The sequence below is a fragment of the Quercus lobata genome, chromosome 5 (assembly GCF_001633185.2).
Source record: "Quercus lobata isolate SW786 chromosome 5, ValleyOak3.0 Primary Assembly, whole genome shotgun sequence".
NCBI classification, from domain to species: Eukaryota; Viridiplantae; Streptophyta; class Magnoliopsida; order Fagales; family Fagaceae; genus Quercus; species Quercus lobata.
Genome location: NC_044908.1, coordinates 69,355,043 through 69,499,221, shown reverse-complemented (window position 1 = coordinate 69,499,221; position 144,179 = coordinate 69,355,043). Strand labels below are relative to the sequence as shown.

General features: G+C 38.9%; 4 protein-coding genes, 2 long non-coding RNA genes and 4 pseudogenes across 9 annotated transcripts; 4 read left to right on the top strand and 6 right to left on the bottom strand.

Annotated features, from left to right (window-relative positions):
- Nucleotides 1-1,835: 1,835 nt before the first annotated feature.
- On the bottom strand, nucleotides 1,836-2,741 carry LOC115991027. Its single transcript, XM_031114783.1, has one exon. The coding sequence runs from the start codon at nucleotides 2,739-2,741 to the stop codon at nucleotides 1,836-1,838; it is 906 nt and encodes a 301-aa protein (XP_030970643.1).
- A 6,064-nt stretch (nucleotides 2,742-8,805) lies between these two features.
- Nucleotides 8,806-26,190, bottom strand: LOC115991026 (annotated as a pseudogene).
- Nucleotides 26,191-37,427: 11,237 nt separating this feature from the next.
- Nucleotides 37,428-38,647, bottom strand: LOC115991706 (annotated as a pseudogene).
- A 12,067-nt stretch (nucleotides 38,648-50,714) lies between these two features.
- Nucleotides 50,715-63,794, bottom strand: LOC115990357 (annotated as a pseudogene).
- Nucleotides 63,795-80,462: 16,668 nt separating this feature from the next.
- LOC115989744 lies at nucleotides 80,463-85,481 on the top strand (annotated as a pseudogene).
- A 5,062-nt stretch (nucleotides 85,482-90,543) lies between these two features.
- LOC115989745 lies at nucleotides 90,544-94,810 on the top strand. Its single transcript, XR_004092083.1, has 3 exons — nucleotides 90,544-91,904; nucleotides 92,138-92,260; nucleotides 94,794-94,810. It is a non-coding gene; the product is annotated as an uncharacterized LOC115989745 (long non-coding RNA).
- Nucleotides 94,811-99,192: 4,382 nt separating this feature from the next.
- LOC115989490 lies at nucleotides 99,193-106,175 on the top strand. Of its 2 annotated transcripts, none has more exons than XM_031113181.1 (2): nucleotides 99,193-100,047; nucleotides 106,010-106,175. In XM_031113181.1, the coding sequence occupies exons 1-2, from the start codon at nucleotides 99,734-99,736 to the stop codon at nucleotides 106,014-106,016; spliced, it is 321 nt and encodes a 106-aa protein (XP_030969041.1). In that variant the 5' UTR covers nucleotides 99,193-99,733; the 3' UTR covers nucleotides 106,017-106,175. The 2 variants fall into 2 exon arrangements, 1 of the variants encoding a protein (XP_030969041.1); XR_004091962.1 differs by lacking the exon at nucleotides 99,193-100,047 and adding an exon at nucleotides 105,781-105,923.
- A 6,784-nt stretch (nucleotides 106,176-112,959) lies between these two features.
- LOC115992026 (F-box protein CPR1-like) lies at nucleotides 112,960-117,102 on the bottom strand. 3 transcript variants are annotated; one of them, XR_004092399.1, is made up of 4 exons: nucleotides 115,756-117,102; nucleotides 115,357-115,435; nucleotides 114,604-114,742; nucleotides 112,960-114,054 (listed from the first exon to the last, which is right to left on the bottom strand). XR_004092399.1 is itself a non-coding variant. In XM_031116064.1 (3 exons), exons 1-2 carry the CDS (start codon nucleotides 117,033-117,035, stop codon nucleotides 115,396-115,398), a joined length of 1,320 nt encoding a protein of 439 aa, XP_030971924.1. In that variant the 5' UTR covers nucleotides 117,036-117,102; the 3' UTR covers nucleotides 112,960-114,054; nucleotides 115,357-115,395. The 3 variants fall into 3 exon arrangements, 1 of the variants encoding a protein (XP_030971924.1); XR_004092398.1 differs by having other exon boundaries at nucleotides 114,708-114,742; XM_031116064.1 differs by lacking the exon at nucleotides 114,604-114,742.
- A 2,955-nt stretch (nucleotides 117,103-120,057) lies between these two features.
- LOC115989052 lies at nucleotides 120,058-121,603 on the bottom strand. The gene is made up of 3 exons (XR_004091764.1): nucleotides 121,408-121,603; nucleotides 120,770-120,821; nucleotides 120,058-120,274 (listed from the first exon to the last, which is right to left on the bottom strand). It is a non-coding gene; the product is annotated as an uncharacterized LOC115989052 (long non-coding RNA).
- Nucleotides 121,604-127,191: 5,588 nt separating this feature from the next.
- LOC115991025 lies at nucleotides 127,192-128,827 on the top strand. The gene is made up of 2 exons (XM_031114782.1): nucleotides 127,192-128,700; nucleotides 128,807-128,827. Exons 1-2 carry the CDS (start codon nucleotides 127,192-127,194, stop codon nucleotides 128,825-128,827), a joined length of 1,530 nt encoding a protein of 509 aa, XP_030970642.1.
- The last annotated feature ends 15,352 nt before the right edge of the window (nucleotides 128,828-144,179 follow it).

The following is a 144,179-nucleotide window of genomic DNA, read 5'->3' as shown; positions in this document are numbered from 1 at the left end:
TTAGTCCAATTCCCATACCAAAAGCTCAACTTGCTTTCCCTTCCAACCATCCACATGCTACCTGCATTAAACACTTCCCTACCCTTCTTCATTGCTGCCCAAACGCGGGAACAAGGCAGCCTATCAGCATTAGGAGAGGCAATTCTTCTGCTGTTACAGTATTTAGTTCTTAAAACCTTGGCCCAAGGAGCATCTCTTTCAATATTAAACCTCCAATTAAGTTTACCAAGAAGGGCTACATTTCTTCCCTTAGCAGTTTGCAGCCCGATACCACCTTCATCTTTAGGCCTAGTCACCTTTTGCCAACCAACCCAATGTATCTTCCTAGCAGTCTCCGAAGAACCCCAAAGAAAATTGCGATTGACCCGATCTAATCCTTCAAGAATATTAACTGGGAGATGAGTGCATTGCATCACATACGAGGGGATAGCAGAGGTGGAAGCTTGGATGAGAACAGCTCGGCCAGCCATTGATAACAAATTAGTCTTCCAACCGGCAAGTTTTTGCTTGACCCTATCTAAGATGAAATTATAGTCATGAGAAGAGGATCTCTCATGCTTAATGGGAAATCCTAAATACTTTCCAAGGTTAGGGGTTGAAGCAAAACCAAGTATATCACAAAGGGACTCTCTAGTATCTCTATTCACATTAGGAGAAAAGAAGACTCTAGACTTGGCTTCACTTATAGTTTGGCCGGATATACTACAGAAATCATCAAGAACGTCCCTAATAACTGAGCAATTAATGTGATCTGCTCTAGCGAAGAGGACAAGGTCATCCGCAAAGAAAAGATGAGAGAAAGTCGGTCCACTTTGAGAAGCTTTAACTGGCTGCCAAAGCTGCATATGACACTTCTCTTCAATGAGCTGGCCAAGGTAATTCATACAAAGAATGAACAAATAAGGGGATAGCGGATCTCCTTGCCTAATCCCTCTTGAAGGATAAATCGGCTCTAAGGCCTCCCCATTCACCAAAATGGACGTGGAGGTCGACGAAACGCAGCTCATAATGATAGCAATGAGATCAGCCGGAATATTTGCTCTAACAAGCATCTCTTTAATGAAACTCCATTCAAGCTTGTCATAAGCTTTCTCCAAATCAATCTTTAAAGCCATATACCCAACTTCCCCCTTCTTCTTTGAGATAGAATGGATAACTTCTTGGACTATAATTGTATTATCTAATCCTTTCCTTCCAGGAACAAAGGCTGCCTGAACCGGGGATATAAGCTTATCCAAGAGCGGTCTCAATCTAGCAACTAAAACCTTAGTGACAATCTTATAGACAGTGTTACATAGACTAATGGGTCTATAATTTCCTAAGGTCTCCGGACCTTGTATTTTAGGAATGAGAGCAATGTGAGTTTTATTCAAGTAGCTAGGCACTTTTCTCTCCACAAAAATCTTCTGCACTTCATTAATGACCGATCTACCTACCACCAACCAAAATCTTTGGAAAAACCCCGCATGCAACCCATCCGACCTCGGCGCTTTGAAAGCCTTAAGCGACCACAAGGCAGCCTTAATCTCCTCCTCCGTCACTTCCCCACTAATACTTTCCTGCTCCTCTTCCGAAAGCTTGGCTTGCCAAGGCAATATAGATGGGTTTAGCCGGGAGGCATTGACCAAAGAAGTTGTATATATACTGCTAAAACCCTCCCTAATAAACTCCTTGACCTCATTTTCTTCATGCAGCCATTCCCCCATATTATCTTTGATAGCTAAAATTTTATTTCATTTCCTTCTCACCAAAGTGGAGACATGGTAAAAAGCAGTATTGCGGTCACCTTGGATCAGCCAATTAACTCGGGATTTTAAAGCCCACAACTCCTCTTCCTACCTTAAGATAGTATCTAACTCTCCAAGAAGCTCCTTCTCAAGCTCAAGAAGAAAGGTAGATGGTCTAACTCCAACAACCTTTTGAATGCCGTTAAGTCTAGCCTTGATTTTCTTTTTCTTCGCAAAGATATTCCCAAACTGCACCTTATTCCAAACCAACGCTTCCTTCGAGAAAGTTTCTATAGCCCCCTCAAGAATGTTATGTTGTCTCCACGCATGGGATACAATCCTAGGAAAGGTAGGATCAGTCAACCAGCATGTTTGAAACTTAAAAGGCCTCTTCCTACCCATGTGATTAGTAGGCAACATATCCAGCATAACAGGACAGTGATCGGAGTGACATCTTGTGAGGTGAACAACCCTAGCTTCAGGATACAAAGTACACCAGCTGGCATTGACAAAGAATCTATCAATTCTTTCTTGGATGAGTGCTTGAACTTCTCTTTTATTAGTCCAAGTGAACCGAGGGCCAGAAAACCCAATGTCAATCATCCCACAGTTATCAAGGCATTCCTTAAAAAGAAGAGACCTATTCACACTCACCGCTCTCCCCCCAAATTTATCCTCATTTAAGAGAGGTTCATTAAAATCTCCCGCTAAAACCCAAGGCATATTATGCAGCTCAGCTACTTTATTTAGATTTTCCCAAAGAATATGTCTCTCAGCAGTCCTAGGACTAGCATAAATAGCAGTAAATAACCAGCTTAAGTTGGAATTTAATACCTTAACAACAGCATGAATTTCCTGCTCTGTGCTGGATAAAATGGAGACCTCCACCCTATCTGAGTTCCATAACATCCAGAGCCCACCAGCATAACCGATAGTGTCAGTATGAAAGGCCTCATCAAAAGGGAGTCTACTCGAAATCTCTTTAGCCCTATCACCTCCAATTTTGGTTTCCATCAACACTAAGATCGCCGGATCATGATATTGAACCAGCTCTCAGACATGACTTTGAAAAGAGGGCTTTAGAGCACCTTTGCAATTCCAAATAATTGTATTCATTAGGAATTGATAATACTTGGTAAAACAATCAACAACAAGAGCTAGGGACATCACCTTCCCCCTCAAATTCCATCCTATCATCTTCATCATTTCCCACACCATGTGACGCTTCTCCTCCGGTGAAGGTGTACTGGTTAGGACCTACCACCACGAAATCCTCGCCTTCTTCCATGCTAGGATTGTCAGTGCGAAACCTCTCTTCCAAGTCCAAATCTTCTCGTTGGACCAGCCCCTCACCCAATTCGGTTTTGCACGGATTAAAACTACCGCTACCTCCGGTAACTCCACAGCCACCACTTCCATGTTGATTGCCCATTGCTGACCCGGACATACTTGATAGCTGACTTTCATTTGGAGATTTCGGCCTTGCCATTCTCTCCCTTTCTTGCTTTGAAACTCCATCACAACTTGGTATAGAAAGAACCTTCAACTTGTTTGCTTTCTCAAGCTTTTGAGGAGTGAACTGAAATGACTCCTCCCTTACGGCAATTGAGGAAGAAACTTGTGAAGCCCTTGTACGCGCAATGGCCTTCTTACCCTTAACAGAGCCATTATGATTTATCTTGGTAGGCCTTACCTCAAGTTCAGCCCGTGGTTGCCCATCAGTCCCATTAAAAACTTCTGGGCTTTTAGTTAATGGCTTGTGGGCCTGCTGGAAGCTACTCGGCCTTAGACTCTTAAATGAACTAGCAACTTGGGCTTGGCTTAACTGCTTTGGAGGAGACAACTTCCTTTTGGCTTCTTTATTTGGCTTAACCCCATTACTTGGATTACCTGCTGTGAACTTGAAATTTGCCTCACTTTCAACCTTTCTTTGCTCTTGTCGTAGCCTACCATTGTCCATCCCAACCAGAGGCCCACCACTTCTCTGATTTTTCTGCACATGTCTCCTACGTTCCACTACAATCCACGGACCGTACGTCCTTTCCTGCCCCTCCTCAGGCTCACTCCCATGCACGTCCTTGGTTTGCCCCGCTCCCATGTACAATCCCTCAGAGACATGCTTAATGCGTGAGCCATCCCTGACCTCCCTATCACTCTCCGATGCCACCTCCCTCATGTCTTTTGGCGGCGGAGCTTGACGGATCATGTATGGACAGTTCTCCCTCTTGTGCCCCATTCTTCCGCAGGAAAAACAAAGTTTTTGGACGCCCTCATAACATACCGGTTGTTCAAACTTTCCAATCAACACGGCTGTCACCAAAGGCTTATCCACATCCACCTGAACACAAAGTCTTGCAAATCTACCTCTCGCTTCATTCGCAGTATGCGTATCAACTCTAAGCACGTTACCAATGGATTTTCCAATCATCAACAGAGCTTCTGAATTGTAATATTCAATAGGTAATGCATTTAATCTAATCCAAACAGCCACCGAAGTGACATTAGCCGTCTCAGGTCGGAAATTCGGTTCCCATGGTCTAATGGAGAGAAAATGCTCTCCAATAAACCAAGGACCCCTCCTGAGAGTTGCTTCGTAATCTTCCTTCAAGTAAAAACGGGTAAGGAAGAAGCCCTGTTCTAGGTCCACACAATCCAATCTACCAGCCGGTTTCCACAAAGAGAGCAGCCTGTTTTGTAAAAAACTTAACCCAACAGCTCTTCCATAAACCTTCACGATAAGAGCTTTGGTCCATGGGTTGCGGATTCTCTGTTTAAAATCTTTAGAGAACTTAACAGCTACTAGACCTTCACGAAGGTTTTCAACCTCCTCATCGGATCCGTCTTCATCCGCCATGCTATCGTCAAAACAAAAAGCCTGAGAGTATGCGCCTGGAATATCCCCAATGAGTTTATCCCTGAAGGAGCTTGAATCAGGCCCTGTTCCTTGCTCATGAGTAGGACACTTCACTTTCTTATTGCTCCGTACCAGCTCTTCTTTCTCTTCTGTGGAGAGCGTAGGAGAGTCCATGCCAAAAAATGTCTAACACAGGTATGTAAGACTCCCAAATGAAGTGTTTGTACTAGCTAACCCCTAGTACGTACGTAGGACTAGCTAACCCCTATTGTGAAGGTTGACTAATCACTAAACTCCAAAATTGTTGAAGCTAAATCAACATGTTAAGTCCAATTGGGAAATATGCACCTATAGAGAATTCTTATCATCTTGCCTAATAAGCAGCTGCAGACAGAAGCACAATTATGCTTAAACCTAGACGTGAAGTGAAGAAGGTTTTTACTTGTTGCAAATTAAAGCTCAGTGCTTGGATGGCCGCTTGTAGTTCCACTTCTAGTGTATGCACGGGGGCCCGTCTTTTTTACTTGGTGCAGCAATAACTTGTCCCTGTGCGGCTGAGCATCTCGGATTATCGCTTCGCCCCCAGATCGGCCCATATAGTTAAAAAGGGCTTCATCGAAGTTCAATTTGTAACATTCATGACCACACTTCTGAGCTTCGTTGCATGTCTACCAGGCATGAATCATCGTTTTTTTCTAGAAGGCCACATCTTGCGGTCTTGCCTACCATGCAGTGTGGCAACTTAGGTTTTTTTTTATTTTTTTGAAAGATCAATTAGAAACTTAAATTAAATAAAATTTAATAAAAAGAGAACTTGAATATATCAAATTATTTATTAAAAAAACAAAAAACAAAAAAAAAAATTCATGCAAATATATGACATTTGAATATTTACTTCTACAAATTTTCATATTTTAACATCATTATGAGTTATCATTATCTATTGTAAAAGTGAATAGGTGTAACAATTTTATTTTGTAAAGTTTGTACAACATTTTTTTTTTTAATTTTTATGCAATTTTCATTATTTATTTGTTTATAAAAATATTTTAAATTGAATGACAAAACTCAACTCATGTGCATTGTATTAATTATTGATCCAAAGAGCCACACCCATTCATATATATATATATATATATATATATATATATATATATAATGCATTGTATCTACTTAACCAATCAAATGTTTGAAGAATCACTAACTTTATAACAAATACCAATAGTGTGATAGAGAAAAGAGATTCGTGAGAGAGAGATTTGTGATTTATGTTGTGGGTTGGTTTTGGGAGGGATTGATTTGTGTTGTTGTTTCGTTTTGAGTTGAACTAATTTACGTCAGACTGTACAAGATTTAAGTCAAGGTGTACAAGTGGGTTTTAGTTAGCTCAACTGTTAAAGTCTCTGATGGTTATATAAGAGATCTGAGGTTCAATCCCCACCAATATCAAAAACTGATTGGTGTCTTGGTCTAATGATAAAGAGTTATTATCAGGAGCGGACGTCATAAGTTGAAACTCTCTCTCAAAAAAAAAAAAAAAAAGTCAAGGTGTACAAAAATATTTTTATAGGTAAATTAAACTAATAAAATAATATTTTATACATATAATTTTTTATACATATATTTTATAAAATAATAAAATATATGTATAAAATTATATTTTATAAATATTATACATATATTTTAAAGGTAAATGAACTCCCTAAAGCATAAGTAATGCCGCTCTGCGACCAAGGCGAAGACACATATTTCATTCCTCAATTATTATACATATCATTTTGTGTGTATATCTTCCCAATTATTTATATATATATATATATATATATATATATATATTTGAAGCCAAAGCTAAGAAAATCCAATTAGATTTCAATTGGAATTTTAATTTTGTGCCACATCTCATTTAAAATTTTTAATTTTTGTGCCAAATAAGTTGTTAGTGCAAAACCTGAAGAATTTATATAAAAAACTATACAAATGCTACACAAAACCTGAAGTGATTATATCAAAAACTTTATAAATGATGTAATGGAGATACTAGATTTTCACAAAAGCTAAACTATTTGAATTCTTCCTCTTTAATGGAAACCATGAAATATTTGTTGAAGAAAGTTTAGAGTAAAAAATTAAAGCAATTAACTTTGTTATTACTCAAAGGTTTTAAGGAAGTTTGTTGTCTTCACTGCACCATCCTTCTCTACCTTAGGTCCATTCTATCTCTCTCTAAGTAAATAGTACTTTGTGTTCAATTTTTGTCTCTAGATTTGTTTGTTTATTTCTTTCATTATTTTATCGTTCTTACTAAGGTTTGAATATATATATCTCTCTCTCTGCAAATTTCCCATTTAGTTTTGATTGTCTTATTTGGAATACTAATGGATTTGTGTCAATTTGGGAATTTTGCAACTTCAACAATTTTTATTAATTTTCATTCTTTTTTATCATTGTTGTTTAATGTTCCTATGAGTAAGCACGGGTTACAAGCTAATAAACAAATAAAAGGATGTTGTTCTCTCTCTCTCTCTCTCTCATTTGTCGTGTTAACTTTGATTTTAATTTTACTTTTATTCAAGGATTTAACTTTTATTATTTTAAATACATGATGCAATTTTAAAGTTCATTATAAATTAGATTTCAATTATGAGCTAATTTTGTGTCATGTGTTCACTTAAGTTTTTTAATCTTTGTGCTAAGTTAATTAATGAGTGCCAAATACTAGGAGTCTAATAGTAATAAACTAAAAAAAATCATATATCTATTCAACAAAAATCACCACACATTTTATCTTATCAATTATTAGAATAAAAATAATCATAATTAATAATTAAACTTAGGTAGAAATTTTAATATGAATCTAATTATTATTTTTTAATAATTTGATTAATTATACATATTTTATGATAAAAATGTATTTATTTTTAAATGCATTAATGCATATGCATGGGTTATAATCTAGTTTGTATAATCCAAGACAAAATACTAAAAGTTAACCTTTTTTATTTTCAAATAATTTAAAGTTAAATTTTTTGTAATAAAGTTAAGACAAAAAGTAAGGTGGGACCTATAAATCATAAGTAATTTAATAAAAAAACTAACTTTACCAAACAAACACTTATATATATATATATATATATATGTATGTATGTATGTATATATAAAAAATTTCATCTCTATTTCATCAAAATTCTCAATTAAAAAAAGAATCCAAAAAAAATTATTGTAATATCCAAGGCACAAAGAAAATCCAATTGAATCTAAATTATATTTCAATTAGATTCTAATTTTAATCCATGTATCCCAATTTTTTCCCTCAATTTTGGTGCCAAAGGTGGAACCACAATAATTACACTATTCTAGGCAAGTAATATCAACTCATTATCACTCTATTAGTCTCAATAAACTCAAATTATTATTATTTTTTTAATTGAAATATTGTCATTTTTGTTAAATGGACAAAAGAATACTTCAACTTTTTTTTTTCACCGTCTTTGGTTAAGACAAAATAATTCACTAAATAGTCATTTAAAGAATATTTTTCCCCAAATTATTATTGTATTAAAATTATTGGATAATTTTTTTAATTCTTTTAATAAGAAAATTAGAGTGAACAAAAATCTAGAACTCTGATTCAAAATTGTCTTGATTCATCCCCTCGTGATGAGGAATTACCAAAGCATTTGACTTTTCACCCATTCCAATATAAAAGATTAGTCAATCAAATAATAGATAATAAATGGGTCGGTTTGAAAATAAATGAATTGCTAGTTGTAGATTATTATTCTCGTCAGACTTAAATCTGATTAAAATAAAACAACAAGGGTTCAGACACCTTTTCCCTCTTTTGCCCAAGCAAAAAGACCAACAAAAGTAAGGAATTTGATATGGGGATCTTTCTCCCATTCAAGGATGATGGTTGGGTGCCTTAGATCCAATCAAATTGCAGTCATTTTTTGACAATCTCTCAAAGTTTTTCAATGGTGATAAAAGGGTCTTACATACCTTAATCTTGATTAAGCAGATAAACTAAAAGCAAAACCCTTGTTTTATGTTGAGTATAATAGGTTTTGAATGAACTCAAAAAATTAATGAGAATAAATGAATTCTTATTCTACATCTCGTAGCTATATATCCTCAACTAATTATGGTCATTGAGTAAATTAAATCATATATATATATATATATATATATATATGGACAATGGCCTAATGAACTAAAAACAATGAATTTGTTAGAAAGTGAGCTTGAGACTGAACATTCAATGAGTTAGAAAGATATTGGTCACAATAGATTAGTTATTAGTGGAATGAACAAACAGTTTGAACAAAAAATGCTCTCCTTGGTCAAATAGCAGTTTCACTTCCATGAAGCATCCAATCAAGATCTTCAAGCTCTAAACTTTGGAAAAAGAACTTCTGGAGCTTAGAGTTGGAAAGAATATCACCAAAACCTTGTGCAAATTGTGATACCCGGTCTGAGATAGACGTGACAAAGTGATGCGATGCTCAATAAGAAGCCTAACATATTCCTCCCTGTTCTGGCTATTCACAACCTTGCTTTTCCCACCAAGGCAAAGCTCCACAACTTTCCTGGATCCTAACTCCTCAACTTCTCTAAAAAATGTTAGTCCTAAAGCATCTGAATCAATAAAATCAGAATCCACATCCAGAATCTGTTTGCAGCTATTATACAAGCATGGATCTGCATCCCTTATATCTTCCAACGAAATGTACTTCCCAGCCAATTGCAAGAAAAAGACACGATCAAAGACAATGCCTACTTGAACTTTATGCATCAAAGCTAATGCAATCACCCGACCAGAGAAGCTGAAATACTCAAGGTGCATGGGATCCACCCTTGATGCTGCATACAGAAGGAAATGGCTGAACAAATCATAACTGTCTCTGGAAAAAGAGTTCTTTGCCTCAATATACTATTTACTTAAACAAAATGATAAATATTTTTATAATTATAGGTATAGAAGTTTTTAACAGAAATAGAAGCATAACTCAGAATTCTGAATCAGGGAAATTCTACAGATGACACAATTCCCAAAAAAAATGAGTTATACCAATATAGGTTCAATGGCAGTTTGATAGTGACCGAACTGAGTTTACAATCTAATATCGAACAGCTTGTTCCAGAAACTATTGTTTTGTAACTTGTTGAAAGGGGGGCAAATACAGCCTCATCAAAGGTAAACAATTCATTACGTAAAATCATACCATTTGCCCATGGGACTCAATCTTGAGTATGATAACTGTGCATTCTAAATACAGATTAGATTATTTGTATTTCTTAACCTACCGTTCGCAGGTCTGATTCTATTATGATTATCTTCTAGTTTTCTTATTGAACTTTTGAGGCATAGTTTTTTTGTATCAATAACATATCATCTAGCCAGGTTTACATTGACACATACAAGAACCAGAATATACAAAAGCCACAACAGACTGAGAACCACTCTGTCAGTCCTCACCATCACTCTTCCAATCCTTCACAAACATCAACAAAACATACAACCAGCTCTAAAGACAAGAACTGACTTCTGCAAGACTCTTATCTCTCTATGCTTGTAGGTCTGGTTCTGTTATGATTATCTTCTAGTTTTCTTATTGGAATTTTGATGCATGGTGTTTTTTTTATGGGTAATTAAATTTTTATCAAAAGAAAATACGAAAGGTACATACTGCTCCCCTGGTACACAGGTTGTGTATTAAGGGAAGTATAAAATTATGCAAATGAACACAGATCTATGAAATCCAACAGGGAAGAAAATATGCAGACCACTCATAGCAGTCATCCAGTCAAACAAGGAAAGCAAAAGGAACCGTTTCAGCCCAATAATGGTATGCTCCTCCCCCTCAAAAGTTTGAAGATTCCATTCTCTCAAATAGTCCATATAATACACAACAAAATTGCCTCCCAAATAAATGCTGCCCAATGTTGACCAACCCCTCTCCTCCAACAAGCCAGCAACTCCACCACATGCTTAGGCATCACCCAAGAGACACTAAACAAGCTAAAATCGAAATTCCACGAGCTCTATGCATAAGAACAGTGAAGAAGCAAGTGATTCACCGATTCCCAACTATTCTTACTCATACAATAGCAGTTAGCAATGCAAATATTCCTCTTCTCCAAATTATCCAATTTCAGAATCTTACCTTTGGCTGCTGCCCAAGAGAAGGGGGAAAAAAATTTGTGAGGAACTTTCACCTTCCAAATACTTCTCCGTGTAAAGGACTGAATACCTCCATCGCTAAGGACTCTATAATATGATTTAACTTCAAAAGATCCCTTCCTAGTAGGCCTCCATGCCATTCTATCTCCCCCCTCCGCTCAATATATCTGGAATACAAAAGAGCATGGAAATATTGTAGGTTCTCCAATTCCCAGTCATGAACCAATCTAGTGAAAAGAATGTCCCAATGGATATCCTCATTTTGCCAATGGATTTGATCTGCTACAAATGCATCCTTTTCCACGCAATACAATCCTTTTGATTCATGATTTATGTGTAGCAATAATACATCATCTAGCAGTTTACATTTACTCATACCAGAGCCATAATATACAACTCCATACTGAGAACCAGTCTGTCAATCCTAACCGCCATTCTTTCATTACTTCATAAACATCAAAAAATCATAGCACCAGCTCTAAAGACAAGAAAATCTTCTGCAAGACTCACCTTTCTATGATCTCCACTCTCCACAAGATTCTAATTATCCACAGAAACTTAAGCAAATGAAAAATTAAACAATTAGACTCACACAAACATGTTGAAAATCTTCATTATCAGTCATTATTCAAACTTCTACATAAATTAAACATATACGTCAAACACATGTTGATTGAAATCCAAGTTCCAACACTCCTAAAATATTTGGAGAAATTACACTTTACCACCCTAAACTATACACTAGATTACACTTTGCACCCTAAACTATTCGAATGCACACTTTGCACCCTAAACTATGACCTTTGTTACATTTTGCACCTCAATGTTTGTTCCCATAAGACACAACTGAGAAAAATGAAGATTACAATTTAAGTATGATAATGAACATATATGGTTGTAAGGGATGATGCAACATATTACTGTTCTCTTACAGATACAACTTTGACATTTGATAATGTAAAAAAACCCAAACTGAAATCACGTGGGCTCAAACCCCCACCTCGGGCTGCGAAGGGGTAACCCAAACACACCACAAAGGATGGATAAAATTCCCCGCATGGGTTTTCCCCATCCTGAATATAAACAGGGTGAGGACACGCTTTTTTTGCTTCCCTTGAGTGTGTGCATGTATTATTAATATATATAATTTAAAATTTTCATAAATATTCTATTTTCATCCCAAACACTTGGAGGCTGTTTGGTTCACCATTTTAAAATGTGCTTTCAAAAAGGGTAAAAACCAGTTTGAAATAGGTTTCCAAAAACGTGTCTTTGTATAGGTTGTAAATGTGAGAAACAAAAGAGTTAAAAGCTGTTTGGCAAAAGTATATCTCTTTTAAGTTTTTGTTAAAAACACAACCCTTAACCTTGAAAACTTCTAAAAACAAGTTTCAGTTTAAGGTTTGCAGAGTAAATCTAAGGAACCATTTTTAAGTTTGGTTTTTCGAAAACAATTCACCAAACAAGGTTTTTTTATGGGCCCCCACCACCTCATTTTGTTTTTAAGTGATGAAAACAGTTTGTAAAATGACCAACCAAACCAACCCTTGTTCTATCTATCTTATTACTTTTTTTTTTTTTTTGATAAGTAATAAGATATATCGATAAAAAAGGAACACCCTAGTGCACCGGAAGTGAACAAGGGAAAGGAAATCAAATACAAAAATTGCAAGAGTCTAGGAAAACAATAAAAGAAGGGAAAGATTTATTTTGCAAAGCAAACAACCAATCCCTTAAAGTTCTAAAAAAGAGAAGCTTGAGGTTTGGAATAGATCTCTCAGAATCTTCAAAACATCTACTATTCCTCTCCCTCCAAAGGCACCACAATAAGCAATGAGGAATGATAGACCAAATAAAACCATTACAATGACGACCAAAGCTGCCTTGCCAACATCGTAGCAGCCCCAAAACAGTGTGTGGCATAACCCAAGATACTCCAAAAAGACCTAAAACCATAGACCATAGATCCGTAGCAAAAGGACAATGAAGGAATAGATGGTCAACCGATTCACCATTTCTCCTACACATGTAGCACCAATCCAAAATCCACACCTTCCTTTAACGTAAATTATCAATCGTCAAGCATTTCCCTAAGGCAATAGTCCAAAAAAAGAAAGCTACTCTAGAGGGAATCTTCTACTTCCAAATACTTTTCCAAGTAAACCCATAGAAAGCGGAGCCAGCTAAAATTCTATAATAATCACTAACCAAGAAACCCTTAACTTTGCTAGCAATCCAACACATTTTATCCTCACCTAGCCCCCTTATAGGAGAACCATAAATGGTTTCCATGAAGTCAAACATAGCCTCTAGATCCCGAGCATGCACACCCCTAACGAATCTCACATCCCAAAAGAGGACACCATTGGCGGACATCATACGCTCAGCCACACTGGCATTCTTATTCTTGCAAAATCTGAACAAGTCCGGATATCTAACAGCAAGAGATGTCTCTCCACACCACTGGTCCTGCCAAAACTTCACTCTAGACCCATCACCAATATCATACAGAATATGGCGAGAGAAGGAAGGCCATCCCTGATTGATATTTTTCCATAAACCAACATCATAAGGGCCAATCACAGCTCTGGTACACCAAACCCCCCAAACACATCCATATTTTATCTCTATCACTTGCCTCCAAAGGGCATCTTCCTCAATCCCAAATCTCCAAAGCCACTTCCCAAGCAAAGCTTCATTGAAAAGTCTTATCTTCCTTATCCCTAAGCCACCCGAAGAAATAGGAGAACAAACAGTAGCCCATTTAACCAAATGAATTTTAGGATCATCTCCAAAACTGCCCCATAAGAAATTCCGCTAGAGCCTTTCAATTCGGTTAATCACACTAGCAGAAATAGGAAATAAAGATAGAAAATAAGTGGGTAAATTAGAAAGGGTGCTTTTGATTAGGGTGACTCTACCTCCTTTGGATAAGTATAAGCGCTTCCAACCCGCCAATCTCTTCTCTATTTTCTCCAAAATTGGATTCCATATAGTCTTATCCTTGAATTTAGCACCCAAAGGAAGACCAAGATATTTCACTGGGAGAGAGCCCTGCTTGCAGCCAAGAACAACCAAGAAAAGGTCAATATGATTGACTACCCCAACTGGAACCAATTCTGACTTGCCCAGGTTAATCTTTAGGCCTGACACCGCCTCAAACCAGATAAGAATCATACGAAGAATCAAAATCTAATCTAAATCAACCTCACAAAAGATTAGTGTGTCATCCGCAAAAAGGAGATGAGACACTGCCTTGGATCTTCCCTCTAAGTTACCCACACTAAAACCCGACATGCGACCTTCATGAACTGCTTTATCCAACATTCTTCCAAGAGCTTCCATCACCAAGACAAACAACAATGGAGACAACGGATCACCTTGCCTCAAGCCTCTAGAGCTACCAAAGAATCCACAAAGAGAGCCATTAATCAAGATGGAGAAATGAACAGTAGATAGACAAAAAAGGATCCATTGTCTCCATTTGGCAGAGAATCCACTTCTTTCTAACATCTGCAGCAGAAAATTCCAGTTTACATGGTCAAAAGCCTTCTCAACATCCAACTTACAAATCAGCCCCGGCATCCCAGACTTCAATCTACTATCAAGACATTCATTAGCAATAAGAATAGGGTCAAGGATCTTTTTGTCCCTCACAAAAGCATTCTGAGAAGCTGAGATTAAATCCCCCATCACTGAGCGGAGACGATTAGCCAAGACTTTAGCAAAAATTTTATAAACCCCTCCAACCAAACTAATGGGCCGAAAATCTCTAATATCATTAGCCGCATGTTTTTTAGGAATGAGAGTAATAAAAGTTGCAATTAAACTTTTCTCAAACTGACCATTGGCAAAAAAATGATGAAAAACAGCCATGAGATCAGGCTTAACAATCCCCCAGCAAGCTTGGAAAAAAGCCATAGGGAAGCCATCTGGACCAGGGGATTTATCACCATGAAAACTTTGAATGACATCAAAAATTTCTGCCTCTTCAAAAGGCCTCTCTAACCAATCCGCAATCTCACCAGATATCATTGGAAAAACCAACGAATCCGGAAATGGCCGCTCAACCTACTACTCAGAGTACAGATTCATGAAGGAATGAGTAATGTAGTCTGCAATTATACCCTGATCCGAAGACAAGGTACCATTAACCATTAGGCTTTCAATACCATTATTTTTTCTGTTAGAATTAGCCATTCTATGAAAGAATTTGGTATTGGCATCCCCTTCCTTCAAATGCAACACCCTAGACTTTTGTCTCCAACTAGTCTCTTCCATAAGAGTCAACTTTTCAATATCTGTACGAAGATTAGTTTGTGCTAACTTCTCCTCAACAAATAAACTATGAGTCTCCTCTTTAGCATCCAAACCATTCAGTTTGCTCCAAAGGTCCTGTTTCTTAAAAGTGACATTGCCAAACTCAGTCTCATTCCACTTTTTTAAATACAACTTCAAGGCAGCCAACTTCTTAGCAAAAATAAAACTTGGGGTTCCTTGGAACAAATAGGATGCCCACCACATCTTCACTTTGTCGACAAAATTATCCACCCTCAACCACATATTTTCAAAACGGAAAGGGATTTTACCTCTTCGCTGACTCCCACCCTCCAACAATATAGGAAAGTGGTTAGAAAGAACTCTAGACATCCTTTTTTGGGTGAACTGAGTGAAGTGATCTGCCAAAGTAGGGAAGAAAAGGAATCGATCTAGTTGAGAAGCGGAGGAAGAATTGGACTAGGTATAAAGGCCCCCTTCCATATGAATATCCATCAACCCATGCAATGAAACAAAGTCAGAAAATCCAAACATAGCCCTGGAGAAGCTAGCAACCCCCAAATGCTCTGAAGGGAAACGGATAATATTAAAGTCCCCTCCCAGACACCAAGGCAAATCCCACCAAGTGATCAACCCGGTTAGTTCCTCCCACATCAACTTACGCCTATTGTTCAAATTTGGCCCATAAACGCCTGAAAAAGCCCACTCAAATTGGTCGCCAACATTTTTAAACTTGCAAGAAATCGAAAAATGCCCCACCGCATCCTCCACCTTTTCCACAACTCGGCTATCCCACATCAATAAAATTCCTCCAGAAGCACCATCTGAGCCCAAGTACAACCAATCTACATATGGACAACTCCATATACATCGAACAATACTTCTCGTAATCCACTCTAGTTTGGTCTCTTGCAAACACACAATATCAACCTTCCAGGATCGCAACAAGTTGCGAATCTGAAGCCTCTTGCCAACTTCATTCAGACCTCTGACATTCCATGAAATAAGCTTCAAATTCATTGAGCAATGGAAAGAACCCGATTCCTATTAATACCACATCGCCTAGCAGATGAAGAGCCATAATTAATGGAACTAAACAACCCTTTCAACTCTCTTAAACCTTTCACCCCCGAACCTTTTAAACCACATGATTTCTTATTCACCTCAGCCCTCCGATATAATTTAGCTTCAACAGCCGATAAAAATTATGTTGCTTGATCTTCTAAACCCTTAAGGGACGTGCCAAGGAAGCTATCAAAATTATTGAATCTCTTTTGAAACCAATCGGAATAAGGTTCCTGACTCTGTGAAGTATCCATACTCACAACACTTTCCTCATCTACAAGAGATTGTTCTGCCATGGCTGAAGGTAGAGAAAAAGCAATTGGATCAACAACTAGGGGCTGATCAGCTTCCTCCGAGTAGGTATCCAAAACCCCATCCTCCACCAATACTTCATCCTCTTTGAAAAGAGCCGATGACACATTCGTAACGTCAGAAGACTCCAACGTAACTAAGGCCAGCTGTTGTTGCTTTTCCAAAACCTCTGTAGCTTCACACCGAGGCAAAGCGATCTGAAGCGGAACCGCAACCCTCCTCCCATCGCATAATTCAAGAACCCACTACTTCGAGTCCCCCAATTTCTTGACTATATTACCGGAATGCTCCTGGAGAGTCAGTTGGAGGTCACGCAGTAAGCTCTCATCGCTATCTGAGGTGCATGCCGACCCATTCAAGGCCTCTTCGGGCTCGTCGGAGCTGAGAAGCTCAAAGTCGACTATATTGGAGACTTGGAATGAGTCAATCGACGCCGATAACTCAAAGCAGGCTTCAACGATCTTGTCGGAGTTGAGGGGTTGAGCAGCGGCGACATCTGAGACGTCGGAGACCATCGACGACATCAAAGGCATAAGCGATAGGAGCGAAGAAGTCTGGTTAGGTCTCTCGCATGGACTCGACATCCCTGGAATTTAGGTCGCTCGCATCGGAAAAGATCTGGTGGTCATTTCTTTTCTTTTGGGTTGCCAGACCATAGAGGGCTTGGGCTTAAGTTTGTGGGGCTGGGGTGGGTTAAGTAGGGAAGCTTCAGCAAGAACATTGGGCCTAAACATATCTTGCGTGGGCCCAACACCAGAACAACCCACTTCCTTAATGTTGGAGCAATTAATATCCCACTTGCCATTCAGCCCACGCACCAAACATAGAGAAACTTCTAGGGACAAAGGAGAATCAGCACCATTAAGAGCGTCGTCCTTTATTTCAAGCATGACTTCAGCCTCAGGAACCGCGCTTACTTGCCCAGTACCCCTTTCACGCAAATCCTAGTTCTAAGTCTTCTGATTGCTCAAGCTAGACTTGATAGATTGATATGATTTGATTGAATTTTGAATTTTGAATTTTGGGCATTGCAAGCTTTCCTGATCTGCTTCCACCATTGGTTTTCCGATGACCATCCACCGTTGCCGACAGAAAGGATTTTTGATTTCTAAACGTTTGCACTGTTGGGAACAGGGCAGATTGAGATGGCGGTTTAACACCAAGAGTGTCGGGAGCAATAGCCTTACGAAGATGAAAGCCAAAACCTCTCCACCCACATCCCAGCTTTCCTTCCGACACAATGATTAGGCCCTTCTGACGACCATAAAGAAGTTCAGAGATCATAAGAAAGCTTCCATGTGCATTGAATCCCAGTTGCAAAATAAAAACCTTACTATCATCCTTAAAGGTTCTAGCAAAATTTTCTGGACGAGTATTTGACATGAGATCCTCAGCATAAGATAGCAGACGTAAAGCACTCTCTTTTCCCATGAAAACTGACCGGAGAGAATCCTTGTATCTTTCAAATATACGTAAAGAGTAGAAAGTAGCTCCCTCCTCTACTGAAAATTCAAACATTTTGGATTCGACAAGAAAGAAAATGGAACCACCCATGATAACCAAGGACACGAACAAACCAGAGAATTATGTGACTAATCCGAGGTAGCCAGGCCTCAGTTACACCATCATCTAGCTAAGATGTAAACAAACAATCCTTCCAAAAGAACATCACAACAGATTGGCATTAAAATCAGATAAACCCAAAAATCCAGAATATTTTATGAGATTGTGACAGGAAGAGTTAGTATCCCCTCTTTTCTCTTTCATCTCTACATTATCAAAGTAAAAAACATCTCATTATGGTTAGTAAATAGCTCTAAACAGCCTTGCCCTGTTGCCATCCCCGCCCCCCCCCCCCCCCTTCCCCAAACACAAAAATTCTTGAATCTATATCAATATCAACAATTACACAAACAGCAATGTAACAGAAGGTTATACACAAATGTCTGAGTCTATACTAATATCAACAATTTCACAAACAGCAACGAAACAAAAGATTTTGGTTGATCATTCATCATCCATCATAACAACACTCAAATTCTTGAGTCTATTCCCATATCAACAATTACATAAACAACAATGCAACAAAAGGTTTGGGAATATCATTCATCATATGGTTATACCCCCCACCCAACACAAACTCATGGGTCTATACCCATATCAACAACTACACAAACAGCAATGCAACAAAAGACAATTCACAAATTCCTGAGTCTGTACATAAATCAACAATTACACTTAACAGCAACGCAACAAAAGGTTTTTGGTTGATCATTTATCATACGTCGTAACAACACAAATTTTTCGCATCTAAACGATTTGGAATCCTATTTTGGAGAAGATGGAAAAGAAACTATCAAGGTGGAAGCGTCTCTATCTATCTAAGGGGGTAGGCTCACTTTACCAAAAAGTACTCTCTCTAGTCTTCCTACGTACTTTTTATCTCTATTCACTATTCCAAAAGCTGTGGCTACTAGAATGGAAAGTATTTAGAGGAATTTTCTTTGGGGGTCTTCTGAGGGGAGTTTGAAATATCCTTTGGTGGCTTGGGATAAGGTGTGTTTGCCTGTTAAATTGGATAGTTTGGGGATAAGAAGTGTGGCGTTGTTCAATCAAGCTCTATTAGGGAAATGGTTGTGGCGTTATGGGCATGAAGTTACCCATCTTTGGTAGAGAGTTATATCCACAAAATATGGTGAGGGTTAAGGCGGGTGGTGTACGAAAGTGTGCAGGAGGACTCATGGATGTGGCCTTTGGAGAAGCATTCATGAAGGGTGGGAGAGTTTTTCTAAGCATCTGTCTTTTGCAGTGGGTAATGGCACCAGTATCCGCTTCTGGCATGATAGGTGGATTGGGGATAATACCCTAAAAGATCTCTATCTCGAGCTCTATGCGTGTTCAGATGCCAAGGACGCTTGCATCTCTGAGGTTTTATGGCTTCCAAAAGGTGGTAGTGTGGGATTTAAGGTTTTTTAGAGATTTTGAAGATTGGGAGCTTGCCGCCTCTTATTCTCTACTTCAGTTTATCCAACCTCATATTCCTCAGGGTGATAGGAGTGATACTCTTTGTTGGCGGTTAAAAGGTGATGGTATGTTTGACACTCGATCTTACTACCATGCTATTCGAGGTGACTCAAATTCTTTGTTTCCTTGGAAGGGTGTTTGGAAACCAAAGATTCCTAGGCGAGTGGCATTTTTTTTGTGGACTGCTGCTCATGATCGGATCCTCACTTTGGATAATCTAATGCTTAGGGGTCACCCGTTGGCTACTTGGTGTTGTATGTGTTGTTGTGATTGGGAGTCGGTAAACCACCTTCTTCTTCATTGTCTTGTTACTCATTCCCTATGGACCTTTATGCTTCACTTTTGGAATTCATTGGGTTATGCTAGGATCAGTGGCGGGTTTGTTATCTTGTTGGCATTAGTGGCTTGGGAATCATAATTCGGACATTTGGAATTTGGTTCCAGGGTGCCTAATGTGGAGTGTGGTTGGAACAAAATCGTCGTTCCTTTGAGGATAATGAGAAGACGTTGGATGAGTTAAAGGGTTTATGCCAATGAAGTCTTTTGGAGTGGTCCCGTTGTTAGGGTTTTACTGATTGTTCTTCTCTCTCTGAGTTTATGTCTTCCCTTAGCTTAGTTTCCTGATTGCTTCTTTTGTTGTGCTGTTTGTTCTTTTTTCCAGTTGTTCATCATCAGGAACAACTTGTACTCTTCATAATTCTTTCATTAATAATAGTTTTCTATTTACCTATCAAAAAAAAAAAAATGCAACAAAAGCTTTTGGTTGATCATCCATAATATGCAGTAATATCCACCCCCAACCACCCCCCCACCCCACCCAAAAAAAAAAAAAAAAAAAAAAAAAACACAAACTCTTGAGTCTATACCCATATCATTAATTGCACAAACAACAATGTAACAAAATGTTTTGGTAAATCATTCCACATATGTGGTTATATCCCCTCCAAACACAAATTCATGGGTCTATACCCATATCAACAACAACACAAACAGAAATGTAACAGCACAAATTCCTGAGTCTGTGCCCAAATCAACAATTACACTAATAGCAATACAACAAAAGGTTTTTGGTTGATTGTTTATCATACGTCGTAACAACACACAAATTCTCGCATCTATACATGCTATCAACAACTATACAAACAAGAATGCAACAAAAGCTTTTGTCGATCATCCATAATACACCCCTTCCCCCCCCCCCCCCCCCCAAAAAAAAAAAAAAAAAAGAAGCATAGAAATCAACGAAATTAAATACAAATCTATAAAAGAATCTATTAGAAGCCAACTGAAGCTTACTTGGTTTAGGATAGAATCTTCTACGATCATTTGGGCATGCCACAAAAAGAGCATTTTCTGGGTTAAATATAGCTTGGCATACCAAAAAAAACCATTCCTGCAATACACCCGGACCTGTAGCTTCCTCATTTCTGAACTCCATAAAGAGACCAGCATGTAGAGATTCGAACTCTGCCCGCTGTATATACTCAAATGATTCTACCAACAATTGAGACCTGTCAATGAGCATCTCATGCAGTTCCTCGTAGTCTTCTTTAGCCTCCGGAAACATCATCATAGCCAAATGCCTTCTAGACTCAAAATCGGTTACATCCTTCCGCTCAAGAAGCCATTGATGATCGTCCGCACGCTTTGCATATTTAATAATTAGAGCACAAAGTGCTGTTTTTGAAAGCCTCAAAACCGTCCAAAACTATTCTTCAGCACCCTGATAAATTTTTGAAATGCCATGCAGTTCCTTCAAAATGGCAAGATACTGAGACCATCCCGAATATACAACTTCGCCTTCCCCCTTCTGTTTAACAATCAAGTTCCCATCCATTCTTCGTAGGCACTCATCCATTCTATTCAACAAATCAATAAATATAAGATAAAGAAACTCAAGCTCCTGTGCCAACACTGGATGCTTATATCCTTCCCCCTCAACAAACGTCGGTATGAGACCCTCAAAACTCACAAGAACCATAATCATAGTCCTCAAGGGGAGGACGAACGCTGTGAAATCACAAACATCACTCGACAGTGGCCCTACAATACCAGGGGTTTCCATACTCAATCCTAAATCCCTACACAATGGCTCCACCACCCCTAACACTTTTCATCGAAGGTCTAATCGACTCTAACATCATGCCAAATGTACTCCAGAAAGATAAATACAAAGGATCCTCATCTCCAGCTCTCCTAAGCAACTTACAAAACTCTAATACTATTGGTGCACAATAATTATGATGACATTTTGGTAACGAATTTCGACTAATATTCAAGAAATGCCTAATGGCACTATCAGCACAGTCCCTGTTACCTTCCTCCATGGACATGTAGAGCATGACCAACGCAGCCGGAGCCGAAGACAACATAAATATCTGCAAATGCCCCGCCGCCAGCTGCTCCTCCTCTTTCGGAGTGGTTGATAAGTACTCACTCATCCTCGACTTGATGTGATCGGCGGCGGCAGGGTCAGCCTCACCGCGGCAGAGCCGACGGATGATGGAAACCATTTCGTCGATGACTTGCCAAGCGTGAGGATGCTCGGTGCTATGCATATGCCCGACGAGCTGCAATCCGACTTTGTTTTCGATGGAGCACTCAGCGAGCAAGCGTTCCCACTGGAGCTGTTTGCCTCCGTATATGAGACTTTGTTGGTGGACCAGGATTTAGGTGACCAATTGGATTCGCTCGTGGAGCGATTTCATGGTATCGTGAGGGTAAGCTTGGATTACCCTAGTCTTACCCTCGGAAATCATTCGGATGAAGAATTGCAAACAAGGCGACGCGGAATGAGTCGACTTGGCCAAGTCAGTGGCCGATTAAGCATCGAAAACCCTAGAACTGAATTCCACAGTGGTCGCAGCTGTAGTCGCGGTTGCGGTTGCGGTTGCGGTTGCGGTGGTGGCGGTGGGGTGAGGATGAGAGTCGAAAGAGGAATTGACGGCGTTAGGTTCATCTTTCCTCATTCTAACGGAGACTAACTCTGCAAAAACATTGTTTTCTTCGTTGTCGTATGTGGGACCACTATAATTGTCCAATTTGAGCTTCGACGACAATCGCGGCTAATCAACGGTGGTGACGGCAGCTGGCTGTTCTTCTCCCTCTTCAAACAAAGGAACAAATTCTGAGGCAATTGTGGTGGTGGTCGTGGTGGAGCCGCTGGGGGGAATGGACAAACTAGCAGTGCGAGGGGCAACTATGCAGTAAGTTAGGCAAGGCTTGAAAGAATAATGGAAAGTAGCATCTCAAGTTTTAGAAACTCGATATTCATATTAAAACTCGAGTCCCAAAGACTCGCTTTGCGAGTGTTTTTGGACTGAAAATGCCACATAGATCTTGAGTTTTAGAAACTTGAGTTCCTATAGTGACGTTTTTAAGTCTTATAGTAACGTTTTAAAGCCCTATAGTGGCGTTTTCCTACAAAAAAAAAAATTATATGATCACCTCACACTTCAGGGAGCCCTATAGTGGCATTTTTAATCCCTATAGTGGCATTTTTAATCCCTATAGTGACGTTTGTACCAGGTTTAGGGAGCCCTATAGTGGTGTTTTTAAGCCCTATAGCGACGTTTTCCTACAATTTATGGAACTCAACTTTTTAAAACTCGATTTCGACGTGGATTTTTTCCGCATCTATTTACAAATCAAGACTTAAAAACTCGAGTTTTTTCTTGGAACTCGAGTTTTAGACACTCAAGATGCTACTTTTCAACATTGTTTTGAAACATGACAACTAACTAAATTTTTTGATATTTATTGTTATTTGGAAAGGGAGTTCGGAGCCGTTGCGGTCTAAGACAAGGAGTTAGCTAAGACAAGAGAAAATAGTAAAGTTTTTTTATGTGAAGGTTTTTTGGGTTTGGGAAGGGAAAAAAGGAGGTAGTTTGATCGGAATTGTCGTCTCGGCTTGTTTTACAGCCATCATCAACAACAACAACATAGACTGTCATATTACGCTACTCTTTTTATATATATATATATATATATAGATACTTATATAATTTTTTTTCGTTTTTTGACCAGGGTTTTTTTTTTTTTTTTCCTTGTAATAAAAGCTTGATAAGAAAAACATTTGATTTTTTTTCTTTTTTCTTTTTGAAGGTACAAATTATCTATTTTAATCCAATTTAATTTCTCAATGTTAGAAAAAAATGTTATGTTTATTATATTTTCACGACATTTCATTTCATGTCAGAAAAAAACATTTATAATTTAATACAAAAATTTTTATTATAAATTTATTAACATGTCGTATTAAAATTGATTTTTATTGTAATTTTATAATAAAATTTGTAAAATCATCTCTTTTAAAATGATTATGTAATAGAATACAAACCATTTGTTTCTAAAAGAAAAAAGCATAAATATTTTATTTCAAAATAAATTAATAACATTTTGATTTAATTAACAAATTCCCAAAAATCTCAATATAGTCGGCTACTATTTTAAGATTAGCCGAATTATTTTTAATATATATATATATATATATATATTTTTTTTTTTTTAATTAACTTTTGCTGCTTCTAAATATAAAGGAATCTATCAATAATTACCCAATTTCCAAGACCACCACATAATAAAAACCTTTTATAATTTATATTGACTTTAAGAATTCTAGAGTTACTCTCAAAATAATATAATATGCTGATGAGATGGTACCCACTGTAGGGTTGCATAAACCATTCTTATATTTAGGAATGAATTTACATGGATGATAGTGATGCCCTTGCCTTTACTTTTCTTTTCTTTAAAAAGTTATTTATGTTAGAGGTTGCTTAAAACTAAAGTCCTCTTAATTTTGTATTAAAAAAAAAGTCCTCCTTTTTTTATTAATAAGAAAAAAAGTCTTTTAATTACGCATAGATTTTACCTTTAAACAAAATTACAAATGTACAACTATCAACTAAACTATGCCAAGAAATAACAATAGACTCATCAAAAAAAAGAAATAACAGTAGAAAAATGAACTTTATAAAGAAGATATAACTTTTTGAGAACATTCCAAGGCGTGGAAGTCTTCATCTGTCACCTCTAGTCGACACTACATTGGCCATTTAGCTTTCACATTAAGGATCAATTCAAAGGCTCTCAACTTAATCCCAACTTTTTTTTCCTTAACCCACTAGTGTTTCTCTTCTTCTTTTTCGGTTACCTTGAGAGAAAAGTCCCTTAAGAGAAAAGCAGAGAAATACAACTAAGAGGGTCTATATGATCATCTCTATCTATAGCATTAACTATACTAAGCAAGAAGTTGGAGATAAAAGCTGGCCTTAGTCCAATTCACAATAACAGTCCATTGGGCTACGAAGTGGGTGGAAACAGTGCCCTCTCTTAATACAAAAGAAAAGGAAACATGCTCAAAAGAATTAACTAAATTGAAAATGTCCTCCATCTCTGTTTGTTTCTTTTCTTTAGTTTGGGAATGTATATGATGCATAAGATATATGCATTTTCACTCTCATAATATGCACTATAACCAAATAATACAAAATTTTCGGTAAATTGAAATAATTGTACCACATAAAACTTACTTTTTACCATCTATCAGCTCAGCATCCTCATCTCAACAACAAAAATAAATATGTTTCGACAACTAACAATCAACAAATTATGTGGATGTACAATAATATGTTACATTATTTGAGATGAGGAACAGTTCTTTTTTATTTTTGGGTCATGTGTTAGAAAACGTGTTTTTATATGCTTCGAAATTATGGCAAATACAACTATAGTCTAGCAATAAAATGCCTATTTGGTACTGGTACTCGAACTACCAAATGCGTCATGACGTCTTATAGTTTTTTTTCTAATAAACAAATGGTATTGATTTTTGATAGAAACATTGCCGGAAAAAGCTTACTTTTTGATAAAGAAACAGAGCAATTAGATAAGATTTTATTTTCTTGTATGCTGAGCTGACTTAGTCCCAAAATTCTGCGTTTGCAATTATAGGTTATAATTAGCACATCATGCCAATCTTCTATCATTTTTTCGAGCCTTCAAGGTGTATGTTCTTGAACATTACATAAAAAGACCACATTTTATTCAATCAAATAAGAAATTTCAACCCTGTTTCCTTAGGATAATTTTCAGGAAAATTAAAAATTGTTCTTGTAAGGGCCAAAAAGTTTGTTAAGACAAGCCCACTTAGAGTAATGGGTCGTATCCTTCAAACTTGGCCCAAATCAATAAAATTTGTAAGAGATGGAAAAGGACAACAACAGTGAGCTCTGCCCGAGGACAGTTGTGGGGAAGAATTAGATTTGCATTCAAAAGTAAATGAGCATCAAGCTTTACACAAAGGCTCCCGAGGAGGCAGACTTCGTATAGAAAGTGATACAGTTCCGCTTTCTTCTCTGATGCACTCCTCTCTATTTCCTTTTCTCTCTCCTCTTTTTCTTTTCCATCCCCTTTTCAATGCTCTTTCCTTTTATTATATAGCCTCCTTCCCTTGCATCTTCACCATCCATTTCTACCTAACCCCCTTCCTTTTCCGGCACTTGTTACCTTTCATATCTAAAGAAGATGGTGGTAGGAATCTGCTTAGCTGTGGCTTGCACTGTTCAAGTCACTTCCTCATTAATGCGGCTGATAAAGCTATTGTCTTCCAATTAATGCGGATGCAACAGGCTACACCAGGCCTAAAGCTCCCTAGTACCATGATTCATTTCTTCCCCTCCTCAAGCGGCTTCTTCCCTCGGGCCTGTGACTTACAGTACCTTCACGTCATTACTGCGACCTTTCATCTTCATCCTCGGTCCTCGGGCCCATAACACAACCCTTCAGCTTCATGCTCAATCCTCGGGCCAGTAACGCGACCCTTCAGCTTCATCCTCGATCCTTGGGTACCCAAAATAGCCCTCTAAAACTTTCACTATTTGTTTAGGGACAAAAGTAAAGTTTTAGTTTTAGTATTCTAGATAAGATACACACGTGCCACATGCGTTCCCACGTGTTAATGTCCTTTCATCTGTCTTTCGCACGCTCCTGGCGCTTCTGAATCCACAATCTTGCATTTATGGTGTCAGGCGGCTGCTTGTCTCCCCATGTTCTACGATTTGATCAAGATCGTACGGTTTTCGTTTTCCTACACGGATGGGCGGGAATTTTTCCGCTCTCTTTTTCGCTCCTATAAAAGGAGAACTTAGAGCATGCTGAGGCTCATTTTGGACACTTTGGCGATCTGAGTTGAAGAACAAAACTCCCGAGGAGCACTCTTTGCGTTCATCAGTAGGTGTGTTGATTTTCCTTGTTTTTTCTTTCTCATAAGTTTCACACTTCATCCCTCAAAAGACCATGGGGAGGTATGCTAAGTTAGTGGACATTGCCGAGGCTAGGGAATGTTTTAGGGCGCAATACAAGATCCCCAACAATGTTGAAATCCGTCATTGTGAGGAGGGTGAGTGGTTGGTCTTAAATAGACCTGCCGAGTCCGTAGTTATTCCCATGATTGCCTTTATTAAAGGTAGGATGGAACTTCCTATGGGAAGGGTAGCCCAAGACTATCTCATAAACTATAGGTTAACCCCGACCCAGTGTTCGCCCAACATCTTTAGGATCCTTAGGTGTGTAGATGCCCTAAACCGTAGGATAAGGATCAACCTTACCTGGCACAACGTAAATTGGGTATAACAATGCCAAAAAGGGGAGAAAACCAAATATTATATGAAGTGTAGGATTCCCGCAGTAAGGTTGATCTCCTGCCTGCCTAACTTGAGCAAGGGCATGGACGAGGATTTCCTCATTGTCTCGAGAGGCTGGCACGATAGAATACATTGCCCTACCAAGGAAGGGGAACCAGGTAGGGCTCCCGAGGACCGAGGTCACACTTAGGAATTTACACAACTTTTCTAGTGTTAACGTTTTCTTTCCTTTATATATATTTTTTACTAATGGTCAATTTGGCTTCATTTGGCAGACGAATACCACACAGCTCCAGCCAAGCACTTGGTGAATTTTATAGACCTAAATAGGATCCTTAGGTCACAAATATTCCTGCATAGAGATAGGTAACTCAAGGCAGCTCACGTCATCCTCGAGTACAAACCATCCACAAAGCGCTTCCAGAGTCTAAAGACGTAATTAAGGCCAAGGATTCTCAGTTGGCTTTAATTGATGTAACTATCCCTAGATTCCTGCTGATTAAGCCTCCTTCAGAAGGGACTCAGGAGGCTTAGTTGCCCGCCCTTCTAGCCGCCAAGTTTATCTACTCCCAAAAGGCGATTCTCCCCTCGGATGAAGAAGACAAAGAGTTTACATCCGAGTCTGTTCAAGAAGTAACAAATAGGTATTTTGAAGTTTTTCACTGCTTGGACATTCCTAGTACATCTCAAGTTCAACCTTCTACAGCCGTGGGTTTTGAAAAGAAAACCCCAGACTTGCTGGCCTTACTTACAGCCCATGCTGGGGGCTCCTCCCCAGCTGTGGTAGTGACCCGACCACCTACCCCAGCTGCTAAGCACACATCCCCCGCTGACGCTGGGGACAAAAAGAGAAAGAGGGCCCAAGGTGGCAAGGGTACCAAGGGTACAGATGAGGGTGAGATTTCACACTCTTCTCACCAACCCCCTGCTAAGGAATCTCGAATGGGAAAGGGGCAATCCAAAAAGCTTACATTAACCGGGACTTCCAAGGAAGTTGGAGGAGACCAATCAAGGAAAGCTTCCATCTGGAGGCCTAACTTCGCCTTAAGCTCAGGCACTCTGGTTCTAGATGATGCCAACTTAAGGGACACCACCAAGGGCAACTCAGGCCTTGTAGCTGAGTGTCTAGAGAAAGCCCTGTGTCTACCCAAAGACATGGAGGAGCTGAGATCCTTCCGGAAGCGTAAAGTCTTCCTAGCACTTAAGCAAGACTTTGCCAAGGTATGTAAACATTCTTTCTTGACCTTATGGCGTTACTCCGTGCACAAGGTACAAACACTTATGTATTTGTCATCTGTGTAGTCCGTCTAGGTCGCCTTTATGGTCGAGGAGTGGGTGGACCACGCTTTGGATACAACAAGGGATGCTAAGGCCAAGTAGGAGGCCGCTGAGAGGGCCCACTTGGATGCTAAGAAAAAGTTAAAGGAAACCATTGCTTAGTTGGCCAAGGTGGAGAAGGCTCGCAGGAATGTTGAGTCTGCCCTCACGGGCTATGAAAAGCAGGCCGCTGAGGCCCTGGAAGCCTAAAAAAGGGCGGAGAATAAGATGGCTTTGACTGTTGTAGAGCTGAAGTAGGCTAATAAACAGCTGGAGACAAAGAAGAAGGAAAAAGTTGATGCCGAGCAAGTGGCCTATGATGCTGGGATGACTAAGGCAATAGAAAGCCTAACTATCTAGCTTAAGGACGTCGCTCGTGCCTTCTGCTTAGAGGTGTAGGGCCAAGCTCAATCTGTGGCGGGGGTTGACGCTAAGTCGGAGCTTCAGGCTCTCGACAAGGTGTATTACCGACCCACCCTACGCTTGGCCCCCACCCCTTCCCTGCCTCTAGCAGACACCAGCTTCGCCCCCCAACCTTCCTCTGCTCAGCCGAGTGATGATCCCTCTTCTGCCTTAGCCAAAGGTAAAGAAAATAAAAAGGGGTTTCCACCTCTAGTGGACGCTCCGATCATGGAGGCCAAGGAGGATGTGCCCGAGGGGGTTCCTTTGAAGAAAAAGAAAAAAGAAAAGGAGCATAAGAAGAAGGGATCCCAGGAGCAGGAGACAGCGACTTAGTTTAGTTTTTAGGATAGGAAATCCTCAGGTAAATTTTGTAATGGGCTACGTAGTTAGTGCCCCCTCTTGCCTTTCTTGTGTACTACACTCTTCTGCCTTTGAATGAAAAAGTTTAACGCTAAACGTTTCTATCTATTTGTTTATCTATACATTTCTTTACTATTTACTTTGCACAAGCTCTTTTGCATAACATGTTGGTTTCCTTTAGGGAATTCAATAAAATTGGCAATCAATACTTGTTTAAAATTGGATTCAGACTCAGGCAAACTTGCTGGCCTTATTCTAGAGGCCCGAGGAAATGCCTTTGAGGTTTATTGCCCAGTCCATTGAAAGAAAGTTGCCCATGTCAAATTACCCTAGGCTTGTGGCCTGAGGAGCCAAACAAGGCCTAAGCTCTGTTGAACACTTAGGAAAAATTTTGTAATAATAATTTACCCTAGGCTTATGGCCCAAGGAGCCGAACAAGGCCTAGGTTCTGTTTAACACTTAGGAAAAATTTTGTAATGTTAATTTACCCTAGGCTTGTAGCCTGAGGAGTCGAACAAGGCATAGGTTCTGTTTAACAATTAGGAAAAATTTTGTGATGTTAATTTACCCTAAGCTTGTGGCCCGAGGAGCCAAATAAGGCCTAGATTCTGTTTAACACTTGCAAAAAATTTGTGATGTTAATTTACCTTAGACTTGTGGCTCAAGGAGCCAGACAAGGCCTAAGTTCTGTTTAACAATTAGGAAAAATTTTGTGATGTTAATTTACCCTAGACTTGTGGCCCGAGGAGCCTAACAAGGCCTAAGTTTTGTTTAACACTTAGGAAAAATTTTGTGATGTTAATTTACCCTAGGCTTGTGGCTCAAAGAGCCAAACAAGGTCTAGGTTCTGTTTAACACTTCGGAAAAATTTTGTGATGTTAACTTACTCTAGGCTTGTGGCTCGAGGAGCCAGACAAGGCCTAGGTTATGTTTAACACTTAGGAAAAAATTTGTAATGTTAATTTACCCTAGGCTTATGGCCCGAGGAGCCAGACAAGGCCTAGATTCTATTTAACAACAACACATTCACAACAAGATATAACCCGACAAGACATGAATAGCAACAGATATTATTAGTAATAATAACACCGTAGATTGTTTACATTCCACGGACGAGGGATTACATTTTCATCCAAATCTTCTAAATGGTAGGACCTAATGCCAGCAATGGAAGTGATTCTATATGGCCCTTCCCAGTTGGGACCCAACTTGCCCCAAGCAGGGTTCTTAGCCATCCCCACCACCTTTCTCTAGACCAAGTCTCCCGAGGCCAGGGGTCTAGTTTTGACTCCCTTGTTATATGGTTGCTTAAGCTTCTGTTGGTAGTAAGCCAACTTTACCATCACTACTTCTCGTCTTTCCTCGGCTAGATCCAAGCTGTGTAGAAGTGAATTATGCTTCTCTTCTACGTTGAATTGATCCGTTCTTAAAGTGGGGAATTTGGATTCAAGTGGGATTACTGCTTTTAACCCATAGGTCATTGAAAATGGGGTCTCTCCCGTCAATCTTCGGGGTGTAGTGCAATAGGTCCATAACATGTGGGGCGGCTTATCCACCCATCTTCCCTTAGCATCATCTAGCTTTTTCTTCAACTAGACCACTATAAATTTATTGGTGGGCTCAGCCTGCCCATTACCCTGAGGATAGGCGGGTGTAGAATACCCATTCCTAATCCCCAACTCCTCGCAGTATCTCCAGAAGGCTTTACTGTCAAATTGGAGATCATTATCTAAGATCAGTGTGTGTGGCACCCCAAACCTGGTGACAATATTCTTCTAGACGAATTTTTTGGCATCCACGTCCTTGATGTTGGAGAGGGGCTCGACTTCCACCCATTTGGTAAAGTAGTCCGTGTTGATGAAGAGCCATATTCGATTCCCTATGGCTCGAGGAAAGGGTCCTGCTATATACAGGCCCTACTGAGCGGACGACCAGGGGCTAGAAAAAGGATTCAAGATTCCTCTTGGTTGATGGATATTCAGGGCATACCTCTGACATTGGTCACACCTCTTTACATAATCCTGAGAGGTATGTCGCATGCTGGGCCACCAGTACCCCTGGGTGAGGGCTTTGTGTGCTAGAGACCTTCCTCTGGTATGGCTCCCACAAATGCCCTTATGCAACTCTTCTAATAGGGGTTCCACAGCTTCTGGGTGTACGCACAGTAGATATGGCCCTGAGTAAGAGCGTTTGTATAACTTCTGCTCCTCAGACAGCCAATAGCAAGAGGCAACTCTGCGTACCTTCTCTGCTTCAAGCTTGTCTTCAGGCAAGGATCCCCTCTTCAAAAAGGTTACTATAGGATCCATCTAGCTCAGCCCCATATGGAGGTTGCACACCCCGTCAAAGGTGCCCTAGTGAGACTTGAGTTATCCATATTTTCAAGGACAACAACCCAAGGGAGACTTGACTTTAGCGAAGTGGCCAACATTGCAAGAGAATCCGCGTGAGAGTTTTGCCTCCTCGGGATTTGCTCTAAAACAAAACCCATGAAATGAGCTTAGGCACTCTGCACTTTAGCAAGGTACCTCTGCATCCTTTCATCTCGAGCTTCAAAGCACCATTGACTTGGCCCATGATCAACCTAGAATCCGAGTATAACTTCACTGTTTCTCCTCATTGTTGGTGGTAGAGAATCCTAGTCGTAACGACTTCTCCATTATCAATTTCTTAGGGGTGATTAACACAACCCCTACTCTCGCTCCCTTTCGGTTGGAAGCTCCATCCGTATAGACTTTCCATGGGGGGGCAACAATGGCCAACAAAACCAACATACCTATGACTGCACTTTCAGCAAATTCTACTATAAAGTCTGCTAAAACTTGTCTTTTTACGGTAGTCCAGGGCATGTACTTGACATTGTAGGCTCCCAACTTGGTCCCTTACTTAGCAATCCTGTCAGTGTAATCGAATTTCCTCAGTAGGGCTGGCAAGTGGAGCTGAGTAAGCACCACCAAGGTATGAGCTTGGAAATAATGAGAAAGTTTCCTAGTGGCGTGCACGATGGCCAATACTGCTTTTTCCAAGGGAAGATAGCGCATCTCAACCTCTTGCAAGGATTTGCTGACATAATAGACGGGTCTCTGGACTCTGTCCTGGTTCTTGACTAGGACGAAGCTGATAGTGTGCTTGGTGACTACTAGGTATGCATACAATACTTCTTTCTTATCAAGTCGGGAAAGTATCGGTGGATTGGATAAGTACCGTTCGAGGTTCTCAAAAGCCATAACACACTCCTCGATCCACTGAAAATCCTTCCACTTACGCAGCAGTTGGAAGAAAGGACGACACCTGTCCACGGACCGAGAGATGAACCTGTTCAAGGCTGCTGCCATCCCAGTCAACCTCTGCACCTCCTTAGGGTTCCGAGGAGGGTGCAAGCCATTAATAGCCATAATCTGTTTCGGATTGATTTTGATTCCACGGTGGGTTATCATGTACCCTAGGAACTTGCCCAACCTGACCCCAAAAGAACACTTAGCTGCGTTTAGGCATAGTTTATGTTTTCTCAATGTTGAGAAAGTTTCTCCCAAATCGGCTAGATGTTCTTCTACCTTCTTGCTCTTAACTACCATATCATCAATGTATGCTTCCATGTTTCGTCCAATCTGTCCTTCAAACATCCGTGTTACCATTCTCTGATAAGTGGATCCTGCATTTTTTAGGCTGAAGGGCATTACTCGATAATGATAGTTTCCATTGGGGGTGCGAAAGGCTGTCCTCTCCTAGTCGGGCAATGACAAAGGTATCTAGGGGTAACCTTAAAAGGCGTCCTGAAAACTCATCTGAGGATGCCCTACCGTTGCATCAACCAGTTAGTCAATTCTAGGGATTGGGAAGGGGTCTTTTGGACAGGTTTTGTTCAAGTCCATAAAATCCACACACACTCGCCACTTCCCATTTTTCTTTTTAACCACTACCGTATTGGCCAGCCACACGGGATAGAAAATTTCCTTGATGGCTCCAGCCTGCTTCAACTCATTCACCTCTGTCCTGATTGCCTCAGCGTGATCTTTGGATGATTGTCAAGGAGGCTACTTTCACGGCACTACCTCAGGATTCATGTTCAAGTGGTGACAAGCTAACTCGGGGTCAATCCCTGGAACATCATACGCATCCCATGCAAACACATCAACATTCTCCTTTAGGATCTCCACCAACTCAGCCTTTTCCTCCGATGACAATTGTGAGCCTATTTGAAAATACTACTCCCATTCCAGCCCTATCATTACCTTTTCCAACTCCTCAGATGGTTCTCCCGATATCTCAATCTGCTACCCATCTGCAGCCCCCTTTGATTGCTATTGGATTGCATCTTTATTCACCGCGGCAGGACCTGATGACTGCTGCGTAACTGCTGACACCAGGCACTACCTAGCCATGGCCTGATCACCTACTAGCTCTCCCACTCTCCCGGGTACTTGAACTTTGTTCGGGGGCCTTTTTCGGATTCCCTGTCACGTGTGGTCCATTGGAGGGATGACCTTATTAAGCCCAGGTTCTTTTTGGGGAGTTGCATCCGAAACTCAACATTGGGTCACGTGGTCCAACGGCTACTGGCATATTTTTTAAGCCTATAAAATCATTAAAGCCAAAGTCTAAGAATCACAATAATGGTTGAATAAATATGTAATATGCATTTGATATGATAGCTTTGATTAGTAATTGTAATAATAGTTGAAATATAGTATTTATTTAGAAGTAAAGTAATCATGTACTTAATGATGTAAATTTAAAGATATGGAAGCAAAGTCACTTATCTCTAATGGTTTGCAACCCAGCTATGTAGCATCAGTGAGCTGATGGGATTCCAACATAATGCCAGCTGTAGAGGCTAGTTAAATTTGCCCCTCTTATCATGCATTTAAATGAGTTTAAGCCTTGGTTAATAGTTGTAATAGTAGTTGGAATAAAGTAATATGTATTTAAATGTGAAATAAGCATATACTCAATAATGTAAATTTAAAGATAAGGAAGCAAGGTCACTTATCACTGATGGTTTGCAACCCAACTGTGTAGTATCAGTGAGCTGATGGGATTCCAGCAGAATGCCAGTGGTAGAGACTAGTTTATCATGGATTTAAGTGAGTTTAAGTCTTGGTTAATAGTTGGAATAGTAGTTGGAATAAAGTAATATGTATTTAAATGCGAAATAATCATATACTCAATGATATAAATTTCAAGATAAGGAAGCACAGTCACTTATTTTTGTATGGTTTGTAGCCCAGCTGTACAGCTTCTGTGAGTTGATAATATCCCAGCAGAGTGACTCCAGTGGTAAAGAGGCAGTTTGCCATGATAACTTTGTGATTGAAGGGGAAAAATGGGTGCAACTAAAGGAAAAGAGAGTATGCTCAGCAGTGTGTAGGGGCTGGTTAAGCTTGCCCCTCTTATCATGCACTTAAATGAGTTCCCCTTTAACAATGCTCTTTTAATTGTTGTGAAGTTATGAATAGAGTTGCCTTCCATGAGAAGGGCTTTTGTATGGAGTATATGTGCCTTCTAAGAGAAGGGCTTTATGTAAGAAGTAGTTGTGCCTTGTAAGAGAAAGGCTTTGATATAAGATCTTGGTGCCTTCTAGGAGAAGGGCTTTAGTAATAGAAGTTCATGCCTTCCATGAGAAGGGCTTTTAGTATGAGTGTTTGGAATCTCTTGAGAAGTGTGGAGATGGTAAAGATATAGATGTTTTATGGGATGTAGTATTTGTAATATGTCTGATATATGGAAGTATGAGAGATATGGTGGTTAAAGATAGTAAAAATATGAGATTATAACTATTGGAGAAGTTGTAGAGATTGCTTTCCAAGAGGAAAGATTTTGTAAGAAAAGAGTATAGAGATGTGTTCATAGGCAGCAAAACACTAGAATTTCAAAGCGAAAGAGTATAAGAATGGAGCTTAGAAGAGTTATGGTGTGTTATATGTAATGGTGTTGTAAGTATGTATGAGATTGTGTAAGAGAGGTGAAGAAAGAGATGTTTAGAGAAATGGGCAGCAAGATATATGTATTTTTAGAATATGGAGAGTGAGATGATGAGTATAAGAGAGTAATAGTATTGTAGTGTATTTAGCAAAACTGCTGGGATGTATGAGAGCTTATGAAGGTATTTATGAGCTAAGGGCTGAAGAATTTAGTTCCTAATTTGAAAACTAAAAACTCAGAAGCTCAGTACTTCATTAAGAGCTTCAGAAGATAATTCAAGGGAGAAAGAATAAGGAAGCTTATGAGAGAGTTGTTCCCCATTGGTGTCCCCCTTGAGGTGTTGATGAAGGGTTCCATTTAGCTGAGTTTAAAGGGGTATTTTAGCAAATAATATCAGCCAAATCTGTCCCAAATAGCAATAAATCTTTAGAAAATCCATCTTAAAATTTGGCCAAAAATGGTATGTTTAGCTTTAAGATATTCTTGCTATTTCAAGTAAGAGTTGTTGGGGAAAATGTAATAGAAAAGGAATATATTTTAGCAAGAGAAAGGTAGTTTCAATAGTTGGTTTTGGTTTTAGCCAAATGTGAAAAAAATCAATGATGTTGAGGCTGATGGGTTAGCTGTCACAGCTATTCTGAAAAGGCTGTCTCAGCTATCAGGAAAAGCTGTGATGGCTATCATGAAAAAGTTGTCCCAGCTGTCAAGAAAAGCTGTGACAGCTATCATGAAAAAGTTGTCCCAGCTGTTAGGAAAAGCTGTTTGCTTTAGGCAGAAGCCAATGAGGTCAGATGGGTGATTTTAGACTGCTGAAGAGGACATTAAGCATTTATTGGATGAATTTGGCTGAAAAATGGTAAGATCTCTTTGAAGGGTATCTTTCTATTTTGGGTATAATAGCTGGTTGCTGGGATTTCAGCATTAAATGGTTGATGATATCACTTCCAGCCAGCTGTCAAGTACTGAATGCACTGCTGGGGTTCAGCTGGAAATATTTCCTTTTCGAGTGTTTGTGTTTTTAGTCCAAGGTTCCATTACAACACATTTCTAGAAAGTAATAGAAGGATTGGTTGAAGGCTAAGGAAGCTTTAGAGATTTGGTCAAGGTCTCATTGGGTTGTGACATAATCTTGATGAGCAAGAAGAGTATTTAATGCTCTGCTCTAGCAGCTAGCAGAGACATATATGGTTTGATTGTGGCAGACAGCAGCTAGGTATAAAAGATATCATGAATATTTTGTATGTAATTGGAGATAAAAGATAGCCAATCAGATTAGGCCATGTGTTTGAGTTGGATTATAGCTGAAAGAAGTAATGAGATTTATGTAGAATAATATAATGAAGTTTCTAAATTTGTATAGCAACGGATGGGGATTGAATGAACAATTATCTTCCCAGCAGTTAGATGGCTGGGGATATTGAGCATTTGTCACATGATGAATATTAAGTTTTAGGAAAAGAGCAATGGGGAATTTCATCATTTTAAGTACTACGTGATAAGAGATGCTTACCATATGTTACCCGCTATACACGGACTCGTCAGAGTTTAGGGAGTTGGAGAAGACACGCCAAGTAACATGTTTCTTTTACCAACTTTAAACCGCTGGAACTTTACTGAACATACCTCTTGGTCCTCCAAACCACGACTTCCAAAGTTTCCCCAAAGAAACTTATGAGCTTGGGTCATAAGCCGAAGATGAGATGACGTACCTCAGGTTTTGTTGTTATTTTGTGTAAATATGGGCTCTTATTGAAGAAGCCGCTTGTCATGAGTGTAAGAGAGGTAATATAGGCTGTGAGCTTTGATTCATTGCTTAAGCCCAATCCATATGTTGATGTTGATAATGTCATGGGGTTATAATCCCAATTGATGAAGAGGAAACGTGGACCATGAATCCGCCTCTTGAAGTAAGGATCTTGCGGGCCATGAGAGCCCAATCCATGTAGTTGAATGAGATATGAGCTTATTTTGGGCTTTAAATAGATTTACCTAAAAAACCAATAATATGTTGATGTGGCATGGGGTGCCAATGAAGTAATGCCACGTGGGCCGAAAAAACAGTCCTCAACAACCTTTAGATATAAGGTTGAGGGTACTGCTCCCATGACGTGAAGCTAGGGTTTGCTGAGGATTGTAGTGTACAGGGAGAATGCTTCCACCACTATAAAATTAACCTGGACCTCCACGTCACCGACCTGTATGAGAAGCTTGATCATTCTTCGGGGAACCACCATTTTGTCGTCGAAGTCCATCAGCGGAGAATCACACGCATCCAGGTCCTCGAGCCTCAAGTTTAGTCCCCAATATAAATCTAGGTACATTATCTCAGCTCTACTTCCCTATACCCTCCTGACATCATAGCCCCTAATCCTTACAGTAACCACCAAGGCGTCATCATGTGGTTGAAGGGTTCCCTGTTTGTCCTCCTTGGTAAAGCTCAAGTTAGGGGGGACCATCACCCTTACTCTTTTGTGATTCTGATCTCTGGCCTCCAGGTCAGAGCCTCCCACCACGGACATGACTTTGGAACTTGGCATAACGTCACCCCCTGGCCTAGCTAAGATCACATTAATAGTGCCTGATGCTGGTCGAGGAATGTTGTTTCCATGCATTGCATTCCCCGAGTGTCCGGCCTGTTCTTCAGGCTGATGCAGGAAGTAATTGAGTTTCCCTGCTCTTGCCAACTGGTTGAGGTGATCACGCAGAGTCCTGCAGTCCTCCGTGGTGTACCCTTTGTCCTGATGGTAGTGGCAATAGAGGCTTAGGTTTCTCTTGGACGAATCCCCACCCATCCTGTTAGGCCGCTTAAAGAATGGCTCATTTTTTATCTTCTCCAGTATCTGGTACACTAGCTCCTTGAATAGTGAATTGACCATTTGAACCCCCGTGGATGCTGTATGACTAGGAAAGTCTCTTGGGGGCTGGTCATTATGGTACCCTCCTCCCCGAGTGTCCCTCTTCTCGGGGAACACTTTAACTTTCCCTTTTCCCTACATCCAGTCCTCTTCTAACCTGTTGTACTTATCAATGCGATCCATGAGCTGGCGCATGTTCAAGCAGACTTCATTGTTAGTGACTTCCTCAAGTCATGCTCGGTCGGAAGGCCTACCTTAAAGGTCCTCACTACCATATCCTCAAAATCTTCATCCACCTCATTGTACATTTCCTAATACCGGTCTGAGTAGGTCTTGAGGGTTTCCCCCTCCCTCATGGCCATAGACAGCAAAGAATCCACTAGCTTGGGGACTCTACTACAGGTTATGAATCTAGTACCGAATTCCCTTGTCAGCTCTTCAAAGGATCCAACTGACGCTTCCTCTAATGCATCAAACGAACGCATGGTGACAAGCCCGAGGCTGAAGGGGAACACCTTGCATATGAGGGCCTCGTTGTTGGCATGGATAGCCATTTTCTGATTAAAGTGGCTGACATGCTCCACGGGATTAGTCCTTCCTTTATAAATGGTGAACGTTGACCAGGAAAAACGGTGAGGGAGCTTAGCCTTCTTAATCCTCCTAACAAAAGGGGACTTAGAAATCTGCTGTAGGGCTTTACTCATAACATCATTTCCCTTGGTGTGATGAGAAGTCCCCTTTTCACGTTTGTTGTTGCTTTTCTCCAACTTGTCCTAGCATGAGGAGGTTAAGTAGGTCTCGCTAGGTGGAGTTCTAGACCTATACCGATATGAGCAATCACAGCTCTCCCTTAAGCCCTCACTTGATAGGGAAGATGGGCTCATCCTATCACGCCTTCTACGCCTCAACTTTCTACATAAATGATCAACCTCCCGCTGCAACGCTGGTGTCTCCTGTTCATGTAAAACATGACTTTTGGACTTGGGACGATTTCGCTCAATACGTTCATTGTGATGAGAATTCACCACAACATTTGGGGTATGTTACCTGTCTCTCCTACGCTCCAAGTTAACGAAAGGGTTCTCCTTCTAGGAGCCAACTGACTCCTCCCTATCCTGGCTAACGTTAGCCATAAGTGCTTAGGACAGATCCTCCACAGCCTGTTGTTCCCACAGACGGCGCCAATTGTAAGGACCAAAAAGTTTGTTGAGGCAAGCCCACTTAGAGTAATGAGTCGTATCCTTCAAACTTGGCCCAAATCAATAAAATTTGTAAGAGATGAGAAAGGACAACAATAGTGAGCTCTGCCCGAGGATAGTTGTGGGGAAGAATTAGATTTGCATTCAAAAGTAAATGAGCATCAAGCTTTACACAAAGGCTCCCGAAGAGGCAGGCTTCATATAGAAAGTGATACAGTTCCGCTTTCTTCTTTGTTGCACTCCTCTCTATTTCCTTTTCTCTCTCCTCTTTTTCTTTTCCCTCTCCTTTTCAATGCTCTTTCCTTTCATTATATAGCCTCCTTCCCTTGCATCTTCACCATCCATTTCTACCTAACCCCTCTCCTTTTCCGACACTTGTTTCCTTTCACATCTGAAGAAGATGGTGGTAGGAATCTGCTTAGCTGTGGCTTGCACTGTTCAGGTCATTTCCTCATTAATGCGGCTGATAAAGCTATTGTCTTCCAATTAATGCGGATGCAATAGGCTACACCAGGCCTAAAGCTCCCTACTGCTCACTATCTTCCACTCTCTTTAGATCCTTACTTCCCCTCAGAATGTCTCAGAATACCATGATTCATTTCTTCCCCTCCTTGAACGGCTTCTTCCCTTGGGCTCGTGACTTACAGCACCTTCACGTCATTACTGTGACCCTTCATCTTCATCCTCAGTCCTCAGGCCCATAACACAACCCTTAAGCTTCATCCTCGATCCTTGGTCCAGTAACATAACCCTTCATATGATCAAAAGTGAAGGTCTTCCACTTGTCGTAATACTCCCAAATTCTATACCAACTGGTGGATGTCCTGCACGATGCGCGTGTTCGCTATTAGTTATTTTATAATACTCATATATGTTATAATGTTTGGAAAATTAATTTCGATTATGTATTATATGTCACTAAAATAATGATTGAAAAAAAAATTGTAACACAATATATCCATAAGTAACCATAATAAATTAGACTCTAAAAATGCTACTATATGTGCCCTTTTTTGTTTGATTAAGTGTACATGTATATTTAGTTCTAACATTTGATGTTTCCAATATAATTTTTTTATTATTTCCTTTTCTTTCTTTTTTTAGAAGTATTTATTTTTTTTAAAGAAAACACATAAACTTTTGAAGGCTAAACATCTAAGATTTAAGGTTTATAATTTCTAATTCGCAAAACTAAATATACATGCCAAGAGATTAAAAATAAAACAATAATTGAACAGAGAAATCTAAACTTACACTATTTCATATCTCATGTTTAATTTTACTTACATCTAAATACTTTAATCACTTACAAGGATTAAATACTTTCCAAAAATATAAAGAAAGACAAAAAACACATACTTTTTAGAAACCCCATATGTTGTTAAAGTATTGTATCAAGCTTTGATAGTGTTGTTAAGAAGTTTAGATCATATGCACCTAAAACCAAAGCCAATTTCATACTCTTATTGACACTAATCTCACTCTTTGTCTCTCTATCTCTCCAGTCTTACTTTTCTTTGGCCTTTTGATATTTTGTGATATTGGAATATATAAAAGAACATGAAAACTAACATTGAATAGAGAAAACCTTTCTTTTTTTAAATTAATGAAATTAAAAGTGGAAGAGTTCAAAAAGTTGGAAAAGGGAGTAGAACCAAATCTTTTAATTTTCTGCATTTATGGCTTAAACTAATCATTGATAAGAAGATGGGAGGTGAAAGGCTAAATGAAAAGTACTCATACAAAGCGCCACATGGCAGGACCTCATGCACTCCACATGAGGTCTCTGCTCTTATATATATATATATATATATATATATATATATATTGATGATATGTTTGTGTGTTTTTGTTCAGTATTTTGCACTGCATCTCGGCCAACATTGAGAAATGTAGACACAAAAGTATGTCTTCTTGTATGGAGAAGTTGTTGAATGAATACTTGTAGAACACTATCTTCACCACTTATGTGAAAATATTCAGCTATTATACTCTTGGGGCTCTTTGTGTGATTCCCTATGGTGATCAAATTCAAGAGGAAACAATTACTGAATTGATTAAAGATAAAGGAAAAAAAAAAAAAACAGGGCTGTTTCTAGATAACCCCAACCTCCAATTAGATAATTTGGCTAAAACTATCTGTTGTATCATTTATTAAAGTTACCAACTGATTGGACAATCCACCATTAATACAACTACAAGTATAGAAACACCCTCCTATCTACCTACTCTCTACATGTGCTATTTACAATCCACCGCAGAGAAAGAGTGCGAAATGGAGGATTTGGATCTCCCTCTTTATATTTCTAACAGAAACATCTAGGGTTCAATTTTCTCTCCTAATTATAGTACTACGAAAGACAAATTAATGTAGGGACGAACCCAGGGGGGCCTAAGGGGGCCCGGGCCCCTTGGCCCAAAGAAAAAAAAAATTTAGGTTTCCCCCAAAGGAAAAAAAAATTTATCAATTATATATTTTTATTTCTAGAGTTGCGCTTCCCTCTTTCAAAAACTTAGACCCCCTCCCTTTTAATTAGCCTAGCTCAACTAGCAACTACTCAATTCAAAAACTTAACAAAAACAAAACTTTAAAATAAAAGATAAAAATCCTATTCAGCCCAGTATTAGAGTACTAGTATTAAGTGTTCTAAATGCTAAGTGGTTGTTTGGTAATGTTGTTCTAGTAACGTTGTTTGTATTTTTTAGAAATTCGTGTGGGTGAAAAAGTGTGTGAAAATACATGTAATGTTGTTTAAACACTGAAAACTGTTGCTCAAAACACCCTACTAAACAGTCCCTAAATATTTATTATTTAAAACACCAAATATCGAAAACACTATGGTACGAGACATTTTAAATGCTATATTAAAATAGAAAAAGTAATTTTTGGTTTGTGAAAATAATTTTTTTTGCAATAGCTAATGCTTTTAAGAAACAATATTATTATTTTTTTTTTTTTGTTTTGTCGTTGTTAATAGATGATTGCATCTTAATGTATTAAGAAACAATGATTTTGTGCATTTATCTTGGTTGATAGTTTGTTAATACTATATGAATACCTATTTAGTTTTTTTTTTCTTATACTTAGGTCCCCCTAGTTTGAAATCCTAAGTACGCCTTGTTTTTTTTTTTTTTTTTGGTAAAGGGGATAAAAATAAAGAAAACTACACCAGCAAAGGGCCAGTAGGATAGCGCCTACTTAAAAATAACCCAAACAAGTCATGGTTGAAAACAGAGAGGAACACCACAGGGGGATACTCAAAAATGCAGAAAACTTCATCTTGTTTCACACCCTTTCTTACGAGAGAGTCAGCGCATCTATTAGCTTCATGGTAACAATGGCTGAACTAAATCTGCGGAATCTGAATTGCCAGTTGCATATAGTCATCCAGGAGGGGAGAAATAATGGGATTTGTCTGAGTGGGATTTTTAAGAACATCTATTATGGCTTTTGCATCCAACTCTACTCCAACGGCTTGGAATTTTTTGTTCACACAGATGGTAAGGCCATCCCTTAAAGCCCATAACTCCACGTCAAAGCTCGAATTAACACCAATCCTTCTTGAAAAGCCTATCACCCAATTACCGGATTCATCTCTGATCACACCTCCTCCACCAGCTAAACTCGAGTTGCCTAAGGAGGACCCATCCGTGTTTAGTTTTCTCTAATCACTTCTTGGCCTCTCCCATCTAATATTCTTCATTGCAAAACTGTTGGCTTTCTTCCAATCTGCGGCACACCAGAAGAAGTCACTGGCTTAACTAATTATATGGTCAGCCAAATTTGGGTTGGGATTACCATCTTGGAAAATTGCTTTGTTCCTTCGCTTCCATATCATCCAAATGGCAAAAAGGAAGACTATGTACTAGGGAGGTTTACGGGGGTAGAAACATTGATCATTCCTTGCATTCATAGATAGCCAAGTATAAAGATCACGTGTGAAAAAAATTCCTATTTGCCTCAGAAATGCAAAGTTGCTTCCAAAGATCCTTGCTACCTCCGCAATCTCGAAGTAAGTGAATAGTAGTTTCCGGTTCATCGTGATGTCGAGGACAAGAAGGGTCAGAATTGATTCCTCTTGATGCTAAACAATCTTTAACACCAATACTATTATGAAAACATTTCAAAACAAAGAATTGAATTCTTTGGAGGATTTTTATTTTCCAAATCCAATGCCCCCTGAACTCGTGGTTGACATTCCCCGAAGTTGCCAACTTATAAGTGCTTTTCAAATCAAAATTCCCATGGGTATTTGCTGCCCACGACATTCTATCCTCACTCCAAGCAGCAATGGCGTAGGGAGTAGCCTGATATTCAGAGGAAGATCAAAGGAAAGTTCCGACCAATTCCACCCATTTGCCGCTGTCACTTCCTTCACTTTCAGATTACCTTCCTCCCTGTTCAAAGGACCCTACACTAAATCTCTGATAGGACCTTGTGGAGACCAATTATCCGTCCAGAACCTAAGATTGCTATCATTCCCAATGACCCATTTTGTTCCGGCATTAAAAACCTCCTGCCCTTTCCTCATACCTTTCCATGCTTGGGAACAAGGAAGTTTGTCGCTGTTGACCGAGTTTGTTCTCAGACGATTGCAGTATTTGTTCCTAAGAACTCTAGCCCATAAGGTTTCTTTTTTTGAATGGAACCTGCAGTTAAGTTTTGCCAACAAAGAGGTATTCCTTCCCCTTGTAGATTGTAATCCCAGACCACCCTCCTTCCTAGGCCTTGTCACCTTCTACCAACCCACCCAATGCATCTTTTTAGAGGCCTCTGTTGAGCCCCACAAAAAATTCTTACTAATCCTGTCTATGCCTTCTAACACTTTACTTGGAAGGTAAGCACACTACATGGAATAATTGGGAATAGTAGACAAGGAAGATTGGATAAGAACTATTCTGCCCACAGTAGAAAAAGGTTTGCCTTCCACCCCAAAAGCTTTTGCTTCATTCTATCCAATATAAAGTTAAAATCTTGGTTCGATTGCCCCTAATGAATAATAGGAATACCCAAATATTTTCCAATGGAAGAAGTTGCTCTAAACCCAAGGAGACCGCATATCTCCTCCCTCCTCTCCAAATCAACATTTAACGAAAAAAAAACCCTTGACTTGGACCCACTGATAGTCTGCTTAGATTTTTCACAAAAGGTATCAAGCACCTCACGAATGGCAATGCAATTAGCTTGATTGGCTTTAGCAAACAGCACCAAGTCATCTGCAAAGAAAAGATGAGAGAAACTTGACCCACTCCTGGACGCTTTAACTGGATTCCACAATTTTGCAATACATTTCCCCTCAATAAGTTGACCCAGAAATTCCATACACAAAATGAATATGTAAGGAGACAGAGGATCTCCTTGTTTGATACCTCTTGAAGGGTCAATAGGCTCCAACATACCCCCATTAAATAAAATAGAGGTTGAGACTATGGAAATACAGCTCATGATGATCTCCACCAGGTCCATGGGGAACTTGAAATCAAGAAGCCTCTCCCTAATGACTCCCCACTCTAGCTTATCATAAGCTTTTTCGAGGTCTATCTTTATAGCCATGAATCCCTCTTTACCTTTTGCTTTGCTAATGGAGTGGACAATCTCCTGGACTATAATCGCATTATCAATACCCTTTCTTCCTGGAACAAAAGCAGTTTGAAGAGGGGAGACAAGCTTATCCAAGAAAGATCTAATCCGAGCCACTAACACCTTTGTGATGACTTTATAAACAGTATTACATAGACTAATGGGACAGTAATTGCCCAAAGTTTCAGGGCCTTGGATCTTAGGAATAAGTGCAATAAGGGTTCTATTGAGATTATCTAGGATTTTTTTTCTAGAGAAAATCCCTTTAATTTCCTCAACCAGAGATTTTCCAACCACCAACCAAAGGCGCTGATAAAAACCTGCCTAAAGCCCATTAGGACTAGGCGCTTTAAAAGGCTTCATCGACCAAAGCGCATATTTTATTCCCTCCTCCGTGACCTCAATACAAAGGGATTCACAATCGTCTTCCGAGAGAGAGGCCTGCCCTTGAGTCAAAAGCAGGGGATTCCTTTCTGACAATGCTAGAGAAGAGCAGAAAAGGCCCTCAAAACCCCCTCTAATATGCTCCATCACATCTCTCTCATCATATAGCCACTCCCCTACATTGTTCTTGATGGCCGAAATTTAGTTCCTGCTTTTACTTTATTGTCTTTTAATTCCATTCTAACCGTTATCCAACTCATTAGAACCTAGTTTTCGGACCCACCCTCTATAAATTCATTATACTGGGCTCGTTGGACCAATATCCATTTACACTTCGGGCTTGGGCTCCAAACTGTGTCCTTACAATTATTATTATTATTATTGTAGAGTTAAAGGCCCAAATTATATATTGGGCCTTGGCCGAGAGCGTGAGTAGTCCGATGAGGAACGAATGATAATGAACGGTTCAGGCTCAGGATTTAGTGAGCAAGATACAGATAAGAAGGTTGTTTGAGAAGGAATATCTCCTCAGATACGATAAGTACAACTCAAATATGTATTCCAATGATCAAACTGACCTTCCATGAAACTCCAATGATTGGGACGTGCATCATGAACATACGAGGAGGGGAACCCAAAAATATTTAGGGGAAAGCTGCTACGACCGCATTAAATGCACTGCAGCTAGTTTTCTGACCGCACTTATGTGGAGAAAATCTCTGAACAGTGCTGTCTTGGTTACCATAACTCACAAAAAGCCAAAGAGGGTGTCTGATGGGACAGGTACTCAGATAAGGGCTCAAATGACCGACAAGTGTTGGATCAAGATTGACCAAAGGGAGCTATATAATGTAAGAGACCCTCCATGAGGAGGGGGAAAAATAGAGAGAAAGAACACTGTAGTAATAAAAATTGCACTTGTACTCTATTTAGTTGATTTATATGAACACTAGCCTCCTCAGACAAGAAGTTCATTCATATCAGTACTTCTTATTTGTGCATGACTGTCATCCAATTCCAAATTAGTCGTTATCCAATTCATTAGAGCCTAGTTCTTTAACCCACTCTCTACAAATTCATTGTTTTGGGCTTTTTAGGCCTAAGTCCATTCATCCTGGACTAAGCCCCAAAACTGTTCCTTACAATTATTATTATTATTATTATTATTATAACTCTATATTCTATTATTGGTGTCTTGGCTTGATGATAGATGACAATTATCATGGAGTGGATGTTATAAGAAATTCTATTGTATCTGTATAATTAAAAAAAAAAAAAAATGTATTCTATCATTCAAAATAAAATATGAAGTGCCAAAATTCTAATAAAGCATTCAAAAATTAAATGAACTTTGAATTCAATTTTATATATATATATATATATATAATGGCGTGTAAAATTTTGAAGTCTCAAAAACTTATGTAGTAATAAAATCTTATGAGGTTAACCAAAACTAAAACATCTTCAGTTTATTATAAATACTATAATATAGACATATCCATCAATTTTGGGTGTAAAATACATTACACGATCATTAAAAACCACAACAAAAGCTTCTTCTTCTGTTTTTTCCTCAAAGATAGCACAGGATCAAATCTGCCACTACTACTATAGTACCACAATAAACAACCTTCCAATAGTCCAAATTAGATGCACAATAAAATATATAGTCTAGATTACATTCATAATCAGCTACCACTGCATGCAAAGAATGGTTAGTAAAAACCAAAAACAGAAAAAATAAAAATAAAAATAAAAAGGAAACAATGTTTAGCAACATGCTATCATTTATAAGTAGCATTCTTGAGTGTAATTACTAATTGCCATTAGATAGAGGATAGACAGACATAACAGAAAATTGAGCTTAAGATAATAGAATCAAGAATGATAAACTACTTTTCTTTAGGTCCATTTGGCCGGAGGGATGAAAAAGTGTGAAGATAGAAGAGATTTTAAGTTTTCTCTCATGGAGTTTGGTTAAGAGGAAGGAAAAGCGGAGGGATGAAAAACTCTTTTGTTTGATTGAGAAGAAAAATGAGAAGATAGAAAATAAAATTGATAAAAATTTATTATTATGTCCCTATTAGATAAAACAAAAGGTAAACACATTATATTTTTATTAAAAATTTGTGTACGAATGAATACTTCATTAAAAATAAGCACAAGAAGTTCAAGAACCAAAAATTTGACATGAAAAGAAACAAATGAGAAAAAAAATTAAATTAAAAAAATGAAAGAGAACTTCAAAAAAACCTAAAAAGACAAAAAATTCAAAGAGGAAAAAACCAAAAAAGTTCAAAAAATTGAGTGTTTGCTAGGTGAAAAAAGCAAATAAGAAACCGACAAAAAATTGTTCAAAATGATTGGGTAATTTTGTCCAAAATGCCCAAGACTTTTTGCTCTTCATTTTCATTCTCATTTTCTCCCAATTTGGGGAGATTAAGTTTTGGTAGGCTCGAAGGGAAAACAGCTAGGCCCCACCAATTTTCTCCCCCTTCCCCCTCTCAACCATACACCCTTCCCACCCATTTTCTCTCTCTTTTTTCCATTCTCCCCAAAATCACTCCAACCATGCATACTCTTAATCTTTATTTGAAAACTCTACCCTTAATTGCTATAGGTGAGCTATGGCTAAATTTCCATGAAGGAGCGCATGCCGATCTTTCACTTGAGGGTTGAGACCTCTCTTTTGCAAGGTTGTCTAGACTCCTCAAGCATTGGTTGAGACCTCTCTTTTGCAAGGTTGTCTAGACTCCTCAAGCATTGGTTGAGACCTCTCTTTAGTCCAGCTGGTCCCATTGTCTTTTTCTTTTCTTTTTTTAATTCCTGAATAATAATAATAATAATAAACACTCTAGCTTTGATGCTGGTTGACACCTAATAATTGGGATGTGGATGCTCCTACATTAGTTAGACATTACTTCATGCATCACCAGATGATCCTGACTTGGACATGTCATGTTTTAGTACCTTTCTCAAATAGACAGACAATTTACCAGGAAATCAAAGATGAGATACTAGTGGAAAACAACTAACATTAGTGAATGCATAATATATTGCTCAACTCATACTGAATCACGCAGAGGTTTCAAAAAAAAAAAAAAAAGTAATCACGCAGAGTGGGGAATAATCTTTTCGACTCCCAGTACTCATGTCGAACCAGTTCTCTACCATCTGAAGTTTAGGCTTTCCAAAAAGAAAACGAATATAATTAGATTGCACGAGACAGAGTTTTTAGTGTCATACTTGCTCAAAAGGAAGAAATATATAGCCTTTGTTCAGCCTAAAATCAAAAGTAAAAGTAAAAAATTAAAAATTAAAAAAAAAAATTAAGAAAAGGAGAGTGACACATAGGGAAATGAGTTAGCTTCGTAAACAATTTTGAAAAACTTTTAAATTGTTAAACAGGCCTTTTGGGAGAATTATGAACAAAAACAGAGAAGCAATGGACTTGAAAGCAATTGCACCATATCACAACGTGAAAGTATTCTAAACAAAACGGATATTGATCTTATTCACATAATCTTATAAAAACTTAATGATTATCAGAGAAAAAGGAGATTTGACTTGCTTGTCATTGCATAATCTGTGTGCTTAAATGTCCCGATAGGCCAGTATCTAATACTATGAAATAAGTCCATGGAAGCAGAAAGTTTTGCATTTTTCTGCCTCCTGCTTTATCTATATATATATATATATATATATATAAAATCGAAACCTCTGCTGGCATCACAATTTTCCACGTCAGCACAATATTTAAAAAGTAAAAAATAAAAACAAAAACATTATAACTCCTCAAAACCCTAGCAACCTTACCCCTCTCTCAAGTTAAAAAATATAAAGCTACAGTTTCTACAAATTAACTCTCACTCTCCAGACGTAGGAAGCCCTAAACGCACGGTATAGATTTTAGCTTATAAAGTTCAGTTTTTGTAAGGTTAGTTTTGTTTATATATATAAATTAATACATAGTACTTTGTTCACTATTGAATACTCATATAATCAATTTCCAAGTCAGTGTTCAAGAATTATACCAAAATTCTAACTGCGCAATCATAAAATATTATTATTAGTATGAATTTTATGGAGTTGCGATGTTCAGGAATTAAACCAAAATTCTTTTAAATTATCTATAATATTTTGTCCTCCGAAAATTCTCTCTTTAATTTTAGTATATTGTGTTTCTTAAGCTATAGAGAGATTTTCTTTGATTTCGGCAAACTCTCTCTCTCTCTCTAGACGTAGGAAGTCCTAAACGCACGATATAGCATTCAAGATCTACAACGCACGGTATAGATTTTAGCTTATATAGTTCAGCTTTTGTAAGGTTAGTTTTGTTCATATATTAATTAATACATAGTACTTTGTTCACTATTGAATACTCATATAATCAATTTCCAAGTCAATGTTCAAGAATTGAACCAAAATTCTAACGGTGCAATCATAAAATATTATTAGTAGTATGAATTTTATGGAGTTGTGGTGTTCAGGAATTAAACCAAAATTCTTTTAAATTATCTATAATATTTTTTCCTTTGAAAATTTTCTCTCTTTAATTTTAGTATATTGTGTTTCTTAAGCTATACAGAGATCTTTGATTTTGTGAAATAATTTATACTCTCTCCTTCTTTGATTTGATTTACTTACTATCTTTGGCACTTGCCATTGGCAATTACTCAGGGCCACTCTTATGGACTAAATCAACTTATTCTCCAGTCACCATCATTGATAAATGAGAAATCAAATCAAGGTTATAGTTTTTCTATTTGGTTGCTAGGGTTTTTGTTCATGAACTTGCTATTTTCCATTTAAAAATTGCACCTGTAGATCAATATTTATATTTCTTAACTTGGCATTTTGCACCTATGGCTAAAATTTATGTAGATCTTTGGAAGTTCAAAAATCTTTTCTCCATTCACTATGGTTTTTCATTGAGTAATTTCTTTCTCTCTTACTCCCCTTGACGAGTTTTGTATTTGACTAGAAGAAAACTTTTTTGCTTTGAAGGTCATGTAGTACCTGTCTCATTTTATTTGTCCTCACCACAAGGAAGACATCTAGGTAAGGCAAATAATCTATTTTAAAGTTTGAATGGAAATTACCAAGTACAAGAGGTAAATCTTTAAGGGATGAGCTTAATTGTTACTTATTTTCAATAATAAATCATTTTATTGCAATACCGGTAATTGTTTGAAAAATCCAATATGTTCATATCTCTATAGAATAGAGAATAGTAGAAGCCAATTTTACTACAACTACTTAAATTGAGTTGACTTAATTCCGTACAATTACAAAGTATAGCATAAAAGATAATGGAATTAATTGTTGTAATTTTTATTCTTTCCATGTTTTGAATTTCCTCTATATTATTATTACAACTGAGAAAAGATTGAGAAAGTAACATTACTACTCTAATTTGAAGTTTAATGCGTCCTTCTCAAGTCATGGTCTTTATATATATTTGCAATTTATATTTCTAACCATTGATGAGAAATTAAGGCTCAGTTGCACAATACGTGTAAATTCTTCAGAAGGCTATTTTAAATAGTAAGTCAATATGTCTTTTACATTTGGGTATTAGTTAGAATTGTTTTCAAATGATTGTACCAATAAAAGTAAATGTGTATAAATTTTGTTTAACTATCCCATGCATCGCACGGATTAACGATTAGTTTATATTATACCTATACAAACAGACAACAAAAAGAGCAATGACATTGCAAACTTCATCCAACGATGCAAAAAGAAGGGTGAACAATAAGAAAACTATAGCACCTTCTTTCATAGTCTAATGACAATCATCCTATAATCTGTACAACCTGAGGACAAATATTTCTATGTGTAGTCGAAAAACCCTTTCAACCCAGATCTTCAGATGCAACTATTTCACCGAGTACCAAAGCTACAACCTACATGTTCTTGGGTGATGACATGAAGGCGATCTTGCATGACAGCCATAGATGGATAGGGTGGGAAACACAACCGATAAAAGCAAGTTTGAGATGAAGGCAAGCGATCATGAGACTCCGTGGACCTGTATATGTAAAGCTGGGAAGCCAATCCACGGAAACCTTCCACTGGTAAATATTTCACTGAGGTCCAGAAAAAGAGAAGAACCTTTCTCTGCTCTGCTGACATTCCCCCAACAATCTGCAAATTTTTTAAGCAAAGATAATTTAATTACCACAACAAATTGGCAACAACTATCAATCCCTATTCATATAATTTTATTATTAGTTAATAATAGAGAGATCTCCAGCTACTTCAAATTCAACATTGCTTGACTGTTTTGGCTCAAAGTCTGCTAAACACAGGTTGTTGACCTTTTAAGGCTTTCAATATCTACTTATCTAATAAATTGAGAGAGAATTGTTTGGAAATGCTACTGCCTTGTCAACAGGCAGGTCAAGGTCTTAAGAATTTGCTAATGGAGCAGCGCGATTTACGCTGTCATTAATTATACCTTGCCATGGAGACAGTCTCACACTGTAAACAATATACAAGATCAAACAATTGTCTACGCAAATTCAAGGTAAGCTTATTGATATTCTATCATCTAGGATTAGGCTACACATATCATGTGTTGTTACCATTTCTGGCCCAAATAACAATTCCTTCCTCCATAAGAATGGGTGAGATCAAAGTTCAAGACCTACAAGATGGGTTTCAACTTGGCATTAACCAATAAATAAATAAAATCTTGCGGTGTTGCTTGAATTTTATCTATGGCAATCTCATTGTGGTTCTACATATTTCAAGTCTAGGATAGTTACAGGTGTGCTAGGCACCCAAAATATTCCAATAATTCTAAAGCATTTCTGCCAAGGAGCTCTTGCTCAAATAGCATCTCCTTCCCATGTAAGAGTTCGGTGGTGGGTGAGGCTGTTGGTATGAGACCCATCAGAAGCATGTGTAACTCAAAGAATAAAAAAATAAATTAAATAAATTAATTCTAAAGAATTTCTGTTCATTCAGCCCGATCATTGGGTCAAACCCTGATTGAAAAGATTCGATGTGTTATCAGGTAGTATTCACCAATATGACAATGTCTTTTATTAATCTTCTAAATTCATCAAAAATCAAGGAAAAAGAAAGCAATCCCTTGTCCTTTACCCAAATGTTATAAAAGTAGTAAGTTTCATAATTGCTCTCAAAACTCACAGCAGAACCCTGAGAGCCTAATGGCATACCTATTTTTTGGGGATAAAAACATACAAAGGCCTTATAGTACTTCTTTGTCAATTCCAAGCATAACATGGGTAAATATCTCTCTCATGCCTTTATACTAGTCACCTCAATAAGATCCAATCCGAAAACTCGAGCTTCAATTAAGAGAACATCAGTCTACTAATACAGGGTGGGCTGCCTTGTGATAGTAGCCCCAACTTGTTGAAATGGGCAGGAATGGAACAAAAGAACTATGACTGAAACCAAAATAGCTTCCAGCAAGCAATGACCAACATTTTCAAAGAACTTCCTGGGACACTAAAGTTTAGGCATTCCAATTGGAGGTTCAGGTTCATCAAGGTCAAACCCCTGTTAAGAGGAAGGCAACTAAGCAACTATTTGTGCCCCAACCTTGAACTGGCTACTAGAAATCCTACTAATGACAGTCTAATCCCTGCAACTACCCACTCATCACATGAGCAAAAAACTTCCTAAATAAAGTAGTAATTCACTATAATTCTCTTTAATGATGAAAAGTTGCTAGCTATTCCATACTAAAATCAGTTTTAGCGACAATAGCAGATGCAACTTTTGAGTTTTATGACTATCTAATTCCAATTATAAAACTCCAAAATATTATCATTCTTCTAAGTAATAGAAAACGATCATGTTTGAACAAATACAATGCTTATATGATTAACTTCTACATTCCATTGTGTTGCACTATCGAATCAGATGTAAGCATGTATGTACACACGAGAAAACTCTTGCACCCTACTTCTGTTATGAGAAAAGCAGCTCACCTTGTCAGAAGTGAACTCCAACATCTACTTCCCCTCTATATCCTTCCTTTTTTCGCTAACGTAGGCGTCCAGGACTTCTGTTTTTCCTAGAGTGCATCAGTTTGGTATCAGAGCAGGTCTGTCATTCTCGATCATTTGAATTTTCTACTACCATGGAAACACTAAGTGGAAGAGTTCACCAGAGAAGACTTTCAAACCAACAAAGAGATGATTTGTTATTATGGATTGCTTAATAGCTTGAAAACCTCACTGATTGAGTTACTCATTTAGAAGTTGGAAAGACAACAGATTCTACAATATTGATTAATCAAGCTATGGCAGGTTACAAAGAACCTAGTAGGCAAAATCCAGAGAGCAGCAAAACAGGTGTGTCAAGGAGATTCAGGTATCAAAAACAAGAAGTCAATCCTAGACACTCCATTCACAACGACAATGGGGAGATGATTGAACAAGGAGTTTACAGTATGGCCAATGATAACATTACTATGTGAGAATTGATATTCCCGATTTTTCTGGAAAGCTTGCTCCTCATTCTTTCTTTGATTGATTAGTTGCAATGGAAGATTATTGTGATTAGTATGGTATGAGATCGAAAAGTATGGTCAAGGCCTAAGCACACGGAGTATAATACGGGGCACTCTTAACAGAAAGGAAAAAAAGAAGAAGAAAGAAATCAGACGTCAACCAAATTACAAACTATCCAAAAAAGACAATAGATACGAATCAAAGGCAGAGGACTGCAAAGAAGCCTATTCACATCTGAATAAATTGCCCACTATATGCGAGTGCAACACGAGCTGGATTACCAAGCATTCTGTCTTTATAAATGTGGTAACTCCTCTGTCTCCAAGCAGTCCACATCAAGATTGAACAGCCCTCCAGATTTTCAACTGGTCCTTTTTCACACATAGAGCAGCCCAGCTTAGTAGTAGATCTGATATTCTCCTAGGCATCATCCAACTCACACTGAAAAGACACAATAGGAAATCCAAAGCTCTCTAGCAACGCTACAATATAGGGATAGATGGTTAATGGTTTTCTCATCAGACTAGCACATGCTACACCAATCTAGCATAACAATGCTCTTTTCTGCAGATTAACCATAGTTAAGAGTTTGCTCTTCATTGTAAGCCACATAAACAATCTGACACGAGGAGGAGATTCAACTCGCCACATAGTTCGCCAAGGGAAATGTGGATCCCCTCCTTTTGTCAAAGCTTTATAATAATTATTAACTTTGAAGCCCAGAGCTCTAGAAATAGTCCAGGTCCTCCAATCCTCTCGAGACAAACATATCTTAAAAGATTACAAATCTGTCAAGAAAGAATCCATGGATTCGAACTACCAATTATGCACAGCTCAATTAAAAGATGGGTTCCAATACAACCATTTGACACATCCAAATAGTCAGCCACCTTCGCCTCCTTGTCTAAGCAATTAGAAAAAGTTCTGGGTAATGATCCTTGAAGATCTCACTGTCTTATTCCCGGTCCCCACTGCATATTTTTGCAAATTTTGCACACTTGGAGCATCCCTTGCTTATGTGTTTCCATAGATTCACACCATATGTAAGCCCCACACTATCTGTACACCAACCATCCTGGCATATCCCGTACTTAGTTTCTATCACCCACACCAGAAAGAGTTTGTCTCCACCCCAAAGTGTCATAACCATTTCCCTAACAACACTTGATTAAATAGCATCAAACATCTAATCCCAAACCTCCCTCTTGATTGGGTAATACACCGAATCCCAATTAACTAAATGGAACTTAAACTCATCCGCCAAACCACCCTAGAGAAAGCCCCTTTGAATTTTCTACATTCTATTCGCAACACCAAAAGGGAGGGGAAATAAGGACCTAAAACAAGTAGGGAGACTTAGACAGCATACTTTTAATTGGGGCGAGCCTTCCCCCTTTTGACAAAGACAAATGTGGTGGCGCAACATTGAAAAACACATGCTCATACTTGGTCAGCCTTCAATTATTCATTGGGGGAAAAATGAAGCTTATACAAAAAGAGATACCTTCAGCTTGATTATAAAGATTCTTTAAATGATCGGTTGATTCAATTGAAACAAGGATCTATTATGGTTGAAGATTACACCAAGAAGTTCAGAAACCTCCCAATTCACTGTCAAATTGATAAAAATGATCTTCAACTTTTATCAGGATACAAAGCTAGCCTTTTCCCTGAAGTAAAAAGGGAAATGACTATAGTTTGATTCTTTCGCATTGATGAAGTCTATCAAACGGCATTTAAAATTGAGGACCACGTCAAGCAACCATTGGCCAGGCTTTTTGGATCTCAAGATGGAGAATCTGCCTCTAAGAAGCTGACTGATAGTTATCGTTCCCGTAGGCAGTATCCCAAGAAGCAGGACAAGTGCAACCAAGAATTTACCAAATAAAAACATGATTAGAAGTTCAGGTAAGAGAGGCTGGGGAAGGCAACATTTTGCTCCTGTGTCCAGCCAAGAATCTAAATCTTTGAGACGAAAAAAAGCGAGTGCAAACTAGCAAAGAGAAGCAGAAGAAGAACTGCATGTAGAACAAGAAGCAATGCAGTAACCAGAATTCTGCGGCGCACTTTAGTAGGCATCAAAGTACATTGAACAAGACAATTTTCCTGTAACTAGCATCGTTTCCAAAGGACAAATTCTATTGGCCATGATTTGGAGGGAAGTTGAGAGATTCTTAATCATTGTCATATTTGTCAAGTTTCCAAAGGACAAAAACAAAATACATGGGTGTATACCTATGAAGCACCAACGCGGCTACAAAGCCGCTGCTGCCCATGCATTGGTGTGGCGTCGCTTTTTTTTTTTTTTTTTTTCTTTCCTGATACGTGCCAATTCGCGCTGACTCAGGCTGAGGTGCGAATCAGGACGATTCACGCCGATTCGGGTCATATCGGCTGAAACCGCCAAAATAGGCCAATTCAATCCGTACCGGCGCTGATATGGCCGATTCAGACTGAAACGCACCGTTTCAACCCAAGCTTTAAATGGAAAACTCTAAACTCTCGACCCTTTTGTTTTTCGATCTTTGCTCTCCTCTCCCTCTCGGCTCTGTGCTCTCCACCTCCCTGTGCTCTCCACCTCCCCTCTGTACTCTCCATCTCCCCTCTCTCTCACAGAACCATACTTAGAGCCTAAGACAATTTCAAAGTCTCACTCACACACTCACTGACAGCCTCTCTGCTCTCCGTCTCCACCATCTCCATCACTCGGTTTCAAGTTTCAACTCTCAAGCTCACCGACCCAACTCTCAACTCAGGTATCAAAGCTTTCATTCTCAGTTTCTCAACCTCCATTATACTCTCACATGTTCTATTACTCATTGTGATTTGATTTTTTAAAATTTTTTTATATAAGCTGCCTGTAATGTTGTGAGTTGTGACTTGGGTTTAAATTTATGAACAACATGTTTTAGTTATTATCTACTATTACTCTTAAATTTGGTATATGTTTATATAATGTGAAAAGGTATGCTTAGCAATATATAAAAAATATAAATAAAAATATTTTTAATAATTTTTTAGTCGCCACACCCGCACCCTACTTTTTCAAAAATTGTTAAGTCCTGCACCTGTACCCGCACCCGCACCCGCACCCGCACCCGCACCCGAATCCAGAAACGCACCTGTGCTTCATAGGTGTATACTCCACTTATAGTACCTCAAAAGCCTTGGGATAATATGAATATGGATTTTGTCCTAAGGCTTTTTGAGGTACATGCGAAAAGTAGGATCTTACAATCCTTGATTCAATCCAAAAGGCTCATTCACTGATCCTGTAGGATCCCAATATATCTATATTACTATTTAAGGGGCTTCCCCCGTTTGGGATCCTCATTTTTTTGGTTCAAAAATGCCTCTACACCCCTATGTTTAAGTACAAACAAAACTAAAGGACAATCCAGTAAAAATACAACTCTTACTCTTACTAAAACATTGCCTAAAAAATAGGGTCACTCTCCTGTTGATTTTCAAATTGCTTTATCCACTATAAATTAGATTCTCAAAATAAAAATTATATATATAAAATAAAAACATAGGATTTTTTTTCCTACAAAAAATATATTTATTTATTTATTTGATAAGTAATAGGATCCCAATATTTTAACAACTTTGAATTTCATCTTGCCTACATGGACAAACACTGCCATGTTTAATTTCCAACTTAGCATGAAATTGCATTTTTGAGATGCGATTTCACTGGATACGCCTTCTGCAGATGTCACATCTTGAAGATGCAAGTTTAAAAGGTGTTGTATTCTTACACTATGTTTCAAGTAATAGGCATTTTACACTTCTAAATTAAAAATACAATTTCTCACCAAATGACTCCAGTTAACATGAAAGGTGTAAAAATATGATTTGTGGAAAAAAAATGTGAGAATTATGGAACTTTTTGAACTCACATCTTCAAAATGGGAATTCAAGTAAACTCAGTGTGTGCCTTAGAAGGAAATCATTTGTAAACATGGGAAAAAACCTAAGGAGAGGAAAACACATAAATTTAATAAATTTAAATCCTGCAAGCACGTACCTTCCAGAACCAGAATATCTGAGGATCAGTTTCTTTGTAGCCATTGTACTCAGTATGTGCCTTCCAATCATCAACACAAATAGCAGTTTCACTTCCATGAAGCATCCAATCAAGATCTTCCAGCTCTAAACTTTGGAAAAGAACTTCTGGAGCTTAGAGTTGGAAAGAATTTCACCAAAGCCTTGTGCACATTGTGATACCTGGTCTGAGATAGATGTGACAAAGCGATGCTCAATAAGAAGCCTAACATATTCCTCCCTGTTCTGGCTATTCACAACCTTGCTTTTCCCACCAGGGCAAAGCTCCACAACTTTCCTGGATCCAAACTCCTCAACTTCTCTAACAAATGTTAGTCCTAAAGCATCTGAATCAATAAAATCAGAATCCATATCCAGAATCTGTTTGCAGCTATTATACAAGCATGGATCTGCATCCCTTATATCTTCCAACGAAATGTACTTCCCAGCCAATTGCAAGAAAAAGACACAATCAAAGACAGTGCCTACTTGAACTTTATGCATCAAAGCTAATGCAATCACCCGACCAGAGAAGCTGAAATACTCAAGGTGCATGGGATCCACCCTTGATGCTGCATACAGAAGGAAATGGATGAACAAATCATAATTGTCTCTGGAAAAAGAGTTCTTTGCCTCAATATAATATTTACTTAAACAAAATGATAAATATTTTTATAATTATAAGTGTAGAACTCTTTTAACAGAAATAGAAGCATAACTCAGAACTCTGAATCAGGGAAATTCTGCATGATCACACAATTCCCAAAAAAATGAGTAATACCAATATAAGTTCAATGGCAGTTTGATAGTGACCGAACCAAGTTTACAATCTAATATCGAACAGCTTGTTCTAGAAACTATTGTTTTGTAACTTGTTGAAAGGGAGGCAATACAGCCTCATCACAGGTAAACAATTCATTACGTAAAATAATACCATTTGCCCATGGGACTCAATCTTGAATATGATAACTGTGCATTCTACATACAGATTAGATTATTTGTATTTCTTAACCAACCGTTCGCAGGTCTGATTCTGTTATGATTATCTTCTAGTTTTCTTATTGAACTTTTGAGACGTAGTTTTTTTGTATCAATAACATATCATCTAGCCAGGTTTACATTGACACATACAAGAACCAGAATATACAAAAACCACAACAGACTGAGAACCACTCTGTCAGTCCTCACCATCATTCTTCCAATCCTTCACAAACATCAACAAAACATACAACCAGCTCTAAAGACAAGAACTGACTTCTGCAAGACTCTTATCTCTCTATGCTTGCAGGTCTGGTTCTGTTATGATTATCTTCTAGTTTTCTTATTGGAATTTTGATGCATGGTGTTTTTTTTATGGGTAATTAAATTTTTATCAAAAGAAAATAAGAAAGGTACATACTGCTCCCCTGGTACACAGGTTGTGTATAAAGGGAAGTCAAAAATTATGCAAATGAACACAGATCTAGGAAGTCCAAAGGGAAAAAATATGCAGACCACTCATAGCAGTCATCCAGTCAAACAAGGAAAGCAAAAGGAACCGTTTCAGCCCAATAATGGTATGCTCCTCCCCCTCAAAAGTTTGAAGATTCCATTCTCCTAAATAGTCCACATAATACACAATAGAATTGCCTCCCAAATAACTGCTGCCCAATGTTGACCAACCTCTCTCCTCCAACAAGCCAGCAACTCCACCACATGCTTAGGCATCACCCAAGAGACACTAAACAAGCTAAAATCAAAATTCCACGAGCTCTATGCATAAGAACAGTGAAGAAGCAAGTGATTCACCAATTCCCAACTATTCTTACTCATGCAATAGCAGTTAACAATGCAAATATTCCTCTTCCCCAAATTATCCAATTTCAGAATCTTACCTTTGGCTGCTGCCCAAGTGAAGGGGAAAAAAAAACTTTGTGAGGAACTTTCACCTTCCAAATACTTCTCCGTGTAAAGGACTGAATACCTCCATCGATAAGGACTCTATAATATGATTTAACTTCAAAAGATCCCTTCCTAGTAGGCCTCCATGCCATTCTATCTCCCCCCTCCGCTCAATATATCTGGAATACAAAAGAGCATGGAAATATTGTAGGTTCTCTAATTCCCAGTCATTAACCAATCTAGTGAAAAGAATGTCCCAATGGATATCCCCATTTAACAAACGCATCCTTTTTCCATGCAATACAATACTTTTGATTCATGATTTTTGTGTAGCAATAATACATCATCTAGCAGTTTACATTTACTCATACCAGAGCCATAATATACAACTCTACACTGAGAACCAGTCTGTCAATCCTAACCAACATTCTTTCATTACTTCATAAACATCAAAAAATCATAGCACCAGCTCTAAAGACAAGAAAATCTTCTGCAAGACTCACCTTTCTATGATCTCCACTCTCCACAAGATTCTAATTATCCACAGAAACTTAAGCAAATGAAAAATCAAACAATTAGACTCACACAAACATGTTGAAAATCTTCTGGCCTCATTACCAGTCATTATTCCAACTTCTACATAAATTAAACATATACGTCAAACACATGTTGATTGAAATCCAAGTTCCAACACTCCTAAAAATGTATAACACTTGCAAATTTATTTTTGTTCCCATAAGACACAACTGAGAAAAATGAAGATTACAATTTAAGTATAATAATGATCATATAAGGTTGTATGGGATGATGCAACATATTACTGTTTTCTTACAGATACAACTTTGACATTTGATAATGTAAAAAAACCAGATTGAAATCACGTGGGCTCAAACCTCCACCCTGGGCTGCGAAGGTGCAACCCAAACACACCACAAAGGATGGATAAAATTCCCCACATGGGTTTTCCCCACCCTGAAGATAAACAGGGTGAGGACATGCTTTTTTTTGCTTCTCTTGAGTGTGTGTGTATTATTAATATATATAATTTAAAATTTTCATAAATATTCTATTTTCATCCCCCAAAACACTTGGAGGCTGTTTGGTTCACCATTTTAATATGTGTTTTCAAAAAGGGTAAAAACCAATTTTGAAATAGGTTTCCAAAAACGTGTCTTTGTATAGGTTGTAAATGTGAGAAACAAAAGAGTTAAAAACTGTTTGGCAAAAGTATATCTCTTTCAAGTTTTTGTTAAAAACACAACCCCCAACCTTGAAAACTTCTAAAAAAAAGTTTCAGTTTAGGGTTTGCAGAGTAAATCTAAGGAACCATTTTTAAGTTTGGTTTTTTGAAAACAATTCACCAAACAAGGTTTTTTTATGGGCCCCCATCACCTCATTTTGTTTTTAAGTGATGAAAACAGTTTGTAAAATGACCAACCAAACCAGCCCTTGTTCTATCTATCTTATTACTCTCACTACTATCCCCTGTTTTCTCTTTCATCTCTACATTATCAATGTCAGAAACATCTCATTATGGTTAGTAAATAGCTCCAAAAAGCCTTGCCCTGTTGCCATCCCTGCAACCCTTCCCCCCCCCCCCCCCCCCAACAACACAGAAATTCTTGAAACACAAACAGCAATGTAACAGAAGGTTATACACAAATTTCTGAGTCTATACTAATATCAACAATTTCACAAACAGCAATGCAACAAAAGATTTTGGTCACTCATTCATCATCCGTCATAACAGCACTCAAATTCTTGAGTCTATTCCCATATCAACAATTACATAAACAGCAATGCAACAAAAGTTTTGGGCATATCATTCATCATATGTGGTAACAACACCCCCACCCCACCCCCCCCCCTTGAAAACCACCCCACCCCCTCCCCTCCACACAAAAAAAAAAGAAAAAAAAAATCATTCATCACGTGTGGTTATACCCCCCAACACAAATTCATGGGTCTATACCCATATCAACAACTACACAAACAGCAATGCAACAAAAGACAATTCACAAATTCCTGAGTCTGTACAAAAATCAACAACTACGCAGTAATATTCCCCCCCACCAAAAAAAAAAAAAACCAAAACTAACCAAAACAAACACAAAAATTCTTGAGTCTATACCCATATCATTAATTGCACAAACAACAATGTAACAAAAGGTTTTGGTAAATCATTCCACATATGTTGTTATATCCCCTCCAAACACAAACTCATGGGTCTATACCCATATCAACAACTACACAAACAGAAATGTAACAGCACAAATTCCTGAGTCTGTGCCCAAATCAACAATTACACTAACAGCAATACAACAAAAGGTTTTTGGTTGATCGTTTACATACGTCGTAACAACACACAAATTCTCGCATCTATACACTCTATCAACAACTATACAAACAAGAATGCAACAAAAGCTTTTGTCGATCATCCATAATACCCCCCCCAAAAAAAAACCACCCAAACAAAAAAATGAGAAGCATGGAAATCAACCAAATTAAATACAGATCAATAAAAGAATGTATTAGAAGCCAACTGAAGCTTACTTGGATTAGGATAGAATCTTCTACGATCATTTGGGCATGCCACAAAAAGAGCGTTTTCTGGGTTAAATATAGCTTGGCATACCAAAAAAAACCATTCCCGCAATACACCCGGACCTGTAGCTTCCTCATTTTTGAACTCCATAAAGAGACCAGCATGTAGAGATTCGGATTCTGCCCGTTGTATATACTCAAATGATTCTGCCAACAATTGCGACCTGTTAATGAGCATCTCATGCAGTTCCTCGTAGTCTTCTTTAGCCTCCGGAAACATCATCATAGCCAAATGCCTTCTAGACTCAAAATCGGTTACATCCTTCCGCTCAAGAAGCCACTGATGATCGTCCGCACGCTTTGCATATTTAATAATTAGAGCACAAAGTGCCGTTTTTGAAAGCCTCAAAACCGTCCAAAACTGTTCTTCAGCACCCTGATAAATTTTTGAAATGCCATGCAGTTCCTTCAAAATGGCAAGATACTGAGACCATCCCGAATATACAACTTCGCCTTCCCCAATCAAGTTCCCATCCATTCCTCGTAGGCACTCATCCATTCTATTCAACAAATCAATAAATATATGATAAAGAAACTCAAGCTCCTGTGCCAACACTGGATGCTTATATCCTTCTCCCTCAACAAACGTCACCGATTTGGGACCCTCAAAACTCACAAGAACCATAATCATAGTCCTCAAGGGGAGGACAAACGCTGTGAAATCACGAACATCACTCGACAGTGGCCCTGCAGTACCAGGGGTTTCCATACTCAATCCTAAATCCCTACACAACCTACTCGCCATCTCGCTAATAAACGGGAAAATCTCTTCCATCACAATGGCTCCACCACCCCTAACTCTTTTCATCGAAGGTCTAATCGACTCTAACATCATGCCAAATGTACTCCGGCAAGATAAATACAAAGGGTCCTCATCTCCAGCTCTCCTAAGCAACTTACAAAACTCTAATACTATTGGTGCACAATAATTATGATGACTTTTTGGCAACGAATTTTGACTAATATCCAAGAAATGCCTAATGGCACTATCAGCACAATCACCGTTACCTCCCTCCATGGACATGTAGAGCATGACCAACGCGGCCGGAGCCGAAGACGACATAAATATCTGCAAATGCCCCGCCGCCAGCTTCTCCTCCTTTTTTGGAGTGGTCGACAAGTACTCACTCATCCTCGACTTGATGTGATCGGCGGACGATGGAAACCATTTCGTCGATGACTTGCCAAGCGTGACTATGCTCGGTGCTACGCATACGCCCGACGAGCTGCAATCCGGCGTCGTTTTCGATGGAGCACTCGGCGAGCGAGCGTTCCCACTGGAGCTGTTTGCCACCGTATATGAGCCTTTGCTCGTGGACCGGGATTCCGGTGACCAATTGGATTCGCTCGTGGAGCGATTTCACGGTATCGTGAGGGTAAGCTTGGATTACCCTAGTCTTACCCTCGGAGATTATTCGGATGAAGAATTGCAAACGAGGCGACTCGGAATGAGTCGACTCGGCTGAGTCGGTGGCCGATTGAGCATCGGAAACCCTAGAACTGAATTCCACAGTGGTCGCAGCTGTAGTCGCGGTTGCAGTGGTGGCGGTGGGGTGAGGATGAGAGTCGAAAGAGGAATTGACGGCGTTAGGTTCGTCTTTCCTCATTCTAACGGAGAGAGGGAGAGAGAGAGAGAGAGAGAGAGAGAGAGTCAAAGGCAAGGGGCCAAAATGGACAACTAAGCATAAATTTTCAACTATATAATCAGGGGTAATGTTTGCAAACTATATAAGATACTCAATTTAAGATCTATAAATTTAGCATTTATTATCTCAAAATCTAATTTTATAACATATAAGAGCATTCACAGCGGTAAGGCAAAATTTTAGCTATTTAGCTACACAAAAAGTCACTTTATCTATTTTACATACACACATATTGTAGCAGTGGATCTATTTTAGTTTTCATCACAATAAAATAATATACGCATCACAATAAAATAATATAACCATTACAATAAAATAATATATCCTATTCCAAAAAAGAACAATCACAGCACCAACCACAACCACAACCACAACCACTCTACCAGCAACCACAGCCACAGCCACAACCACCACCACCACCACCACCACCACCACCACCAGCCCACAGCAAGAAGAAAAAAAGAAAAAAAAAACCACAGCACCACAAAACACGGCACAACCACCGCCAACACAGCACCACAAAACAAACCCACTCTACGATCAGCCACACCCACAACCACCACCACAGCCCATAACAAAGAAAAAAAAAATCAACCAAGCCCACACTCGCCCGACCCACCAGGCAACACCCACACCACGGCAATCAAATTAACGCAACGAAAAAAAAAAAAAAAAAAAAAAACCCAAAGCTTGGATCGACAGAAAACCAAAGCAATGGGCGGAGGAAGGCAGTGGCGGCTTTAATGATGAAACCCAGAGCTTGGATTGACGAATGAAACCCTCGAAATCCAGAGCTTGGGTCTGATCGGCGAGATGGGTTTGTTGGCGGAATGGGTGGGGAGATCGGCAAGATGGGTCGGCACTGGTGATGGGTCGAAGCTGGGCTGGCGGCTGGGCTGTGAGAACCGGCTGGCGGTGGAGGAAGAAGAGAGAAGATGAGGAAAGTGGAGGAAGAAAGAAGAAAGAAGTGAAGTCGGAGAGAGAAAATGGGAAATGTTTATTTAATGAGAGAAGAGAGAGAGAGAGTGTAATAAAAAATTCTTTTTTTTTTTTACCTGTAAGCTATAATGCGCATCTAAAAATAGATGTGCACTGTAGCTGAGGAGCTAAATCTTTTAGATTTAGCTCCACTGCTACATGATGATTTTTTGTGGTTGAGAGCTAAAAAAATAGCATTATATCTATATAGCACCACTACTGTGAGTGCTCTAACACACTACTTTACAACATCCCTTCCATCAAAACTTCTTTTTTTTTTAACACTTCATTTAAATATTCTTTCTTTATCATTTTTTATTCTTTTTTTATTTTTCCTCTCTCTTTCTCTGACTCTCTCTCCTCTGTGTCTCTCTTTCACAACCCAGCGTCGTCGGCCACCATATCCACCCACCTATTTCACAACCACCACATCCACCCACCATCGCCGCAACCACAAACAACAGCAGAGGAAAAAAAAAAAAAAGCCTCCACATCCAAAGCCACAAAATCAAAGAATCATCCAAATCAAAGAATCACAAAATCACAACAAAGACCCAAAACAACCCCGATTAACCCACACCCATCTCTGAACCACCCCAATCAACCTACACCCAGCACCCAAAGCCACCCCGATCAACCCACGAACCTAGCCACCGAAATCAAGAACCCACCAAAATCAATCAAAACCACTAAAATTAAAACTCACCAATATCAAATCGAAAAACGCACTCACTGAACCATCGCAGAGACCCACCACAAACCACCGTAGAGATCCATGATCCACGAAAAACCACTGCAGCCCAACCACACCCAGTATCGCATCCCAGGCACACCCAAGACCCATAAACTCGAGATTCAGAAAGAAAGGGAAACAGAGAGGTGGAGAGAAAATGAAAGAAAAAGTAAGAAGGAGTGGAAGGAGAGCACGAGATTGGTGGCGGCATGTGACGGAGAGCACTAGAAAGAGAGAGGGATGGAGAGCATGAGAGAGAGTGAAAAGGAAGAAAGAAAAAAAAATGGGAGCGCACGGAAGAGAGAGAGAGAGAGAAATTAATAAAAAATTGATAGCATTGTGCTACGGTGCGGTTTCAAAAATGAGAGCGCATTGTAGCAGTATTGTAAATTCTTTAGCATTTACAATCTTTGATGGGGCAAATTTTTGGGTTAGAGCATCTCCAATAGAGTATGTATAGTCAAAATATAGAGAATGAAACCAGAAAAGGGAGGAAAAGAGTGCTCCAGCAATCTCTCTAAAACTCAATTTTTTTTTTCTCATGAACAGTAGCTCATCAAGTCTGATGGGCTACTGTAGATTAGCAACTGATTTTTTTTTTCATTAAAAAATTCGAGCACTTAATATTTTATCACTTCTTTCTCTTTCTTCTTTGATTTGCTTTTGGATCTTACACTCTCTCTCTTTGTTTCTTCTTACAAAACAATTCTTGCTCTCATAAAACTGATTTAATTTAAACAACAAATCTAAAATCAAAACAACAACAATAACAGATCAAGAACAAAAAAAAATAAAAAAATAAAAAATAGAACAACAATAAAAGATCAAGAAAAAAAAAATAGAGATGTATGTATATGGTGGAGCAACAGCGGTGAGGAGGAGGAGCAACGGTGGCGGTGTGGTGGAGCAATGGCAATTTCTCCTTTCTCTCCATGCGTGTTTGTGTGTGTTTGAAGATAATGACACCAAAAGGCAAGCAAGATTATGTGAGACGTATCACAAAGAAAGCTAGATTATGGTAGAAAAAGAGTAGAAAATGAGAGAGCTAGAGAAAGAAATAGAGAGGGAGGTTCTGGAATCAACTGGAAAGTAGAGAAAAAAAAAAAAAAAGGAAACATATGGATGAAAGAATGGAAATTGTGGTTGCACGATTTTCTTGGCCCAAATTCTAATGATCAGGCTTTGACCCAAGACGCAACCCACAATGAATGTTCGTAGAGAATGGGTGAAAGAACTTGGCTTCAGTGAGCCTGTACGGTCGAATGCATGGATAAGGTGGTTGCAGAAGATAAAAGACACGGGGACGATTTCTCAAGTCTTCTATTCCTTTTCTCTTTAGGTCTTCATACAGTTTTTTTTCCGTCCCCTTCTTTGGGGGACTGTATTACATTATATAGCTCTCCTTCTTTCATCTAAACCTTACACCTGTTGATCATCTAAGCACCCACTTGAGCGCCTGTCCCATCAGCCGCCCTCACCACTCCCTTTGTGAGTTGCAGAGGCCAAGGCGGTACTGTTCAGGGGTCTTTTCCTCATTAATGCGGCCAAGAGGTTGGTTGGGGCGCAATTAATGTGGTGGTAGCTTTTCGAGGGATATTTTGGATTTTATTCATTTTATATGTCTGGAGGGTGAACTGAATTGGTTGGGGATGGCTCTTGGTCTGGGCTTCGTGGTATCCGAGGAGGAGTTTCTCCTCGGATAGGCTTCTTGGGCGTTGCTGGGATTGAGTAACGCTTCATGTGTGGCCTCTCCTCGGAAAGGAAGCTCCTCGGAGGGGCCTGGATTTGGAGTGGCCCATTATTTTTGGGCCGGGCCCCACAATAGCCCCTCAAAACTCCGGTTTTTATCTCCTTCCGAGGAGAAAAGCGGGGTTTTGATGTTAATGAGTGGATAGGGATAAGGAGGACCTGGGGCGCGTGTGCAGATCGTGACCTTTGACGTGCCACAATTTTCGAGGCGTGGCCATTAATTTCTGGAGGCGTTATGTTCCCTTCATCCAACGGTGCGGCGCGGATCGAACGACCATCGTTCATTCGCGTATTTTTAGGCAGGAGTGATTTCCTCTCTCTCCTCCTGACTATATAAGGCGTCAGGGGGGGGTTCAGTTCCTTCTTTTATCTGCTTTTCATAAACCTCAAAGGACTCCAGAGATCTACAGCGAAACCCAGAGACATACAAGCACTTGCGCCCTTTACGCCGCCGTGACCATTTTCTGCGAAACGTCTCGTTTACGAGTGATTTCCAGGCATCCCATCAAGCGTTTTGTGAAGGTACCAGTACATTTCGCTCATCTCGTCGTTTCAATTCTCTCCTCGGACCCTTCTTTTCTGCTCAATCTTTACTTTCGTTTCCCAGTCCAGTTCAGATGGGTAGGTTCGAGAAACTAGTAAATACTCCGGCCGCTATGGAGGTCTTTAGGGCTAAATACCGCATCCCCCCGGGGGTTGGGCTGCGGTACTGTCCTCTTGAAGGAATAGTGACAGATAAACGTCTGGGAGAAGTTGTCATCCCCATGATTGCTTTCATAGAGGGAGGGATGACACTTCCCATGCGTAGGATTACCAGGGAATACTTGTTCAACCATAGGTTGGCCCGCAACAGTGTGCCCCAAATATGTTCAAGATATTAGGCTGTGTAGATGTCCTAGATGAGCGGATGAACCTAGGCCTTACTTGGCACGATGTGGCCTATCTGTACGAGTGTCACCGCCTCGGGGATGAGGGGTATTATCTTAAATCCCGGAACGAGGACGTTAGGTTGATCTCTTGTCTCCCGGTATCCAATAAGACCGTGAAGAATGACTTCCTCATTGCTTCTGGGGAGTGGTTCGACGGTATTCATTGTCCAACTCGGGCAGGAAACCCAGGTGCGGCGTCCTTTGGGATCGGTCCTTGTTGGGAGAGGAATTAGTGTTGAGGGTTTATTTTTACTGCTTTCCTTATAACTGGTAGATTTCTTGAACTAACCCCACTCTTCTTGGTTGTTTGCAGATAAATCTCACGTAGCTCCTCGGCTTAGCCTTGTGAACGTGCCAGCGTTGAACTACCTTCTTAGGTCGGAGATTTACGTTTTCGAGGACGGACAATTGCGTGCGGCTCATCTAGTTTTGGGCTATCAACCTTTAAGCAGCTCTTTCCAGGCGATCGGTCACGCTATAAGGGCCGGCAGTCCGAGGCTGGCCAGGATTGACGTGTCCAAGGACGGGTTCCTAGCCGACCACGATTTACCGCCAGTTGTGTTGCCCGGTGTTAGAAATCCCTACTTGGCAGAGCAGTTACCTCCGCCAGACGAGCCTGGCGTTGCCGTTCAAGTTGAAGAAGAAGCTGAGTCGTCTCGTCTTTCTCTTGAGGAAGAGATAGACGAGTTCCATTTTGAGGAGGAAGTCCAGCAATCCCCCTTAGCGGAATTTTCCGATCCCGAAGGAGAGCGGGATCGACATTCGGCAGTTGGCGCTCCTTCCCTTGTTATCTGCTCGGACGATACTTCGGACGAAGAGACGGAGCCCATGGCAGGAAAGGGAAAATCTCTGAAGGAGCTGTTGGGTTCCAGAGGGAAAGGCCAATCATCGAAGGGACCACCTCCACCACAAGCCAAGGCCCTTCCTCCCGTGGTCCCTCAAGGAACTTTGGAAACTGGTCTCAAGGTCAATCCGGACCTGAAGAAGAAGAGACCGGTTGACACCCCTGAGGAGGGTGAGGTGGCTGCTCAGCCCACCAAGCAGCAGAAGACTGCTCGGGCTCCAAGGAGCAGAAGGGGCAATTCCTCGGAGAGTAGGGACGAGGAGAGCCTTGCGGATGTACGGGTTACTCCGCGTGTATGGAGCCCCAAATTGGAGTTAGAGGGGGTCGCAATCCCTTACAATGCCTCGATCAGAGAGTACAACCGCGGCCGAGCTGGGTACGTGGCTGAGGCCTTAGAGCAGCCCCTGCTCCTTCCTCGGGACATGGAGGCTTACAGGCGTTTCTCTCAGTCCGAGATCTTCCTATCCCTTAAAAGGGATCTCGCAATGGTAAGTGATCCTTCTACTGTTTCATTAACTCTTTTGATCTCGTTAGATATTTTTTAAAGCATTTTGGTTTTGTCTGCAGATTACTCAGCAGGTATTTGTGGCTGAGGAATTCTGCCGAAGTGAACGTAATCGGACTGAGGCCGAGATCCAGGCTCGGACAGAGGTGGAGAAGACCTTGGGGTCCCTTAGGCACGATCACCTTATACTCACGAACGAGTTCAAGGAGTCGGAGCACCGGCGCAAGAGTGCAGAATCTGGTCTGAAGAGCGCCGAGACCCAGGCGGAGGACCAGCGCAAGGAGCTATACTCGACGCAGCTCAACCTTGTCACCGAGAAGCAGGCAGTGCAGGATCTCAAAACTGCCTTGCAAAAGGTCGAGGATGAACTGAGAAGGGTCAAAGAGGAGGCTCAGCTAATCCGAGAGGCTACAGAGGCTGAGAAGAATGCTGCTCGCCAGCTTGGGGCTGAGGAGACGGAGGCCAGGCTATCAGAGGAGGTCCCCGAGGTGTGCAGGGATTACTGCAGTATCTCCTGGGCTCATGCTCTCGATGCTGCAGGAGTTCCTGCGGATTCGGCACTAAGACTGCCCGAGAACATCTTCTACCCTCAAGAGATCCGAGCGAATCCTGATGGTGCCCAAGTGACTTCAGAGCAGGATTTGGCGGCGCCTGATACCGCCCTTGTGCCTGAGATAACGAAGAGTCCCGCCGTAGACTCAGTCGTTGAGGCTCCTCCTCCTCAGCCCGAGCAGAAGGAAGATCCCCCTGTTGAGGCTTAGTCTTTTAGGCTTTTGTTTTTTGTACTCTTTCTTTCTTTTTCTTTTTTTTATGAGAGCCGTCCTGTTTTTCCATTTTTTGTAAGGACCTCTCTTTCCAGTGTACTCGAAATATTAATCTGGAATGTTAGTTTGGCTCTCTATGGATGTATGCCAGTAGCGTTTTACTTTAAATACTTGCAATGATGCAGATATGGCTCTCGATGGATGTGTGCAGCGCATAGAAATGATTTCCTTTAAGCGATAATCTCCCGATCTGACACAAGTAATAGTTTCCCTTAAGTCTGTGGTCCGAAGTGCCATGCAGGACTTAGGTTCTGTTTAGAACTTATGCGATTCTGCTTTTTTGTACTTGGTTTCCCCATAGGCTTGAGTCCGAGGACCATGCAAGACCTTGGTTCTGTCCAAGACTTACGCGATTTTTCTTTTCGTACTCGGTTTCCCCATAGGCTTGAGTCCGAGGACCATGCAAGACCTTGGTTCTGTCCAAGACTTACGCGATTTTTCTTTTCCGTACTCGGTTTCCCCATAGGCTTGAGTCCGAGGACCATGCAAGACCTTGGTTCTGTCCAAGACTTACGCGATTTTTCTTTTCGTACTTGGTTTCCCCATAGGCTTGAGTCCGAGGACCATGCAAGACCTTGGTTCTGTCCAAGACTTACGCGATTTTTCTTTTCGTACTTGGTTTCCCCATAGGCTTGAGTCCGAGGACCATGCAAGACCTTGGTTCTGTCCAAGACTTACGCGATTTTTCTTTTCCGTACTCGTTTTCCCCATAGGCTTGAGTCCGAGGACCATGCAAGACCTTGGTTCTATCCAAGACTTAGCGATTTTTCTTTTCGTACTTGGTTTCCCATAGGCTTGAGTCCGAGGACCATGCAAGACCTTGGTTCTGTCCAAGACTTACGCGATTTTTCTTTTCGTACTTGGTTTCCCCATAGGCTTGAGTCCGAGGACCATGCAAGACCTTGGTTTTGTCCAAGACTTACGCGATTTTTCTTTTCGTACTTGGTTTCCCCATAGGCTTGAGTCCGAGGACCATGCAAGACCTTGGTTCTGTCCAAGACTTTACGCGATTTTTCTTTTTGTACTTGGTTTCCCCATAGGCTTGAGTCCGAGGACCATGCAAGACCTTGGTTCTGTCCAAGACTTACGCGATTTTTCTTTTTGTACTTGGTTTCCCCATAGGCTTGAGTCCGAGGACCATGCAAGACCTTGGTTCTGTCCAAGACTTACGAGGGTTTTTTTTTTTTTTTTTTTTTTTTTTTTTTTTTTTTTTTTTTTTTTTTTTTTTTTTTTTTTTTTTTTTTTTTTTTTATACTTGGTTTCCCCATAGGCTTGAGTCCGAGGACCATGCAAGACCTTGGTTCTGTCCAAGACTTACGAGGTCTTTTTAAGTGTTAATTTCCCCTAAGTCTGTGGTCCAAGGAGCCATACAGGATTTAGGTTCTGTTTAAGATTCATAAGAATTGTCATGCAGATCAGCAAGAAGTGGATAGCCAATGAACAAAATGTGGGCGAAGCCATTTTCATTAATAATAATATCTTCTGAGGTTATTTACATTCCATGGTCGAGGCACAGCTTTTTCGTCCAAATCTTCTAGATAGTAGGCGCCTATTCCAGCTACGGATGTTATACGGTACGGTCCTTCCCAATTGGGCCCCAACTTGCCCCAAGAGGGGTTTTTTGCGCTGCCAAGGACCTTCCTCATCACGAGATCGCCGGGACCGAGGGGTCGTAGCTTGACATTGGCATCGTATCCCTGTCTCAGCTTTTGGTGATAATAGGCCATATGAATCGTTGCTTTTTCCCTTCTTTCCTCGGCTAAGTCTAGATTTCTTGCCAACAACTCATCGTTACCGTCCGGAGTAAACGAAGCAGATCTCAGCGTAGGAAAGTTGTTCTCAATTGGGAGTACAGCCTCTGCCCCATAAGTCAATGAAAAGGGGGTCTCACCGGTTGACCGCCGTGGCGTTGTCCGATAGGTCCATAGAACGTGCGGGAGCTCTTCTATCCATCTTCCCTTTGCCTCATCTAGCCTTTTCTTTAGTCCGTTCACTATGACCTTGTTCACGGCCTCCACCTGCCCATTTCCCTGGGGATATGCAGGGGTGGAATATCGGTTAATGATTCCAAGCTCGTGACAGTACTTTCTAAAGCTTTTACTGTCGAATTGAAGACCATTGTTGGAAATGAGTGTACGCGGGATTCCGAAGCGGGTGATAATGTTCTTCCAGATGAATTTCTGGGCATCCACATCCCTAATGTTGGCCAAAGGCTCAGCCTCCACCCATTTAGTGAAGTAATCGGTCCCGACTATGACGTATCGCTTGTTCCCCGCGGCTTTAGGAAAAGGTCCGACAATATCGAGACCCCACTGCGCGAACGGCCACGGGCTAGAGAGGGGGTTGAGAACCCCTCCGGGTTGGTGAATATTCGGAGCAAATCTCTGGCACTGATCGCACTTCTTGGCGTACTCCTGGGCCTCCCTTTGCATGTTCGGCCACCAGTATCCTTGGGTGAGTGCCCTATGCGCCAGCGACCTTCCTCCGGTGTGACTTCCACAAGTTCCTTCATGCAACTCCTCAAGCAGAGACTCGGACTCTTCTGGATGTACACAGAGTAGGTACGGTCCAGAATAGGAGCGCCGATATAATTGGTGGTCCTCGGATAGCCAGAACTGAGGAGCATTCCTCCGTATCTTATCGGCTTCCAGCTTTTCTTCCGGCAAGACGTCACTCTGAAGGAAGTTCTTTATGGGATCCATCCAGCAGTGACTCTTTCTGATCTGATGGACTCTGGCCGGATTTCCGCTGATAGGGCTTGCCCGGGCTAAGTCTTCAACCAGGATCATTCGCGGCAGATTGTGTGCTGAGGACGTGGCGAGTGTGGCCAGCGAGTCTGCATGGGTGTTTACACTCCTGGAGATGTGCGTCAGATTGAAAGATTCAAAATTCGTCTGTAGCCGCTTGACTTGTCCCAGATACTCTTGCATCCTGGTATCTCGAGCTTCCAGCTCACCCATCACTTGTCCGACCACTAGTCTGGAGTCCGAGAATGCTTCTATTACTGTGCCGCCCAATCTGTGAACCATCGTCATCCCTTGAAGTAAGGCTTCGTATTCGGCTTCATTGTTCGTGGCCGAGAACCCGAGCCTCAAAGATTTTTCAATAGCAGCACCGTCCGGGGATATTATAACTATCCCAACTCCTGACCCTCTTTGGTTAGCCGCCCCATCCACGTAGACCTTCCATGGCCTGGTCTCGACTGCTGAAATCACGCCAACCGACTTCTCATCCAATGCTTTCTTCTCAGTCATTGTTTCTAAAGAGGGCTCAGCAAACTCTGCCACCAAGTCCGCGAGGACCTGTCCCTTGACGGAGGATCTGGGCATATATTTGATGTCAAAGGCTCCCAGGAGCGCACTCCACATGGCGATCCTGCCTGTATAGTCAGCGCTGCGAAGAACTGCTCGAAGGGGAAGCTGAGTTAAAACGATGACCGTATGCGCCTGAAAGTAATGAGGGAGCTTACGGGTCGCATGCACTATCGCCAGAATTGCCTTTTCCAAAGGAAGGTACCGTACCTCGGCTTCGTGCAATGATTTGCTCACATAGTAAACCGGCCGCTGCACCCCATTGTCGTCCCGTATCAGCACCAAGCTCACAGCATGGGGAGCTACGGCAATATATGCAAACAGCACCTCATCTGCCTCAGGGCTGGACATGATGGGTGGTCGAGACAGGTAGTCCTTAAGCTGCTGGAAAGCCTGAGCGCAATCCTCCGACCATTCAAACCCTTTCCATTTGTTTATCAAGAGGTAAAAAGGCCGACATCGATCCGCCGATCTTGATATGAACCGGTTTAGTGCTGCAATCATGCCAGTGAGCTTCTGCACTTCTTTCGGATTCCGAGGAACCTGTAGGCTGTTAATGGCTTTGATCTGGTCGGGACTTACTTCTATTCCCCTGTGAGTGACCATGTACCCTAAGAATTTCCCAGACCCGACCCCAAATGAGCATTTGGAAGCATTCAGCCGCAACCGGTGCTTTCTTAAGATAGCGAAGATCGCTCCGAGGTCACTCACGTGCTCGGAAACCCTTTTGCTTTTCACAACCATGTCGTCTATATAAATCTCAATGATCTTGCCCAGCTGTGGCTCGAACATCCGAGTCATCATCCTTTGATATGTTGAGCCTGCGTTCTTCAGCCCAAACGGCATCACCTTATAATGATAGTTTCCGATGGGCGTCATGAAAGCCGTTTTTTCTTGGTCGTCAGGCGCAAGGGGTATCTGATGATAGCCTTGAAAGGCGTCCAGGAAGCTCATTCGAGGGTGGCCCACGGTTGCATCCACCAATCGGTCAATTCGGGGTAGGGGGAATGGGTCTTTCGGGCATGCCTTGTTCAGGTCCGTGAAATCCACACAGACCCTCCACTTCCCTGTCTTCTTTCTTACCACCACTGTGTTCGCCAACCATTCGGGGTAAAAGACCTCTTTGATAGCCCCTGCCCTTTTTAATTTCGCCACCTCGTCCTTTACGGCACTGGCGTGTTCCTTCGAAGGACGTCGAGGCGGCTGTTTCTTTGGAGTTGAAGAGGGGTTGACGTTCAGGTGGTGACAAATAAAGCTGGGATCAACTCCCGGGGCGTCGTAGGCGTCCCACGCGAACACGTCGACATTCTCTCTGAGAAATCCGACCAACTCCTCTTTTTCCTGGGAAGGTAATTCAGAGCCGACCTGAAAGAACTTCTCAGGGTCGTCATTGACAGCAATCCTATCCAGACCTTCACACCTTATCTCCTCGACCAGCCCCTCGCCTTGGCTCGCCGAGGGAGTTGGTTGCTATAAGCTCTCCGGGACCGAGGACTTGATTGGGGGCTGATGTAAAACGGCGGCCACCATACACTTCCTAGCCACGGCTTGATCTCCTCGGAGCTCTTCCACTTGTCCTCGAGAGGGGTATTTCACTTTTTGGTGAAGTGTGGAGGTCACGGCCTCCAGGGCATGGATCCATGGCCTTGCCATTATCGCAGTGTAAGGCGAATAAGCGTCAACCACAATAAAATTTACCTCCACTATCTCCGCTCCAGTCTGTACGGGCAGTCGGATCTGCCCTTTTGGCGTGACCATCCTTCCCTCAAAACTGAGAAGAGGGGAGTCATAAGCGGCCAAATCTTCTGGCTTCAGGTTCAGCCCCTTGTATAGGTCGGGGTACATTATCTCTACCGCGCTTCCCGAATCCACCATCACCCTCTTCACGTCGAAGCCCCCGATCCTCAGCGTGACCACCAAGGCATCGTCGTGGGGTTGAATAGTTCCTCTCTTATCTTCGTCCGAGAAACCCAGTACCAGAGAGCTTCCCTTTCTTGACCTTTTGGGCTCTCCTTGCCTACCCTCAGGGGGGAACCGATCAACAACTAACACCCTGGGAGTGGGTGGCCCCGTCCTTCCTGGTGCAGCAAGGATGACATGTATCGTCCCGGTGGGGGGTCCCAAGGACACGTCCTTTCGGGGCTCTTGTGTTGTTTGGCTGGGATGGCCACTTGACGGGTGCAGTAGGTGGCGTACCTTTCCTTCTCGGACCAACTGATCTAGGTGATTCCATAGATTCCTGCAGTCCTCAGTAGTATGCCCATGATCCTGATGATAGTGGCAGTACAGGTTCCGGTTACGCCTGGAAGAGTCTCCGGCCATCTTTCCTGGCCACCTGAAGTAGGGCTCATTCCGTACTTTCTCCAACACTTGTTGTACTGGCTCCCTGAATATGGCGTTCACTACCTGCGGGTTGCTCTGGCCCGCCTGTCGCGAAAAATCTCTCCTCGGCTGACCAGGATGGTGCCGTTCCGACCTGGAGTCGTTTGCTTTGGGGGGGATAACTTTATCCTTACCCCTCCCTTGCAGTTGATCTTCCTCCACTCTTTTATACTTGTTAATCCTATCCCTCAGCTGATCGATGTTGGCAACCGGTTTACCAGTGAGGGATTTCCTCAAGCCATGGTCGGTGGGGAGCCCGCTCTTGAACGTGCTGATAGCGACCGCATCATGGTTGTCATCCAGGTCGTTGTACACCTCCCAGTATCTGTCCGAGTATGCTTTCAGAGTCTCTCCCTCGTGCATGGACAAGGACAGTAGCGAACCGAGGGGCCTGGGGACTCTGGTGCTGGTGATGAAGCGGGTGCAGAAATCCCGAGTGAGCTGCTTGTATGAGCTTACGGAATTTGCCTTTAGGCCATTGAACCACCTCATCGCCATTGATCCCAGGCTGGATGGGAAGATTTTACACATCAGGGCCTCATCTTTCGAGTAGATCGCCATCTTTTGGTTAAACTGGCTCACATGCTCTACCGGGTCCGTTCGACCGCTATAGATGGTGAATGTCGGCTGGTTGAACCGTCGAGGCAGCTTAGCCCCTTCAATTCTATACGTGAAGGGGGATCTCGAGACCTGGTCCAACGCCTTCTTCATGGCATCGTTTCCCGAGCCCCTGCTGGATGTGCTCTCATACTTCCGCACGTGGCGCGGTTCCTTTACGTAGGAAAAGGTTTCACTTGGGGGGGTCCTTGACCTCCGTCGGTAACTCACATCCTCCGCATTAGAGGACCCGTCTGAGTCTGAAGGAGATCGTTTTCGCTGGGTTCGTCGCAACTTTCTCTTCAGATCATCTATCTCTCTCTGCATGTCCTGGTGACTCTTTCGCCTCTGGGAAGCGTGGCTTCCTATCTGAGTGTGACTCTGGCTTGTCCGGATAGTTTGCACACTTCCCTCACGATCTCCCCTGTGGCCTGGGTTGACGGGGTTATTCTGCCTCGGGGACTCGACGGGTTGTGTCCGCTGGGAGTCGGCCTGGTGAGGATTCCCCTGGTGCGGATTTAGTTCTGCCATGCTTGACCGTTGCGCCTGCTGATGCCCTAGTTCTTCCCACAGACGGCGCCAATTGTGGTTGCACGATTTTCTTGGCCCAAATTCTAATGATCAGGCTTTGACCCAAGACGCAACCCACAATGAATGTTCGTAGAGAATGGGTGAAAGAACTTGGCTTCAGTGAGCCTGTACGGTCGAATGCATGGATAAGGTGGTTGCAGAAGATAAAAGACACGGGGACGATTTCTCAAGTCTCCTATTCCTTTTCTCTTTAGGTCTTCATACAGTTTTTTTTCCGTCCCCTTCTTTGGGGGACTGTATTACATTATATAGCTCTCCTTCTTTCATCTAAACCTTACACCTGTTGATCATCTAAGCACCCACTTGAGCGCCTGTCCCATCAGCCGCCCTCACCACTCCCTTTGTGAGTTGCAGAGGCCAAGGCGGTACTGTTCAGGGGTCTTTTCCTCATTAATGCGGCCAAGAGGTTGGTTGGGGCGCAATTAATGTGGTGGTAGCTTTTCGAGGGATATTTTGGATTTTATTCATTTTATATGTCTGGAGGGTGAACTGAATTGGTTGGGGATGGCTCTTGGTCTGGGCTTCGTGGTATCCGAGGAGGAGTTTCTCCTCGGATAGGCTTCTTGGGCGTTGTTGGGATTGAGTAACGCTTCATGTGTGGCCTCTCCTAGGAAAGGAAGCTCCTCGGAGGGGCCTGGATTTGGAGTGGCCCATTATTTTTGGGCCGGGCCCCACAGAAATACTACCATAATATTTTTACAATATTTTCACAATAAATCTTAAGTAACATATTGTTATTAGCTAATATTGGTGAGTAAAAATATAATTTTAGTCGTGGGTTCAAATTAGAATTAGTAACAACTTTTCATATAAGATTTTGTTATAATTCTTGTAAAAGTATTGTGAAAAATGTTGCAAATATAACACTTTTCATTAAAAAATATAATTGTTGAGAATAAATATAGAAAGAATAAATGATGATAAAAAAAAGAATAAAAAATAAATGAAGAAATAATATTTAAATAAGATAGAAGATGAAATAGAGAATTTGTTGAAAAGTGTATTTGAAAAAGTTGGTAGTTAAAAAGTAAGAATCACTGTTCATTCTCCAAACAGTACTAAAATTTGGAGAATCTACTGGAAATGCTCTTATAAATGCTAAAAAAAAGAAGAAGCATCTTTTAGGATTTGCAATCCTTTATAAGAGCATCAGCATTGGAAAATTCCAATTCTACTCTATTTTACCATTCCAAAAAATCACTTTATCATTATACCATCCCATTTTATAATACCTTCAGCATCCCAAAACTCTATTTTTATTAAAATATTATTTTTTAATCTTTCTTTATTATTTCTTTCCAATTTCCAACCGTCACTTTTTTTTAGACTTGATTTTCCTAGGCTTTCCAATAGTCATTTTTTTTCCTCTCTTTCTCCCTCAACCTCTAACACCGGTTCAACACAAAGAGCCACACACACATAGCCATGATACACCGCGATCAACCTATCCAAACCCATCACCACACACACACAAAAACACGAACCATCAAACCATCAACAAAGCCACACACACAAACACAAACCATCAACAAAGCCACACACACAAACCATAAAACCAGTTGGAGCAAATTATGGCCACTACACCCACCACCCAAGCCACCGATCAGAAACCCACCGGAGCAAACCTATTAAAAAAAAAATCATCATCGGAGCCACCATTAGAGCTACCGATGATCAACCCAACCGATCCACCCTCCGATCAACAGATCCACTGTTTCAAACCCACCATCAACCGATCCTAGCCCACCGATCCAAACCCAGCTCGCCGATCCACGATGAGAGATGAGAGAGAGGTTGTGTGAAGTTTCGCCGATCCACGACTAACAACCCACTTCAGCCACAACCCAACCACGACCCAAACACTGGACCCAACCACGACCAACAACCCAAACACCAAACCCAACCACGACCCACAACCCCTTTAAGCATCGGTCACAGCCAAAAAAAAAAAAAAAACCACAACCACCACAGTGACCCACGCTAAAAACCACAACCACCACTGACCCATGTCGTCACCTACGCCCAAAAAAAAAGAAGAGCAACTACAAAGAAGGAAGAATGGTGTTTGGGTCTAAAGAGAGGAGAGAGCTGATGGAGAAATAGAGAAGGAAGAGAGAGAAGAGAACTAAAATAATGAGATAGAGGAGAGAGAAATTTCAGGGGAAATGTGAATAAAATATATATATATATATATATTTAATAATAATGCTATAGTACAATTCTAACTTTAGAATTGTACTGTAGCACTATTGCAAAAAAATTTGGAATAGTTGGATTTACAATTTTCTGATGCAAACGGTTTTGAGGCATAAAATGCCAAAAAGTCCTTAGATATGTCATTAGCATTCTCCAATGCTAATGCTCTAAGAATGCTCTAACAGCTCAATGTAGCTGATTGTTATAATAAGATAATACCATTTTAATAACCCTCACACGTGCCTCAGTTTCTTCTTTCTCTCTCTCTTTCTCATCTTCTCCCTTTCTCCATGGCGTAGCGGCGGGGCTCCATAGCGAAATGGGTTCGATCCAATTGGGTATAGAAAATTGACGAATCGGCAGGACCTAAAGGAGATAGTAGAGAAGAGAAAGGGTTTCGAGATTTCTTCAATCCAGATTCAGATAGTCCATTGAAGGACCATAGCCTAGTCCATTCCATCGACAACGTGGTGATATTGAGTATATTGTAAAGTGAGTTGTTAAAATAAATAAAGTAGATTTTTGAATTGTTAAATATAAAAAAATTTAATATCTTTGCTGAAAATGCTTAGAGCACTCGCATTAAAGATGCTAAAATGGCTACTTATTTTAGCAACCAAAACACAAAAAAAAGCAAGCTACATTATTGTTGAAAATTAAAAATATTGTAGTAAAATAATTTTTAAATGTATGAATAATGATATGAAATTCGGTTTTAAAATTATTTTTGTTAAAAAAAAAGTAATTTATGAGTCCAATAAATAGTACACAAAATCCACTATTTTATATGCAATAATCTCTATCCAAGCTCCACTTCCATTTAAAAAATTTAGCAACTGTCCTCTTCGAGCTTTAACACTACTGTAGCTCGGTTTCAAAAAAAAAAAAAAACACTACTGTAGCTCCAAAGTTATAAATATATATATAATATCTTATTTTCTCTTTTCTTTATTTTATTATGATTGTTTACTGTGTTAAAAATATTATTTTATTACGTTGTTTATATTATTTTAAATTTTATTTTTGGGGCAACTTTGCTATTGTAGGTTGCATTTTGGCTAAAAGAACTCTTTTTGCACGTTTCACACTTTTGGTGTGAATGCTCTAAAAGCTGATGGAAGAAATTAAATCTGGAAAAACAATGAACAATCCCTAATCCCTAACTTCACCACCACTGTCTCCTCAATGAAGTCGCATCTTCCTCTAGAGATAATTAACGAGATACTCTCTCGACTACCAGTGAAGTCTCTCTTACGCTTCCTCTGCGTTTCGAAGCAATGGTACGCTCGAATCAAGAATCAAGATTTCATCAAGTTGCATCGCCAGCGCTCCATTGAGAACAACAGAGATCGCACCCTCATCCTAGGGAAAATGCCTAGGGGTAAGCCTCGTTATTTCTTCTCCGTCCATTCCCCACTGAGAATCACTTCGACAACGCCTTCACACTTTATCCGCCACTGTACCGTCCAGGTAAGTACCGTAAAGGTATGCTAGTTAGCATTTTAGACTATTGCCATGGCTTGGTTTGCATTCGTAACATGTTGGGAGAAACTGTGATTTGGAATCCATTGATCCGAAAGTACAGGATATTGCCAACGGAACCGATGCTGAAACCTTCATATTCTTATAAGTCTTCGAGTTATAAGTCTTCGAGTCATGCATTTGGGTACGACCTGTGTAACGATGACTATAAGGTGTTGAGGGTTACGACTTTTCATAATGGAGGTCAGCCTTTAAATGAGTTTGAAGTGAAGGTGTATAGTCTTAGGTCGCATTCTTGGAGAAAGATCGAAGATCAATGGCCAAAAAAGGAATGCACAATATCTTCTACCTCGGCGTCCTTGAATGGAGCGTTGCATTGGTTAATAGCTGAGGGCCCTGTGTATGATATCTATCCACTGGGTCCAGAGTGCCTTCTTGCTTTTGATCTTGCCACCGAGAAATTTCGGGTCTTTAAAACACCGGTTCAACAAGAATCTGAGTTGGTGACTTATTTGGAAGTGTTGAAAGGACAACTTTGTTTTATTGTAAGTCCTGATTTTGAGACTGAAACAGGGCATGACTATAATGATGTTTGGTTGATGAAAGAATATGGGGAAGAGAGTTCTTGGACTCGGATTTATAAAATCGTGCAACGTTCAGTGCCTTGGACTTTCAAATATTGCAAACCTTTAATGTTTTCCGAGAATGACAAGAAAGTTTTATTGGAGATGCGCCAGTATAACCGTAATCTGAGTTGGTGACTTATTTGGAAGTGTTGAAAGGACAACTTTGCTTTATTGTAAGTCCTGATTTTGAGATTGAAACAGGGCATGACTATAATGATGTTTGGTTGATGAAAGAATATGGGGAAGAGAGTTCTTGGACTCGGATTTATAAAATCGTGCAACGTTCAGTGCCTTGGACTTTCAAATATTGCAAACCTTTAATGTTTTCCGAGAATGACAAGAAAGTTTTATTGGAGATGCGCCAGTATAACCGTAAGCGCCAGTATAACCGTACCAAACTTGTTTGGTATGATATAGAGAAGAAAAAGGGGGAGAGGGTTAAGATTCAGAAAATTCCCGATTCATTTGAGACAGCAATTTGTGTTGGGAGTCTTCTTCTGCTTGATGGTGATGATGTGATTGATCCCGCAGAGCAGAATAACAAGAGAAAGAGGTAAAATGATAAGAGTTAAATGAAATTCTTTTTGTTAACTTAATTGTTGGTGTTAGTATTGGAGTCATTCTGTAATAAAAATAAAATAAAATAAAATAAAAGTATTGGTGTCATCATAACAATCTTGAAGACCAGTATAGGGTATTGTTAAAGTGAAGGTTTAGTTGTGTTGTGAATAATGCGGATGCATTATTTAGTTTTTTACAGGGACTCATTTTCTAACACGCTGGTCTTTGTTTTTGCCAGGAATGAAAGCCCAACATAGGTTCCTAATCCTAACCTGTAAGGGAAAGCAGTAGATGAATTAAAAAATGAAAAGCAAGAACAATAAAAGGTGATTGTAGAATATACTGAATCTTTTGAAAGTAATAAATATTGTTCAATTTGTCAATTTGTTGTGTTAATCAGACAAACTTGATCATTTCTACCCATATATAACCGAAGTTGGATTGTTTGTGTCTTCTAGAAGATTTAGCTGTTTTCACATTTTGACATGTTTTGAAACTTTTACACATATTAGTGTGTTGCGGTTGTGTCTCAAGTCCTGAGTAGTTCTTATTATGCCTAGATGCTTAGTGGAAATACTGTGGTGTATATTAATTGTTGTGGTTGTTATTAAGCATCCTTAGGGGCTCATGACTGCATTGATACTAGGAGTCTAAGGATTATGATTGCGTGATACTAGGAGTTTTCAAATTTCGGTGCTAATATTTAGCTTGATAAATTGTGTAAGTACTAATTGTATTTAGGAAACAACTTTTCGGCCATCGTTTTATAAATGAGTTTGTAACTTATGCCTTGAGATTTCTGAATGGTTTGCTTTCTTCAAATCCTTGTGTATTTGTTTCCTATATTAGGGGATGTGAATGATTTTTACTAGATTCGAGGTTCTCTTAACTTAATGAACGTCCATGCGTGGTGGTTTTCAAATAATAAATGTCTACCCATATCAGAAGGGTTCTCTCAAGTGTTCACACGTGATTATATGTATAATGCTGCACAGTGAAATGTAGAAGCTAATCTATATGAGTAAATATGATTATATCTCTAATGCTGCACAATGAAAGGTTGAAGCTAATCTATATGAGTAAATATGGCCTAATGTATTTCTAGTTGAGGTCTCAATGTGTAAGGGGAATTATGGCTTATTGATATTGACTAATTGTTCAATGTGATAATTTTCTAGTACTTACAAAAATTATCATATTTTGAAATTTTTAATTGGAGTTAGAATAACTTTTTTTTTGATAAATAATTGGAGTTAGAATAACTCAAAGTTGCATTATTGTCTTAGCAAATCTAACTTTACAGAAACTATGCAATTTTAGTGTAGACTAATTAGCAGCTTTTCATCATCGAAAAGAGGTCTGGTTAATTCCTTATGCATTATGTAGGGAGTTATTTGTTCATATAATTGAGGGTTAGTTCTAGGGATAAGAATGACCTTCATGTAGATCTACCTCAACTTAGAAAAAGTATGTCATCGGATCTGTGTTGTGATAATGTGGTGGTATATATATATATATATATATATATATTATTTTAGTTATTGACATTTCTAGTGGAGATGTGGCCTTGTGAGCTGCTTAAGAAGTACCAGAAGATAGGAAAAACTTTTAAATACAACATTCTTGGATAGATTAGATGTTTTTTTAGATCATGTCATTGACCAGGAGGGGCTATTTTTATGGTCATTGTGGGAGAAGTTGCAAGATCAATGAGGTTTAGAGTTTCTTTCCAAAAAGTTGACATATTTGAGTAACATATAGATCAATAATTCAAAGGAAAAGTTATGAGATGGATACAAGAAGTTTCTTTCCTGGCTATTTATAATTTTATTTTCCTTGTGAGGTTGGATTAATTATTTTACAATGAAGTCTGCAAAAAAAAAAAAAATCCCTCCCTTAAATCATATTCATAGATACTTCTATTGCATTTGGTTGATTGTGTTAGATTGGCCCCTTAAGGTTAAGTATGTAATGGAATCGATCATTGCATTATGGGTTGCTATGAGATGGTAGATCATGTTGGATTCCTTGTTCTTTGCCTGACATTTAAGGTTCTAGTTGTGCCCGAATGGGATGACTTTGAAGCTTCAATTCATTCTATGTTGTTGGAAGAATTTTCGAAGAATAACTTATGATCTTTTTATTTTTTTTCATTTTGATCGTTTGGGAAGCTTGAGCACTTCTTAAGAATTGCAAATATCTGTTCAAGGTGGTGCCTTAGGCCAACGCCAATCACCTTCGGGCAAGTGACATCTCTTATAAGGACGGAAGTGGTGGGTGATTTCATTGATTTTTCTGGTCTCTAAATAATCAAATCTAGCAATATTTATTAATTTTAAGAGTAATATAATGACAATAATATATAGTGACATGTGGTCATGCAAAATAACCAGAAGTTTATTTAGTAAATTGGTAGTGAAAACAAAAAAGTTCTGGAAATTTTATGTCAATCCATTTTAAATATATCTTATTGAGGGAATTTATTGAAGAGAATGTAACATGGTGTTTTTGGTACTTTAAACTCAATGCATCAAGTTTCTTTAGTGAATTCTTGTATATTTTTATCATTGGGGGTTATTGGCTTGTATATATGCTTTTTTCTTTTATGACCTTCTGATTATATATTTTGTTTTTGCACATGAGTACTCTTGCAAATAATGATAGGAATATTGGATATGTTTCCAAGTTTCATAAATGTTTCAGGAGGAGTTATTAATGTCTTTGGTTCTATTTTTCCTTTTATTTGTTAAAAATTGAAATACCTTCTTGTTGCAGCATGGTTCTTATGTTTCGATGGGTGGATATTGATTATTTTCATTTTCTTTTTTATTGGTGTTTCTTTTTCTTGCTAATGACCCCTCATATTTTTACAGCATGCTGGATACGACTTTTGGTTTTATAAAGAACTTGCTAGAGTGTTTTGGTGGAGGATTGAGAAAGGCTATCAATTGTTTGCCCATAGCATGGCATGTATCTTCTAGTCTCTTCAGCCTTAGTTTCTTTGTGGAGTTTGTAGTTCCCTGTCATCGAATTTGACTTTTAATCATGTAGTGTAGTTATAGCCTACAACAGTAAGGTGAGGTATATTGGTTGGTATTGGAATCCTAGTTGGTTAAGTTCAATTTTCATGCTTTTGCAACTCTTATAACTTCTTCAGAATGGTTCAAAACTGATTTCAATGCTGCTTGATATAAATGGAGGATGACTATGCCTTGTACCTGCTGAAGTCATTTGGATGGAACTTAGAAGTAGGTCTTTGTGTAGAGGCTCAAGTTTTTGATGTGAAAATTTCCCCGTTCACAACCTTGACATCCCAATACAGTGTGAGTAGGTTGTCACTAATGTTCTAATAAAGGTTTTTCATAATGTAAGGAAACTTCTTATAAATAAACATGTTTAACTGCTATTTTTCCTTTTTATTTTATTTTTACAAATTTTTGCCTTGTTGGATGACCAGTTTTGGTTAATTTATCTATTCATCTTGTTCTAGCACAACAGAAGACCAATTGATGCAATTAACATTTTTAAAATATACTATACTTATTTTGGTCAGACAAAACGTTGATTGTTGAACTCTAATTCATATATTTAAGTCTCCAAACTCTCTTTGCAATGGGAGTTTGTAATCACCATATGTTCAATTATGATTCTCAACTATTGCCAGGGCATTGTAGTCCAATGATTATGCTGGGGGGGTTTATGGGTTGGCGTATTGTTCAACCTTGCTTGTTTCAACAACACATTGGTTTCACATGTTCTGGATGTCTGGAAATTGTGATTTTAACTTCCTTTTGAAATGGAAATCGCTGCAGCTAGTTTTTCTGAAACTCGACATAGGACTATGGTGTTTACTTTGGTAAAGGAGGGTCTATTCATAGAGGCTGATGTTGCTAGTGTTAAAGTCACTCCCACTCGAATTAGTTTTCATGAATGTGCCCACTCTAGAATTATCGTGGATGATTTTAGTCGTTATTGTTGGATTTTCCCTCTCACCTTCGCTTCTTAAGTTCATGAAGTGTTCCTTAGTTTTAAAAGACTTTTTTTGATCGTAACATTAAATCATTACAAGGTATGATGATAAGAATTTTCTCTCCACTTGCCAAGCCACCATACTGTATTGAAAGCAAAGTTATTTTGAATACTGTATTGGAGACCCAGTTGGATTTGGTTTGAGAAACAAAATATTTTGGTATTGGTTAACATTGGTGTAACGTTTTGAAGTTATATATACATATATCCACACACACATAAACATAATTACATATTAGTAAGTTATTAACTCTCAAATTAATTACATTGTATCACCTCGTTAATAGAAATAATAGATACCTTGAATCAATTTAAAAGAATCATTTTCCTATGGTGTAGGGAAAAAACAATTGGTACGAAAAAAAATCAGTATGTTTCAAGGGGCTAAATGTACTAGATTATTGAATAATATAACTGGAAGTGTGCATGTTTAATTTCAATGCAAACAATGCTTAAAACTGAATAATATTACATTCTAGTAAAGATACAATTTTGGTTACATTGCCACCCAGAGACACAATACAAGTTGTAGCCTCCCCATTGTCAAATTTCCAAGTTAGTGATACAATGAGTGGGAGAGAGCAAAATCTCTACAAGTCTCTTTCTCTTCTTGAGGGTTAAATGAATCAACTGGATCTTTCTATCTAGCATTGTCATCCCTATTAATGTTTGAGGATACCACTTTCTCTTCTTGGGATTCAACTGGTTCTTTTTGGCTTGCATTTTCATTGTCACTTCTATTACTTTGAACAACATTCTCACTTTTATTCTTGGCTTCATCAGCATCGGTATCTGATTTATGGGTGTGTGTTTCTATTCAAGGATGGAAGAGTTAGAAGAATTATTTGGTTCTTTTTGGCATGCGTCTGTGTTTTCATTTGTGTTGCTCTGTTCAGTATTGTAGCCCACGTCAGCATTCTTATCTGAGTTTGTGGATGCATTTTTTTCTTGGTGGAATGAAGAATTAGAAAAATCAACTTGTTCCTTGCTTATGATTATTGTCAGCATTGTCATTTGTGCTCGAGTATAAAACATTTTTGCATCTATATTGATAGTGTGGGGGTGACAAACCAGAGAGCCCATATCAATGTATGTGTTAGGCCAAGGGCCCAGCACAACGAAGAACTCCTCCTCGGCCAGGCAAGGCCGAGGAAAAGGGGATGGTCTGTCATTGAGAGTGATACCCCGAACCATTTCATGGAAGAGGATAAGTATTAGGAAAGAAAAGGACAAAGGAAGGCCTGAAAATATCTAAGAAAAAGCTGTTATTATTGCATTAAGTGCTTTGCAACTAAACTGAACCCTGCTTTTCAGCCTTTACAACCACTCTCAACGACTTTGGGGAGGGGTTGATAGGACAAGTATCATCACTATCAACCTAAATCTACACGTGGACGGTGAAAATGGGAGGAAGATAGTATAAAATAGGGGGGAAGGACTGGTAAAAGGGAGAGGACAAAGAATATAGATGAAGAAGGAGTCTCCTCAGATTTTATCCGAGGACGTCTATTCCTAGTAAATCTGTGTCATCTTTCTTTCTTTATCATCCAGACCTGTTGGTTGATCGTCTGATTCGCTAAGGTCCAAGTTTCCAACCCATTTCTCTACAAATTCATTGTATTGGGCTCATTAAACCAAGACTCCATATAATTTGGGCTTGGGCTCCAAAATTGTGACTCTACAGATAGTATGCACAAATTTGTTTTCTATTCTAGCAGATTCCTTGGACTTAACAGTCTACCTATTTTGCACATTGGAATCAACTTTAGTATTAGTGTCTATGGTGCATTCTTAATTGATAATTAAGGTGTTAGTAATTCAATAATTACAATGAGGAAGAGAAATTCACACTATGAACATTTTTGTTAAAAACACCAAAAAGTATTAATTAAACTACAAGGCTCTTTACTTGTCCAATATTCATATATATATATATATATATATATATGGTTCTTACACTTCACAATATATAAGGTATATTACTCAACTATGGTGAAGATCTCCCATATTTGTTGCATTTGATGATATATCATATACATGAATTTCACGCTGTAAAAGTATTTGTATTAATTCATATAAAAAATCATGTTTATTTTAACATTAGAACTTACTTTTTCTATTTTATATACTCACTTTTAAAAACACTTCATATCAAATTATCTATTTTCATTATATTTTATTAAAATATCATTTTTCTTTATTTTTAAAATTGTTTCTTTTTCTTATACATAACAATCATCATTCACTCTTTTTCTACGTTTTAAAAATTCGTAAAGAAAGAATAAAAAATTAAATACAAAATGAATAGTATTAGTGTAAATCTACACAACTATACACTAACTACCATGAGTTATATTTAGACAAAATTGTATAAATTTTACACATTTTTTATTAATCACCCACTATGTGAGTAATCTAATTCTTCAAAAGTGATGCACAACATCAATCACATAGAATACAAAACTAGCATAGGAGAAAAAAGAAAGAATATTATATTTGTAAGCCCCTTTTTGGTGTTAAAAAAAAAAAAAAAACCGATGGAACCACTCGACCCAGCATCATTCGAACTGAAATTAATGCAATCCAAGTTGCTAGCAATCAACAGCAGGTCTCCAGTATCAGAAATTGAAGGGTGTGGATTGAGTGGCGGTTTTGGGTTTTGAAACCCGACAAAAAACTCATCAAAAACTCTCTTCCCCTAACCTTCGTCCTCTCTCTCTCTCTCTTAGCCTTAGATCCATTGAGATCTAGACCAGATCCTTTGAGATCTGGTGAGATCTTGTTAAGATTCATCTAAATCTCATCAATATTAGGCGACAAGCTCACCATTGCTGCTTCATCGATTTCACCTGAAACCGACCATTGACCACTTGAGTCAAAACCAACTCGACCAATGGTTAGTGGCGGTCAACAACGGGTTTATTTTTGCTCCACCTAATCAAGTTGGGTCTGTTTTGGGTTGAGCTCAAATCCAACTCAACCAGACCCGTGCGTAACCCTAATTGCAGTGATCAGTTATGGGCTTAGTGCTTGCAAAACCCAAATATAAATGTAGTCTACTATGTCAGCTCATCACCAAGAATGGTCTCGGACACAAAGCAAATGGGCTTTTAAAATGTGCTGACATAGAGCACTATTTCCTAAACTAAAAAGGCCTTTAGGCGAATTTTTTTTCTAAATAACAATAAATATTAAAAAATTTAGTTAATTGACATGTTTCAAAACAATGTTGAAAACTAGCATCTTGAGTTTCTAAAACTCGAGTTCTAAGATAAAAATTAAGTTTTTAAGTCTCGATTTGTAAGTGAATTAGTTAAAAGCGGAAAAAAATTAAGCTAAAAATCGAGTTTTAAAGACTTGATTTCCATAAATTGAATAAAAAACGCCGCTATAGGTATATAAAACGTCACTATAGGGCTTAAAAACGCCACTATAGGACTCCATAAATTTGTACTTTAGAAAAAAAATTTTCCAGGAAAACGCCGCTATAGGGTTTTAAAACGTCACTGAAAGGCTTAAAAACGCCACTATAGGTGAAATTTTTTTCGCATGAAACTCGAGTTTTAAAGACTCAAGATCTATGTGGGCTTTTTCTAATATGGATCTCGAGATTCTAAAACTTGAGATGCTACTTTCCTTTACACTATGTTTGGATGGGTGGATTTTAGAGAGGATGGAAAAAAAAGAGTGGAAAATAGGAGAGAAAATGGGTGGGAATGGTGTTTGGATGAAAGGGGGGGGGGAGAAGAGAAAAGTGGTGGGGCCCAGCTATTTTCTCTCTGGGCCCACCACAATTCAATCTCTCCAAAATGGAGAGAAAATGGGAGAGAAAAGGAGGAAGAGTGTATTGGACAAAATTGCCCTTCTCTATCCCATGCCAACTTTTTGTCTTTCCGTCGTTTTTTTTTTTTTTTTTTTTGGCCTGGATAAAATCTCTTCAAGTTTGCACGGTACGTTCACGTTGGTTTTGGTTTTTTTTTTTTGGATAAAATTTTGCACAGTAGATGTTGGTTCTTTTTGTTTGTTTTTATCTGTTTTTATTTTTATTTTTATTTTTTTTAAATATCCTTTTAGCATTTGCTTATTTTATAAATAAATAAAAAAATTAAAGTGTCCATACAATTTTTTTTTTAATAATAAATGTGTTACTTTTTGTTTATATATTTAGTAAGGATATAATGGTAAATTTATATCAACTTCATTTTTCATCCTCTCATTTTTTATCTCAACTAAACAAAAAAGTTTTCTATCTCTCCACTTTTCCACCCTTCCAACCAAACACAAATGAGAGAAAACTAAATCTTTTCTATCCTTCCACTTTTCCATCCTCCCACAATTTTCTATCCTCCCACTTTTTCATCCTCCCAACCAAACAGACCCTGCCTAACTAACTATATACAATTCTTTTGCATTGCTGTTTTGCACATTACCTCGCCTTTAGGCCTTAGTGCTTGTAAAACCCATAAAACCGAAAAGAGAAAAAAGGAGGACGTTTCACAGTGTCTGATCGCAGACACTCACACAGTCAGACTGTAGCTGTTTGAAAGGAAAGAAATTGAAATCTGGAAATAGCAATCCCTAACCCCGGAGCTCACCATCACCATTGTCACCTCCATGATGTCGCATCTTCCGATAGAGATAATCACCGAGATACTCTCCCGATTACCAGTGAAGTGTCTCTTACGCTTCCTCTGCATTTCCAAGTCATGGTAAGCCCTAATCAAGCATCTAGATTTCATCAAGTTGCATCTCCACCGCTCCATCGAGACTAACAGAGATCGCACCCTCATCCTCGAGAAAGTCACTAATGGTGTGCCTCGTTATTTCTTCTCCGTCCATTTCCCAACCGAGAATCACTTCGACAACGCCTTCAAACTTTATCAGCCACTATACTGTCGAGGTAAGCTAGTTCACATTTTAGACTATTGCCACGGCTTGGTTTGCATTCATCACTGGATACATGAAATTGCGATTTGGAATCCATTGATCTGAAAGTATAGGATATTACCAACGGAACCAATATCGAAATTTTCTAGTTTCAAGTATTCTAAATATAGCGAAATAGCATTTGGGTACGACCTGTGTAATGACGACTATAAGGTGTTGAGGGTTATAGCTTTTTGTAACAGAGGTCAGCCTTTAAAGAATTTTGAAGTGAAGGTATATAGTCTTAGGTCGCATTCTTGGAGAAAGATTGAAGATCAATGGCCAAAAAAGGAATGCACAATATCTTCTAATTCGGTGTGGTTGAATGGAGCGTTGCATTGGTTAATAGCTGAGGATACTCCATATGATACGGATTCTCCGCTGGGTGCAGAGTGCCTTCTTGCTTTTGATCTTGCCACCGAGAAATTCCGGGTCTTTAAAACACCGATTCAACAAGAAGTTGAGTTGGGGACACGTTTGGAAGTGTTGAAAGGACAACTCTGTTTTATTGTAAGTCCTGATATGGAGGCTGAAATAGAGCATGACTATAATGATGTTTGGTTGATGAAAGAATATGGGTTGGACTTGGATTTATAAAATTGAGCGAGGTTCGGTGCCTTGGACTTTCAAATATTGCAAACCTTTAATGTTTTCAGAGAATGAGAAGAAAGTTTTATTGGAGATGCGCCAGTATAACCAAACAAAACTTGTTTGGTATGAAATAGAGAAGAAAAGGTGCGAGAGGGTTAAGATTCAGAATTTGCCCAATTGGTTTAGGACAGCAACTTGTGTTGGGAGTCTTCTTCTGCTTGATGGTGATAATGTGATTGATCTGGCAGAGCAGAAGAACAAGAGAAAGAGGTAAAATGTTAAGAGTTCAATGAAATTTTTTTTGTTAACTTAATTGTTGGTGTTAGTATTGGCATCATCATTTTTGGTTGCATAACTATCTTGATGACCAGTCGTGGGTATTGTTGAAGTGTAAGTTAAGTTGTGTTGTGAATGATGCGGATGCATTATGTAATCTTTTGGGGAATTTTGTTTTACACATTCTGTGTACATGAGGTATTCATTTTAATCAATTATTTTTACAGGAATTCATTTTCTAACACATGCTGGTCTTTGTTTTTGCCAAGAATGAAAGCCCATCAGAGGTTCCTAATCCTAACCTGTTAGGGAAAGCAGTAGATGAAAATGAAAAGCAAGAAGGATAAAAGGTAATTGAAAAATCTACTTGAATCTTTCAAAAGTAATAAATACTATTCAATTTGTCAATTTGTTGTGTTGATTAGACAAACTTGATCATTTTTACCCTTATATAACAGAAGTTGGATTGTTTGTATCTTCTACAATATTTAGCTGTTTTCTCATTTTGTAAACGTGTTATGAAACTTGTACGCTTATTAGTGTGTTGCATGTCTAATATGACAAATTTTTTTGTGGAGGAATATTGTTTATCAGTTGTTTCTCAAGTCTTGAGTAGTTCTTATTATGCCTAGATGCTTAGTGGCAATACTATGGTGTATATTAATTGTTGTGGTAGCTATTAAGCATCCTTAGGGGCTCATGATTGCATTGATACTAGGAGTTTCCAAATTGCAGTGCTAATATTTAGCTTGATAAATTCAGAAAGTACTGATTGTATTTAGGAAACAAGTTTTCAGCCATCTTTTTATAAATGAGTTTGTAACTTATGCCTTGAGATTTCTGAATGGTTTGCTTTCTTCAAATTCTTGTGTATTTGTTTCCTATTTTAGGGGATGTGAATGAATTTTACTGGATTCGAGGTTCTCTTAACTTAATTTTTTTTTGATAGGTAAGGTTCTCTTAACTTAATGAACGTCTATGTATTGTAGTTTTCAACTTATAAATGTCTAGCCATATCAAAAGGGTTCTCTCAAGTGTACACGTGATAATATGTATAATGCTGCACAATGAAAGGTGGAAGCTAATCTATATGAGTAGATATTGCCTAATGTATTTCTAGTTGAGGCATCAATGTTTAAGGGGAATTATGGCTTATCGATATTGACTAATTGTTCAATGTGATCATTTTCTAGTACTTACAAAAATGATCATATTTTGAATTTTTTAATTGGAATTTGAATAATCAAAGTTGCATTATTGTCTTAGCTAATCTTACTTTACAGACCTATGCAAATTTAGTGTAGACTAATTAGCAGCTTTTCATCATCGAAAAGAGGTTTGGTTATTTCCTTATGCATTAGGTAGGAAGTTATTTGTTCATATAATTGAGGGGTGGTTCTAGGGATAAGAATGACCTTCATGTAGATCTACCTCAACTTAGAAATAGTATGTCATCGGATCTGTGTTGTGATAAGGTGGTGGTTTATATATATTTTTATTATTTCAGTTATTGACATTTCTAGTGGAGATGTGGCCTTGTGAGCTGCTTAAGAAGTACTAGAAGAGAGGTTGTGAGCTGCTTAAGAAGTACTAGAAGATAGGAAAAATTTTTAAATACAACATTCTTGCGTAGATTAGACTTTTTTTAGATCATGTCATTGATCAGGAGGGGCTATTTTTTAGTTCGTTGGGGGAGAAGTTGCTAGATCAATGAGATTTAGAGTTTCTTTACAGAAAGTTGTGACATATTTGAGTAACATATAGATCAATAATTCAAAGGAAAAGTTATGAGATGGATACAAGAAGTTTCTTCCTTGGCTATTTGTAACTTTTTTTTTCCTTGTGAGGTTGGATTAATTATTCTACAAGGAAGTCTGCAAAAAACTTTTCCCCCTTCAATCATATTCATAGATACTTCGTTTGCGTCTGGTTGATTGTGTTAGATTGGCCTCTTAAGGTTAAGTATGTAATGGAATCAATCATTGCATTATGGGTTTCTATAAGATGGTAGATCATGTTGGATTCCTTGTTTTTTGCCTCTAACATTTAAGGTTCTAGTTGTTCCTGAATGGGATGACTTGGGAGCTTCAGTTCATTCTATGTTGGTGGAAGAATTTTTGAAGAATGATTCATGAACTTTTTATTTTTTTCATTTTAAATGTTTGGGAAGCTTGAGCACTTTTTAAGAATTGCAATTATCTGTTCAAGGTGGTGCCTTAGGCCAACACCAATCGCCTTTTTGGCAAGTGGCACCTCTTATAAGTACAGAAGTGGTAGGTGATTTCATTGATTTTTTTAGTCTCTAAGTAGTCAAATTGAGCAATATTTATAAATTTTAAGAGTAATAGAATGACAATAATATATAGTGACATGTCATACAAAATAACCAAAAATATATTTAGTAAATTGTTAGTGAAACCATAAAGTTATGGAAAACTTATGTCAATCCTTTTTAAATATATCTTATTGAGGGAATTTATTGAAGAGAATGTAACATGGCGTTTCTGGTACTTTAAACTCAATGCATCAAGTTTCTTTAGTGAATTTTTTGTATGTATTTGTCATTGGGGGTTATTGGCTTGTATATATGCTTTGTTCTTTAATGACCTTCTGATTATATATTTTCTTTATGCACATGAGTACCCCTTGCAAATAATGATAGGAATATAGGATGTGTCCAAGTTTCATAAATTTTTAAGGGTAAGAAAGTAAGAGGAGCTATTAATGTCTTTGGTTCTATTTTTCCTTTTATTTGTTGAAATACCTTCTTGTTGCAGCATAGCTCTTATGTTTCAATGGGTGGATATTGATTATTTTCAATTTTTTTTTTTTTTTTTTGCTGTTGTTTCTTTTTTATGCTAATATCCCCTCATTTCTTTACAGCATGCTGGATACGACTTTTGGTTTTATAAAGAACTTGCTAGAGTGTTCTGGTGGAGGAATGAGAAAGGCTATCTGTTGTTTGCCAGTAGCATGGCATGTATCTTCAAGTCTCTTCAGTCTTAGTTTCTTTGTGGGGTTTGTAGTTCTCTGTCATCGAATTTGACTTTAATCATGTAGTGTAGTTATAGCTTACATGCTTTTGCAACTCTTATAACTTCCCCTTCTTCAGAATGGTTCAAAATTGATTTCAATGCTGCTTGATATAAATGGAGGATGAATGTGCCTTGTACTACTAGAAGTCATTTGGATAGAACTTACTACTTAGAAGAAGGTCTTTGGGTGGAGGCTCAAGTTTTTGATGTGAAAACTGCCCTGTTTACAACTTTGACATCCTAGTACAGTGTGAATAGGCTACCACTAATGTTCTAATGAAGGTTATTCACAATGTAAGGAAACTTCTTATAAAAAACATGTCTAACTGCTAATTTTCCTTTTTGTTTTATTTTTAATAATGCTTGCCTTGTTGGATGACCAGTTTTGGTTAATTTATCTATTCATCTTGTTCTAGGACAACAGAAAACCAATTGATGCAATTAACATTTTTAACATATACTATACTTTTTTTGGTCATACAAAATGTTGATTGTTGAACTCTAATTCATATATTTGAGTGTCCAAACTTGCTTTCTAATGGGAGTTTGTAATGACCATATGTTCAATTATGATTCTCAACTATTGCAGGGCCTTGTAGTCCAATGATTGTGCTGGGGGGTTTATAGGTTGGTGTATTGTTCAATGTCGCTTATTTCAACAACACATTGGTTTCACATATTCTAGATGTTTGGAAATTGTGATTTCAACTTCCTTTTGAAATGGAAATAGCTGCAGCTAGTTTTTCTGAAACTCAACATTGGACTACGGTGTTTACTGTTGTTAGTGTTAAAGTCACTCCCACTTGAATTTGTTTTCATGAATGTGCCCTGTCTAGAATTATCCATTGACAGTCACAAATGTTATGTAATTTATGATTTTAGTCTTTATTGTTGGATTTCTCCTCTCACCTTCATTTCTTAAGTTCATGAAGTGTTCCTTAGTTTTAAAAGACTTGTTTGATCGTAACATTAAATCATTATATGGTATGATGATAAGAATTTTTTCTCCACTTGCCAAGCCACCATACTGTATTGAAAGCAAAGTTATTTTGAATACTGCATTGGAGGCCCATTTGGATTTGGTTTGAGAAACAAAATATTTTGGTAATGTTAGTTTTGGTATTGGTTAACATTGGTGTAACGTTTTGAAGTTATATATACATATATCCACACACACATAAACATAATTACATATAAGAATAGTAAGTTAGTAACTCTCAAATTAATTACACTTGTCACCTCATTATAGAAATAATAGACACCTTGAATCAATTTAAAGGAATCGTTTTCCTGTACGGAAAAAACAATTGGTACGAAACAATTTAGTATGTTTCAAGGGGCTAAATGGACTAGATTATTGAATAATATGACTAGAAGTGTGAATGTTTAATTTCTATGCAAACGGTGCTTAAAACTGAATAATATTACTTTTTAGCAAAGATACAATTTTGGTTACATTGCCATCCAGACGCAATACAAGTTGTAGTTGCCCCATTGTCAAATTTTCAAGTTAGTGACACAGTAAGTGGGAGAAAGAGTAAATCTCTACAAGTGTCTTTCTCTTCTTGAGGGTTAAATGAATCAACTAGATCTTGCTAGCTAGCATTACTACCCCTATGAATGTTTGAGGATACCACTTTCTCTTCTTGGGATTCAACTGGTTTTTTTTGGCCTGCATTTTCATTGTCACTTCTATTACTTTGAACAACATTCCCACTTTTATTCTTGGCTTCATTAGCATTGGTATATGATTTGTGGATGTGTGTTTCTATTCGAGGATGGAAGAGCCAAAAGAATTATTTGGTTCTTTTTGGCATGCGTCTGTGTTGTCATTTGTGTTGCTCTGTTCAGTATTGTAGCCCACGTCAGCATTCTTTTCTGTGTTTGTGGATGCATTTTTTTCTTGGTGGAATGAAGAATTAGAAAAATCAACTTGTTCCTTCCTTGTGATTATTGCCAGCATTGTCATTTGTGCTCGAGTATAAAACATTTTTGCATCTATATTTGATAGTATGCACAAATTTGTTTTTTATTCTAGCAGATACCTTGGACTTAACAGTCTACCTATTTTGTACATTGGAATCAGCTTTAGTATTGGTATCTATGGTGCATTCTTAATTTATCATTAAGGTGTTAGTAATTCAATAATTACAATGAGGAAGAGAAATTCCAACTATGAACGTTTTGTTAAAAACACCAAAAAGTATCAATTAAACTACAAGGGTCTTTACTTGTCCAATATTCATATATATATATATATATATATGTGTGTGTGTGTGTGTGTGTGTACATAAAAGTAGTTCTTACACTACACTATATAGAAGGTATATTACTCAATTATGGCGAAGATCTCCCGTATTTGTTGCATTTGATGAGATATCATATACATGAATTCCATGTTGTAAAAGTATTCGCATTAATTCCTATAAAAAATCATGTTTATTTTAACATAAGAATTTACTTTTTCTATTTTATATACTCATTTTTCAAAATACCTCATATCAGAGTTTCTATTTTACATTATATTTTATTAAAATATTATTTTTCTTTATTTTTAAAATTGCTTCTCTTTCTTACACATAACAATCATCATTCACTCTCTTTCTACGTTTTTAAATTACGTAAAGAAAGAATAAAAACTAAATACAAAATGAATAGTATTAATGTAAATTTATACAACTATACACTGACTAGCACGAGTTATATTTAGACAAACTTGTGTAAATTTTACGCATTTTTTTATTAATCACCCACTATATGAGTCATCTAATTCTTCAGAAGTGATGCACAACATTAGTCACATAGAATACTGAACAAGCATAGGAGAAAAAAGAAAGAATATTCTATTTGTGATCCCTTTTTCGGTGTTAAAAATAAAAAATAAAAAGAAAAAAGAAAAAAAGAAAACCCTATGGAACCACTTGACCCAGCGTCATTCAAACAGAAATTAATGTAATCGAAGCTACTAGCAGTCAATAGCAGGTCTCTGGTATCAGAAACTGAAGGGTGTGGATTGAGTGGCGGTTTTGGGTTTTGAAACATGACAAAAAACTCATAAAAAACTCTCATCTCCTAATCCTTGTCCTCCCTCTCTCTCAGCCTTAGATTTGTTGAGATCTGGTGAGATATTGTCAAGATTCGTCTAAATCTCATCAATATTAGGTGATACGCTCAACTAGGGCTGTCCACGGGTCGGGCTGGGTCGGTTTTGGACCCAACCTGGACTTGACCCGTCGGCGTCGGGTGGAGGGGCGGAGGAACCTGAAACTGACCGCCGGAAAAATCGATTGGTTCGGTTTCGAGTGATGGTTAGCGTCAGTTGGGCCGGGTTGGTTGCTGGAATTTAAAAAGGCATTGAAATCTAGAAAGAAAGTGTCGCTGGAATCTGGAATTTTCGCTAGAAACTGGAAAATCTTGCTGAAAACTGGAAAATATTGCCGGAAACTGGAAAAATCTTGTCGGAAACTGGATTTTTTTTTTATGAAATCTGCATTTGTTTTTGCTAGAAATTGCTGGAATTTGGCCAAATCTAGCTAAATCCCACCAGATTCAGCTGGATTTGGTCGAGATCTAGCTAGATCTGGTCGAAATCTCACCGGATCTGGCTTGTTTTTACAGGATTTGGTCGGATATTTTTGTAGCTGCGGTCGGGTTTGCGTTGCTCAAGTTTTGGAGATGCAAACCCGTCACTCAACCCGCCTGTGTCGGTTTTTGAGAATGGAAACCCGTCGTAGACCGATTGGACTTTCGGTTCAGGTCGAAATCGGGTCAGCATCAGGCGGTTTGGTCGGGTTGTCGGGCTCCGGTCGAGTCTGGACAACCTTAAGCTCAGCATTGTTGCTTCATCGATTTCACTTGAAATCGACTGTCATCCACTCGAGTTGAAACCAACTCAACCAAGGGTTAGTGGCAGTCAACAACGAGTTTATTTTTGCTCCACCTAATCCTGTTGGGTTGGTTGTGGGTTGAGCCCAAACCCAACTTGACCTAACCTGTGCTTAACCCTAATTGCAGTCATCAGTTATGAGCTTAGTGCTTGCAAAACCCAAATATAAATGTAGTTTACTTTGTCAAATCATCACCAGGAATGGTCTCTAACACAAAGCAAATGGGCTTTTTAAATGTGTTGACATAGAGCACTATTTCCTAAACTAAAAAAGGCCTTTAGGCTTGGGTGCTTGTAAAACCCATAAAACCGAAAAGAGTAAAAGAAAAACATTTCACATTGTCCAATCGTAGACACTCACACAGTCAGACTGTAGCTGTTTGAAAGGAAAGAAATTAAAATCTGGAAATAGCAATCCTTAACCTCAGAGCTCACTATCACCATTGTCACCTCCATGATGTCGCATCTTCCGGTAAAGATAATCACCGAGATATTATCCCGATTACCAGTGAAGTCTCTCTTACGCTTCCTCTGCATTTTGAAGTCATGGTACGACCTAACCAAGCATCCAGCTTTCATCAAGTTGCATCTCCACCGCTCCATCGAGACTAACAGAGATCGCACCCTCATCTTCGGTAAAACCTACAAAGCTTGCAGAAGTTACAGTGCTGTGCCTCGTTATTTTGTCTCTATCCATTTCCCCTCCGAGAATCACTTCGACAAGGGCTTAAAACTTCTAGTGTGCCTTGTTGCTTTTGATCTTGCCACCGAGAAATTCCGGGTCTTTAAAACACCGGTTCAACAAAAAATTGATTTGGAGACAGGTTTGGAAGTGTTGAAAGTACAACTCTGTTTTATTGAGTTAACAAATGAATATAACGATGTTTGGTTGATGAAAGAATATGGGGAAGCAAGTTCTTGGACTCGGATTTATAAAATGGACCCGTTTTAGGTCTTTCTCGTATTGCAAACCTTTAATGTTTTACGAGAATGAAAAGAAATGTTTTTTATTGGAGATGTGCCATTTGAAGCATACGAAACTTGTTTGGTATGAAATACAGAAGAATAGGGGCGAATCAATTAAGATTCAGAATTTGCCCGATTCGCTTAGGAAATTTGGGACAACAACTTGTGTTGGGAGTCTTCTTCTGCTTGATGGTCATAATGTGATTGATCCCGTGGAGCAGAAAAAGAAGAAAACGAATAAGAGAAAGAGGTAAATGACACAGTTTAATGAATTTGCTTTTATTAGCTTTTTTTTTTTTTTTTTTGATAAACTAGATAAGCTAACTTTCATTAAACTGAAATGTCATTCATAAGGGATACATCATACAGAATTTGCTTCTCAATAGCAGGTGGGGTGTCTTCCACCCAAACATTATAATCAGATACAAACTTGGCATGTTTTGCCATGAGATGTGCTGTAGAATTTTTGGCTCTGCAAATGTGGTTGATTTCCCATGAATCAAAACCACGGAGACTCATTCTTGTTCCTTCAATCACCGTAAGGATGGAGCTCGGCAACAGGCCACTCTCTGATAGGGAATTTACAACTACTTGAGCATCGCTTTCCACAATGATATTTTTTAAGCTTAGTTCCCTTGCTAGAGTGATACCCTCCTCAACAGCTTTTGCTTCCACTTTCAGTGCTTTCAGGGGTAGATCAAATCTTTTACTCATTGCACTCATTAGCTGACCATCTTCATTTCTAATGATGACTCCCACACCACAGCATCCCATCTCCTGAAACATCGCCTCATCAATGTTAATTTTATAGAATCCCCTTTTGGGGGGAGTCCATATCTGCCTGATTGGATGTGTAGGTCTGGTCTGGGCCTCTTTTGTTTGTCTAACCTCTGTCATGTATGCAGCCACCTCTCTAACTATCAGCTCCGAGCTTTTGCTCTTCCCTCCATGGTGTACCAAGTTTCTGTTATTCCATAGACTCCATGCCGTAACTGTAAACAGCTCCCAATCAATCTCAGGCCGCCTACTCATGATTTCCCACAAATATCAACAAAGTCTCTTGGCGTGACCTCCAAGCTCGGCAACTTCAGCCTTGTGTTTCCCCATACTACCCCTGCCATTTTGCACTCCCACAAAATGTGTCCAAACGTTTCACAGCCTCCACACAGGTCACATTTGTCATCCCTTCCTATACCCCTAGCTTGTAGTTGATACTTAGTTAGGAGTATATTTGAACATGCTCTCCACATAAACATTGTTTGGGCAATTCAAACTCCATATCTGTTTCCATAGGTTTCGCATGCCAGCTATGTTTGAGCATTCCCCCCATTCTGAGTTGTGGTGAGCTTCTCTCAGTAGAGTTTGGGCCACCTTATAGGTGCTATTGACAGTAAATTTACCCCTTGGTGTCCATGCCCAGATAAGAGAATCCCTAGGTAGCCCAGGACTTATGGGGAAGGCTAGGATGACTTGGGCTTCATGGGGTACGAAAATACTCCTTATTTTGGTAGCATCCTAGCATCCCCTATCCTTGTCAATGAGGTCTGTCACTGGTTCAGATTCAGCCTGAGGGGGTTTCGGGCTTACTACTCTGAATGAATCCGGGGTTGGAAGCCAACGATCTTTCCAAATACCCACCTAGATCCTCTCTCGACAATCACCCTTGCTGCCATAAAGCTCCTCCAAGCATAGGAGGGTCTTCTACCCATCTTGGCTTCCAAAAACGAGCACTTTGCAAAATATTTTGCCTTAAAGACTCTATGGACTTGGGAGTTTTGATTTTTCAGGATTCGCCACCCTTGCTTAGCTAGGAGTGCCACGTTAAAAGCTTTCAAATCCCTAAAGCCCATGCTACCCCTATCCTTCGATGTGCAAAGTTTTTTCCACAAAATCCAAGCCATTTTCCTCTCCCTATCTTTCTACCCCCATCAAAAGTTGCTTATCATGGAGTTTAGCTCATTGCAAAGTGAGTCCAGAAGCTTGAAACAACTCATTGTATATGTGGGTGTAGCTTGGGCCATGACCTTGATAAGAATCTCCCTGCCTGCGTTTGACAACATCTTGCCCTTCCAACTAGCTATATGCCTTCCCATTTGGTCTTTTATTAAGTTGAACGCTTTCCTTTTCCCCTTCCCAATTAATGGGGGCAGACCTAGGTACTTCTCATGGTGTTAAATTATTTGGGCCCCAAATTTTTGCTGCACATATTCTTGTATCTCCCTTGGAGTGTTTTTGCTAAAAAAGAGGGAGGTTTTTCCTTTGTTTAACTTCTGCCCCGATTCACCTTCATAATCCTCCAAAACTTTTATTACCCTATCGCATTCCTACACTGAGGCTCTACAAAAAACTACGCTGTTATCCACAAAAAATAGGTGGGAAATTTGTGGGGCTTCTCTACTCACAGCAACACCCTTCAAGTGGCCTTCCCTCTCTTCTTTCTTGAGCATGGCAGACAACCCCTCAACACATAACAAGAAAAGATAAGGGGAAATGGGGTCCCCCTGTCTCAACCCTTTGGTCGGAATGATTTTTCCTTTTACTTCTCCATTAATTAAAATTGAATACTCCACAGTGCACACACACATCATAATAAGAGAGATCCATCTTTCATTAAAGCCCATCCTCCCCATCATAGCCTCCAAATACGCCCATTTGACCCTATCGTAGGCTTTGCTCATATCGAGTATCACCATGATAGCTTCTTTCTCCTTCCTCCTATGGTCTATACTATGCATCATTTCAAACGCCACCAATACATTGTCTGAGATAAGCCTACCCGGTACAAAAGCACTTTGGGACTCATCAATAACCTCTGCAAGTATACCTTTATGCCTATTAGCAAGTACTTTGGAAATTAACTTGTAAATAATGTTGCATAGGCTAATGGGTCGATACTTTGTAATTTTTTGCGGGGATTTCACCTTAGGGATGAGGCAAATATATGTTTCGTTTATTCCATAGGGCATCACACCAGAATTGAGCGTATCTAAAACACATTTTATCACTTCAGGACTTACAATTTCCCAATATTGTTGGCAAAAGATAGGGAACATACTATCTAGCCTCGGGGCTTTTGTGGGTTGCATCTGTTTGAGAGTATGCCTTACCTCCTCTGCCTTGAATTCCGCTAACAGCTTCTCATTCATATCCTGGGATACCCTTTGATTTATGGCGCATAGACTTGCATCGAAATTAGATGGGTGAGCTGACTTGAAGATCATCTCAAAATAGTCTAGGGTGGTGCTTTCAATATTTTATTGATTTTCCTATCATACTCCATCTGCATTCTTAAGCCGCCTATTCTATTTCTCTGTCTTCTTTGGCTTGCCGTGGTATGGAAAAACTTTGTATTGCGATCCCCCCATTTAATCCATGATGCTCTGGACCTTTGATTCCACATAATCTCTTTTCTGGTCAGCATTTCATTGATATCTTTTCTTAGCTCTTGAATTTCCTTTGCCTTCTCATACTATTAAGAGCTTCGAGTTGCTGAAGTCTGTCTTGTTTTTGTTTCAGGGATCTACTCACATTCCCGAAGACCTTCCAATTCCACCACATCCTTGCATCCATCCTCTCTTACCCACATTGCCTCAAATTGAAATCGTTTTCTAACCGATTTCCTTGGGTGTCCATTCTTTAAAATTAGTGTAAGAAGGCAGTGATCAGAGCTAGACATGGACCTGTGGTACACTCTACCTTTCGGTAAGAGCTCCGACCAGCTTGAATTCGCCACCATTCGGTCTAGTCTGAGCAAAGTCCATTGTTCCCCCAGCCGCCTATTGCACCAAGTGAAGCGTTGCCCAAAAAATCCTAAATCGAAGAGGCCGCACCTATTCAGGCATTCCCTAAAACCCTCCATTTGTTTTATCTCCCTTTCCATCCACCCGAGTTTCTCATGTTGATGCGTGATCTCGTTGAAGTCACCAAAGACTACCCACGGCATTGTACATTGATCTTTCAGAGCCTCTAAAAGTTGACTCGAGGTATGCCTCTTACTCGCGTCAGGATGGCCATAAAAACCGGTGGTCCTCCGTGGATTTTGCATCGACCCATCTTGGATCACCACGTCGATGTGCGAATGCGAACAACTCTTAAAACTTACCTTAATGCCTTCCCTCCAAATCAGAGCAAGACACCCACTTCTTCCGTCACTCTGAACTACAATCCCCTGTGTGAAGTTAATTTTGTGTTGGATACCCGTTATTCTACCTGCGCCGACCTTCGTTTTTGATAGAAAAACCAGCAGCGGGTCCTTTTCTTTCACTGCATCGGTGAGAGTTCGAACTGCCAATGAGGACTCGAGACCCCGACAGTTCCAGGTGAGGATGCTCATGAGGCTCGGTGGTGCTGCTTCGCAGCCACTGCAACTCCGCCATCCCTTTGTTCTACGTCTCTCTTTTGTTCCTCACACCCTAGGATTCCAACACTGTTTCTGGCTCTTTCTTCGTTTCTGGTCAGGTACGTTTGGGTCTAATTCTTGTAAAGGAATTGGGCCCTCACGTTTTTGGTTTTTTAGGCTTGTCTCTCCCTTGGGCTTATTCAATTTCACTTCCCTGGCCTTTCGTTTCCAATGCCCACTCTTTGGGCCAAGTTTGGATGTGACCCAGCCATTAGTTGGATCGTAGCACATGGCCATCAGGCCCATATCAGATTCCTTGCTTGTTGGGTCTCCTCGCCTTTTGTTGAATTTGGCGCTAAAGCAAATTTAAATTTGGGCTCTTTTTATGGTGTGGGTGTCTGCTCCTAGTTCGTGATGTCTTTTCCCCATTGTTAGTGGATAAGTCTGAGGCGCTTGCACTTGTTTGGGCTTTCTTCTCGAGACCTACTTTCCACTACCCTCGTTGCCCTTTCCTTTTTCATGCAAGGCATTCACATGTTGACAGGATAGCTCATGGGTTGCCTTCTCTGATGCTCTTGTTGCATCTTCCCTAGTTGTCAGCTTCAACATGTAAGCCCTACTGCTCTCACATGGAGTTTCAAGGCTCTTGGTCATCTCCGCCCTCTTTTCCAATTCACCACCAGTTGATACCTTCCCTTTAACTAGGCCATTGCTCTTACTCTGTTTCTCGATCTCCATTCCACCCCTCCTACTTGGCTCACCCCTCAACCACGCCTCATACTGCAATTGTTCCTCATCACTTTGGCAATTTGTATCCATCGACTCCAGACAGTCTCTTATTGCGTGATTGAGTAGACCACACCTGTAACAAAAACTGGGGAGTCGTACATATTTGAATTGTATCCATCTGCTCTCCTCGCCTTCTATGGTGACCTTTTTTCTGCGCACAAGTTTTTTGGTGATATCAATTCTAACCCTGAATCAAAGGTATTTACTCCATTGGACTCTCGAATTGGTGACGTCCACCTCCATCACAGACCCCAGTTTAGACCCAATTGCCCAAGCCGTTTCCTTGGTTCTGCACCTCAAAGGCAGGTTAAAAATCTAGACCCAAAACGGGGACCATTTCAGCTCCATCTCTCTCACCGTTAAATCCCCCTCAAACTCTTGGATAAGAACGAGCTGTTTCTCATTGCTCCAGCGTGACATATCCATCGCTCTCTTGTCACTTTCATCCCCGAACTCCACAAGGAAAAGGTCGTCTTTGAGCTCACTTAAGTTGACCCCTTTACTCGGCTTCCATAACATTCTTAGATTTTTCCTTAGAGCTTCCACACTAATGCTTCTGTGGGAAAGTATTTTTAGGATTGCACACAACCTTCCCTGTTCCTTGGCCCCTCTGGTGCTGCTATTTCCTAAAGCAATGCCCTCATCTTCCTTGTCTGTGAAGGACAGCTTTCTCCAAAGCTCTTCCAGTTCTTCTACCATGGCCCCCCACTTCAGTCACTCCTTCCTTCACACCCCCACATTACCAGGATCCCAAACTCCTAGGCCTATACTACTAAAAGATAAGACAGAAACTTAGCATGACCTCACTCGGGGGAGGTCACTCCACTTCTTGCAAGGTGCAAGAACCTCATTGCTTCTACGTGCCCTAGAGCCCGAGAGCACCCGCGCCACAACTGTTAAACGTTTGTTCTGTAATAAATAAAATAAATGAAACTATTAGTGTCATCATTTTAGGTTGCATAACTATCTGGAAGACCAGTCTAGGGTATTGTTAAAGTGTAAGTTAATGCATTATGTATTTATTTTAATCAATTTTTTTACTGGGAATCATTTTCTAACACATGCTGGTCTTTGTTTTTGTCAGGAAATGAAAGTCCATCAGAGGTTCCTAGCCTATTAGGGAAAGCAGTAGATGAGTTAAAAAATAAAAATAAATAAAGCAAGAACGATAAAAGGTGATTGTATCTACTGAATCTTTCAAACGTAATACATACTGTTAAATTTGTTGTGTTAATCAGTCAAACTTGATCATTTCTACCCGTGTATAACAGAAGTTGGATTGTTTGTCATCTAGAATATTTAGTTGTTTTATCATTTTGTCAATGTGTTATGAAACTTGTGCACTTAATACTGTGTTGCATATCTCATATGGAAAAGTTTTTTGTAGAGGAATATTGTTTATTGGTTGTGTCTCAAGTCCTGAGTAGCTCTTATTATGCCTAGATGCTTGGTGGAAATACTGTGGTGTGTATTAATTGTTGTGGTAGTTATTAAGCATCCTTAGGGGCTCATGACTGCATTGATACTAGGAGTTTTCAAATTTCACTGCTAATATTTAACTTGATAAATTAAGTACTAATTGTATATAAGAAACAACTTTTCGGCCATCGAATTTTTATAAATGAGTTTGTAGCTTACACCTTAAAATTTTTGAATGGTTTGCTTTCTTCAAATACTAGTGCATTTGTTTCCTAAACTAGGGGATGCAAATGAATTTTACTGGATTCGAGGTTTTACTAAATACTTTCTTCAATGCTACTTGATATAAATGGAGGATGATTGTGCCCTGTATCTGCTAGAAGTCATTTGGATAGAACTTAGAAGTAGGTCTTTGTTTGGAGGCTCAAGTTTTTGATGTGAAAACTGCCCTGTTTACAACTTTGACATCCCGGTATAGTGTGAGTAGGCTACCACTAATGTTCTAATGAAGGTTTTTCATAATGTAAGGAAAATTCTTATAAATAAACATGTTTAACTGCTATTTTTCGTTTTTATTTTATTTTTAATAATTTTTGCATTGTTGAATGACCAATTTTGGTTAATTTATCAATTCATCTTGTTCCAGGACAACAGAAAACCAATTGATGCAATTAACATTTTTAACATATATTATACCTTTATTGGTCAGAAAAAATGTTGATTGTTGAACTCTAATTCATATATTTGAGTCTCCAAACTCACTTTCCAACGGAAGTTTGTTATCACCATATGTTCAATTATGATTCTCAACCATTGCAGGGCATTTTAGTCCAATGATTGTGCTGGGGGGTCTGGTGTATTGTTCAATCTTGCTTGTTTCAACACCACGTTGGTTTCACATGTTCTGGATGTCTGGAAATTGTGATTTCAACTTCCTTTTGAAATGGAAATGGTTGCAACTAGTTTTTTTGAAACTCAACATAGGACTATGGTGTTTACTTTGGTAAAGGAGGGTCTATTCATAGAGGCTGAAGTTGCTAGTGTTAAAGTCACTCCCACTTGAATTTGTTTTCATGAATGTGCCCAGTCTAGCATCACTATGCCTATTAATGTTTGAGGATACCACTTTCTCTTCTTGGGATTCAACTAGTTCTTTTTGGCCTGCATTTTCATTGTCACTTCTATTACTTTGAACAACATTCTCGCTTTTATTCTTGGCTTCATTAGCACCGTAGCCCATGTCAACATTCTTTTTTGTGTTTGTGGATGCATTTTTTTTTTCTTGGGGAATGAAGAATTAGAAAAATTAACTTGTTCCTTCCTTGTGATTAGGGGTGGCAATTTTTATCTATATCCATGAATCCATCCATTATCCACCTTATTTGGATAAGTCTTAATCCAATCCATTTGAATATTTTGGTTAAATAGGTAAAGACCCATTTGGTTATTTAATTAGATGGGTCTAAATGGATAAACCCACTAATACCCACTAAACCCATCTAAAATTTAAATAAATAACATAAAATCTAAATTTCTAGAAAATGACTAAAATACACCTGAAACTTAAAAAATGACCAAAATACCCTAAAAACCCAAAAAAAGACCAAAATACTCCCGAAACCTAAAAATTACCAAAATACCCCTAAAACCAAAAAAATTACCAAAATACTCCTGAAACCCAAAAAATGACCAAAATACCCCCAAAACCCAACAAATGACCAAAATACCCCCCGAAACCTAAAAATTACCAAAATACCCCCAAAATCCAAAAAATGACCAAAATACCCCTAAAACCCAACAAATGACCAAAATACCCCCCGAAACCTAAAAATTACCAAAATACCCCCAAAATCCAAAAAAAGACCAAAATACCCCTGAAACCCAAAAAATGACCAAAATACCCCTGAAACCTAAAAATTACCAAAATACCCCCAAAATCCAAAAGAAGACCAAAATATCTCTGAAACCCCAAAAATGACCAAAATACTCCTAAAACCTAAAAATTACTAAAATACCACCAAAACCCAAAAAATGACTAAAATACCCCCGAAACCTAAAAATGACCAAAATACCTCCAAAACCCAAAAAATAACCAAAATACCCCTGAAACCCAAAAAATGACAAAAATACTCCCAAAACCCAAAAAATGACCAAAATACCTCTGAAACCCAAAAAATGACCAAAATACCCCTAAAACCTAAAAATGACCAAAATACCTCCAAAACCCAAAAAATGACAAAAATACCCTCGAAACCCAGAAAATGACCAAAATTCTCCCAAAACCCACAAAATGACCAAAATACCTCCAAAATCTCTAAAATGAGCAAAATACCCCCCAAAACCTCTCAAATGTCCAAAATATCCCCAAAACCCAAAAAATGACCAAAATACCCTCAAAACCCAAAAAATGACCAAAATACCCCCAAAACCCACAAAATGAGAAAAATACCTCCAAAACCTCTAAAATGAGCAAAATACCCCCCCTAAACCTCTAAAATGTCCAAAATATCCCCAAAACCCAAAAATTACCAAAATACCCTAAAAACCCAAAAAATGCTTCCTAAACCTAAAAAATGACTAAAATACCCCCTAAACTTTAAAAATGACCAAAATACCTCTGAAACCTTAAAATTACCAAAAATACCCCCGAAACCTAAAAAATTGCCAAAATACCTCTGAAACCTATAAAATGATTAAAATACCCCAAGACCTAAAAAATGACTAAAATAACCCCAAAACCTAAAACAATGACCAAAATATTCCAAAAACCTAAAGAAATGACCAAAATACCCCCAAAACCTAAAAAATTACCAAAATACTCCATAAACCTAAAAAATGACCGAAATACTCCCCAAACCTAAAAAATTACCAAAATACTCTATAAACCTAAAAAATGGCCGAAATACCTCTAAAACCTAAAAAATAACTGAAATACCCCTGAAACCTTAAAATATTACCAAAATACCCTGAAACCTAAAAAATGATCGAAATACCCCTAAAAACCTAAAAAAATGACCAAAATAACCCCAAAACCTAAAAAAAATGATCAATAAAAATCCCTGAAACCCAAATTATGACCAAAATGCCCCTAAACATGTAAGATGACCAAAATACACCTGAAACATCTAAAATTACCGAAATAGAGGTTTCAGGGTATTTTGGATGTTTCGAGGATATTTTTGACAAATTAAAGGTTCTAAGAGTCTTTCATTCATTTTATAGGTTTCGAGAGAATTTCAGTAATTTTTTAGGTTTCGGGGTTGTGCGCCCCAGAAATGAGACTATTGGGCTTAGCCTCACTTGGGCTCACTACTTATTTATAAGGTGGGCTTTAGGATTTCCTATTTTGGGTCGTTCTCGGCACAGAGACTCAAAGTAATATCCTTTCTCCCTCCCTGAATGACTGTTTTTTCTCCCTTTTTTCTGAACCCTCTTTTCTCCACCAACTTCTCCTATTTATAGCTTTGAGTTAGTGGGGAGATCATGATTATTGCCATTGTTAGTGCAATTGAAGGTCCAATATTATCTGTTGTAAGTGGATATTTAGGTGAGAGTGGAATGCAGTGATTATGGCTTTGGAACTTGGTTCCAACTCAGGTTAATATGCTTGGTAGTGATGTTTCTTGAACTGCCAAGCATCCTATGGTACGTCCGGACAAGGTTTCATTGTTTGTTCGGGCAATTTATGCCGAGCATCGATTAGGGGTCGAGGCTCAAAACTCGTAGTTCGTGAAGGTAGTTTCAAGCAGAATTTAAAGTAATGGGGCCATGCCATTGGGCCTGAACCCAGGGCCCAATTGGGTCTTGGGACCTCGGTGTCGTATAGGGGTTATTTTGATCATCTTTTAGATTCTAAGGGTATTTTAGCCATTTTTTAGGTTACGAGGGCATTTCTGTCATCTTTAGTTTTAGGGTTATTTCGATAAATTTCTAGTGTTCAGAAGTATTTTGGTAATTTTTAGGTTTTGGGATATTTCGGTAATTTTTTAGGTTTCGGGGTATTTTGGTCATTTTTAGGTTTCGAGGGTATTTCGATCATTTTTTGGGTTTCAAGGGTATTTGGTATTTTTTGAGTTTCGGGGGTATTTTGGTATTTTTTGAGTTTCAAGGGTATTTTGGTATTTTTTGAGGTTTTGGGGGTATTTTGGTCATTTTTTGGGTTTTGAGGGTATTTTGGTAATTTTTAGGTTTCGGGGGGGTATTTTGGTCAGTTTTTGGGTTTCGGGGGTATTTTGGTACTTTTTTAGGTTTCGAGGGTATTTTGGCCTTTTTTTTTTGTTTCAGGGGTATTTTGGCCATTTTTTGGGTTTCAGGGGTATTTTGGCCATTTTTTGGGTTTTGAAAGTATTTTGGTCATTTTTAGATTTCGGGGGTATTTTGGTCATTTTTTGGGTTTCGGGGGTACTTTGGTCATTTTTTGGGTTTCGGGGGTACTTTGGTCATTTTTAGGTTTTGATGGTATTTTGGTCATTTTTTTGGGTTTTGAGAGTATTTTGGTCATTTTTTGGGTTTTGGGGGTATTTTGGTCCTTTTTTAGGTTTTGGGGGGTATTTTGGTCATTTTTATGTTTTGGAGGTATTTTGGTCATTTTTTAGGTTTTGGGGGGTACTTTGGTAATTTTTAGGTTTCGAGGGTATTTTGGTCATTTTTTGAGTTTTGGGGGTATTTTGGTCATTTTAGTGGTTTTTAAGCATATTTGGTGATTTTAGAGATATCAGAGGTATTTTGGTCATTTTAAAGGTTTCATGGGTATTTTGCTAATTTTAGAGATTTTGGGGATAATTTTGGATGTCCAAGGGTATATTGGTAATTTTGGAAGATTAGGGGTATTTGCATCATTTTAGGTATTTATGGGTATTTTGGAGGTCAAGAGGGTATTCAAGTAGTTTTAGAGGTATTTGGGTCATATTGGGTTAAATGGATGGATTACTAATTAAATGGGTTGGGTTGGAAATTGATAATTAATTTATATATAAACGGGTCATAAATGGATAAATGGGTAATTATATACCCAACCCATTTATGACCCAACCCCCCCATTTGCCACCCCTACTTGTGATTATTGTTGGCATTGTCATTTGTGCTCGAGCATAAAACAGTTTTGCGTCTATATTGATAGTATGCACAAATTTGTTTTCTATTCTAGCAGATACCTTGGACTTAACCGTCTACCTATTTTGCACATTAGAATCAGCTTTAGGCTGTGTTTGGTTCGTGTAAAAGCATTTCCGGAAAATATTCCATTTTCCGAAAATACTATTTTCCGGAAAGGAAAATGTTTTCATGTGTTTGGTTGCATTTCAAAAAAATTTTCGGAAAATATTTTTTGGTGTTTGGAAAAGAAGAAGGAAGAGGCAAAACCTAGAAAAACACTTACAAAACCCAGAAGAATCGGCGCGATCTCGCGATCGACAGCACGATCAACGGTGTGATCTCGTGATCGACGGCGTGCGAGGCACCGTTCGCGAGATTGCGCGATCGACGGCGCGCGAAGCACCGTTCGCGATCTCGCGAAGCGACGATCGACGCTTCGCGAGATTGCGATCGGCGCGGTGCTTCACGAGATCGCCATCTCGGTTTGCGATCGACGGCGTGATCTCGCGAAGCACCATTCGCATCGATTGCAATCTCACGAAGCATTGATCGGCGCGGTGCTTCACATTCGACGGCGCGATCGATGACGCGATCGGTGCTTCACGATCGACGGCGCGTCTGTGAGCTCTCTTGTTCTCCCTTGCACATCCCCAGTTCCAGAAATCATTTGAAGTGAAAATAGGAACGGAAATGGATTTCCGTGGTCAACGCTACTAATTTACGGTCAACTGAAAATGATTTCCGAAAAATTCAATTTTTGAAACCAACCAAACAGCCTATTTTACGGAAAATGACTACCTGAAACCATTTTCACCCAAAACAAACCATCTATGTTGCATTTTTAATTTATCATTAAGGTGTAATTCAATAGTTACAATGAAAAAGAAAAATTTAAACTATGAACTTTTTGTTAAAAACACCAAAAAGTATCAATTAAGGTACAAGGCTCTTTACTTGTCCAATATTCATAAATATGCGTACATAAAAGTAGTTCTTACACTACATTATATAGAAGGTATATTATTCAATTGTGGTGAAGATCTCCTGCTTTTGTTGCATTTGATATTATATCATATATTTCACGCTGTAAGAGCATTTGCAATAATTTGTATAAAAATTCATGTTTATTTTAGTATAAAAACTGACTTTTTCTATTTTATATATTTACTTTTCAAAACATTATATATTCAGATTATTTATTTTACTTTTTTTTTTTTTGATAGGTAATCAAAGTTTTATTTCATAAAAAGAACATCATGTTCATGATAGTGAACACTTAGACCTCAAAACAAATACAAGTACTTCAGGAAGAGATACGAATACAAAGATTTACATTATATTTCATCAAAATATCATTTTTATTTATTTTTAAAAATTGTTTCTCCTTCTTAATACACAACAACCATCATTCATTCTCTTTTTACATCTTTAGGATACATAAAAAAAGAATAAAAAACTAAATACAAAATGAATAGTATTAATGTAAATTTATGCAATTATATGAGTTATATTTAGACAAAATTGTATAAATTTTACATATTTTTCTATTAATCAACCACTGTGTGAGTGATCTAATTCTTCAGAAGTGATGCACAACCATCGGTCACGTAGAATACAGAAATAGCATCGGAGAAAAAAGAAAGAATATTCTATTTGTAGGACCTTTTTCAGTGTTTAAAAAAAACAAATCGCTAGGACTCTCTACGTAAGTCAACTAGTCAAGCCAAATCGAAATTATTCTGTCCTGCTGATAACATGTGGTCTAGCAAAGTTCTCATACCAGTCGAGCTGTCATGGATCTAAGTGTCTACTCTTTACATAACATGCTTGTTTAGAAAGAGGAGAGCTTACAATTTTCACAGTGAAATGGTTCACCACTTTTGATTGGCAATGGCAGGTGATCCATCCTTTCTTCCTTCCACCCCAAGTCCCCCATATATTCTTATCAGTCTTCTTTTGATCTCCCAAAAGGGTCTTGAGCTAGTTACATTAAAGAGGCTTCATGGGAACCAGGGATGAAGGAGAAAATGCCAAGTGCTTGCTAGCTGGTGAATATTTAGCAAATTGATGGTATCTATTTCCTTCCAAATTTTCTTTTGACAGGATAATAGGTAAATCTGCAGCTTTTTTCTTCTAAACTTGCGAGCATTATATTGTTGTATCCTGTTAGATTCCTCCCCTCTTTCTCTGTACAAGGGCATGTGAGAGGTCTAATACTAGGAAACTTCGTCTGTTGCATCCCTTGGGCATAATCAAAGCAGCCAAATAAATTCAGAAACTAGAACATGTAAAACAATAGGATCAAGTCTGTTCTATTGCTTTTTATCCTCGAGCAAAGTCATTGATCGATTTTCGATATAAACGAGATTTTTACCCAGATCTCTTATTTAGGTAAAATATATTTTACCATGAGCTAACTGGATCTCTCAAAAAGAAGTAAAATATAAATCCACTTTATAGTAACAAAATCCTGGGGGCAAAAAACCATAAAAGTTCATCCTTTTTTTGTTCTTTTTGAGGAACATAAGGTTCATCCTTTAAGCAAGAGAAGAGTCTTGATTTCTATGAAAACATAAGCCGTACCAGGTCCCAAGATGACAACTCCTTTTGTCTTATCTACAGCAACAAAATTGATGATTAGAAAAATTGCTACATCAACAAGCATTAGACATCATGTAATTGAAAATTTCTATCAAATAAGATTCTTATTTTCTGTTGCATCTTATAGCTTCTCCAAACTTTGGGACAGAAACTATCTCTAGCTTTTATCCCTCATATATTGTTTTGGAAAATAATAATGATAAATCGAAGAGTAATGCTAAAGATAAAAACTTCTTTACAAGAAAATTTACAAACTGTTCATGTAGTTAGTGGTTATTGATAAATGAAAAAAATGATGTTAATAGTGAACCTAGATGAAAACCAGTAAAGAATTAGCTACAACAACAATTTGTAAAAAATGTTGTAAGATATTTTGTGGCTTTAGCATTAATCTAAAAAAAAGAGAGGCTAATATTCAAAATATTACTAGGCAAAGATAACAAATTTTTACCAAATATACATTAGAAGTAATAGTTCAGGCAGAGTTAGAAGTTCACTGAAGATCCATAGCTTAAAAACCATGATTAGACAATGAATCTTTTTGTGTATAATCTCAAAATTCACCTGTAGCTATCCCCCAACTTCCAAGGGAAGTAGACTGAGAGGGTGCATAACTATGGTAACTGTTCAGCAACATAAATTAAAATGTAAAGTAGAACACCACTCACTTGCCTCCTTGAGACTGTTTCACACCAGCTCGTGACTGTTACACACAAGCAATTGATCAGTTATCACTTGTGTAAACATAGAGCATGAGAGACAGAATGAAACCTTGAGCTAAACAGTAAACAGGACATGAATATGACACCATATTATCATTCATGAGAGATTCTACAATCATCAGAAGTATGCAGTTTGAGAGTTCTATAAACTCTGAGTAAAAGCTGTTCACAAATTGAGGGTGTGGACCGGGTCAAAAACCACCAGGTGCATCTATTTCAAACCAAAATTTCATCACAGACGTAGTTCATCAAATCGACAAAGAACACTCAGTTCCAATCAAAGATTCAAAATTCTTGCAAGATGGAAAAAATGTGAAGTTCATTAATGGCAAGTGTTGATTTCAGTCATTCGTAAAAGTGCCCCAACAATCAGCTGCTACATTTTTCAATCCTGAGGGGGAAAACTCAGAAACAATAACAGCATAGTATTAAAAGTACTACAACAGGAAACAAGAAAGAATCTGTCCTCCGAGATTCAATGTATTTACTGTATCAAATAACTTAATTCTGGCTCTACTAAAACACCTTATATTTTGATAAACTAACCATCAAGAAACTAATTCTCAATTCAAGTATTATGGTAAAAGTTTACTACCTTGTCACTCTTCACTTTGCACCTATTTGTATCCTTTGTTTATAAAGTCAGTTTAAAGCCTTTTGACAAGAAATCATCCCTGCAAAATGGTGACCAATACATCGAAGTTGTAAGTTAAACGAAAATAAAACCAATAACATATCATCACAACCATCCAATTCTTTCAAATAATAGATATTATAGACTAGCCTCAAACACCAATATGTGAATCAAATTAAACAAACTTGTAAGCTGAAGAGAACCAATTAAAGAGACCGGCTGCTAACATTATTGGTAACCTATCAAGTTATTTAAGAAGGATAAATTCACACATGACAAAACTTATTAGAGAAACCAGGTAAAGAAATTGGCTTGAACAAATAATTAATTAATTAATTACTCAAGTTTATGCTATCTCACGTTCTCTTTCTGTAGCTTTTCTTCATTTCCCCTTGTGGTTGCTGCCTCCTCCTCTGATCCATTCCATCACGACCTACAGGAACAAGACTTTCCACATAAAAATCCGCACCAAATGATTTTGGAGCCCCTTCAATCCTCACTTTCTCGGCTCTCCTCTTTCTAATATTATACCAAAACAGCTTCCTCTTCTCCACTGCCAAAAGGACCTTATCACCACTCTTAGAATAAGCTAGAGGCACAATGTGTCCAAGAGGCCTTTTCAAACTGGAATCTGCAGAAACTTTGAATAATTTGGTCCAAGATTCCTTCACCCCATACTCTTTCATTACCCATATATCAACATAGACATGCCTGTAATTCAATATCACGCAGAGCCTTCCTTCCAAGACCCCCACATCCATTTCAAAACCATTATCAACCTTACCAGGTAGTGGTACATTTTGAAACTTATCAACCCCAAGATCAAAAGCAACAATCATATACAGTCCAAATCCTACAGATGCCACCCAATGCACAGCACCACAAGCATATACACCATACCCTCTTCTATAAAAAAGCAGATAATTAAGTTGAAATAGAAAACGAACATAATAAGGAAGGTCGTTGATTTTCCTCCATGAATTACTCTTCAAGCTATAAACTTTAACCTCCGCATAAAAAAACCCATCTTCATCATCACCAACAAGATCTCCCTCATCATCTTGAGCAACAAATTGCACCATCCTCACCACCTTGTAATCCTCGCTAATGGGGTCGCGCCCAAATCCATAAAACGCAAAACGACGAAGCTCAACGCCACCTGGGTGCTCAACCGGCTCAAAAGGCAATCTCTGTGACTTCTTAGTTGATGGATTCCACAAAGCCATTTCGTTCTCAGAATTACAAACAGCAACCAAGCCATTACATGACCCAAAAACTTCGGTTATACCCCAGATCACTTTCAATGGAGCGCTGAGTTCTATGGCGGTTTGAAGCGATTCGAACTCCACCATGTACAAATACCATTTCTTGAGAATAACGTTGAGATTTGTTTGGGTGGCTAGGGAGTGGTTAAGCTGTAGCTTGATGAAATCTGGACCGTCTATTTGGGAACACCAACGTTTGGATACGCATCTGAACCGTACGAGAGTTTTCACAGGAAGTTGGTACAGAATGTCAGAAACCACATCGGATGGGAAGTTAGCGTTCAGAACCAGCTTAAGGTTAGGCATCATTTGGCATAGGTTAGGGTTGGCTGCCATTGATAAGACTGATAAGGCTTCTTTCTTTCCCTTTTCCATTTTCTGGAATTTGGGTTTGTGGGTGCGAGAGATTTTTTTTTTTTTTTTTTTTTTTTGAGAAATAGGGTGCGAGAGATTTTGGTATTGAAAATACGAACAAAAGTGAAAAATAAAAATGGCTGAAAGGATGGGTTTTTCTTTTCGAGAAAATGTTTTTTTTTTTTTGGGTGAAACTTCGAGAAAATGTTAAAGTTAAGAATTATTTTACAAACAGAAAATTTGGTAAATTGTTATTAAAAATAAAAAAATAAAATTAATGATAAATTTAAATAAAAATTAATAAAAATTTAACACGTGAATAATTTGTAAAAATATTATAAAATAATTTATTTTCGGTATATTTTTGTTTTTGTTTGCTTTTGAGTTATTTTCATATCTCTATTTTTTTTTTATATTTGGTACTTTTTGTCACTTTTGGATGGGGATCGATATGGACAACTGTCCTTTCTATCCTTATAATATGCATGTTAGTTTTTCGATTATGAAATTGTTTATTCAGATTTCAGAAGAAAAAAAAGAAAAGAAAAGAAAAAGATTAGGGATAGCTTGATGAAGATTTAAGGGTGGAAATGCCGAAATGGGGCAACTCGAAACTGCTAAAACAGGAATGTTTAGGGGTTTGTACTTTGAAGGGGCAAATTGTGCAGTGAAGTCAGAACTTAACTTTTTAATCTTGTGGGTCAGAGGTTATTAGTGAGGACACTAGAAATGTAACAATTTGGATTCATTTGGACCCACTGGGCCTCATATTACAGACATTTACATCTCAAAAGTTCTGTATCTATTGTTTTCGACCAGGTTTTTATCCTTGACCAAAAAAAAAAAAAAAAATAAGATAGCAAAAAGGAAAAAGAATAGGAAGGACCAAATTCTTATTCAAGTCAACATAAGTTGATTTCCTCCTTGTCTTTATACAAATTTCGGAGCTTGTTTTCCTTAAAATGATGCCATTTTTGGATAAATTTTGAGGCCACCGCACATAATCTTTTTATTCTTTTTTTTTTTTTTTAAGGAATCTTTTTCTTTCTTTTAAGTCCGGAGGCACACTACACGAGAAAAGAAAAACCATATTTAAAGCTCACTTGCTGGCAAATATTAAGTGAATGAGACCACATCTTTAATGGGATTGACTCGATTGAGATCTAGATTTCGCATATTGGACAAACTCAAATTCACGCTTGGTATCAAATTTTTAGGGTGGGGTACACTCCTTCTAAAAGAACTGATTCCAGCATTTATTCGTAGGACTACGACTATCATGGCTATTTGCCAAAAATAAAAAATAAGTGTACCAATGAGATTTGCTTCAATTTTTTTTTTTTAAGTAAACAGTGATATTTAATAAAACAAACTTGAAAATGGTAATATTAGTATTTTAAGTCGGATTTATAATACATTTCATAATAATCAGAATAAAATTACAAGTTATAGACAGAAATTATAAACAACGGACACTAAACACATATTTGGCTGTGTCAAAGATCCATGCAAATAATACAATAATTGTCAAAAATTGCAATTAAGAAATAAAAAATTAACTTTTAATCTCATATCTTTGTTTATTTATTAATACTTACATTAAAGGGTCTGGTTAACATGTGTCTTAAAGGTGCAAGTTAAAGATTAATAAATATTTAATTATGAGTTGTAATGCACACTTTTTTTTTTTTTTTTTAAACCGGAACCAAATTTCATTCAATAATAGCTAAAGAATCATGATACAGAGCATTCAAAGCTGGTGGCAAAGAATCCTCCAGCCAAATTACATCATCTATAATGTTTTTTGCATTACGTGCTAAACTATGGGCAACCAAATTTGCACTCCTCTTCACCTAGTGTACTTCTGCCCACCTTAGACCCGAGATGAGCACTTGGATCTTCAAATATGTGGCCCAGCCGAGGCAAGTTAGCCTTGTTGGAGTTGATTGCGTTGATCACTTGTACACAGTCCCCTTCAATGACCAATTTAGAGAAACCAATGTACATAGCAAATTCCAAAGCTCTACGACAAGCAAGAGCTTCTGCCTCTATGGTAATGTGTGCTTTTTTAGATACATGTGTATAGTAGATTTTTTCATTAAAAAAATATAAAAATTATTTAATTAAAAGCATTAATGTATCTTAACTAGTACCCTAGATATTCATTAACAAAATCCTATATTAGAAAAGTTTTTTTTTTTTTTTTTCACTTTTTAATCTTTTAACTTTTCTAATTTAAGGGTAAAATTTTCAACCAAGGAGACAATATAAGTGAATGAGACAGCATATGTGTCACACCCCAAACCCCAAAGGGTCCAATGCATGAGAAAGATGTCTCAAGTACCTGTAGATTTTTCTTTTTTGACAATTCAATTCACATAAATCATATCAAGTACCAACACCAAGAATTATCATAATAATTCCATTGAATATACTCTCAAAGTAAGTCAAAGTTCTAAGCAATAATTACAAAAACCATTGGCCACAAAAGAATAGAGGTCTGAATAAGTAATTACATATCATTAGCTTATCCCATCAGTGGAAATAACATCACAACCACTATAATATACAAAAGAATGAGTCAAGCCTATTCTAAGATGTACATCATCTAATATCTCCATTACAAAAGTTCAACCTCCATCAGTAGTTAGTCTAACTACTGTTAGCTACCAAGAAGCTATCTCAAAAGATTGTTGCCTACTCTAAAAAGTTTATAAAATAATGGAATGAGACAGAGCCCAGTAAGTAGCATAATTAATGGGGGTGAGGGAAATGCAAGTTTCATCTTCAATAATAATAATATGACAAGAATGATTAAATAATGAAACACAAAGTTTCTCAAAGTAAATACCCTGAAACTATATACTATAATATGTGAGCATCAACAATATAATTTTCAAAGCCATAATATCTAACATAAGATAAATTATCACAGATATACCACACTACCACATAGACTGGTCAGGGGATCCACCCATTCACAACTGGCATGATATTGTCCTCTCTGGTATGCAAACTCTTGGCCCCATGGACAATAGTCTCACCCATACCCTCAAGGTTTTTCTCTTCCCCCATGGGCAGCAGAGAGCGCGTCAAATAGGACCTCTCTTGCATGTGGTCTTTTGGCCCTATGGACAGTGGCCTCATCCACACACAATCAAGGAACCTCTTCCCCCCATGGGCAGTAGGGAAGAACGCATCATCCAAAATGAAAGAGCACTGACTTGGATCTGATTCCGTTGTCACAAAGACTACGAAAACTAAATCGGGTGATCATCGGAAAATCACACATGACATAGTGTTAAAACCAGATAAAGCTCACATGTTACATATACTTTGAAACACATAGTTTATATCTAGGTAATTTCAGAAAAAAATTAAATAATCTAACTTCCATAAAGTTTGTAAGGTTTTCAATTTCATTCTTGTCAAAAGATTTTCTATCAATTTCCCACATAATAAGACAAGATAAGCATCTTTAAATTTTCTAATATACCATAAAATCTATGATTTCCTTATCAAAGATTAAATAAAAGATGCTCATTTTTCCATGTCAACAATTCAGGCATTTCCCCAAATGCAATACCAAATATGATGCATTTTCATATATATGATCATTTATATATTAAGGTTACGACACAATAGTTTTAAGGAAAATATAGTTTCCATAGGTAGTTTCCAAAAATGTCTAACCCAAAAACAACATTCATGCAACATGGTTATTTTTCCAAAAATCCCATTAAAATGCTACTTACCTCGCAACTGCAAAAGCCTAATTCTCCAAGCTCCAAGGAGATTAGCTAGAACCTAAATAATGTAAAGTAAACCTATCATAATAAGCATAAAGTTTGAAATGTATCTAGCTACATTTTAGGAATTGCCAAATGAGCACTTAATAAGGAAAACCTAGTATTTAACCTCATCAACAATAATATATTTCACTTCCAAAGTTTCTCAACAAATTGATTCACAAGGCATAAACTCTAATTTATAAAATTAACCCATTTAATATCATCTCCAACATCATGACTAGCTTCCATAAATTTACACTACATCATTAAGTGACCCATGAAGGCAAAATCAAAATATCCTCCAAGGCAAAAAATTTAGAACTTCAACTAACTCCAAATGAATCCAATGGCAATGGAAAAATTAGATTTACCAACCATCACATGTTATAACTTAAAACATACATAAACCTTAGGTAGTCATCATTAGCACAAATCATATACCCACTCATCAAATAATTCCACCATTACAAAACCCATATATAAAAACACATAAATATCATTTCCAATGTTCATAAATCACATGGGTATCATTATTAAAGTTTGGATAAAAATATAACCTCAAGCAAAGTATAAAACCCACCAAAAAGAATAGAAAATTTTACCTCAAATAAAGGGATGATGATGCTTAGGGGTTCCTAAGGATTTTTCCGGTGGTCTTGTTGGAAAAATGATGGTGAAAATGGTGGTGGTGGTGTGGAAGTACCGGTGAGAGAGGATATAAGAGTAGAGAGGAGTGTGTTTAAGTGAAAAGAAAAGAAAAAGGAACAAATGAGAGATATGGCCGGACATGAGAGGGTGAGATGGATTGAAATGGGTGGTGGGTAGTGGGGTTAGGTGGGGCACGTGGGAACTTAAAAAAATTTGATCTTTTTTTTTTTTTTTTTTTTTTTGACTGACTGGGACGTTACAATATGCATTTTTAATGGGATTGAGAACTAGATTTTGCATATGGACAAATACGTGGTCTAGCCGAGGCAAGTTATCCTTGTTGGAGTTGGTTGCATTGATCACCTGTATAGAGTCCCCTTCAATGACCAGTTTAGAAAAACCAATGTCCACGGCAAGTTCTAGAGCTCTACAGCAAGCAAAAGCTTCTGCCTCTATGGTTGTGTGTGCTTTTTTAGATACATGTGTATAGTAGATTTTTTTAATTAAAAAAAATATAAAAATTATTTAATTAAAAGCATTAATGCATCTTAACTAGTACCCTAGATATTCATTAACAAAATCCTATATTAGAAAAGTTTTTTTTTTTTCAATTTTTAATCTTTTAACTTTTCTAATTTAAGGGTAAATTTTTCAACCAAGGAGACAATATAAGTGAATGAGACAGCATATGCATCTTTAATGGGATTGAGATCTAGATTTTGCATATGGACAAACTCAAATTCATGCTTGGTATAAAATTGGGATGGGATTCCTTCTAAAAGAACTTTTAATTGGATTACAATATTTATACGTAGGATAATGATATATTCATTATCAATTCTACGAGTTACATCTCTTTCAATGTACACAATCAAGCAATCATTCATCCATTAATCTCCCATTGGATTAATTTATTTCAAATTTGTTAAGATCTAAATGAGTTTTTACTAAAGTTTAAGAATTAAGATTAACAAATTTATACTTTTGTTGTTGGGCTTTTTTTCCATATTTTAGATCAAATAGTTGTTATTGGGCTTTTTTGTGTGTTTAAAAATGTCAAAGATATTGTTGAAAGGATCATATTCAAGCTTATTTCAGTTGGACTTAAAAAAAAAGGGTTAGTGTGTTCAAAATTTTATTTTAGGGGTCAAAACAAAAAAATAAAAACAAAAATTATATATAATATATATTTTTTCGATAGTTTAGTGGTTCAATTGAACCCCTGGACTTCAAGTGGAGCCACTCTCGACTATCATGGGTATTTACCAAAAAAAAAAAAAAAAGAATTTAAGTGTACCAATCACAATATGTCACTAACGCATATTGTAGATTTGAGTGTGTATTTGATTGTGTCAAAGATCAATGCATATGCTGCAATAATTTGGCTTGAATAATGCTAGAGATACAAACTATTTTATAAACTGTTAATGTGATGAGTAATTATTAGTAAATGAAAATGTGATATTAATGGTGGGTTTAGATGGAAACCAATAAGAGGTTGGTCACACCAACATTTTGTAAAAATGTTGTAAAATAATTTGTGCATGTAGCATTACTCATTTAGCTTACACATGCATACTTTTCAAAACATAAAATAAACATGTTAAATATTTATTGGCTTACACACAAAAATTAATTATGATTGTATGTGTTTTTATAGATACATGTGTATAGTTTGACTTTTTTTAAAAAAAATGTATTAAAAATGATTTAATAAAGCATTAAATGCATCTTAACCAATGTACATTTGTTAACAGAATCCTATAATAAAAAAAAAAAAACTTTTTAATCTTTTATCTTTTCTAATTTAAGGATAGAAATTGAAAATTCATCCTCTTCAATGTCTATAAAAATGTGAAATGCAAACTCCGTCAGAGTTTGAGCTTATCTGATAAATCGATCATTTCATCCATGTGAATTAGTTCACATAATTTGCAAGCTTTATCTCAATGCCTTAATCAAATTTTCGTTTTTAATCCAATATTAATAATCCCTCCCACTTCCATCTCAACTCCTACTCATATTTTTATATATTAGTAATTGTTATTTTGAGAAAATTGTATGTACAATTTATTGGATACAGTATGTCAGGTTCTTCAATTAAACTCAAAGATTTAGTTGTACTGAATTTGATTACTCTTAGAAAAGGTAACTCTATTTGTACTATATTGATAATCAAGCGTTTGGAAAGTAAAACATAAATTGTACTTAATTTTTACATTTTAATCTTATGTCCAGTATTTCTAAAATCCCCAATAAGCTCGATTCAAATATTTCTTACAATCAAACCGATTCAAATAGAATTACACCCTAGTTTTATACTTATATAAAATTAGCTAAGAAGAGTTACATACGTGGTCTCTTACCATATTAGTTGAAACTTGAAAGAGATAATAAGACCAATTAGTTTGGTTTTACGTGAAACTTAAACATTGACGGGAATTTGAAGATTATAAAAAAGAAAATTCACAAAAGGTAAAATTTTAAATTGGAGAGTGATTTGAAGAAAGAAAAAAAAGTAAAAGCAAGATTTTAATGAAGTTTGGCCTAACGACCTACGTCCACAAATGAAAGTTCTTGGTATATTTTTACTATATGACTTGTATTTACAATGAGCCCAATATAGACTTTATAGGCCAAAATGAACATTTGCCATTTTCACCAAAACTTTTTAACAAAATGCCCATGTCCTGAAACTATTTAGCAAAATACCTCTATTTTAAACTCGATTTTTTAAAAATCTAGTTTCATTGAAAAACTAGATTTTAGAAAATCGAGTTATGTGAAATCAAACTTTAAAAAAAAAAAAAAAAAAATGGAACTCGAGTTTCTTGTAAAATTTCTTACATTACTCGATTTTCATCAAATCAAGTTTTTCATTGAAACTCGATTTTCTAAATATCGAGTTTCAAAAAATGAGTATTTTACTAGATAGTTTTAAAACATGAACATTTTGTTACATCTTTTGGGTGAAAGAAACAAATGTCCATTTTGGCCGAGCTTTATATATATTAGAAAACGTTAAGTCCTAAACTAACTTAGGGTTAGTGTCCTTACTCTACAAGTATATAAGCTTACAATAGATATAAGCTATTGGGTCGTAACTCGTAATATCTCTAAAGCCGCCTCAAATTTATCATTAAAAACCTTAAATTTGTAAAGTATTGAGTGAATAACATAATCATTCTAGAAACGCGTAAGACAGATGTTGGTCGTAGCCAATAACCACAATTTCTGATGATGGTTGACACTATGATGGTTTTCTAGAAATTGTGTTGACAAATGGAAGCATTGTGTGTGGACAACGTTGTTAGTGGCCTCACATCATGTGGTTTGTGGCGTGCGTCTACTCTCAAAAGACTCATAAATGATCAATGGTTATCATCAAAGTTTCTGGAATCTGTTGTGTGTCCTCCTTATGAAGTGAGTTCTTTTTTTTTTCATTAGTGGTGGAATTGGAAAGCCATGTTGATACGAAATTTTCAGACCAGTAAGATGCAAAAATAGAAAAAAATATTAGTCAAAGAAAAATAATCACACATAAAATAGTATTTACGTGATTCGGCAATAGTTTTTATATTCTGCACACAGGATTTACAATGCGTTATGACTTGGGCCTGTCGGCCCAAGCCTCCACTCCATTAACTAAGTCTCAAAAAATCTCCCATTAAAAATTGTAACAACATTATTTCGGGTCGGGTTATAATCCAAATTAAATACAACTAGGGTCCACAAAGCCCAACACATATTTCGGTCAACATACTCACTCAAGATGCCCTTCCGACCTCTCTCTGAGATGGGTGTTTTAGTTGAGGATTTTAAATGTTTGTTGCTACATTTTGTGCAAATCTCATTTATTAAAGTTGACAAACATTGTAACAAAGTATCTAAAGCCCTTGCATGTGAAGCTCAAAATAAGGAGGGGCTTGAGGATTGGATTGAGAATTGCCTACCTTTTTCTTCTCCCCATTGTACAAAATGATTTACTGGTCAACTAATTAATGAAAGATTCAACCATTTTAGTAAAACAAACAAAAAACCCTTTGTGGTAAGAAGAGTTGTTGAGACCCAATAAGATGCATATCAATCCTAAAATAGCCCTTAGAACATTCACATTGGCTTCTCTAAATAGCATAAGCCCTAAAATTTGCCTAATAAACCTAAAAAACACCCACATTAGCATATGACTCATTAGGCAAAATAAAATTTTGATATAGTGTACAAAGACAAAAACAAAATGTCACAATTCTAGTGCCATCCATTCACTACTAGAATTCAAAATCTCATGTAACCCTTTGGATGGTTGAGATGAAAAGTTGAAAACATAACTTTTCATCTTAGTCTCCTTTTTACCCCCCGGCCCCCACCCCCAAAAAAAAAAAAAAAAAAAAATTTCCATCTTGGTCTTCTGATCTGATAAGGTTATAATTAAAAAGTTTACTTTTTTGTCCGATTGAACTACTGAGATCAAAAGTGAAGTTCTAACTTTTCATTTTGGCTATACATAAGTATTGCATTCTGTGCAATATCTGGATCCTCGATACAAAGCTTTGATTTTTCACATTGAAACATATAACAAAAGAAGACCATGAATGGTTATTCATAGATACTTGATTTCTTACATCTTTTGCAAAGGCCATATGAGTCTAAATGATAAGTTTAAACTTTTGGGTTAAGTGATATTTCTATATGTTATATTAACCTTCGTTATATTAACTTTTTAATCGACCTCTCCTAAGATGTTATCTTCAAATAGAGAAAAGACAAATTATGCACAAATAAAGATCATTGAAACAACGATTTTCTCAAGTCTACTAAAAAAACAAAATTAAACTTAAAAATCACATATTTAAATTACTTCACAAACATCAAATCATTCAAAGAAAAAAAAAAGTAAATTCTAGCATCAAAATCAACCAGTATTACATAACCATAAGATCTTTCCAGTCCCAGAGAAATATGATGGGATTGACAAGAATACGTTACCTTGACGAGGTCAGCGTAATGACGAGGTTACCCCCTGATGACGAACAAGCCATCAACGACGAGGAAAGGAAGGTCATTCAATGGTGCCAGCAAGTAACCTGGGCAGTTACGAAACCAGCAAAGCAGACCGTTGGAGACTAATAAAAGCCCCATAATTGGGCTTGAGGCGTTATGAAAGAAGGGCATTTACACTCCAACGGCTAGCAGTCAGGCTCACAGATATAAAACTCTCACATTTGCAGCATAAGGTACGATACTAAGATTCTGAAAATATACTTCTTACTTTCTAGTTCTGCGAACGGCTTGATTGTTCTAACTTTGGCATCGGAGACGTTGTGGCAGGCACCACACCGGTGACCACCTTTCTTGAAGAGAACCAGGTGCTAACGGGGAGTTCCATCTGCCTACTGTAACTAACGAGTTTGCACCTCATCAGTTTGGCACCGTCTGTGGGAACGATTTTCTCAAATTCACATTTGGAAACGTAGTCTTCGTCAACTCTCTACATTCAGATGGAACCCAACTCAGATTCAGTAGCCTTGGCTCAGCAAGTCCAGGCCCTTGCAGCCACCATTGAAGAACTCACCAAACAGAACTAGGAAATGAAGCTACGGCTCCAGCAGGTTCAACAGGCTCAACAGGAAGAGAATCGGTCCAAGGGTAACGTGGAGGAAGAAGGGGATAGTCAACGGAGAGGAACCCCTTAGAGACCAACTACTCCGGACGAACAAAACTCGGACCTCCTTCGAGAAATGAGGAAGGAAATGGACGAGCTGAGGAGCGCCATTAAGGAGAAGACGGACCGAAGCGTGGACAAAATGGTAAGGGCTACGGATTCACCCTTCACTACTGCGGTACTCGAATGCCCTGTGCCGTCAAAATTTCGCTTACCTCAGCTTGAACCATTCGACGGACTAAAAGACCCCCAGGATCACCTTAATACCTTCAAGACGATTCTGGGACTTCAACAACCACCTGACGAGATACTTTGCCGTTCCTTCCTGACAACTCTCAAAGGAGCGGCAAGAGAATGGTTTACTAAGTTGCCACACTCGTCCATAGACAACTTCGATCAGCTGAGTAGCGACTTCTTGCACCACTTTATAGGGGGACAACGCCCAAGGAGGCCAGTAAACTACTTACTCACCATAAGACAAGGAGAAAAGGAGACTCTGAGGTCATATGTCAAACGATTCACCCGGGAAACTCTGGAGGTAGACGAAGCTGATGATAAGGTGCAGCTGACGACCTTTAAAGCAGGGTTGAGATCCAGAGACCTCGTGGCCTCTCTGGCAAAGAACCCCCCAAAGACGATGGCGGAGATGCTCCTGAAGGCACAAAAGTACATGAATGCGGAAGATGCCCTAGCTGCCATAAAAGATACCGAGAGGCCAGGAGACAAGGCCAAGAGGGAAGACGACCGTAGAGGGCAGAAGAGAGATCGACCGGACCGTCAGAACAATGACGGGAATAGGAGGAAGGACGATAAAAATCCTCGGATGGTAAGATTTACTCCCTTAGTTATGCCTGTTGACAAGATTTTCACGCAGATCAAGGACGAGCACTATCTCAAATGGCCCAGGCCATTACACTCATCACCCAATGTCCGTGACAAGAACAAGTATTGCCGATTCCACAGAGACCATGGCCACCTCACAGAGGATTGCAGAGATCTAAAGGAGCAAATAGAAGAGTTAATACGGAAAGGGAAATTACAAAAATATGTAAAGAAAGGAGAATATAGCAAGTTCAGGGACGACAGTAAAATCCAGCATGAAGCCTTCTCGCGGGATGACGACCATACGTCCCAGCCTCCACGCAAGGTGATCGGGGAGATAAACACGATCACAGGGGGACCATTCTCAGGAGGATCATTTAGATCACTCAAAAAGGCATACCATAGACAGTTGAACAGTGTCCACGCCATGCCTCCGTCCAAGCACAGACGAACATACCAGGATATGTCTTTTAGTGAAGGAGACGCCATAGGAGTGAAGCAGCCCCACAATGATCCCCTGGTTATAACGCTGAATATAGAAGGATTCAATACTAAAAGGATCCTCGTTGATAACGGAAGCTCCGCGGACATCATCTACTTCCCAGCCTTCCAGCAACTGAGATTAGATCCGAAAAGGCTTTGCCCTTTTGACTCTCCCCTCGTCAGTTTTAGTGGAGACAGGGTTTACCCCAAGGGCATAGTAACGTTGACGGTGACGGCAGGGACCTATCCAGTACAATTGACCAAACAAGTAGACTTCCTGGTAGTAGATTGTCCCTCATCCTACAATGTCATCATTGGGAAGCCCACCCTCAACAAGTGGAAGGCGGCAACGTCAACCTACTGTTTGAAGGTGAAATTCCCAACAGGTAACGGCGTTGGTGAGGTGAAAGGCGATCAGGTCTTAGCAAGAGAATGCTATCACGCTGTCCTGGCTAGAAGGGAGAACCACACGTGGACGATTGAAGAGAAAGAGGAAGACGAGATAGAGGCCCTGGAAACAGTGGAATTGGTAGAAGGGAATGCGAACAGGACGACCAAGATAGGGACGACGCTGAGCCCCGAGATGAGGACAAGACTCATAAGGTTCCTCAAAGAAAATCTAGATGTCTTTGCATGGAGTCACGAGGACATGCCGGGCATATCTCCAGAAGTCATCCAGCACCGGCTGAATGTGGACCCAGAACGGAAGCCCGTCCAACAACGACAGAGAACCTTCACTCCAGAACGGGATCAAGCAGTTGTAGAGGAAGTTAACAAGGTCTTGACAGCTGGATTCATCCGGGAAGTGTATTATCCTGAATGGCTCGCCAATGTTGTTCTAGTCAAGAAAGCAAACGGGAAATGGAGGATGTGCGTAGACTTCACCGACCTGAACAAGGCATGCCCAAAAGACAGCTTCCCTTTACCAAGAATAGACCAGCTCGTGGACTCCACAGCCGGGCATAAGTTGCTGACGTTCATGGACGCCTTCTCGGGGTATAACCAGATAAAAATGGCTGAGGAAGACCAGGAGAAGACCGCCTTCATCACAAGTCAAGGACTCTACTGCTACAAAGTAATGCCTTTTGGGTTAAAAAATGCTGGAGCTACGTATCAGAGGCTCGTGAACAAAATGTACAGCCAGTAGATTGGCAAAAACATGGAAGTGTACGTGGACGATATGCTCGTCAAGAGCAAGGAAGAGCTTGCACATCTGGACGACTTGAAGGAAACTTTTGCAACCCTTAAAAAACACCAGATGAGGTTGAATCCAAGTAAGTGCATTTTTGGGGTAGTCTTGGGGAAGTTCCTGGGATTCATGGTGTCCCAGAGAGGAATAGAAGCAAACCCAGAGAAAGTGCGAGCTGTCATCGACATGGCCTCACCCAAAACCGTCAAGGTCGTTCAAAAACTCACAGGAAGGATAGCGGCTTTAAACAGGTTCGTCTCTAGGGCTACAGACAAATGCCTCCCCTTTTTCAAAACCTTGAAGCAGGCTTTTGCCTGGACCGACGAGTGCGAGGCAGCGTTCCAAGAGCTAAAGCACTACCTAAGCAGCCCACCTCTCCTAAACCTGTCCAAAGAAGGAGAAAACTTATACTTATACCTGGCAGTGTCAGCCTCGACAGTAAGTGCAGCTTTGATTAGAGAAGAAGGTAAGAAGCAACTCCCGGTTTACTACGTCAGCCAGGCTTTCCAAGGAGCTGAGTCCAGATACCCAAGGATCGAAAAGATTGCGTTTGCACTAATAGTGGCCTCGCGCAAGCTCAGGCAATATTTCCAGTCAAATCATATTCTCGTAATGACGGACCAACCAATCAAGAAGTCAATGAACAAGCCAGAAGCAGCAGGGAGAATGGTCCAGTGGGCAATTGAACTTAGTCAATTTGACATCGAGTACCATCCAAGAACAGCGATCAAGACACAAGCTCTGGCGGACTTCATCGCAGAATTCACACTCCCTGACGAAGACAGGATTACTGACGAAGAAGATAAATTAATAATACAGACTGATGGTTCGTCAACCCAAAAGAAGGGGGGAGTAGGGGCCATCATAACCACCCCCGACGGAGAAGTGCTGAAATATGGGGTCCAACTAAAGTTCCCAGCCACCAACAACGAAGTTGAATACGAAGGAGTACTGACGGGACTGAGGCTTGGGAAAGCCCTTGGTGCCAAAAATTTGTTGATCCAAAGTGATTCAAAGCTAGTGATTGGACAGATCAAGGGAGAATACGAGGCAAAGGAAGAAAGGATGCAGAAGTACCTCAAGTTGGCAAGACAACTAACTCAGGAATTCGATACAGTGGAGTTCATACAAATCCCAAGAAGTCAGAATATGGGGGCTGACGAAGTGTCAAAACTAGCGTCATCAGAAGAAGAAGGGACTGGCAAGGACCTGGCGATGGAAGTCCAGAAACACCCTAGTATCGAGGAAGTTGCAACATTCACCATCCAGAGCACTGATACCTGGATGACGCCCATAATGTCCTTCCTCCAGGACGGGCACCTACCTCAAAACACTGAAGAAGCCAGAAAGATCAAGAAGAGGGCAGCCAGGTTCACGATCCTGAATGACGTCTTGTACAAGAGAGGCTTCTCTATGCCTTACTTGAAGTGCGTCGAAGAGGAAGAGGCCAAATACATCCTAGAGGAGGTACACAGAGGAATTTGTGGCAACCATGCCGGCTCCAGATCCCTAGCAAACAAAGTGGTAAGGGCAGGGTATTTTTGGCCAACCATGCAGGTGGACGCTGCTGAGATCGTCAGGAAGTGCGACAAATGCCAGCGATACGGGAATGTGCAGCGGCTTCCAGCAGAGAAAATGACGACCATAGCTTCCCCATGGCCATTTGCACAATGGGGAATTGATATCATCGGTCCTCTGCCCCAAGGTAAAGGTCAGGTAAAATTCCTTCTTGTTGCTATTGACTATTTCACAAAATGGGTTGAAGCAGAGGCCCTAGCAACGATCACTGAGGCTCGGATCCAGAACTTTGTGTGGAAGAACATAATTTGCAGGTGCGGGATTCCCTCGACGATCATATCAGACAATGGAAGGCAGTTCAACAATCAAGGCTTCAGGGAATTCTGCTCAAACCTTGGGATCAAGAATCAGTTCTCATCCCCAAGGCATCCTCAGGCAAACGGGCAGACGGAAGTGACGAACCGGACACTGCTCAAGATTATCAAGACCAGACTGGACGATGCGAAAGGTGCCTGGCCAGAAGAACTACCAAATGTCCTGTGGGCTTACAGAACCACCGCCAGAACCCCAACAGGAGAAATCCCCTTCAGGCTTACCTATGGCACAGAAGCAGTAATCCTAGTCGAAGTAGGGGTCACGAGCATCAGGCGTGGAACCTTCAACGAAGAGATCAATGACGGCGAACTGCAACTCAACCTGGATTGTCTGGATGAAGTAAGAGACAACACATCCAGCAAGATGACGAAGTATCAAAGAAAGATGGCCGAATACTATGACAAAAGGGTCAAACTGAGGCACTTGGACATAGGTGACCTCGTCCTACGCAGGACCACCCTGGCAACTAAAGACCCTACCTAGGGAAAGCTGGGTCCTACGTGGGAAGGTCCCTACCGAGTCATTCACTACTCAAGACAAGGAAGTTATCACCTGGAAACCATGGACGGACAAAGGCTTCCTCGACCATGGAATATTGAGCATTTAAAAAAGTACCACCAGTAAATGTAATAGACAAAGGCAATTGCTCCTGAATTCAATAAAAATTTCTTATCCTTTGATGTCTTTATGCAGACAGGTCCAGTCAATTATAAGTCAAACTAACAAGAGTCCACGTTGACAAGTGTATGTCACCGACGACAACACTAACGAATATGAGAAAAAGGGGCTAAGTGATAAGATTCCGCCAAGACGGATGTAAATCACTGACAAAGCCTTAAGTGACGAGATTCCTTAATGGGATGTAAGTCACCATAAAAAAAAAGGGGCTAAGTGATAAGATTCCGCCAAGACGGATGTAAATCACTAACGAAGCCCTAAGTGACGAGATTCCTTAATGGGATGTAAGTCACCATAAAAAAAAGTGGCCAAGTGATAAGATTCCGCCAAGACGGATGTAAATCACTGACGAAGCCCTAAGTGATAAGATTCCGCCAAGACGGATGTAAATCACTGACCAAGGCACACGAGACGTGCTGGAGATATAAACATAATCCTAAGGCCTACGCGAATGGCAAAGTCCCACTGAACGAACTAAGGACACTGGCGAGCCCGCAAGGAAAAGAACAAAAAGAAAAAGAAGAAGGATAGAAACCCACAACAAAGATAAAGAATGACGAGCAAATCACAAGGAATTTGCACTAAGTACCAGATAAATACAAGGTACGCTAAGAAGTTTATGCTAAATCACGCACATGTACACAAACACAGACAGTAGTGTAACCACAAAAGCAGGTAAACATTAAATCATAGAAAAGCCCAAAAACATAGGGCAATTATCCTTGTTCTCTTAACAGGGCCAAAAGATATTGTTCTGAAAATTAAAATAAAAACAAAAAATATATGTACATCTCCAAAAAAGGGCCTAAAACATAATGGGCAAATATAAGTGATAAATTTTTCTAAGGATCAGGCTCGGGCGTCTGGAGCGTCAGTAACCGGGTCGTCAGCAGCAGAAGCGTTCTCAGCATTAGGGACATCGTCATTAGGAGCATCACCTTCAAGCACAGAGGATTGGGCAGCCTCGTCAGCAGCCATCTCTTGATCCACCACTTCCAAATCCAAATTCGGCAGATCAACCCCTGTAGGGTGCTTGACGAGGTATCTACGAAGAAGTTCAAAGCCCTTGAAGTACCAACTGAAGAGTACTGTGGAATACTCCTCAGTTTGCTGAAAAGCCTCGACGGACCTAGCCGCAATCGTCTTCAGCTTTTCCTTCGCCGCTTGAAACTGGTCCTCCTTCTCCAAATTCAGCTGACGTTCAACCCTAAGATCAGAGTTCAAAGCCTTGACTTGCTCCTTCAAGGTTGCAGCCCCGTCCATGGACTCTATAAGGTCATTTTTTAGTGCGGAATTCTCCTTTTCCAAAGCCTCCATCCTGGACATCAAAGAAGCCACCTTGGCCTCTTGAGTAAGATACTCAGAAGCAAGGTGAAGGCTCTCACCCAACACCTGACGAAGGAAGATAAGTGCGTCAGTTAAAAAAAAAAAAAAGAAAAAGAAAGAAAGAGGGAAGATTGATATAAGAGGAAACCAAGGAAAACATATGGACGACCTTACCTGTACAATTTTATGGACGTGTTGACCTGCAACCACGTTGACAGGCACTCTAGAAAAGACCCTAAGGTCCTCAGCCCTCACAATGTTATGTGCCCGCTCCACAGCCGCTCCCTCGTCGTCAAAGATGGACGAACCAACCCTTTCCTTCTCTTTGTCCTTGGCAGACAATCTCGGCCTCTTCGACGACGGGGTAGGGATTTCCTCAACTGAGGTGGCTGGGGAAGCCACCCTAGTGCCTTCAACTCCTGAGACGATGGGAGTGGCATCCGCAGGGGGGACGACAGATGGTCCCTTCCCCGTAACGCAAATTACCTTCTTGCCTAGATTGGACAAGGGTTCATCCTTCTTGGCCCTCATCTTGGCATACATGTCCTTATTAAACTTGGTTGTCATCTCTAAAAAAAAAAAAAAAAAAAACTAAGAAATCCAAAGTTATGTAGGTAAAGGACAGTACTGACAAAGCAAACACTTACTCTTCTTCTCCTTGATGGTAATACTGCGCAGAACGTAAGGAGACGGATCCGGGCCTAAACAATAGAAAGAGAGTGTTCGCGGATCAAGAAGATCGTCCCAGCTCTCAATCGTCTTCGCGTATTCAGTCGCCTTCTGGACACGACCCCGGTATTTGCTCTTCAACTTTGGGCGTTTCTTAACTGCAAAAGAAAATGAGCAAGTGGTTAGTGACGACCAAACATGCAAGACAAAAATAAACAGACAAGAAGAAACATGGACGCACCTAATTTTGGGGTTCCCCACCGACGAAGCAACCTTGGGATATCATCCCAAGCCTCGCTAGAAGGGGTCTCAAAGTCATCCTCGGACATGAAAATGAAACGTGACTTCCAGTACCTAAATGACGAGGCTAAACCCTTAATGATTCTAGTCCCCCTCGTCCAAGGAACTAGTTCATAATACCCATACTCCTTTGATTCCTTCAAACGGTAGATATGGACGAGCTCACTTACTTTGATCATGTCCTCATTGGCCGCTAGCCAGATTTCCATATAATTAATAACTATCCTCGAGGAGTTAGGCATAAGCTGCCCGGGGGCAATGCCAAAGTAATCCAGGAGCTCCATCACAAAAGGATGAACGGGTAACCTAAGTCCTGAGGTGAAAGCAGCCTCGTAGAAACACACTTCACCAGGAAAGAAATGACAAGCCCGATCATCAGGACCAGGCTGACGAACGCGAACCCGTGCAGGGAATTGAAACCTATCCTTAAACCTGGCCACTGTATCAGCGTCCAGCCCACACTCTTCGTTGAGAGCGTAAAAAGCCCTAACCTGACGAGGGGTAGAAACGGCTGTATCACCCTCAACCGGGCCGCCGCTAGACGACAACCCAGTGTCTAACTCACTGGATCTCACCTCAGACATCCTCTTCGTCTCTCTCTCAAACCAAGCCAATGACCGACCCAAAATCGGAGATAGCTCCCCTAAAACCACACTCAAACCACTACCTTCAAAGAGATAATCCCCAATCAAAGGAAAAAAGTCCCCAGAAACACCCAAAGCCGCCCTTAAGCGAGCAAAAAAGAAAGAAACTGAGGGGCAAGCTACCCAAACCTCAGAGGAGTTAACCATGAAAAGGGACACCCAATCCTAAACGCCCAAACACAAAAACAACAAAAATAAAAGACAAAGGAAAAATCAGGAATTTATAAAGAAGTTCACGAAGAAAAAAATCTGAGAAATCGAAGGAATAGCGTACCTAGAAAAAAGGAACAGTCGAGGCCGGAGAAATTTGTCGCCGGAGCAAGGTCGAAGTCACCGGAATAAGAACGGAATGATGGCAGAAACGAAACAAAAGGGACAAATGCTCGGAGTAGGAAGGGAAAGAAAAACTAGAGTGAAAGAAAGGAAAAGTTTTTTAAACCCAAAAACCCAAGGAAACTGAAAAGCAGCGGGAAACCCAAGAGTCATGCCATTAATACCCTCAATCAGCAGATGCCACGTGGCCACGTTCCATACTGCGCCGCCATCTCTCATTAATTTCGAAACGAAACCCCAAGCGTCACAAACAACTCAATGAAAGAAACTTTTCACCTTCTATGGCCCTCATGACACGTCACTGACGACCACAGAACTTGGGGGGCAATTGATGGGATTGACGAGAACACGTTACCTTGACGAGGTCAACGTAATGACGAGGTTACCCCCTGATGACGAGCAAGCCATCAACAACGAGGAAAGGAAGGTCATTCAATGGTGCCAGCAAGTAACCTGGGCAGTTACGAAACCAGCAAAACAGACCGTTGGAGACTAATAAAAGCCCCATAATTGGGCTTGAGGCGTTATGAAAGAAGGGCATTTACACTCCAACGGCTAGCAGTCAGACTCACAGATATAAAGCTCTCACATTTGCAGCATAAGGTACGATACTAAGATTCTGAAAATATACTTCTTACTTTCTAGTTCTGCGAACGGCTTGATTGTTCTAATTTTGGCATCGGAGACGTTGTGGCAGGCACCACACCGGTGACCACCTTTCTTGAAGAGAACCAGGTGCTAACGGGGAGTTCCATCTGCCTACTGTAACTGACAAGTTTGCACCTCATCAAAATATATCTTCAAAAAAGCACAAAGTTGGCGAGTTGTTATAGCAATCCAATGCAAGTGAGTCCAGATTTTCTGAGCAGAGCTCGTGGTTGTCTCCAACAATGAATTTGCTGTTAGAGTTGGTGGTTAGAGAATGATTCCTCTGCATTGTTTTGAATTTTGGGCTGTCGATTATGGCGCAGATATCCTTTGATAGGCACTTGAAATGTTGAAGTGACTTGAACGGTAGTCGGCATAGAATATCAGTGACCAGATTGTAAGGTTCTCTTGCCATTGTTAGTGGTTAAGGACTTAGGTTTAGGCTTTATGTTTTGTGTAGCAACCGAGTTATAGGTGAAGGACATAGGTTTAGGTTTAGGCTTTGCGTTATTTATGAGGGCTAGCAGCCGAGTTATATTATAATGAGATCACTATATATAGCTAGAAGCTCCACATGGATTTCAGTTAGCTCAAAATAAACTTTTACTAGACTCGTGGAGCTTGTGGTTGAGTACACTTCTAAATAAATGACTATTATGATGTAGTTTAAAAGAAGATAAACCCTTCTAATTTAAACCAATTACTGAAATTAATTGACCACTAATAACAACTAGTAAGAGCATCCACAGCAGTGGAGCTAAATTTTTAGCAATTTAGCTCCACCAAAAGTTACTTTATCTATTTTACCTACACACATGCTGCAGCAGTGGATCTATTTTAGCTTTCAACACAATAAAATAATATATTCATCACAATAAAATAATATTTCTACTATAATAAAATAATAATATTTTTACTACAATAAAATAATATATCACCACCACCACACAGCACAAACATCCACCACCACCACCACCACCACCACCAGAGAAAAAAAAAAAAAAACCCAAATCCTCAATCCAGACCAAACAAAATCACCAATCGGAGACAAACCCAGCACAAATCTGAGACAAACCCACGCGTCGATGCTGCCCACGCTGTCAACATCCTCGCCAACGCTTTGGTTTCTGATTACGCTACATTGGAAAGTGACGGTGAGAGAGGAGAGTGGGACGGCGACGGTGTGGGCTGGGCTGGGATGGCGACAGCGTGAGCTAGGATGGCGTGGGACGGCAACGGCGTGGGCTGGGACGACTGGGACGGCAACGGCATGGGCTGGGCTAGGACGGCGATGGCATGGGCTGGGCTGAGACGATGACGGCGTGGAGTGGGCTGGGAGATGAGAGAGATGAGAGCTTGAGAGATGATAGAGATGAGAGCTTGAGAGAACTAAGAGTCGGTGAGATAGAATAAAAGAATGAAAAAAAATAAAGTGAGTTATATTATTTTAATCGGAGTTGGAATAAATTTTTTTTTTTTTTTTTAGATGTGTGCTACAGTGCACATCTATAAATAGATGTGCACTGTAGCAAATAAGCTAAAATTTATAAATTTGCCTCCACTGCTGCAAGCCTTTTTTGGTATATTGGTGGAGCTAAAATAGCATTATAGTTTTTTAGCTCCACTGCTGCAAATACTCTAATAACCGGCCACTTAAAATTTATTGTGAAAATATTGTAAAAATGTTATAAACATAGCATTTCTCTCTAAGTAATAGCATGTTGTCAAATGTTTTTTTTTTTAAATAAATGTTTTTGGTTGTTACTAACCATTCTTTCCATGTAGACATGTAGTGGTAGTTGATTATGAATGTAATTTGAACTTTATATAATTTTTTAATGCACTAATATATATCTGGTTTAGATAATTGTTTGAAACTTTTGTTACTTGAATTTGTTATTTCTAGGTGGTTGTTTGTGCTTTTTTTTTTTTTTAATTTGAATTATTTGTAGATGGTTGAAAGTTGATTATTGTAGTACTAGAATATTAGTGGCATATTTGATCCTGTGCTATCTTTGAGGGAGAAAAAAATCCAGAATTTTGGCTTTTATAATGATTTTTAATGACTATGCAATTTATCTTACGCCCCAAAATTGAGGGATACATCTATATAATATATACAAAATTGAAGGCGTTTCATTTTTTATTATTATTAAATTCATAATATTTTATGTAGTATTATTACTACATAAGTTTTTAAGACCTCACAATTTTATATGTTTATATAATATATGCTCAAAGGAAAAACGGTGTGAATGATCCAATTTCCATATGCCCTAAGCGTGCCACCAATTTACTTCAGAATCTAAACTTGCACCCAATTTATCAATTGACTCACTCATAGTTGGGTCCCTACTACTAACACGATATTTAATCTTGCACTACTAGCTAAGTAGGGTTGGAGATTACAAATGGGTAGAGATTCACTGTTATATCGAGTTTTCAAGGCGAAGTATTTTTTGAGGTGTGACTTTCTTCAAGCTAGGCGGAGTATTATGGAGGGGCAGAATATTGTAAAAAGGGGAATGCGGTGGCAAGTAGGCAACGGACAAAGTATTCGGATATGGATGGATAAACGGACCCTTAACCCCTCCATATACAAGATTATGTCTCCCCCGGCTAGTCTTCCTTTGGAGGCTCGGGTATGTGAGTTAATTGAGCCAAATCATGGGACTTGGAAAGCTGACTTGATACGGAGTATTTTTCTCCCACACGAAGCAGAGGATATATGCAGCATTGCCCTGAGTTCTAAGCTACCTGAGGATAGGCAGGTCTAGGCTCCTACAAACAATGGCAGGTTCAGTGTTTGAAGTTCTTATAGAGTGGTAGTGGAGTTAGCTTTTGATGGCACGACTGGGGCCGCTTCTGATGACAGTAGGATGAGGAAATTCTGGAAGCACCTATGGCAGCTCAACATCTCTCACAAGGTCCGACACTTCGCGTGGAGAGCTTGCAAAGATATACTTCCCACCAAAGAAAATTTGGTGCGAAGGAAGGTGCTGACTGATGGCAATTGTGAGATGTGTAATTCGGGATTGGAGACATCCGGCCACCTGTTCTGGGAGTGTAGTCGGGCACAAGATGTGTAGGCTAGGTTGAAGCTTTAACATACACAGACATACATCCACTTCCACTCTTTCATGGATATGGTATGGTACGGTGTGTTCGAAGCAGAATGGGTTAATGCGCTGATTGAAAAGATGGTCATTGTGGCATGGGCTCTGTGGACAAATCAAAATGAATTTTGGAATGGAGGTGTGAAGAAAAATGCCACAAGGATCGGGTCTAATGCTTTGGAGTACCTTGCAGAGTACCAGGAATGTGTTAAGGAACCTGAGAAGCAACGTGTTGTTCAACTTGAGTTTTGGAAGCCACCACCAAGAAACAAGTTTAAAATCAATATTGATGGGGTTGTCTTTGCTAATCAGAAAGCTGCTGGTGTGGGGGTATTGATCCGAGATAAGGAAGGTAAAACTATTGGCGCTCTTAGTAAGAAGATTTGGGCCCCTCTTAAAGCAGCAGAAATAGAAGCGAAAGCGGTGGAGATCGGACTGGAATTTGCAAAAGACCTCCTCATCCAAGACTTTATTCTTGAAGGTGATTCTCTATTGGTGATCAATGCGTTGAAGGAACTCTCTCCCCCTCCCTCGTCAGTGGCTGCCATCATTTATAGCTCTTTATTAGCTTCACACGAGTTTAGACAAGTTGATTTTTCCCATGTCTGGCGGCAAGGCAACAAGCCGGCTCACCTATTAGCAAAATATGCTCTAGGCATAGATGATTTTTTAGTTTGGTTAGAAGAGGATCCTTTTTTCCTTAGCCAAGCACAAGCTCTTATCCAATATGTAAACTATTTTTCTTTGTTTTAATAAAAGTTTACATTTGTAGGGATAAAGGCTCAGTATAATATGTTGGGCCTTGAGTTTTTGTCTGAGAACGCGGAATGGTCCGAGGATGGACAAATAGTCATTTAGGGTCCCAATTTAAAGTCTCATGAGTAGGGAACAAATAAGAGGTAATCCGAGAAGGAATTACTCCTCAGATGTGGCGTGTGTAGCTCAAATATGTATTCCAGAAAGTAGAATGACCCTCCAAGAAGCTGCAATGACAGGAACATGCTTCATGAACATACAGGAAGGAAGGAAGCCCAAAAATATCTAAGGGAAAGCTGTAGCCACCGCATTAAATGCATGGTAGCTACTTTCCTGGCCGCATTCATGTGGAGAAGACCTCTGAACAGTGTTATCTTGGCTATCACAACTCACAGAAAACCAGAGAGGGTGTCTGATGGGACAGATACTCAAATGGAGTCTCAGATGATCAACAAGTGTAGAATCAAGATGTTCCAAAAGGAGCTATATAATGTGAGAGACCCTCCCTGAAGGAGGGGGAGAAAGAAAGAGAGAAGGAAGACTATAGTAATCTAAATTGTCTTTGTATTCAATTGTGATCAATATATATAAGGGTGACCTTCTCAGATTGAAAGTCTACTGATATTAGAAGCTCTTATTTAGTGTTTGATTGTTATTTAATTCAGTACTAGCCGTTGTTCAACTCATTAGGGCCTAGTTCTTCGACTCACTCTCTACAAATTTATTATATTGGGCTCATTAGACCAATATTCCATACGTTTTGGGCTTAGACGGTAAATCGAGACCCTACAACAGTATTTCCCATAAAATATATATATATATATATATATATATATATATATATACACATATATATATGTCTTGAATATATCTAGGTCATCAGAGTTTTTGTATAACTTAGAGCTAATTCCTAACCAGAGATAGATGAATTATATCCACACACAAAAAAAAAAAAAAAAAAAAAACTATATATATGCCCAAAGGAAATCCGGTTTGAATTATCCAATTTCTATATGCCTCAAGCATGGGGCTAATTTATTTCAGAATCTAATTGATTTCCACAAAGCCATCAATCTGAATAATGTATCATACCAGGAATCATTGGATATATCTAAAGGATTACACCCTTTGTGAAAAATGTGAGTTTCATGTACAAGATCCATGTGTGGTTTACATTTGAGAGAGAGAGAGACCTAATACATTAGGTACACTAAATAATTTCATGAAATATACACATCACACAAAGCAATTATTTATGGAGTAATTAATTAATTATATAGTATGTAAATGAAGTGGCAAGATCATAAATATCAACACTATATTCCGAATAAATCAAAATTAATAATTTAATTTGAGTAATATTAAAAATAAAAGAAAAAAAATTAAATATATGCCCAAAGGATATCCGGTTTGAATGAACCAATTTCTATATGTCCCAAGCATGGTGCTAATTTATTTCAGAATCTAATTGATATTCGCAAGCCTTTGATCTGAATAATATAAAGTTCCATATATAAATTATTTGATAAATCTAGAGGATTAAACTCTCCTTTCACATAAATATGAGTTTTTTTCCTGTCTATACAAAAAACAGATTGATATCGATTGGTGTTTTAATCTGATGATAAAGAGCTATCATAAAGAGCGGAAGTAATAGATTGAAACTCTCTAAAAAAAAAAGTTTCAAGTAGAAAATCTACTTGTGTGATTTACATTTTTGAGAGAGAGTGATGTACTACATTAGGAACAAGGGGCACTAAATAACTTCATGAAATACACACTACACATCACACAAATTAAGCAATTATTTATGGAGTAATTAATTGTATAGGTAAATGAAGTGGCAAGATCATAAATATCAACATTATATTCCAAACGAAGAATTAAAGATTCAAAACGAATACAATACAAATATAGTAAATGCTATGCAATAATAGAACTAACATAAATTAATGACTCTAATGATGGATTCCAATTCAACAAATTAGAGATCTCTATGCCATGAATTTGGCATGAATGTCTATCAAACTCTTCTTTATCAACCGACTCAGTCTTGAAAACATGAAGCTGAGCCACAATCTCAAAATCTTCCTTCAAGCTGCACCCACTATTGTTAACTTCCCCAAAAACGCAAGACTCAATCTGCTCTTTGAAGAACTCACACACAGTAGGGTCGAGGTTTAGTTTAGACAACTCCCTTGACAAGTAGTTGTGGCGAGCATAACGCAGCCCAGTAACAAAGAGAGGGATTTTCACCTGAGCATAGAACTGTGGGGAAACTATGTCTTCAACAATGGTTTCAACGCCCTGAGAGGGATGGATTTTGAGTTGGTAGCGTTGTGTGATGTATAACCAGATGGAGATTGCGGTGGTGTCTGAGTGTGTTTGAGGCTTGGCTTCGTACATGTTCAAAGAGCACTGAATATCCTTCACCATGGTTTGTTTGTGTATGCGTGTTTTAGCGTTAGGGTTATGGCTTTGCTTTGGCTTTAAGAGAAGTAGGGTGTAATATATAGTCGATATAATTTTTGGCATTATTATAATAAAACCAAATTGAAGAAGGATTAGGCTTTCCGCTATCTATGAGGATAGACAGTTTTAGATAAGTAGCAACTTTTTATTTTTGAGACGATATTTATATTAAATCCACTTCGAAATAAACTTGTATATATATAAAGTCCACTTCGAAATAAACTCTTTATTCGACTATTAAAAATATGAAAAGTCTTTTCTCAAAAAAAAAAAAAAATGAAAAGTCTTAGAAAGTACTAGAAAACTAGAAATTAGACTGTCACATTGAAGAGATCATGTGGTTGTCACATTCGGGGGTGTGAGGAAGTGGTGCAGGCAGCATGGACTAGTGTTGGGGATCTTGGGTTTGATGGTACTATTCTGGCCAAAGTAGACAAGTGTGGGAAAGATTTAGGGTGGTGGAACAAAAATGTCTTTGGTAGTGTGAGAAAAGAACTGGATCAGTTGAAGAAGAATCTAACTAAGGCTGAAATTGAAGCCATGGCTAGTGGCAACAACCATCAGATTAGGCAATTAAAAAGGGAGATTGAGGTGTTGTTGGAGAGAGAAGCTATTATGTGGGCTCAAAGATCAAGGGTACTATGGGCAAGGCAAAGGGATAGAAATACCAAATATTTTCACAGTTGTGCTATAAGGAGATATAGGAAAAATATGATTGAGGGAATTAGGGATGAGGAGGATAGATTGAGGAACCAACCGAATGATATATCCACAGTTCTGGTAAATTATTTCAAAAACTTATTTACCTCAACTAACCGCATTATGCCCCAAGATGTATTATCATGTGTACCTGCTATTATTGATGATGAGATGAATGCCGCTCTAAGTAAAGAATTTGATAAAAAAGAAGTGGAGGAGGCTTTACACCAAATGGCACCACTTAAGGCTCCTGGACTAGATGGAATGCCTCTACTCTTCTACCAACATTTTTGGGGCACTATAAGGAAGGATGTCACTACCTCCATTCTGGCATGGTTTAACTCAGGTACCCTACTTTCCCCCCTTAACCACACTTTTATTACTCTCATTCCTAAAACAAATAAGCCAAAATATGCTCATCAATTCTGCTCTATTAGTCTTTGCAATGTGCTATACAAAATCTACACCAAAGTATTGGCCAACCAGTTGAAAAAATTATTACCCTTTATTATAACTGAACACCAATCAGCTTTTACAAAGGATAGACTAATTTCTAACAATATCCTTGTAGCTTTTGAAACCCTTCACAGTTTGCAAAATTTTAAGTCTAATACTCATGGTTTTATGGCGATCAAATTGGACATGAGTAAGGCTTATGATCGGGTGGATTGGGGTTTTTTGGAAAAATTGATGAGGCAAATGGGTTTCAATGAAAGGTGGATCTAATTGATAATGGGGTGTGTAAAAACTGTTTCTTATTCAGTGTTGGTGAATAGAGAGCCATGTGGTATGATACAGCCTACCCGTGGGATAAGATAATGTGACCCACTATCACCTTTTCTTTTTCTACTTTGTACTGAAGGCCTAAATGGGCTAATCAAGAGAGCTGAAAATAATAGAGAAATACATGGTTTTTCACTATGTAGGAGAGGGCCCAAACTAACCCATTTGTTTTTTGCAGATGATAGTCTTCTCTTTTGTAGGGCAACCATAAAAGAGAGTGGCAAGGTATTGGAGATTTTGAATATGTATGAGG

Coding starts and splice junctions, on each gene's coding strand:
- LOC115991027 (XM_031114783.1), bottom strand. CDS start 2,741: ATGGAAACCAAAATTGGAGGTGATAGGGCTAAAGAGATTTCGAGTAGA.
- LOC115989490 (XM_031113181.1), top strand. CDS start 99,734: ATGGGGAAGCAAGTTCTTGGACTCGGATTTATAAAATGGACCCGTTTT.
- LOC115992026 (XM_031116064.1), bottom strand. CDS start 117,035: ATGGAAAAGGGAAAGAAAGAAGCCTTATCAGTCTTATCAATGGCAGCC. Junction 115,436..115,755: donor AAAAGCTACAGAAAGAGAAC/GTGAGATAGCAT, acceptor ACCATTTTGCAG/GGATGATTTCTTGTCAAAAG.
- LOC115991025 (XM_031114782.1), top strand. CDS start 127,192: ATGAGGAAGGAAATGGACGAGCTGAGGAGCGCCATTAAGGAGAAGACG. Junction 128,701..128,806: donor CCAAACAAGTAGACTTCCTG/GTAGTAGATTGT, acceptor AATTCCCAACAG/GTAACGGCGTTGGTGAGGTG.